We start from the raw sequence: 144,179 nt of genomic DNA on the forward strand, positions 1-144,179 counted from the left end.
AAACACGATAGACGCACTATAAAACAAATGAGAAGTGTGTAATTTGAGGTTTAAAGTGGTTTGTTATAGTTACATTTCCTTAGCAGTGCATAGTAATGTAATTATTGAATTACAAAATAATTCATGGATTAAGAAATATGCTAAATTACAGTATTTACAATTCTAATTATTTAGTTGAATTAATTATAACTATAGCATGAATATAAACTAAATTATATACCTGGCTGATTAATTACCTATTTAGTTAAAATGGGATAGTATTAATTGCATGGACGTAGCACAACATCAACTTGTTAATACCAACCTCACAAGTATAGGGTAGAGACCAAACATGAGGATATTAGTGATGCTACTACTAAGGTCTGAGTGCACCGACTTACTGTAGAACATGGTTCATGCATATAGTCACTAAATTAGATTTTTGAATTGTACATACAAATATGAACTTTGTTGACTAGGTGTTCAATTTGCTTAATAGTATACAGTGAACATGTTGGAAGTGTGAATATGTGAATTGTTTGGAAAGTCTCTAACCATTTCAGTTACCTGTTAGCAGGTCTATTAGTGGATTTTAAAGACTTCATTATCTCCCCAATATCAAACCACACTATGCACACTATGTTCTAACTTGTAACAGTAATGGTAAATTTCTCCAGTAATAATTTTAATCTTATTGAGACATATACATGGTACGTACACAAAATGTCCTGTACACAGTACATTTACTATTGACATTGTGAAATTGTAATAATCATGTTTTGTTTGACTTTTAGGATGGTGATACACCCTTACACAATGCGGCATCGAGTGGGTATCTTGCAGTTGTGAAATACATCACAGACCATGGAGCCAATATTCATGCAGTGAACAAAGTGAGTCATACATGTTAACCATACAATGAGAAATATTTATTGTAGTGTAACAATGTGAAGTATTCTTTATCACATTTTAGTGACACAAATCACTGGTATGGGTACATGTCATATTAGGGTAGGTAAAAACAGAGGACCCGAGGACCAGGGGACCCAACTTTTTGGAATTTTATACCCTTCACAATATTCTATACTTGTACTAGGTACCTTTGCAAGTAGTCTTGCATGACCAATCCACTTTTCCCCATCACAGTGTCTCACATGATGTTGAATTAGTAATTATAAGTGCCTCGGTAAAAAGGGAAATAGCAATTACTAGCTAAGCAAGTTTCAGTCCAGCAGCTCAGCATTCAACCAGACTTCATTAATCGTTGTGCATTTGTACAATGTTTCTAAATTTTAGTAGTGAGTTGACACAATAGCCTAGTATGCTCATTGACTAGTATACTCATTGACTAGTATAGTCATTGACTAGTATGCTCATTGACTAGTATGCTCATTGACTAGTATACTCATTGACTAGTATACTCATTGACTAGTATACTCATTGACTAGTATACTCATTGACTAGTATACTCATTGACTAGTATAGTCATTGACTAGTATACTCATTGACTAGTATACTCATTGACTAGTATACTCATTGACTAGTATGCTCATTGACTAGTATACTCATTGACTAGTATACTCATTGACTAGTATACTCATTGACTAGTATACTCATTGAGTAGTATGCTCATTGACTAGTATGCTCATTGACTAGTATCCTCATTGACTAGTATACTCATTGACTAGTATACTCATTGACTAGTATAGTCATTGACTAGTATACTCATTGACTAGTATACTCATTGACTAGTATACTCATTGACTAGTATTCTCATTGACTAGTATACTCATTGACTAGTATACTCATTGACTAGTATACTCATTGACTAGTATGCTCATTGACTAGTATTCTCATTGACTAGTATACTCATTGACTAGTATACTCATTGACTAGTATACTCATTGACTAGTATACTCATTGACTAGTATGCTCATTGACTAGTATACTCATTGACTAGTATACTCATTGACTAGTATAGTCATTGACTAGTATACTCATTGAGTAGTATGCTCATTGACTAGTATGCTCATTGACTAGTATCCTCATTGACTAGTATACTCATTGACTAGTATACTCATTGACTAGTATAGTCATTGACTAGTATACTCATTGACTAGTATACTCATTGACTAGTATACTCATTGACTAGTATACTCATTGACTAGTATACTCATTGACTAGTATTCTCATTGACTAGTATACTCATTGACTAGTATACTCATTGACTAGTATACTCATTGACTAGTATACTCATTGACTAGTATGCTCATTGTGCAGCAGGCTATAAATGCAGTCAGCTTCATGGCGCTTACAATTTCTAATTGGTTTAACATCGTGCGAAATCACCATGACGGGGAAAAGTGGATTGGCCATACAGGACGACTTGCAGAAGTTCCTAGTACAAGTATAGAATAGTGTGAAGTGTACAAATTCCAAGAAGAGTCAGTCCCCTTGTCCTTGGTCCTTGGGTCCACTGTTTTTACCTACCCGTCATAATATGTGTACACATGACACAATTTGATGAGTGTCATATGTGACTGACTAAATTTACAAGTATAGTCCCACCAAAATATTATCCACTATATGGTAGTGTAGTTTGACCTAACCAGTTGTATTAGGTAGTTGTTGATATTATGAGTTGTACTAATAGTGGATAACAATTGTGTATGATCTGTGTTATTGTGGTACGCATTTAAAGGTCCACATATTTGATGATGTACACATGGAACACACTACAGTGGAACCACAGTTATCTGAACCCCTTGGGACCAGAGGTGGTCCATAAGTCTGAAAAGTCTGTATCTCTGAAACTTGTGTATAAATAACATTAAAATAGCATAATCAAGAATTTTTTAAAATATCAGTTCTTCAACTACCCTAATAGAGCAGTCACTACTCTAATAGAGCAGTCATTCCATAATTCAGTTAACTGAGAATCTGGATAAGTAGTGTCCGGATAACTGAGGTTCCACTGTATTATATAGTTTACCATCACCTTCCTTAACAAACATCTTGTAACTGATAGTGGTCCAGTGTAGCTAAACAGTTCCTGTATACCTGTAGTAACATGGTCGAGTAGTGTTTATGGCTGTAGTGAAGTGTGCACACAAATAATAATAATTTCTCATGGTACTTATAACATTGTACCAAGAGTTCACATTTAACATTGTGATGGGGTATGATCCAACTTAATGGTGTCACAAGATACACTACATAAAGTGATGATGTAACTTCATATAATTGTACATGTGTAAATGTATTGTAGTTATGACAACAAGTGTTGTGTAGACTGGGTTCAGTTAAGTGACATCAGAGCATGTAACATTAACTAATGTACATGGTGAAAATCAACTTTTGTAACAGTACGACAAGTACTTTACACTGCTCATATCTCTACTGTATGAGCCTCATCAATCACTACACTACAGTTTGATAATCACCCACTATTGTACAGTCATAGCCGCAATGTGGACAAGATCATAACATTTTATTGATAATAGAACATCTCATCATTACCCCACACTGGCCACACATGATACACATGTGACATTAATGAGGTGTCATATTATAATATGTACCACTCGTATGGACAGTTCAAAGGTGCCACCAGTGCCATAATTTGTATATGGCACTGTTTCAGACTGCAGCGAGTGCATTATAACTGATAATGCACTGAACACAGTGCAATATACAAATATTACACTGGCTGCGGTTTTGTGCAGCATTGCACAAGTGCTAGACCACTATGACACCTCACCTAATAGGTGGAAAGACACCTCATAGATCACTTGAACTCTTTTATAGCCTGACATGTAAAAGTCAATTGTGGGCCATAACGTCACCAATATGTTTAACGTTTATCAAGCAGTCAATGGCAATCGAAACAGTGAACGCGGTGGCCACAACTCTAGTCTACATATATAAAAATGTACTTATACACCTTACTAGTCTGTTGCCATCTGAACCCAGATAAAACCATAGTCCACTCTGGCAATGACTCAATAAAACTGTTATATTCTAAATAATACTCACCATTATGTTCAATTGTAGCAACCAGTTTTTGTCATGCCACCAGATTTGAGTTTAGCCAGTATGGATAGTAAGAATTATACTAGTATTGTTTAGTAGTTAGGTTTTGTTTACTTAAACCGTCTGTTAGCTGCTTTTTTCGCTGGAGACAGTCACTATGGGCGATTGAGTGATCACGTATGCTGAGCACAACTTGATGAGAGTTGAACAGCAAATGTAGGTTAGTGATATGCCCATCGCGTACTAGCTTTCAACATCTCAGGTGGCTGTGGTACTGTAGAAGGAATGTCACCGCAATGTTCACTATTTCACCCACAATTCATGTTAGAAACCTGCGGGTCTTTATAAGAGTTTCAGCTGTCTAATGAGACTCTCCCCACCTATTAGGTGTGTGGTACATAACAGTTATACAATGTGCACTTGTGCTCTGCCTGTATAAACACACTTGCCGTTGGGCCTGACGGCTCGTGTGTTTATATCAGGCAAGGCACTTGTGTCCGCTGTATAACTATATAGTAACAAATTCAAGTTACACCTTGTATTTTGGCAGTCCACCAAGCCATACAAGTGCTAAAATCGAACAATTGTGACAGGCATTTGAGCTCTACATAATTGTTCAGTAATTTTCACTTTCATTCAGCCTGCTACAATGACTGGGAATCATTTTGTTGTGCCGCAAATGCCGCATCTTGAATAGTAGCTACATAAATATTGTTTTCAAGTCTCGAGTAGTGGTCAAGTTTGAATAGTTGCCACATGGATTTTTTGAAGTAAGCCAACAAATGCTGTGGTGATTAACAAAGTAAATACGGTAATCTCTGGTGTTTAGTCCCATTGACAACAAATATAAACTTTTTTACCTTTGACATTATCTATATAATAATTCTCTAACTCTTTTTCGGCACTGCCCCTTCGTTCCTAGTCGGATTCCAATCGGATCGGTACCATTCAAATCTAAAATTTGAGGCGAATCTTTTGATCCGGAATTGGTGGTGATTCGTTAAACTACAGGAAATATCCTTTAAGCCATCATAGCTACCGGAGGAAGGCACGAATGTGTCCAAAACTTTCTGGAGACCTTTATCGTGTTACCAGCCTTCCCCATCCCAGCTTACACCAGACGTTTCTCTCCCCCTGTGGACGACAGAACGAGAAACTGAAAATTGAGGCCATAAAATTTTTAAACAAAAACTCCTCCCTGGTTTTTCCCCTGATTAGCTTCAAACTCGCTAGACCAATTACCCGTCCAAATCATTGTGTCATAAGGTGGTTTTCGTGTCTGTCATTACGTGCTAACCTTGGTTGTGAGATACTTATCACTGTCAATGGCCATTATAAGTTTACGATACGCGTATACGGCATTCCGGTATACACGTGTTGTCAATAGAAATCAGATGACATCATATAGCATAGCTTACATTAAAATAGGATCAATCACTTTTTCATGATATAACCAATCACATCAGCAAATTTGATCATGTGATCTGGTGTGTACGCTATCATCTGGCAACTAAAAGAAAAATTTTTTTATCACACCCACCAGTATAAAAGGAGAGTTTTGTAGTGGGTGTGGCAAGTCTACAAGCGATGATCAGGCTACCTAACAGACTACACAAGGAAGATTTGCCATTATGAGAGAGGAAGAACGGAAGATTATGTTCAACTACTCTAATAGAACATACATCTACCTTACCAGGCTACGAATCGTGGACAATATTATCATGAAGTTGCTGTCGCAGTCTTCAATATTTAGGGAGACACAAGACCATTTCACTCCTTGGTAACTCCACAGGAACAGCTGAAACTTCTAGAAGCTCTATTACTTTTTCTCTGTTGAACTACCCTAATAGAACATACATCGCGATATTTACCCTAATAGAACACACACAACCTCTCTACCAACAATCAATTTTCAATCAGTCAATCTCTCTCTCAACCTCTCTAGAGTAACCACTCTTCATATGAAGGATTCATCTTGGTAATGCACCTTGATTCAGAAAGCAACAAAAGACAACTCTTCTCTATCCAAATCCACATGGTTGTGTTGATCTTGCTCAGTACAGCTGATAAACTCGAATACCCATACTCAATACTGTACTGCATACACACTTTGTCATGCAATAAGTACAATTACCATGACTAGGATTTAGAAATGGAACTACAATTCAGTTACTCAAATTGACTACATAAATATAAACCGAAATGTATGTGACAAAAGCAAGTTGAATTAGAGCATAGCTCATTGTGGTGATGCACCAACTATTAGTAAACTGATCCTCATACCACACTCAGACACTTTATGTTAGTTCATGCAACATCATCGTCAAAATGACGTTGAGTACATCCCTGCCACTCAAAACTAATCTTTTTCATGTATGTGCATGATGGTTATAATGGACACATCTTGATACGCCACCTTAATGAGAACTGTGTTCTGCATGAGTACTGCACAGATGTGCAGAAATTCCAGTGCACAAGGCCACACTAGGTGTTAGTGCCACACATCATTGAAGAAATTATGTGTGCACATCAGTAGCTATGCGTAATCATGTCTTTGTTGGTATGTAATGATGTGATTGCTTCTTGATCATTAGTAATGTTCAAATTTAAGTGTATTCACACAATAGGACATAACAATTGTCTTAGTATCACGTGCATTTTGTGCGGGTATAACCAGTGTAAACTAATGACATAAAGATAACAAATTGTGATCATAATAGGTAGACTTTGTAGCACTGAAGCATAACATGTTAAGTAAAAAAATAATGGAGAAATATTATTCACTCTTATTTAAATCAAAAGGGTAATAACCTAAAAATTGCCAAATACAATGTGCTGCATGATGTCGTTAAATTTCTACATGAATAATAATTTTCACAGACAATGATTTGCAGTTTGACATCATTATTCTACCCATTATGCGAGCATTGTAGTTGTAGGCACTTGTTATTGTGAGAATTATGCCAGTATATTTGGTAGGTGTCTAGATCAAGTGTTAGTGAACTATCAATTAGGTGCTGGCTTATTATATTGTATGGTCTTATTTGGCATGATTGTGGTTTGGTAAATTTCTTGATCTGTCAAACTATAATCCTCACCAAACAAATCACTGATAGACACATTATGTGATGTCCAGCTACATGTACAGTATTCACTTTGTTTACCATCTACAGAAAGGAGAAACACCACTGTTGAGGGCAGTCAATGGATGGGGGAGCAAAGCTAACAGGTGCAAGGTGGTGAAATATTTTGTTGAAAAGAAGAAGATGGGGATCACACAGTTTAGTCAGGTAATTCAGAGCTAATGTCTTTGGTTTGGCATGTACCTGTTTCTGTTTACTGTCTAACTCCTTGTTGACTATAACTTAAATATATCACTAGACATTACATTAGACACATTCACCCTCCCAGATTACAGTACTCCCATATTTTGTATTGTTATTATTTTACAGGAAGTACAACAAAAAATTCACAAGATGATCGCAGAAGCAGGAAGTGATGAGGAAGATGACACAGTAGAAGGTAGGATACTAATACTGTCATGGCAACACTGTGTGGGGAATGTATTATAATAACAGTACCTTCATATGATAAGACTCTTAATGATCAGTGTGCTGTACAATGTGTACAACTGTTGGAATATTAACTATGTGGGACAATCCCCTACTTTAGCATAACTGTAAACAAAACACTTTTAGTATCAAGATGAGATCATAGGAGGTATCCTTAGATGACATCATATGGCAAGATGACATCATATATGATTCATCCTATCTTGACAGGTTTAACCCTTAAACCCATACACACTGATAAATCAGCGTTGATGCATGGCTTTAAACAAAGTACTGTAACTAACAAATCGTTCTACCTATGGCTACGTAATCAACACCATTTTGTTGGCAATTAAACAAGGATTAAAATGCTACCTAGGGATTTACCCTAGCACAAAAGCATGCCAAAACTCGCCCTGAAACTATTGTAACACAAAATAAGCACACAAACCCCTTACATACCTTTAGAAATAGTTAATATCTCCTTCCTACTTCATCAGATTTGTGTGAAATAAATACGAGGCAAGTCCTCATTCAATGGCGAGTCACGTTATATATAGCTCACGTAATTTAATTTATTGTTAATATAGCTGGCGTCACGAGTGTTAAGAAATGATGGAGAATCAAGTCGCCATTTTCCATCATTCCATAACAAGTAAGCCTCTGTTGTTACGGTAGTTATTTAGACTTCCTCAAGTAGCCCAATGAATAAACTTTCTGTTGGTATATAGCTTTAGGCTAATAGAATTAAGCTAGTCTGGCTAGACAAGCCATTTTAAATGGTTTCGTGTAATCACATATTCCTTAAAATAATGTATGGGTTTAAGGGTTAAGATCATGAGATCATGTCATAACCAGCATTGTAAGTGAGCCGGGTCATCCGGATTATCCGGGTCATTTGGGTAACATTTTGTCCAGGTCAAGTGGGTCTTATCCACTTCACTAAATATCTGGGTCTGACCCGGATGAGATCACGTGTGACTATAAGTTAACAAGCTCAATTGTATTGGTGGAAATGCAGTTGTAAACACTCAACAAACTTACGTGGAGCCACACCCACTATTTAGGAATATGCTTTGCTGTCTGTGCGGGATATGTGGAGCCATGCCCACTTATAGGATTTGTATCGGGTTTCTCTGTGGGCATGCATGGTACCACCAGATCTGTGTTGCTACTTGAAGTGTAGGTAACTAACTTATGGAAATTCTTAATTGCTGTAGCTGCATGTAGACTGATGTGGAGCCACACCCACTTGATAATATGTATGTGGAGCCGCACCCATTTGATAATATGTACGTGGAGCCACACCCACTTGATAATATGTACATGGAACCACACCCACTTGATAATACGTAGCTACTCACTTCTTGCAGACAATCATTTCTATAGTGTAAAAAATTACAGGGCTAATTATATAATTGAACTTGGAACTTGTGGACTTTTAATCTAGCTCTTGAAGCACACCTCCATTTTAATTAAACCGGGTCACATGCGGGTCAGATCCAGGTCCCATCCAGATTACTATTTGGGTCTGTGGGTCAACTGGATCAACAGTACTGACCCACTTACAACGCTGGTCATAACACATGACATGTTCGCAAACAGAAAACTTTTTCCCTCCCTCTTACCCAAAACCATGCATTAAGTATGTGTGCCAGTACATCTATTGTTGTATGTGCTTTGTGTGTGCATGGTTGTCCACTTATAAAAATTGAACCTGTGGTTAGAATTAGGGCAAAGTAGGCAATAGAGCTAGGTTTGGTGGAAGAGTGGTATGTATAGCTAGGAAAGCACTATATAATCATGTGTATTTTGTATGCACACATGGTAAGTGGTGATTGCATTCTGGGGGTGTGCACTGCTCGAATATGCCAAGTGCACACTGCCCGGGGTATTGCCGTACCAATCAGCATGGTAACTATGTAACAGACCCTATTTCTTCATTATGTCACTGGTATTTAGAAATCACCCAAAAATCAGTGTCATTTTGTACGGTACCGCCCAAACACAATGTCGTGAGCACTAATTGCGTCAATGAAACTCGCTTGAAAAGGAGTGTGGCAGCCATTTCATTCTCAAGTCTTTATCTTTCCAGTCGAGGATGAAGACTGCAATGAAATGGCTACTATTTCCTTTTTTCGAGTAAGTTTTTTTAATCGTGTGCAATATCGCGACATTGCATTTGGGCGGTACCATACCTTTTAAATCATTTTATATGTTTTGGTAGTGTTCCACTAATAATCGGTATCGTATTGGAGCCGATATTGGGCTTTTGGTATCAATCGGTACCAGTTATTTGTGCACTCCGATACCGATTAATAGTCACTCGTACCAATTGTCATCATCATAACTATCATCATAAATGCTATGCTAGCAAAACATGAGATATAACAGGCTGGAAATAGTGTTGAACATTATTCTAGCACAAAAGGTGCAGGAATTGCTTCGTTAAACATTGAGCAACTGCTACTTACTATGTTTGCATGAAAAAGATCGAAATACTCTAATAGAACAGTCACTGTGCACAATAAAAATTCTAATAGAGCAGTCACACAAGCTAACTTGAGAGGTGTGTAAATTGTATGGCAATTATCGGTATCTGTATTGGTGAAAATATACTACTAAGTATCGAATCGGTAGGTATTTTTCTGTATCTTAATTTCTGGGAGTATGTACATTTCCATAGCAAAGTATGTATTGTTAATGTCCAAACCTTTTGTGATATGGAAATTGATGCAACTGGTAGAGTAAGCTAGAACATGCTACTACTGAGATTATATGTCTTAGACTAGCAGGCAGACAGTGATATAAAATTTTAGCAGCACAGTTCTTTATTGAGAATGTCTTTAGATTTCAGATCAAATCCACTACCACTGTTCCCTGGAGGTATCATGTATATAGTACATATCAAGGGCATGGGAATGATTTTCAGAGTGTGGGGGTCAAAGCCAACTAACCACAAACTGATCAACACACATGCAAACATCCATGCAGACATACAGGGTACCTCATGCATGCATTTATGTAAAGTGTTATGGAGTGTGCTATCACTAGCTAATAACACTACAGCTATACTGCATAGCTATATCTCTTCACTCCCTATCCTGCTAATGGCTGCCACGTATACTCCTCTATACCTATTGCACGTGCTTGATACTTATCATGTGAGAATTTTGGTCACTATTCTCTTTACATTTCACATTACCAAGATTACAAAAGTAACAGTTGGTTATCCGCAAAGTGAAACATCAGACCTTGAAGGAACTGGGATGTCTGCTATATACTATATAGTAGGCATTCCGAAGTGAATGTAGATCATGTGAACATCACATTGAGTTCTCAGAATCCTTGTGTGTCTAGTGTCTATTTTAGACTACTTTGACCAAAGTCTTCACTCTAAGGTTTAATTATCAGTAGCAACAGATCGTACTCATGCACTACAGTGAGACTGCCCTCTTGCCACCTTTGAAGTAAATCTTTGCCATCATATGTAATGCCATGCACGGATGTGGCACCCTTTCCACTGTTTAACCTTCTCATTATTGCACAGGCTACAGAAGAAATATTTAAACAATAGATATCACGTGCCATGACTAAACAAAATTACGGCTCTTTTGGGTTTAATACAGTGGATGGCTTGATAGTTTCTATGCAGTTGCAAGAGACTGGTGCTGCCACAAAAGACTGTACTGTTGCATGGTGGTTGTATATACCTTCTTGTATGGAAGTATGTATGTTTTTCTGTGCATGTATAGCTTTGGTACCATAACACACTTTTGAAAATAGTGTGGGGGTCATGGCCTCCCTGCCCTCCTGATTCCGACACCCTCGGTACGTACATAGCATGATGACTTTTAGCAAATAATGCTTGTGCTGTGATGAGAATGCTACTTTATATTGCAATTCCCAGTACACTGTGTACAACAGATACCATGTGTTTTCAATCTGTTGGCAGCCACAAATCATTGCACTTCTTCTGCCAGCTGTTTCCAGTCACATGACTGAGAGAAATGAAGGACTTATGAACAACGTGTTCATGAAGTAGAGAGGGCATCATTCACACCTCTCGTGTTTCTGCTTTAGGTGGAATTAGCAAACCAACAGAAATTACATACAAACAACTAGCCTCACTTCTTGCCACAAAGCAGTGCCAGAATTATGTTGTTATCTCTTTTATTCGCTGCAGATTGTCATTCTCCCTTTTGCGTTCAGCCGTTATGTATCTTTGTGGCAGTCGCTCTACCGTTGGTCGACCCCAGAGAGATCTGACAGACTTCTCTCTGGTGGTGTGTGAGGGAGAGCTATCTTTGTCTGATTAAATTGTGATACAAATTTATGTGTGTATTTTACAAATATATTATGTTATTGTTGTGTAAAAATAAATAAATAAATAAAATAATGTGTTATAACAGTAGCACAATCATTATTGGGATGCCTACTATTGAGACACAACCAAGACAATTGTTTTGGTAAAATTAATTTCAATAGAGAAATTTAGCATCACAATGATCAAGTTACTCTAATAAATTAATTGTGTACCTTAAATACCTTCTCTTTTTTCTGGCTACGCTCTTGCTCATTTAAATGCTGTTCCAATTATATACAATCACTAGGAAATTCTGCTGAGAATAGGCATTAGTTATACAAAATGATCTCTTCTGGTGGTCCTAGGATCAAGGGGGTCCCATACGGGGGTCAATTTATAGTGTCACTGTATGGGAGTGATAACTCAGCTCTTTTCCAAAATTCCAGTATAAGCATACACAGTGATCACATATTCATTATGCAATTCTTACATGGTAATTTTTGTAATACATCGTAAAACAGTAATGCTAACATTTGATTTGTGATAAACACAGACTAGAGTACAAGGTATCTAGGGGTTTTATCCCCAGATGCTATTTTCTCACTAGTTGCAAGTAATTTATACCATGGCGACAACGGATTGCCTGATATATTTAATAGTTATACCACAGCTGCGAGGGATTTGCTGATATATACACCCAAAGCCTGAGAATGCAGCCCAAGGACTACGGGTGATATATATCAGCAAATACCATGCAGCCATGGTATAAGTGATATATATATCACTTGGGGCGCACTCACCTAATAGGTGAAAGAGCTAACGAGAACTCATCCCATTTGTTTTATACAGTAACATCTGAAGATCAATCGTGGTTTTAACAGCATGGGCTAATAGCCATCAGAACGTTATCCATATGTTAAAATGTCATTAATACTTCGACACACAATGCTAGAAAACTTGCAATTGTGGGATAGAGTTTATATTGTTGTCATTTTGCATTTTTGTACTAAGTTAAGCCAACTAACTTTGTTATTGGGACAGTAAATAAGTTATTATATTAATTTAAGTACTTAGGACTGTAAGTTACTAACATTTCAACGCAGCAGTAGTAACTTTACTATTCCATGGCCTGTTCAAAGGCTGATACGCGGTAGATAAAAATACGTATCCACGATTGCCCAAACAATTATTTTTTGTGCCTTCATTATCCTTTAGTAACAACCAACTGCATGTGTGTTGTATTGTTTTTTGTATGCATATTATTTTTCTGTTATTATGTATGTTTGGATTGTACTGTGTGTATTTTGCTTGTTTGTATATGTTTATGTATGTGCTTGTATGTATGTCCCTCCAATGAGGAAGAGCAGCTGTGCCGATCATTGAGAGGTTAAACTTATCAATTAATCAATCAACTGGTCTATCTTAGCAAATATACTCAGCTTAGCAACCACTACAAAAATGAGTCCCACAATACAAAGTTCTATGTCACTCAATATAACAAGTGTGCAGGGGAAGCAGATGTTTCAGCATACCCATGGCTTGTTTATTTGTTTATATCCAATGAGGTAGTTTGCTTAATAGTGTTTGATGCTAGCAAGCTACTGGAAGATACCCTTGAGTGCCGCTACAAAGATGACGTCAGTCCAGCAAGATCAGGTTTACACACCATTACATCCTGGATGGATCTGATCAGTTGCTGTATCAGAAAGAGGAGCACTTCTGATGAAGACCTCTCGAAGTTCCTCCTGGTAGCACTCATATTGATTTGCTTAGCCCAGACATCCATAAAGCCAGAGAAATTGCATTCAGCAAATTCATGCCTTTGTTTGAAAAGGAATTCCTGCACAAGCCATTCTCCAAGTACATTGTAGGTTCCAAGAAGGGCAATCTATTTACAAAAGGATCTTCATCGGTTTTCTTCCTTAGTAATGAAGTTCGAGATGCAGAAGTAAATGCAGTACTTTAAAAGATAATCATGGAAGCATTTCCTAGGAAATTTCACCCCACTCGATATGTAAAAATGGATTCTCAGTTAAGAAAGTTTGCCCCACTTATCTGGATTCTTGGTTAACTGAACTATGGAAATGACTGCTCTGTTAGGCTAGTGACTGTTCTATTAGGGTAGTTGAATAATACTGAGAAATTTTTTTGTGCTTTTTAAAAAGTTATTTATACACAGTTTCAAAGATATGGACTTTTTTCAGATTTAAGGATCACCCTGTTCCCAAGATTTGGATAACTGAGGTTCCACCATAGATAATGAATGTCACATGGATTGGAAACACCTGTATTATTTACATAGTGATGTCATGCTTGTTTGACTGCACGTAAGCTTTATGGCTTTGACAGGTGGAAGATTTCGCTGTTCTCGTAACCAGCGAATTAGTGTTTGTTGTTTACAGCTGGGTTAGTTGCCATCCAGACTAATTGGAGGCTGGACACTGGAGAGTAGTAAACAACAGCGTAAGAAAATTCAAGTTCGAAGGTGACTGAATATGGTGTTTCAAAACGGTTGTGCAAATTTCCTGAAGATACAGAAAGTGTAGCATTGTTTCTTTGCTGCTGTTTACACCACTTGTAGCAGGTAGAGTGTAGTAGATATTCACTGCTTCGCTGTATATTTCCACTGCTTAGATAAAATGTCAGAAAACAGGCACTACTTTGTGCTATTGTTTAGCTCAAGCTGAGCAGTACTGTAGCATAAAATTTATTTGAATGTATCACACGTTTCTTTGGTTGTGTAAATGCGGTGACTAGAAGTTGGCTAATAGCACTGCTGCTGAATTATTAACTGGTGCTTACCTGCCATTGTCACCTGTTGCAAACAATATTTCTCCCACTGCCCACAGACATGCTGTGTTCTTGTTTAGTATGCAACGCAACACAATAAGCAATGTAAAAGGAATGTCCACGCCATAAAACTGGCCTTCAAACAAGCAAGAAAAAGCCAAACAGGCACTCAACAAATTTCCCAATGTATTGGTGCACTGTAACTAGGATAGGAAAATAATTTAACGGGCATTTCCAATCCATTAGGAACACATACATTATCTATGGTTCCACTGTAGCAATTATTTTGTTCAATGCAAAAGTAGGAATTTTCCCAATGAGTTATGCTTGTAATACCATCATTTTTCTCTTGTTTGTTTCTCTAATTTTTATCTCTTAATTAATAACTAAAATATATATTTTTATTATAGTATACAGCTATACACGTATAACTGTTCTACATACGTATGAGGGTGGCTGCTGTATTAGAGTATCTCAAGTCGGCCTTTCACCTATCAGGAGGGTGTCACTATTTCATTTTTCAGTGTCTCGGTGCTAGCATTATAAATACACCTAGACTAACAATAAGGGTTGTGGTCATAGTTATCGTGTAAATAGATTGTTCAGAGGAGCAGTCTTTGTGCTAGATCACTATTTATCTGTTAATGGTGTGACCTCAATCCAATTGTGAAAAAATACTTTGGATAACTTTGTGGCATCTAATAGGCTGTTTAAGGAAAGTGTTGATATGGTAAATTAACACCTTTGATATAGTTTGATTGTATAAAGAAGAGGATGAACAGCCTGATTGAAGATAAAAGGGAAAGACATGGCACATAGTGCACACATTCATCGAAACCCCAAAAGGCACATGACACTGGCAAGTTTGTTATTGTGGCGTAAAATGGTGGTCGTGTGTTGCCTCCAGCCTTGCAACTGGTCAGTAAAGTTGGCAGGCAGGCTGACAAAAAATTTAATTTTGGTTATTTAAAAAGATTATATCCAGCCGCTTGTGAGTGTTTTCTTGTAGTGCTGAGCAGTTAATGGTATTTTATTCAAACCACAGTAGTAACATTTAATACTGGCTGATTATCAGCATATCACAAAAACCACAGTATAATAGTTTTTTGAGGGGGTGGTGGCCTCAAACCTGGGATTAATTATGGGTGTCTTAAGCTCCAAGAGAGCAGGAAGGTGGTGTTTGCCTGCCTCCTCCGGGGGTGTGACTTGGTTGGCATCTGAGGGAGGCTTCATTGATTGTGACTCAGGGATGATGTCTAGATTGAGGTCCATCAGTAAATCATCCTCTAATGTAATGTTATTGATGTCGGAAAATAGCTGGCTCATCCTCGAAATGTGTTAGAGTTCTATGGTTTCCTGTTGTGGTTAGGTGTTTATATAGCTTCCTGTTGAGGCCACCACCCCCTCAAAAAGCAGTTGTGCTACTTCTAAAAACCAGGCGCCATGCAGCTAGCTAACTCATCTGGAATTAGCTATAGACAGTATATGCTACTATGAATTACCAACTATCTACTACTATTTTACAATAGGGTAGTTTTGGGTTGTACAATAATATTATTAGCTAACTCGTATTTTGTAATTCATGAAATTTTCGTAATTTGTTCAATTACTTTGCTATGCACTGCTAAGGAAGAGTTTGTTAAACAAACCGCTTTTACCAAAGTGCCACTCCACTGGTAGCGTACACATATGACACTGCCAGCTCAATTTATCACTCTCTCTCTCTCTCTACATACACACAAAGCACACACACACACACACACACACACACACACACACACACACACACACACACACACACACACACACACGTACATGCACACAGATGTTTCCATTCCCAAGCAGGATGAATAAGACAACCTTCCCAGATGACTTAGAGGATGATTTATTCCTGGATGATCCGTTTGTGGAGGACACTATCCACTCTCCAAATCTCATCCCCGAAACAGGAGATACCACCACCAACCGACCAAAACTGGAATTTGCGTCCCCTGGGGAGATGAGCAAAAGCTGTCTCAAGACACTTTTAAAGCTAAGGGTACCACAAATGCCCAGGTTAGAGGCTACCACCTCCTATCTTCAACCGGCTGATTATCAGCATATTGTAAAAACCACAATATAATAACTATGATAATAAATTACCTTATTACAAGAGTGAAAATTTATGATAGTTAAATGGTGTTGCCACGTGCTGAGGTGTCAGACAGTTTCACATCCAGAACCAAGGACAGAAGCAATGTTTCCAATAGCGAGAGTGATGTAGCAGACGATTGGGAAGCCATACAGCTTGCCACGAAGAAAAACACCACCTCAAAGGTTTGAAAGTATTTTGGTTTCATCCTAGACGAAGATGGCAACCCTACTGATAGTGATACTCCAATGTGTAGGTTGTGTTATAAAAGTGTTTCAGCTAAATGGACAAATACAAGTGATTTAGTAAACCATTTGAAGTTTAGTCATGCTAGTAAATACAGAGACCTGATTAAAGAGACTGGATCAACACCAATAAGAACAGTCAAAAATTCCCTTAATCAGTCAGCAAACTCTTTCAGAGTTTGTACAGAAAACCACAACATTTGGTGTAAATTTGAAAGAATATTGTAAATTTGAAAGAATATTGTAAATTTACATGTGCGGTTACTAATTTCATTGTCAAGGATGTACTCCCAGTGTGTACAGTGGACAAGGAAGGCTTCAGAGATATGGTCAAGGCCATCCAACCGTGATATCAACTTCCTTACAAGGACTTTTTCAGTTGAGTTGCAATTCCAGCTGTATGAGGAGACTAGGCAGAATGTGTTGTCAACTTTAAAGGATGAAGCCAATTACTTATATTCTGGAACTGCAGACCTATGGTCCTCGTGTACCTACCTGTGTTTCCTTAAAGTCCCTCTCTCTTTTCCAACTGCTTGAAAATGCTGCCACCACTTTTCAACATATTGACAGTACTCGTTCAGCCGTTCAATCCTACTATCAAACAATGTGTTCGCAAATCCCAACCTGTGTTGACATAATGGACCATAAATGACAGATACGGATCTGACAGAAATTCTTGCCACAGAAAAAGTTGAAAGGTGATGTATGTACTAGATGGGGCTCAAAAGTTGAAATCATTAAAAGAATAGTTGAACAGCAAATTACTGTCCGTGCAGTCCTGGGACAAGACAGAAGGGTGTCTCACTTAGTACCCACCTGGTAAGATCTTGATGTCTTGCAGCCAGTGTTGGAGGCTCTCAAGGGTTTTGATACAGTGACAGATTTATTGTCAGGGGGGAACAAGTAACCTGCTTTGCCATTAAGCCTCTTATCAAGTTGATTGGTGGTAAGGAAGAAAATCCATCCCTCTTGGAGGAAGACTGAGTGTGGCCCCGACTAGACATTGAGTGACCTGCAATTCGAATCCTGGGGTTGGAAGGATTCTTTCCTTACTTTGGCCCCTTTTCTGTTACATCTTATCAGCTATATAAGTCATTAAGTCTAAGTCCTTGAAATTAGGTTAAATAATCTCTTGACCCACAAGTTAAGGATAGATTTGATTCAGAACATATTGCTGTACATTTGCTGCTGGAAGAAGTAGAATCTTATGAAGTTGACATGATTCAAGAACTGCAGAGTCTGAGAGTGACCCTGAACCAGCAAGAAAAAAGGAAAGTTCAGTGAAGTTTTAGGAGCTAGCTCATCGAGTTCTACATCCACCACAACACTGAATGTATCTGAAAGACTAAAAATGTGAAGTGGATATGTACATGCAGTATGCTTGATTCATTACCTCTGGAATGGTGGAGGCTTAAGTGGAAGCAAATGCCACTCTTGGCTGCCATGGCACGAAAATATTTAGGGATATGTGCAACAAGTGTTCCTTCAGAAGTGAATATTCAGTATTGGTGGTCATTTAGTTAGTCAAAAATGAGAATCTTTAAAGCCTGATAAGTCAACAATATGATATTTTTGGCCACAAACTTAAATGGCTAGATATGTCATGATTGGTATTTGGTAATGTATACACAGTGTTGTTGTAACTTGTTTTAACTATATTCTTACCCACTTCAAGGTTTTAAGTTTATTTGGACATAAATTGTAATACATCATACATAAAAAAATTATTTCACTGTAAAAACACAATTTATACAAAACTGTTTTTACTTTCAGCTCCTGAGCACTGTCAACCTGCTAAACAAGATAGCATGTGGTTAAACAATAATTTAATCATACCACATTATTGAACTGCAATACCGTACCGTGATAGTAAAAGATGATACCGCTCAGCACTATTTTCTTGTTTTTAATGCTGTATTTGATGTGAGATGGACTAAACCATAAAGGTGATTTTTGTCGTATAAGATGTCTCTAGGATGATTTTTAAAAGCAGAATTTTAGGTGCTGCATGTCACTTATGGAGGGATACCTACTTCAACAGTACTACCATACTGTTAGACTAATAAGAGGGGTGGTCATTGTGTTCGAGTAAATAGATGTGAGATGTGGTCTCTGCATTCAGTCATTATTAATTAACTAAGATTGTGAATGGGTGTAGTCCTGGACCTATCATGAAGTTACAAGTGTCCAGTACCCTTTGTAGTAGCGTAAGATCTTTAAATGATTTTGTGGCATCTAAATCTGCTGTGCAAGGAAGTGTTGATATGGAAAATTGATGCCTCAATGGTTTCATTTCATGAAGATGACGACCAGCTTGATTGAAGATAAAAGGAAAGACAAGGGGCATAGGGCACACACTTGTTGGAACCCCAAAAGGTACATGCACAATATGCACTGGGAGAAATGGTAAACTAGTAGCAGAAATTGTGAAAAGTGAATATATCCACTGCCGTGATAAATGGTGGAATATTCCATAGAGGTGTGTGAGTAACTATGTGACAGACCATATTTTGTGGTTACCGCTTCGTAACTTGTGTCACTGGTGTTTAGAAATCATTCAAAAATCACTGCCATATTGTACCTTTTAAACCATTTTATGTACTTTTGGGAGTGTGTACATTTCCGTAGCAAAGTATGTATTGTTAAAGTCCAAAGCTTTTGTGATATGGAAATTGATGTAACTGGTAAAGTAAATGGAACATGCTACTACTACTGAGATTATAGGTCTTACTTAGACTAGCAGGCAGACATGGTGTAAAGTTTATCAAACGGTACGGTTGTACCGTTTAAGTAGGAGTCCATGTGAAATTTTTGCGTGCCGTCCAAAATCCCACCTTTAAAATCATCCTAGAGATATCTTACGAGATGAAAATCACCTTTACGGAATAGTACTAGTCCATATAATACATAAAACAGCATTAAATACAACAAAACGCTTACAGGTGGCTGGATACAGAATTTTAAAAATTGTCAAAACTTTGAATTTTAGACTGACTGCCTGACTGCCTGACTGACTGACTACAGTCGCAAGCCTAGAGGCCAAACGAAGCAGTGCACGGCCACCATTTTATGCAACAACAACAAACTCACCAGTGGGGTGTGCCTCTTGGGGTTCCGACAAGTGTGTGCCCTCTGTGCCTTTTCTTTTTTAACTTCAATCAGGCTGCTTGTCTTCTTCTTCAACCAACGGAACCATATCGAGGCATTAATTTTCTGTATCAATACTTTCTTTAAGCAGCATAATAGTTGCCACAAGATTATTAAAGGCGTTTAGACTACGCTACTGTACAGAGGAATAGATTATATTCTTTACTGATATAATCTATGACGGAGGGTACTGTACGGAGGTACTGTTACTCGATAGCTTCACGATAGGTCACAAGATCACGCCCATTCTTCATTCTACACATTATCGATCTATCGATTGAAACCACGATGACACACCCCTTTTGCACTAGCTGTATTTCGGTGACCACATACCTTCAATTTGGAAGGCTGACTTGACATACTCTATAATTGATTGAAACCACGCCAATTTTTGGGCAAACGCACATCTTGCAGGCTATACTCTAACACAGCAGTCACCCTAATAGAACAGTCACATATTTATAGCTAGCTGTATATATGCCTTAACAAAAAGACTAAACAAACTAGTATATTATAAATTAAAAATAAAGTAGGAATCCAAGTGATAAAAAGTAGTGAAACAAGAGAAGAACGATGGTAGCTATTACAGCATAGCTCGGTGGGAAATTCCTACTTTGGCATTGAGCACAAAATAATGGATATATCATGTCAAAGTAGGGAGAGCTATGCTGTAATAGCTACCATCGTTCTTCTCTTGTTTCACTACTTTTTATCACTTGGATTCCTACTTTATTTTTAAATTTATAATTTTTAATATATAATGTTTAAGTTGACTATACTTTGTCCTTAAATTAATGGTCAGTCAATGACAAAATCTGCACAAATGGCATGATTTCTAACCATAATAATTTTTGGGCAGACACAAGTGTTTGTTTGTAGTGCTAACAATAACTGTCACTTGGTTGCTAGGAGATACCACCCCAAAGATTTACCAAAGTCACCTCCCCTTTGTGTACCTGTATCACCAGCATCTGTAATGACCACAACCTGGTGATATATTGCAGCTATGTGGTTGTATTTGGGTAGGTAAAAGCAGTGGACCTGGGACAAGGGGACCCGGGTATCCAACTCTTCTCGGAATTTTATACGCTTCCCAATTTTCTATACATGCTGTTGCAAATGACCACCCTCTTAGATCTGTTGCCACCTTTGAATTAAATAGTTGCCATCATGGATAATGCAAAAAATGTGGCAATCTTTCTACTGTTTAAACTTTTCATTACTACATGGGCTCCAGAAAAATATTTGAACGGCAGATATCATGTTCCAGGACTAAACAGAAATATAATTACAGACACTTTTGCATTTAATACATTAGATGGCTTGATAATTGCTGTGCAGTCACCACAGACTGGTGCTGCCTCAAAAGACATTGCTGTTCTATGGTGGTTGCATGTCTTCCCTTAATGGATTTTCGTGAATGTATCAATGGTAACCTGAGCTACTTGGCCCTAAAAGTGTGGAAACCAAAATGTACTTTTGAAAAATAATGTGGGGGCCATGGCCCCCCTAACCCCCTGGTTCCAACGTTCATGGTACATATACATATCAACATGATGACTTTAACAACACTCGTGAGTGTAGTGATGAGAATGCTACTTTACATATAATGGAATTCGCTATTGTTCAGTAGGATCAAGGGAGTTCCATAACAAGATAGCAGCTACGATGAACTTGAGTGATCATGTTATACATGTGTTAGGTTAGCACGAACCGTGAATAGTTGAGTGGTCATGTTATACAGTACAGTACATGTGTTGGTTAGCACAAACCGTGAATAGTTGGTGTATTATTTACATGATGAATGTTGTGATTCTTCTTATAGTATACAGTCTAGGCTGAAATAATAAATGTATAACTAGTGACTGTTTAACTTGTGATTATATGGTTGTCAGTGTTCCATGTCTTGTGACAGGTAAATAGCTCAGTATTATACCCTTGTCCATAGCCAAGAGCAGTCATGTAAATACTCTACTAATGCAGTTAACTGTGTCTGCAACAAAGCTTACACTGAACTTGACAGCTAATGTAAAATTGCTCTATGTATCTACAACATTTATCATTATCAATAAAACAAATCCATTACTGGATTTAATAAAAAGTACACAAACTAGATGAATAAAGCTAAAAGTTTTAAAAGGGGAATAGGGATCATTGAAAAAAGCTACGAAACAAGATGGGATTGCTGGGGTGGTAATGAGTTTTAAGTCAGCTGGTAGTTTAGTAAATGAGATATTGGTACTATTCACAAGGCAATGAATAGTGCCATGGGTTAGTTATTTAAAGTTCTCAACAAGCTAATTTCAACAATTTTTAAATTATTCTCACACATCATGATCATGCATATAGACAGTTACAAATTCACCTGTAGAAATACTGTAAGTACATACGTAGCTACAATCTCATTATTTGAAAGCAATCTATGTATATTTATAGTTTATATTATACACGAAGCTCATGCGCATGTGTATCAACTAGTAAGATTATTAATTATCCGTGTGCTGTAAAATCTGTACAACTGTTGCGATGGAACATTAAATATGTGGTACAATCTCTACTTTGGTGTAACACTGTAAACAAAACACTTTTAGTATCAAGATGAGATCATAGGAGATAATATCAGCAATAGCCATTGGATTATGAACATAATAAATTAAGGTGGTGGTGTAGTTGAAGCCATTGAAATTCTAAAATTACGTATACTCTCCTAAATTTAGTTCTAGCACTACAGGTTACACACACAAGTCATGTTACAATTGAAGAAGCAATGTACCCTCTACTTCGGCTACAAGTGGGATCTTTACTTGCCAACTTGCACCATACGCCTTCGAAATATCCACTTAGTGTCAAATCCCAACGAAGGAAGCACCTACAGATCTGTAATCACAACACTGTACGCTTGTATAGGCTACTAGCTAGTGCCTAGTAACAGAGAAGACTAGGCAGCTTTCAGTGTACAATAGTTATTAACCACAAGTACACGAAGAAGTTGGAATTTTCAACTAGCTGTAGCCAATTTTCCGCTACGTTTGACTGAACGCATCAGGCAGGCAGGCAGGCAGGCAGTGAGGCAGTAGAAAATTCGCGAAAATAATTTTTTTTTAAATTTCGTAGCACCTAATCGAAAATGCTTCTGGTCGTTCTGAAGGCATGTTTGGACTTGGTTATACCTGACCAATACTGTCAAGTGGCCGTGAAGGGTTTGCAAAGATGATTTTGGCTTGATTTATCTTTGTAGACCACGACCACATCTTCGTCGTCCCTACCATACAGTACGATAATGATAGCTTTATTTGTTTCAGTGTATCTTCTCTTTAAAATATTTACTCTTGCTTACTGTTGAACTTCAGTCAACCTTCACCATTGTTCCAGGCATTTAAGGCCACTATTTTCTGTTGTTGCTATCCTTAGCTTGACTTGAATTGTTACTAGTGGCGAGAACGGTAGTGAACTATCATTAGTACTAGAATTATAACCAGTGGCTTCATTAACTACAGAGTGATTAAGTACATGAACAGCCGTTTATACAACTCAAAGATGAGTTATCGAAACATGAGACAACGTTTTCCTGAGAGAGGAAGACCGCATCTAACATCTAAAGAAACTTGGGTTGCATATACGGTAGTATGAAAAAGTTTCAGCTTTTTTAGAAATATATATTTTTATACAGGAACCGCAAGTTGTAGTTAGCAATATCGCACTCTGGAAAAGTGAAGGAAGTAATTAGTACTAATGACATATTTTGGTTAGTTTAACAAAAAGGCCTATTTGGCATCCAGTTTCTGTGTATATGTTTCATGTGAAACATGAGTTTGATGCTCAGACGATTGTTGGTAAGGATAATGAAATAGGTCTTCCCAAGAATGCATATATTTATGAGATGCTGTTACATCATGTGAATAGCTATGATAATTTATGCAAAATAAAATTGGAAAACATGCCAAAATAATAGATGTGTTTTAATACTAATAGAACATCCCATGTTTTATATGCACAAGTTTTCCATAAAACATTGTACATGTCATAAACCATAATTGTTTTAGTAATTATTTGTGGAAGTTCATAAAGTAGTAATGAAAATGAAATTAGTGTTTTCCTAATTTATTAGCAAATTAGCAATATGCCACAAAAATCTTTTACACTCACTGCATTCTTTACAGCAACTCTTCTCTATTAACAGGCTTGTCACACAGTGATATTAACAAGGCATACTTAGAGAGTACAATGTCATCGCTTGACACACGAGTAGCCATGATCGGTTCTGAAGGCTCGGGGAAGACTTGTCTCAGTGATACTCTCACAGGACAGGAGTTTCAGAATAGACCACCTACTGAGGGAGCAAATCAAATGGAGGTTGTGGTAAAGAGCACCATGGACTGGAAAGCACTCACGCAAGAAGAATTAATAGATGGTCTACAACAGCAATTGTTGCATGAAGCCCACCACTGTGCCACAAGCCAACCAAAATCTCCAAAAATGCCCAATACTGATTCTACAGCTACACCTACTCCTGATGCCTCAGCAGAGCCCCCTTTTTTATCCAAACCAGAAATGGATTTGCCAATGCTGAAACTTCCAAGTGGTGACACGATGTATTTTCTAACCATTGAGGAATTCAAGCAGCTGCCAGCAATGTTGAGCAAGTATGACCCCCTACAAAAGTATATTGGCATTTGGGATTACGCAGGGCAGCAGGTGTTCCAGCATACTCATGGTTTGTTTATATCCGATGAGGTAGTTTGCTTAATAGTGTTTGATGCTAGCAAGCTGCTGGAAGATACCCCTGAGCGCCGCTACGAAGATGACGACAGTCCAGCAAGATCAGGTTTACACACCATGACATACTGGATGGATCTGATCAGTTGCCGTGTCAGAAAGAGGAGCACTTCTGACAAAGACCTCTCGGAGTTCCTTCCTACCTTCATACTGGTAGGAACTCATATTGATTTGCTCAACCCAGACATCCATAAAGCCAGAGAAATTGCATTCGACAAATTCATTCCTTTGTTTGAAAAGGAATTCCTACACAAGCCATTCTCCAATCACATTGCAGGTTCCAAGAAGGGCAATCTATTTACAAAAGGATCTTCATCGGTTTTCTTTCTTAGTAATCGAATTCGAGATGCAGAGGTAAATGCAGCACTTCAAAAGATAATCATGGAAGCATCTCCTAAGAAAGTTCGCCCCACTCGATATGTGAAAATGGAAAGAAAGTTAATGCTGCTGGTGCATGAAGAAAGGTTGAGTGTTGCTAACTTTGCACAAATTCAAGAGGTAGCAAAGGACTGTGGTATTTCATCAAGCATTGAAGAAGTGTCAAAGGTTCTTCAGTATTTCCACCAAAAAGGCACAGTGCTATACTTCCATGAAGTATCTGCTTTGAAAGACATTGTCATCCTGTGTCCTCAATGGTTGGCTAAATTGTTGACGTACATCCTTACCAACCTGGTATGCCGACCTACAGGAGCAACCCTTGGAAGCTTTGCAAATGAAAGGAGTAAGGAAGGCCTTCTGAGACAAGAACTACTTGAGTGGTGTGTGGAACAATTTAAGAAGGCTGAAGTTAACAAAGGCTTCAAATCTCTGGACTTTACTTGGGCAGCTGTTGTTGAACTGCTACTGAAGTTCCGTTTAATGGTTGATATCACAGGTTCATCCGTAGCAGGAAAGAAGAAAATTACTGCTGGCAAGAAGCTGTATCTTGTGCCTCATCTTCTTCCTCAACTACCATTTATACCAACTGAAGATTCTTGCTACCAGGCACTGTATTATTTTCCTGGTGAGTTCATCCCAGACAGCGTAGTGGATCAATTGATTGTAAAATGTATTGATTGGAATGGAAAACAAAACTATGGTCATTTAAGGTAACCATTGATTGTGGTTTTATTAAAAATTAACATGTATGCTGATGGTATTTGTAGGTTATCCTACCGATGGGTGTGGCTAAAGTTGGGAAAGCTACTGACGTATAAAGTTAGAGTAATTGACAAAGACTACACCATTGAGCTTACCATGATCCCAAAACCACAGCTTTCACAAGCACAGATATCTGAAGCGCATGTTAACATCAAGATGCTTATTGAATTGCTCAATGATTTCATTGATGATCTGATGCAAGAACAAATGGCTGCAACATTTGAAGTTAATCCAGTGAAATGTTACTTCCCTTGTCCTCGATGCAGCAATCCTCAATGTATTGAGATGGAAGACGTTAAAGAAGAAGAGCAGGTATCCTGTGTTACTACTGGTAACTATGTTGACATGACCAAATATCATAGTCTTTTTTCACAAGGTAAGTGTGTAATAAAACTTGTAACTGATGCTGTATATCAGTACTGTCCACAAAAGTGATGGTTGTAACTTTCTAATTTGTTTTACTCATTTTTGTAGTTGACTCATCTGTTGCCACATCTGTTGCCACCTCAGCTGTACAGTTAACCACAAAGACAAAAAGTCAAGGTAAGACAATTTGTTAATAATAATAATAATAGTGTTATTAATATTATATAATGAATTATTGGATATTTCAACTTTTCAAGAGTGTACCATAAATGTTAAGCTACTGTTGCATGTGCACTATTTAAATGCAGCAACTACTTAAGATGTAGCAGAATATTTTAATAAATTATACAGTGCGAATTTTGTCAAATTGAGATCTAAAAATGACTCAAACATGACTCAAAAATCACTGGAAACACTTACATAATAAATCTCTTATTAGCTACATGTGTAGTGTTAACATTGTCGTTTTTGATGTAGCTATGAATAAAAGTGCAGCAAAGAATTATACAGACATCCTAAAAAAATTTACTGAACAACTGCTAGAAACTCTACCGATAGATGACGTGAAGTTTATGGCTGCACTAGGGGCTGCTGATCTGCTACCTGGTGATTTGAAGGCTGAAATAAAGGCAAAGTCTACACCAGCTCAGAAAGTAGATCATTTTTTGGACAAAGCAGTAAAAGATAATGAGTCACTTCATGAACTAATAAAAGTAATGCAAAAAAGTGAATACTCATCCATACTGGCTAAACTTGCTGGAGAAATGAAAAATCAGTTGAACCCAAAAACTTGACCGTTTTATGCTTACATTGCACTTACCTATTTTCTTAAACATGTAATATGTTGATTTTGATACTTTTGTTGTACATTGTTTTAGATTTATCATTATAATGTTATTTATTATTATTATTAATGTTTAATAGTACAAATAAAGGTACTGAGAGCCACTGGCAAGTGCTGTCAGGGACTCAAACTAAAGAAAAGGGGAAATACACTGTGTAATCAACGCTGTATCACAGTGGTAACAATGGAATGAACATTTGTGTCATAAAAACTGTTGTTCTATTGCAACATAAAGGGTGTGCTGGGACAAAGCTTTGAAACCAGTGTGTGATGTATGTCTGTAGTATGTTCACGTTGAGCTGAATCCTGAAAAACAACTAAAAATTAAAAGTGGATTCTTTCTCAACAGAGTTTACATTTCAGCCAACCAGATGATTATTGGTAACAGCAAAGGTGTCAGCAACAGACACGTATGTTTTTGGCTCCATTACAAGTTCAGGAAAGGGCTGTAATGGACACTGTACTTATATGACTTCCCCATAGGAAATGTATTGTTAAAATTTTGATTGGCCATAAATATTGTCAAACATTTGAACAACAAGGTTTTGAAATATTTTGTAACAGGTCAAGCAGTACTACAATTGAGCCAAATTTCAAGATTGTGTGTAATTGCATCATCCATGAGTTATTAAATGTTTTTGAAGATTCAGCTCAACGTCAACATACTATAAGCTGTCAAAAGCTGTTTGCTTCCTGGAAGCATGCAAATCAGTTATCCAATGAATTGCAACCTAAGCAGTTGTACTAGAGCCTGTACAACAGCTGCAACAAAGTGTTAGACCATATGGGTGTATACCCATCAATTATGATCATTAGTTAGTAATTACTAATGTGACATACTCATCAAAGCTTCAGTAGCTTTCTTGCAAGAAGCTTTGGTGGTTAAAATTTGACCTTCGTTCCTGCCCATAGTGTACTGCTATTGGCATACAATTTGTCACATACTAATCAGTCAGATAATTAGATTTTCTATTCAACCCCTAATATACTGACTGACTGCATAATCATTATTCCTATATGTGACTAAATTTTGGAAAATCACCCATTTGGGCACTTGTTGACACTTAAAACATTTAATGACCAAATAACAAGCTTTATAGTGCAAATCTACTTGTTGGTTGTTTTAAGCCATTCTCAATACCTTAAATTACTAGAAAATTCTAGAAATATTTTTATAACTCTCCTCTGCTCACAATAATAACCCACTAAACATGAAAATTCTAATTATTTCATGCACACCCATATGGGTGATTTTCCAAAATTCGGTCACATATTGCATATTGAGGTGCTTTTATACATAGAGTACTGTTGGAGCTTCACTGCTGACTTAAAACAATGAGACCATATTCATATTAAATCATCCAAAATGCCATTTAATTTAATACGCCTGGCTGGAGGAGTTATACAGAAAGCTGTTGTCACATATTAATGATTACATGTGCAGCCATTCACACATATTATAGCTAATAATTGGAACTGTATAATGTATAGATAGTCATTTGTTGTATATCTCAACCAAATGGGATGTATATGACTCCATTTAATTTCAGCATTTATTACAAAAATTTACACTTGCTAAAGAAGTTCTTTAAACTGATGCAGTTTCCCATACAAGATGTACAGCTGTTGTAGTACTGCAAATTCATTTCAGTCCTAGCACATATGATTTTAGTTAGTTTTATCCTGGTCACCTAAAAATGATATTTTAGTTCTAGTTCTAGCATCCTCTGGCCAGTCAACTGTAGTTTTTGTGTTAGATCAATGTGGTGCTGCAGTTTTAGTTAATTGTAGCAGGAGCTCATAAGCGCTGCAAGGAGTGTAACACTAGCCGCCTCAGCTGTGATATAACTTGAGTGAAATGCCTTTGCAGCCACATGTCCTTATAGAGGGAACGGTAATTGCCTGGACTGCACCTGCAGCTACAGGTGCTAACAGTTAATATGCAGTCATAAAGTGTTACTACTTTTTTATTTATTAATTTATTATCTAATTCATCCAAATAGGAAGGGGTGGCACCAAAAGGCTAGGCCTGCACGAGGGTACTGAATACTGGTAGAGTAGTTATCAATGATGATTACAACAAAGTTCTATTTCTTGTCCTCTAGTCTAGAGCACAGAGAGCTTACAAAATGGTGGAGTAGCATTGTCTTTTCACCTATTGGATGAACACACCCAAGATGTATACCATGATTACTCATGATTTGTTTGATATAATTATGCCCAAGCACTTGGGAAAATCCCTTGTAGCTGTGCTACAACTATTATTATTATAAGGATGACATGTGACTTCTTGCAATAGCAGTATTGTTTTTATATAGGACACAACCTTAATTAATTTCTCATCCACCAATACCCAAAAATAGCAGTGCAGGAGGGTAAATTATTTTTATTAGAAATAGCTCACATGATCTCAAAATCCCATACATTACTGTAGATCCACTAAAGTTGTTCCATAACTGCATTCAGCACCATGCAATGGTGATGCACAATACGATGATGTGGACACTGGGCAGGGTGAGAACTATAATACAGTTTATGTTTATTCAAACTACTTGTAAACAATTCACTCACTCCCCATCCTATATTAAGAGTTTGGGCTCTGAGAAGCTAGATGGGCGTAAACTTCCAAACAATTAAATCATTTCATATTTTTTGAGATCTACACCAGATATCTTAATTCTGTATTTTTTGCACATCATCATGCCCATGTATCTACTTAGTAGTACACAGGTTACCATAGCAATAACCACAATTATGCTGCGATTTGTATAATATAATATATAGTTTTTTCATATCTAGCTTCATATACTTAAGTTTGGCAATAATTTTGTAACATATACAAGTACTCATTACACCCAACATTTCATAGGACCAGATTTTAAAAAAAAATAGTAAGTTACGGCCATTTTGTTATTTCCATAGGGTCTCAAAAATGCATCTAGTTTCACATGCTTTATAATTTATACATTTACTCGTTATTCTCTGAAGAAGATAGACCTGCCTAAAATTGGTAGGAGAGGTTTGTGAGATTTTGGTTAGTGTTTGCTTTACAACATAGTGAACTTAGGTTATTTATTAATTTATAAAAGTGCTTTGAGACACTGCAAACATGTATAACCAGTAAATTTATGAAATACGTATGAGCAGAGCGCTGCATGAAAGCATAATGGACATTGTGGAATGTATTTAGTGGGATATAGAATAAATGTGTGGGTGAGTGAATAAAAAGTTTTGGAAGTTTATGCCTGGTTGCACAACCAAGTATATTTGCAAGCAAATTTATTTGCAGTATAGCTATACATGTTCAGAATTGGGCTTGCAAAACCAGTTTGTGAATTGAATGTTGCTCAACAAAGGACTATTTCACTTCAAGATCATTTTTTAGCAACTTTCTACTCAATATAATATTATACACAAACTTATAGACATGTGTAATAATGTGTGGTGTATATACATGCATAATGTAAATTTTGTATACTGACATGCAAACTGTCATCACCACTAAAATTAATAAATATCACAATTATAATTGGTGAATATATATCAAGCATAACTTTTATTACTTATCACACTCCTCTGAATACATTTTATTTATACACTCATCAAAATTCCTAACAAGAAGACACATGGTCAACATTTAGTTTTCTTTTAATTTGATTGGATCTCCATTAGCCACTGCTTGACTAGTTGAAGTCTTCTTAGATCTACCTGAGGGCAGGAGGTAGGTTTTTACAAAGAAGTGTGAGAACAGCATAAGGAGAGTACACTGGTATATGACATTAGCAAGGAGTAGTCCTTGTGGATAGCTGCAGTTGAGTTCATCAGCACGATAGTAAGCATAAAAAGATAGGGCAAATATAATGCCAAACTGCACCTGTAACAACACACATGTACATAATAACAAAACTATTGTTAGACTAGCATATAGTGATTTATTTTCAAAGCAGAAAATGTTGCAGAAGAGGCAAAAATCTGAATTTCAAAAATTTATAAATTTTGAGGAGTGTACATTTCAAAATCTGGGTGAATTCACAAATTACAAAAGATATGCATGCATGCTTGCTCTAACAACTATGCAGTAGCTAATGCCCATCCCTATGCACTGAGAGAGGACTAGGGAAGTCTTGAGTGGAGCAAATTCTAATCAACCAGTATCAATTATCATCTTAAACATGCATACCAAATTGTAGTAGATGATGTTGTCAATTCCCAAAAATGGCAGTTCTGCTTACTAGCTGTTATTGATGAAGCAATGGTACTATACCATTAAAATCACTAACAGTAACACTGAGACAAAGCACAAGCAACTACATGTTGACACTAAAATATTTGATCACGTGAATGCAAGTTACATTTTATTGTGGGAATTTATTTTTAAAGACAAGAGCCTCTTTGAAAAATCCAAAATATAAACTCTTTGAATATTACCCACTATACAGTACTATGCATGCAAACCATATGTATTAAATGCCACACCCTCAACAGTAGCCATATTTCACAATTGATTTTGAAATTAAATAGTTTTGAATCGAGTGGTGGTCAAGTTTGAATAGTCACCGCATCAATTTTGGAACTACAACAATAAATGCCATGGAATTTAAAATACGGTATCCATAAGTGCCTTTAAATATATGTGTTTAAATCTATCATTTCTTGATTTTCATCAGCATTTTTAATTTATCAAAGTTATGGGTTTGTTAACTTTTACTTTTGTCAAAATTTTCTGTGGTATGGTAGTTGCACAATGATAATTATTTTAGAGGTGCTAACCACATATGAAGGTGTTAGGGTAGAGCACTATCAAGTGATTTTGGGACAAAATGAAGCAAAATGAGTATACTTCTTGTGGCTTCAAGTTACTTCTTTAAGTACATAAACTTGGATTTTGGTTTCAACAATCCATCAGGTGATATCTAAGGCTTTTCTAATGGATCTCCCACCACTGTGACTGTAGAGGTGCTTCTTGTACTGTTCTTCTTTGTAATGGGTGGAACAACACTCACTTCACTTTTCAGTAAATAACAGTCGGGGCATATATTCAGACATGACATTAATTTTTATGTATATCTGGTGCCATTCTTTCCTTTGATGCAGTATGTGTGGTTTTATTATATTCCAAAAAATAAACAAATAGGTATAAGGAAAATTGGGAATTCTAAAATTTGAATGAAATAAGGGACAGTCAGTCATGGCTATAAATATATGACTGAGGTGTAAATGACATCTATTGTTTCATTACTTTTATTCCTACACTCAAATTCATAGACTTGTAGATCTAACACTTTTTAAGTCCCTTCTTGAAGTTCAAAAAATTAGTGGGCAAAGTCAAATACTGATTTGTCAAACACTCATAGCTATACTCGTATCAAGAGAGAAAGTCGCTCATGTTATTACGTACTTGCTAGTACGTATGTATATCTTACCAACTGTAATGTAGTGACATATTTCTTCCACCACAAATACTTCTGTATACTGGGGCCCAGTCCTGATAAGAAGTAGTAGCTATACATGATGACATGTACAAAGCAGTTGATGTGGCATAAAAACATGCTAAACAAAACATTTCTAAAAGTCCTTCATTTCTCTCAGTCACATGACTGAGAGAATTGAAGGACTTATGAACAATGTGTTCATGAAGTAGAGAGGGCATCATTCACACCTCTCATGTTTCTGCTTTAGGTGGAATGAGCAAACCAACAGAAATTACATACAAACGACTAGCCTCACTTCTTGCCACAAAGCAGCGCCAGAATTATGTTGTTATCTCTTTTATTCACTGCAGATTGTCATTCTCCCTCAGCCGTTATGTATCTTTGTGGCAGTCGCTCTACCGTTGGTCGACCCCAGAGAGATCTGACAGACTTCTCTCTGGTGGTGTGTGAGGGAAAGCTATCTTTGTCTGATTAAATTGTGATACAAATTTATGTGTGTATTTTACAAATATATTATGTTATTGTTGTGTAAAAATAAATAAATAAATAAATAAGATAATGTGTTATAACAGTAGCACAATCATTATTGGGATGCCTACTATTGAGACACAACCAAGGCAATTGTTTTGGTAAAATTAATTTCAATAGAGAAATTTAGCATCACAATGATCAAGTTACTCTAATAAATTAATTGTGTACCTTAAATACCTTCTCTTTTTTCTGGCTACGCTCTTGCTCATTTAAATGCTGTTCCAATTATATACAATCACTAGGAAATTCTGCTGAGAATAGGCATTAGTTATACAAAATGATCTCTTCTGGTGGTCCTAGGATCAAGGGGGTCGGTCAATTTATAGTGTCACTGTCAGACATGGAGCCAAGTACATTTAAAAGTACTTAAGTAAAGTACAAGTACTTTTGAATTTTCCAAGTACAAGTACAAGTACTCCAACAGCAATCCAGAGAGTACTTAAGTAAAGTACAGGTACATGCTGGAAGTACTTAATTATATAAGTAAAGTACAAGTACATTTTGCTGTAGTGAAACATATGCTGTATTCAGTGTGTTGTAGTATGTAAGTGTGCCTAGGGGGGTTGGTTTTTGTCAACCAATCTCTCTGTTAAACTCTTAAAATGCACTGACTTGAACAACAGCATTGTTTTTATTTGCCAGAATGCTATGACATCATTAATCGTGGCAACATGATACATAGTAAGGTTGGGGAAGGCAGTAGAAGAATTGCAGGAAGTTGTAAACTACACCTTCATAAAATTCTGTTATTCTCATTGTACACCCACTGTGTACAAACTACGTACAATGTTTGCAGTACTTACAAGTACTTTAAGTACTCAAGTACATACAAGTACTTAGCAAAGTACTTGAGTATAAGTACAAGTACATTGGGGGAATTAAGAAAGTATTTAAGTAAAGTACAAGTACTTTCAAATCTGTACTTAAGTATAAGTACTCATGTACTTGGCCCCATGTCTGGTCACTGTATGGGAGTGATAATTCAGCTCTTTTCCAAAATTCCAGTATAAGCATACACAGTGATCACATATTCGTTATGCAATTCTTACATGGTAATTTTTGTAATACATCGTAAAACAGTAATGCTAACATTTGATTTGTGATAAACACAGACTAGAGTACAAGGTATCTAGGGGTTTTATCCCCAGATGCTATTTTCTCACTAGTTGCAAGTAATTTATACCATGGCGACAACGGATTGCCTGATATATTTAATAGTTATACCACAGCTGCGAGGGATTTGCTGATATATACACCCAAAGCCTGAGAATGCAGCCCAAGGACTACGGGTGATATATATCAGCAAATACCATGCAGCCATGGTATAAGTGATATATATATCACTTGGGGCGCACTCACCTAATAGGTGAAAGAGCTAACGAGAACTCATCCCATTTGTTTTATACAGTAACATCTGAAGATCAATCGTGGTTTTAACAGCATGGGCTAATAGCCATCAGAACGTTATCCATATGTTAAAATGTCATTAATACATTACTATGCTTCAACACACAATGCTAGAAAACTTGCAACTGTGGGATGGAGTTTATATTGTTGTCATTTTGCATTTTTGTACTAAGTTAAGCCAACTAACTTTGTTATTGGGACAGTAAATAAGTTATTATATTAATTTAAGTACTTAGGACTGTAAGTTACTAACATTTCAACGCAGCAGTAGTAACTTTACTATTCCATGGCCTGTTCAAAGGCTGATACACGGTAGATAAAAATACGCATCCACGATTGCCCAACAATTATTTTTTGTGCCTTAATTATCCTTTAGTAACAACCAACTGCATGTGTGTTGTATTGTTTTTTTGTATGCATATTATTGTTCTGTTATTATGTATGTTTGGATTGTACTGTGTGTATTTTGCTTGTTTGTATATGTTTATGTATGTGCTTGTATGTATGTCCCTCCAATGAGGAAGAGCAGCTGTGCCGATCATTGAGAGGTTAAACTTATCAATTAATAAATCAACTGGTCTATCTTAGCAAATATACTCAGCTTAGCAACCACTACAAAAATGAGTCCCACAATACAAAGTTCTATGTCACTCAATATAACAAGTGTGCAGGGGAAGCAGATGTTTCAGCATACCCATGGCTTGTTTATTTGTTTATATCCAATGAGGTAGTTTGCTTAATAGTGTTTGATGCTAGCAAGCTACTGGAAGATACCCTTGAGTGCCACTACAAAGATGACGTCAGTCCAGCAAGATCAGGTTTACACACCATTACATACTGGATGGATCTGATCAGTTGCCGTATCAGAAAGAGGAGCACTTCTGATGAAGACCTCTCGGAGTTTCTCCTGGTAGCAACTCATATTGATTTGCTTAGCCCAGACATCCATAAAGCCAGAGAAATTGCATTCAACAAATTCATGCCTTTGTTTGAAAAGGAATTCCTGCACAAGCCATTCTCCAAGTACATTGTAGGTTCCAAGAAGGGCAATCTATTTACAAAAGGATCTTCATCGGTTTTCTTCCTTAGTAATCAAGTTCGAGATGCAGAAGTAAATGCAGTACTTTAAAAGATAATCATGGAAGCATTTCCTAGGAAAGTTCACCCCACTCGATATGTAAAAATGGATTCTCAGTTAAGAAAGTTTGCCCCACTTATCTGGATTCTTGGTTAACTGAACTATGGAAATGACTGCTCTGTTAGGCTAGTGACTGTTCTATTAGGGTAGTTGAATAATACTGAGAAAATTTTTTGTGCTTTTTAAAAAGTTATTTATACACAGTTTCAAAGATATGGACTTTTTTCAGATTTAAGGATCATCCTGTTCCCAAGATTTGGATAACTGAGGTTCCACCATAGATAATGTATGTCACATGAATTGGAAATGCCTGTATTATTTACATAGTGATGTCACGCTTGTTTCATTGCACGTAAGCTTTATGGCTTTGACAGGTGGAAGATTTCGCTGTTCTCGTAACCAGCGAATTAGTGTTTGTTGTTTACAGCTGGGTTAGTTGCCATCCACACTAATTGGAGGCTGGACACTGGAGAGTAGTAAACAACAGCGTAAGAAAATTCAAGTTCGAAGGTGACTGAATATGGTGTTTCAAAACGGTTGTGCAAATTTCCTGAAGAAACAGAAAGTGTAGCATTGTTTCTTTGCTGCTGTTTACACCACTTGTAGCAGGTAGAGTGTAGTGGGCTAGCTAGATATTCACTGCTTCGCTGTATATTTCCACTGCTTCGATAAAATGTCAGAAAACAGGCACTACTTTGTGCTATTGTTTAGCTCAAGCTGAGAAGTACTGTAGCATAAAATTTATTTCAATGTATCACACGTTTCTTTGGTTGTGTAAATGCGGTGACTAGAAGTTGGCTAATAGCACTGCTGCTGAATTATTAGCTGGTGCTTACCTGCCATTGTCACCTGTTGCAAACAATATTTCTCCCACTGCCCACAGACATGCTGTGTTCTTGTTTAGTATGCAACGCAACACAATAAGCAATGTAAAAGGAATGTCCACGCCATAAAACTGGCCTTCAAACAAGCGAGAAAAAGCCAAACAGTCACTCAACAAATTTCCCAATGTATTGGTGCACTGTAACTAGGATAGGAAAATAATTTAACGGGCATTTCCAATCCATTAGGAACACATACATTATCTATGGTTCCACTGTAGCAATTATTTTGTTCAATGCAAAAGTAGGAATTTTCCCAATGAGTTATGCTTGTAATACCATCATTTTTCTCTTGTTTGTTTCTCTAATTTTTATCTCTTAATTGATAACTAAAATATATATTTTTATTATAGTATACAGCTATACACGTATAACTGTTCTACATACGTATGAGGGTGGCTGCTGTATTAGAGTATCTCAAGTCAGCCTTTCACCTATCAGGAACGTATCACTATTTCATTTTTCACTGTCTCGGTGCTAGCATTATAAATACACCTAGAGTAACAATAAGGGTGTGTGGTCATAGTTATCATGTAAATAGATTGTTCAGAGGAGCAGTCTTTGTGCTAGACCACTATTTATCTGTTAATGGTGTGACCTCAATCCATTTGTGAAAAAATACTTTGGATAACTTTGTGGCATCTAATAGGCTGTTTAAGGAAAGTGTTGATATGGTAAATTAACACCTTTGATATAGTTTGATTGTATAAAGAAGAGGATGAACAGCCTGATTGAAGATAAAAGGGAAAGACATGGCACGTAGTGCACACACTCATCGAAACCCCAAAAGGCACATGCCACTGGCGAGTTTGTTATTGTGGCGTAAAATGGTGGTTGTGTGTTGCCTCCAGCCTTGCAACTGGTCAGTAAAGTTGGCAGGCAGGCTGACAAAAATTTTAATTTTGGTTATTTAAAAAAATTATATCCAGCTGCTTGTGAGTGTTTTCTTGTAGTGCTGAGCAGTTAACGGTATTTTGTTCAAACCACAGTAGTAACATTTAATACTGGCTGATTATCAGCATATCGCAAAAACCACAGTATAATAGTTTTTTGAGGGGGTGGTGGCCTCAAACCTCGGATTAATTATGAGTGTCTTAAGCTCCAAGAGAGCATGAAGGTGGCGTTTGCCTGCCTCCTCCGGGGGTGTGACTTGGTTGGCATCTGAAGGAGGCTTCATTGATTGTGACTCAGGGATGATGTCTAGATTGAGGTCCGTCAGTAAATCATCCTCTAATGTAATGTTATTGATGTCGGAAAATAGCTGGCTCATCCTCGAAATGTGTTAGAATTCTATGGTTTCCTGTTGCGGTTAGGTGTTTATATAGCTTCCTGTTGAGGCCACCACCCCCTCAAAAAGCAGTTGTGCTACTTCTAAAAACCAGGCGCCATGCAGCTAGCTAACTCATCTGGAATTAGCTATAGACAGTATATGCTACTATGAATTACCAACTATGTATTACTATTTTACAATAGGGTAGTTTTGGGTTGTACAATAATATTATTAGCTAACTCGTATTTTGTAATTCATGAAATTTTTGTAATTTGTTCAATTACTTTGCTATGCACTGCTAAGGAAGAGTTTGTTAAACAAACCGCTTTTACCAAAGTGCCACTCCACTGGTAGCGTACACATATGACACTGCCAGCTCAATTTATCACTCTCTCTCTCTCTACACACACACAAAGCACACACACACACACACACACACACACACACACACACACACACACACACACACGTACATGCACACAGATGTTTCCATTCCCAAGCAGGATGAATAAAACAACCTTCCCAGATGACTTAGAGGATGATTTATTCCTGGATGATCTGTTTGTGGAGGACACTATCCACTCTCCAAATCTCATCCCCGAAACAGGAGATACCACCACCAACCCACCAAAACTGGAATCTGCGTCCCCTGGGGAGACGAGCAAAAGCTGTCTCAAGGCACTTTTAAAGCTAAGGGTACCACAAATGCCCAGGTTAGAGGCTACCACCTCCTATCTTCAACCGGCTGATTATCAGCATATTGTAAAAACCACAATATAATAACTATGATAACTAAATTACCTTATTACAAGAGTGAAAATTTATGATAGTTAAATGGTGTTGCCACGTGCTGAGGTGTCAGACAGTTTCACATCCAGAACCAAGGACAGAAGCAATGTTTCCAATAGCGAGAGTGATGTGGCAGATGATTGGGAAGCCGTACAGCTTGTCACGAAGAAAAACACCACCTCAAAGGTTTGAAAGTATTTTGGTTTCATCCTAGACGAAGATGGCAACCCTACTGATAGTGATACTCCAATGTGTAGGTTGTGTTATAAAAGTGTTTCAGCTAAATGGACAAATACAAGTGATTTAGTAAACCATTTGAAGTTTAGTCATGCTAGTAAATACAGAGACCTGATTAAAGAGACCAGATCAACACCAATAAGAACAGTCAAAAATTCCCTAAATCAGTCAGCAAACTCTTTCAGAGTGTGTACAGAAAACCACAGTATTTGGTGTAAATTTGAAAGAATATTGTAAATTTACATGTGCGGTTACTAATTTCATTGTCAAGGATATACTCCCAGTGTGTACAGTGGACAAGGAAGGCTTCAGAGATATGGTCAAGACCATCCAACCGTGATATCAACTTCCTTGCAAGGACTTTTTCAGTTGAGTTGCAATCCCAGCTGTATGAGGAGACTAGGCAGAATGTGTTGTCAACTTTAAAGGATGAAGCCAATTACTATTCTGGAACTGCAGACCTATGGTCCTCGTGTACCTACCTGTGTTTCCTTCAAGTCCCTCTGTCTTTTCCAACTGCTTGAAAATGCTGCCACCACTTTTCAACATATTGACAATACTCGTTTATCCGTTCAATCCTACTATCATTCAGACCTTTGTATATGGCCAAATCCAAATTATGACCAAAATAACTTAATCTCTTCCACTTCAGTAGCTGACGTGCTAGTTTGATGTTGCTGGCACTGTCTGTAGTTATGGCGCAGTGAGTTTTCATTGCCCATTGCTCTAATGTTACACTTAAAGTGTCCCGTAGTTGTACACCAGTGTGATCTTCTGTGCTTGCAAACAATGTGTTTGCAAATCCCAACCTGTGTTGACATAATGGACCATAAATGACAGATACGGATCTGACAGAAATTCGTGCCACAGAAAAAGTTGAAAGGTGATGTATGTACTAGATGGGGCTCAAAAGTTGAAATCATTAAAAGAATAGTTGAACAGCAAATTACTGTCTGTGCAGTCCTGGGACAAGACAGAAGGGTGTCTCACTTAGTACCCACCTGGTAAGATCTTGATGTCTTGCAGCCAGTGTTGGAGGCTCAAAAGTTGAAATCATTAAAACAATAGTTGAACAGCAAATTACTGTCCGTGCAGTCCTGGGACAAGACAGAAGGGTGTCTCACTTAGTACCCACCTGGTAAGATCTTGATGTCTTGCAGCCAGTGTTGGAGGCTGCTTTGCCATTAAGCCTCTTATCAAGTTGATTGGTGGTAAGGAAGAAAATCCATCCCTCTTGGAGGAAGACTGAGTGTGGCCCCGACTAGATATTGAGTGACCTGCAATTTGAATCCTGGGGTTGGAAGGATTTTTTCCTTACTTTGGCCCCTTTTCTGTTACATCTTATCAGCTATATAAGTCATTAAGTCTAGAATTAGGTTAAGTAATCTCTTGACCCACAATTTAAGGATAGATTTGATTCAGAACATATTGCTGTACATTTGCTGCTGGAAGAAGTAGAATCTTATGAAGTTGACATGATTCAAGAACTGCAGAGTCTGAGAGTGACCCTGAACCAGCAAGAAAAAAGGAAAGTTCAGTGAAGTTTTAGGAGCTAGCTCATCGAGTTCCACATCCACGACAACACTGAATGTATCTGAAAGACTGAAAATGTGAAGTGGATATGTACATGCAGTATGCTTGATTCATTACCTCTGGAATGGTGGAGGCTTAAGTGGAAGCAAATGCCACTCTTGGCTGTCATGGCACGAAAATATTTAGGGATATGTGCAACAAGTGTTCCTTCAGAGTGAATATTCAGTATTGGTGGTCATTTAGTTAGTCAAAAATGAGAATCTTTAAAGCCTGATAAGTCAACAATATGATATTTTTGGCCACAAATTTAAATGGCTAGATATGTCATGATTGGTATTTGGTAATGTATACACAGTGTTGTTGTAACTTGTTTTAACTATATTCTTACCCACTTCAAGGTTTTAAGTTTATTTGGACATAAATTGTAATACATCATACATAAACTTATTTCACTGTAAAAACACAATTTATACAAAACTGTTTTTACTTTCAGCTCCTGAGCACTGTCAACCTGCTAAACAAGATAGCATGTGGTTAAACAATAATTTAATCATACCACATTATTGAACTGCAATACCGTACCGTGATAGTATAAGATGATACCGCTCAGCACTATTTTCTTGTTTTTAATGCTGTATTTGATGTGAGATGGACTAAACCATAAAAGTGATTTTTGTCGTATAAGATGTCTCTAGGATGATTTTTAAAAACAGAATTTTAGGTGCTACATGTCACTTATGGAGGGATACCTACTTCAACAGTACTACCATACTGCTAGACTAATAAGAGGGGTGGTCATTGTGTTCGAGTAAATAGATGTGAGATGTGGTCTCTGCATTCAGTCATTATTAATTAACTAAGATTGTGAATGGGTGTAGTCCTGGACCTATCGTGAAGTTACAAGTGTCCAGTACCCTTTGTAGTAGCGTAAGATCTTTAAATGATTTTGTGGCATCTAAATCTGCTGTGCAAGGAAGTGTTGATATGGAAAATTGATGCCTCAATGGTTTCATTTCATGAAGATGACGACCAGCATGATTGAAGATAAAAGGAAAGACAAGGGGCATAGGGCACACACTTGTTGGAACCCCAAAAGGTACATGCACAATATGCACTGGGAGAAATGGTAAACTAGTAGCAGAAATTGTGAAAAGTGAATATATCCACTGCCGTGATAAATGGTGGAATATTCCATAGAGGTGTGTGAGTAACTATGTGACAGACCATATTTTATGGTTACCGCTTTGTAACTTGTGTCACTGGTGTTTAGAAATCATTCAAAAATCACTGCCATATTGTACCTTTTAAACCATTTTATGTACTTTTGGGAGTGTGTACATTTCCGTAGCAAAGTATGTATAGTTAAAGTCCAAAGCTTTTGTGATATGGAAATTGATGTAACTGGTAAAGTAAATGGAACATGCTACTACTACTGAGATTATAGGTCTTACTTAGACTAGCAGGCAGACGTGGTGTAAAGTTTATCTAAGTAGGAGTCCATGTGAAATTTTTGCGTGCCGTCCAATATCCCACCTTTAAAAATCATCCTAGAGATATCTTACGAGACAAAAATCACCTTTACGGAATAGTACTAGTCCATATAATACTTAAAACAGCATTAAATGCAACAAAATGCTTACAGGTGGCTGGATACAGAATTTTAAAAATTGCCAAAACTTGAATTTTAGACTGACTGCTTGACTGCCTGACTGACTGACTACAGTCGCAAGCCTAGAGGCCAAACGAAGCAGTGCATGGCCACCATTTTTTGCAACAACAACAAACTCACCAGTGGGGTGTGCCTCTTGGGGTTCTGACAAGTGTGTGCCCTCTGCGCCTTTTCTTTTAACTTCAATCAGGCTGCTTGTCTTCTTCTTCATCCAACGAAACCATATCAAGGCGTTAAGTTTCCGTATCAATACTTTCTTTAAGCAGCATAATAGATGCCACAGGATTATTTAAGGCGTTTAGACTACGCTACTGTACAGAGGAATAGATTATATTCTTTACTGATATAATCTATGACGGAGGGTACTGTACGGAGGTACTGATACTCGATAGCTTCACGATAGGTCACAAGATCACGCCCATTCTTCATTCTACACATTATCGATCTATCGATTGAAACCACGATGACACACCCCTTTTGCACTAGCTGTATTTCAGTGACCACACACCTTCAATTTGGAAGGCTGACTTGACATACTCTATAATTGATTGAAACCACGCCATTTTTTGGGCAAACGCACATCTTGCAGGCTATACTCTAACACAGCAGTCACCCTAATAGAACTAGGGCTGAGCAATAGTATCGATAGTGCGATATATCGCGATAGTAAATCACTATCGTTATCGCGATAGTAGGGATATCACTATCGTGATAGTTATGATAAGCTCAGACCTGCATTAAAATGGTATTAACAACCCTTCAATACTGTTTTACAGTTGGTATTACCAGCTTTCTTACAAAGGAGTGGCCTGTAAAAGCTTTACCAAAAGTCCATATTCCATCGGCCGCCCACGCAGTTAATTAACAAATGTCCTGTGCATGCAAAATAACTTTCTATATGACTACAAATCATAGTTATACAACCGAGACTTTGTTAAGAGCAAAGTGTTTCATAAACTATCGGGATAGTACTCACTATCGCGATATTTAATGAGTAACTATCGTGATAGTAAAATTTTTACTATCGCTCAGCACTAAATAGAACAGTCACATATTTATATCTAGCTGTATGCCTTAACAAAAAAACTAAACAAACTAGTATATTATAAATTTAAAAATAAAGTAGGAATCCAAGTGATAAAAAGTAGTGAAACAAGAGAAGAACGATGGTAGCTATTACAGTATAGCTCAGTGGGAAATTCCTACTTTGGCATTGAGCACAAAATAATGGATATATCATGTCAAAGTAGGGAGAGCTATGCTGTAATAGCTACCATCGTTCTTCTCTTGTTTCACTACTTTTTATCACTTGGATTCCTACTTTATTTTTAAATTTATAATAATTAATATATAATGTTTAAGTTGACTATACTTTGTCCTTAAATTAATGGTCAGTCAATGACAAAATCTGCACAAATGGCATGATTTCTAACCATAATAATTATTGGGCAGACACAAGTGTTTGTTTGTAGTGCTAACAATAACTGTCACTTGGTTACTAGGAGATACCACCCCAAAGATTTACCAAAGTCACCTGCTCTTTGTGTACCTGTATCACCAGCATCTGTAATGACCACAACCTGGTGATATATTACAGCTATGTGGTTGTATTTGGGTAGGTAAAAGCAGTGGACCTGGGACAAGGGGACCCGGGTATCCAACTCTTCTCAGAATTTTATACGCTTCCCAATTTTTTATACATGCTGTTGCAAATGACCACCCTCTTAGATCTGTTGCCACCTTTGAATTAAATAGTTGCCATCATGGATAATGCAAAAAATGTGGCAATCTTTCTACTGTTTAAACTTTTCATTACTACATGGGCTCCAGAAAAATATTTGAACAGCAGATATCATGTTCCAGGACTAAACAGAAATATAATTACAGACACTTTTGCATTTAATACATTAGATGGCTTGATAATTGCTGTGCAGTCACCACAGACTGGTGCTGCCACAAAAGACATTGCTGTTCTATGGTGGTTGCATGTCTTCCCTTAATGGATTTTCGTGAATGTATCGATGGTAACCTGAGCTACTTGGCCCTAAAAGTGTGGAAACCAAAATGTACTTTCGAAAAATAATGTGGGGGCCATGGCCCCCCTAACCCCCCGGTTCCAATGTTCAAGGTACATATACATAATATCAACATGATGACTTTAACAACACTCGTGAGTGTAGTGATGAGAATGCTACTTTACATATAATGGAATTCGCTATTGTTCAGTAGGATCAAGGGAGTTCCATAACAAGATAGCAGCTACGATGAACTTGAGTGGTCATGTTATACATGTGTTAGGTTAGCACAAACTGTGAATAGTTGAGTGGTCATGTTATACAGTACAGTACATGTGTCGGTTAGCACAAACTGTGAATAGTTGGTGTATTATTTACATGATGAATGTTGTGATTCTTCTTATAGTATACAGTCTTGGCTGAAATAATAAATGTACAACTAGTGACTGTTTAACTTGTGATTATATGCTTGTCAGTGTTCCATGTCTTGTGACAGGTAAATAGCTCAGTATTATACCCTTGTCCATAGCCAAGAACAGTACATGTAAATACTCTACTAATGCGTCTGCAACAAAGCTTACACTGAACTTGACAGCTAATGTAAAATTGCTCTATGTATCTACAACATTTATCAAACAAATCCATTACTGGATTTAATAAAATGTACACAAACTAGATGAATAAAGCTAAAAGTTTTAAAAGGGGAATAGGGATCATTGAAAAAAGCTACGAAACAAGATGGGATTGGGGGTGGTAATGAGTTTTAAGTCAGCTGGTATAGTTTAGTAAATGAGATATTGGTACTATTCACAAGGCAATGGATAGTGCCATGGGTTAGTTATTTAAAGTTCTCAACAAGCCAATTTCAACAATTTTTAAATTATTCTCACACATGATCATGCATATAGACAGTTACAAATTCACCCATAGAAATACTGTAAGTACATACGTAGCTACAATCTCATTATTTGAAAGCAATCTATGCATATTTATAGTTTATATTATACACGAAGCTCATGCGCATGTGTATCACCTAGTAAGATTATTAATTATCCGTGTGCTGTAAAATCTGTACAACTGTTGCGATGGAATATTAAATATGTGGTACAATCTCTACTTTGGTGTAACACTGTAAACAAAACACTTTTAGTATCAAGATGAGATCATAGGAGATAATATCAGCAATAGCCATTGGATTATGAACATAATAAATTAAGGTGGCGGTGTAGTGGAAGCCATTGAAATTCTAAAATTATGTATACTCTCCTAAATTTAGTTCTAGCACTACAGGTTACACACACAAGTCATGTTACAATTGAAGAAGCAATGTACCCTCTACTTCGGCTACAAGTGGGTCTTTACTTGCCGACTTGCACCATACGCCTTCGAAATATCCACTTAGTGTCAAATCCCAACGAAGGAAGCACCTACAGATCTGTAATCACAACACTGTATGCTTGTATAGGCTACTAGCTAGTGCCTAGTAACAGAGAAGACTAGGCAGCTTTCAGTGTACAATAGTTATTAACCACAAGTACACGAAGAAGTTGGAATTTTCAACTAGAGTAGGGACCATAGCACATCGATAAAAAGTACTGAAATAAGCTGGAGTAGTACATGATATTAAATCATAGTAAAACAATAAGAAGTGTTGTATCCCTACTGTGTTTCAAGATACCATGCATAGTAGGGATATAACACTTACTGTTTTACTGTGATTGCTTTACTCCAGCTTGTTTCAGTACTTTTTATCGATGTGCTATGGTCCTTACTGTAGTTGAATATTCAAAATTTTTGTGTACTTGTTTTGTCAACTTTTTTTGTAAAATAAAATTATTATACCACGCATACCACATCAAAATAAAGAAATGGTGCTGCGTGTCCCAGCCATCAGTTATCATCTGAAAAAGTGAAGCATCCTTTATGCTTTGTTGTCAGCTATGTTCAATCTGTTACACAACATTACGAATCAAGAATTGTTCGAAAAGCACCTATGCAATCAAAAAAAACAACAAAAAACAGATGATTACAAAAAATACGGATGATTTCCATTATGAAGGGAAGCCATCACTTACTACCACCAAATTGAAACTTCACTGTCAGCAAAGATGAATGGGACACAAAGGAGGAGACTGGTAAATCCATGAAGAATGCGTTGTACATACTGTGGTATGAGGACTGTGTCACATACATGTACCCACAGGAGTACATGTATGTGACACAGTCCATACCACAGTATGTATGTGTAGGTGTACCGTAACAGCAGCAGTACACCTTGCACTGCTGCTGTTATGGTACACCTAACAGCAGCAGTGCAAGGTGTACCAGTTTTATGCTATTCCATTCTAAATCAGCAAAATCTTCTATTATGACTGTTACAACATAACTAAGGCTGAAACTGACTTTTATGTTTTAATTTGTGCATGTTTGAAAGATGGACATGTAAGACTTATCTACGTACTAGTGATGTGCGATATGTGATATATATCGATATATCGTGATAGATTAATTTATATCGTGATATGATATAGAATCTTTACATCGTGATATAAGCCTAGGTATAGATTTTAGCTATAAATAGAGAAAAATATACCCAAGATGTCATTGTACACTGTACTTTTTTTGACAAAAGAGCTTGCATTGTTGTATGCTAGTCATGTACTATGTTGTATTGTACTTCTTGTACATCAGTGCTACAAGTGTCATCAGTGTAAATACACTAGCTGAGTGATGAGTTTGTATATCGTAATATATATATCGTATTGTGATATATTGTGTGCAATAATCGTGATAGGAAAATATCCTATATCGCATACCACTACTATGTACTTTTGTAAACAGTATAACTTCTTGAACATTGAGTAACTAAGAAGGTAGTACTAAATAAAGTATGTTCTTTAGTTCAGTTTTATGTATGATACATCTAAATTCAAATGGAGAAAGTGTGCATGTAACTATACATGTGTGACAGTTCTATAAGAGTGACTGCTGTATTAGAGTATCTCAAGTCAGCCTCTCACTTACCAAAGAGCTTGTCACTATTTCATGGCTGTGCTAGGATTGCAAATACAGCTAGACCAATAAAGTAGTGTGGTCGTTGTGTTCAAGTAAATAGATTATCAAGAGCTGTGGTCTCCGCACTTGTTATTAATCAACCAAGTTTGTTAATGGGTGTGGTTTCATATTGTGATATTGCAGGAATCTACTGGGTGTCCTACAGTATCATTTCATGAAAATGATGATCAGCCTAATTGAAGATAATAGGAAAGACAAGGCACAGAGGGCACACACTTGTTGGAACCCCAAAAGGCACATGCACATTCAGAGAAATGATAAACTAGTGGCAGAAATTGTGAATGTATATCCACTGCCATGATAATATTCCATAGAGGTATGTGAGTAACTACATGATTTGTGGTTACCGCTTCATAACTTCATCTCTGATATTTAGAGATCATTTAAAAATCATTGTCATTTTTTTACCTTTTAAACCCTTATTTGGGAATGTGTATATTTCCATAGCAAAGTATGTATTGTTAATGTCCAAACGTTTTGTGATATGGAAAAATATATCACATGAGAAATCATGGTCAGGTGAAGGTCTCCTCTTTATGTTTCACACTATAAGGATTACAACATTTAACAGTAATTGTTGTTATCCACAAAGTGAAACGTAATGTACCTTGAAGGAACTAGCTGGGATGTCTGCTCTAGCAGATACAGTGGAACCTGTCTATAATGGTCACCTTGGGACCAGATATATCTGGCCTTTATATATAGGTGGCTGTTATAGAGAAAACCTGCATAAGGTGGTCAGCAGCATTTTAATGGCTATGACCATTATAAATGAGTGATTATTATTAAGAGGCTCACGCCAACCACTATGCAGTAATATTTTAGTACAGAAAGGGGCAAGGTGAGCTTGTTATGAATGTTGGTTATAGCTATTGAATATGTTCAAGCAATGAAGCCTGATAGATTATATAGCATTCGAAGTGTGATAATTGTGCATTAATTGAAACGGTGCCTGTGGTGCCAGGTAATTTGCTTAACAAGCCACCATAAAAGGTAGCGACCGCCATATGAAGGAGAAAGTTATGTATACAGTGATTCATAGGCGAATTCTTGGTTGGCTGTTATACGCATTAGACAGGTGACCGCTTAATGCAGACCACAATGCATACATTTGTATGGGAAAATATTTGGGACCTCGTGACCATGGCCGTTATGCAAAGGTGACCGCTTAATCCAGATGATCATAACACAGGTTCCACTGTATTCCAAAGTGAATGTAGATCACATAAATACCACATTATTGCATTCACAGTTGTCAACTTTCATTTCAGAATCCTTGTATGTCTAGTGTCTAACTTGACAAAAGTCTTTACCCTGTCTTTCAAGTCGGTTTGATACTTGTGCACTGCAGTGAGACTGCCCTATTAGATCTGTTGCCACCTTTGAGGTAAATCTTTGCCATCATGTATAGTGCCACATATGTGACACTCTTTCCACTGTTAACTTCTCACTACTGCACAGACTCCAGAATAATATTGAACAAAAGATATCACGTGTCAAGACTACAAATTACAGGCTCTTTAGATTTAACACAGTGGATGGCTTGATAGTTGCTGTGCAGTCACAAGAGACTGGTGTTGCCATAAATGTACTGTTGTGTGGTGGTTGTATATGCCTTCTTGTATGGAGATACACGTGTATTCTGTATATGTATAAGCTGATTTTTTCAACCTGAGCTACTTGGCCTTAAAAGTGTGGGGACCAAAACATACATACTTTTGAAAACAGTGTGGGGCCACTCCCCAGGTTCCGATGCCCTTAGTACATACTGTAGAGTTGGGTTGTTAAGCGCATGTATCTATTAAGCACATATTATTTATTAAATGCATTTCTTGTGATTAGTCATGGCTGATAAGTGCACGTGGCCTAATGCGAGGCTCAAAATGCAACAAAGCTACACACGGGGAGAAAAGCTGAAAGTACCAAGAAAATTAACTCCTCCTTGAACACTCACATCTCCCTTGAGGTCTCCCTTCGCTGTGTTTACAGCAAATCAGCTTTCTGTATTGTGCCACTGGAAAGATGCTACTACTCAAGATTGATCAATGATTGTGATGAATTCTAGCGGAAAGGGTGGAAGTATGTGATGAATGGCAATCAAACGGCCAGCATGAACACCCCTGTGTGAAAGATAAGAAGCCAGACTGCTTCTACCAATTCCGTGATTTTCTCTCATGCGATGGCTACTGATAATGATTAATTAATTGTAATTGTAAATTTTGATAGAGGCGTAGCCTGTACTGGACACAAAACATTGCCGTGGTTGAACATTTTCAGTGTTTCCAGCAAATTTAGCTTTGTTGTAGTGTAGTGCAGAGAGGTCTTACCTCTACTCAAAAAGTAAATCCATTCGTTGGTCGCCCACACATATACAGTAGACCCTCAGTTATTCGACCCTTGTTTATCTGTACCGTCATTTATCTAAGCTTAGAAATGATTGTTCTATTAGAGTATTTTGAGAACACAGGTGTATGATCTATTAGGGTATTTCAATAGAACTATGCGTATTAATTAGTGATGTGCGATACTTATCGATATATCGGAATATCGCGATACTCCAGCTGTATCGCGATACCGATACACCCGTGCACGTATCGATATTTTGATTGCGCAATCACGGAAATATGAAGGTCTGGCTTTCTTCAATTTAAAAGCGTAGCTGGGTTTTTACCTGTTTCCTAGACTCCTTAAGCTTGTTATATAATAGTGCAATGGTGTAATGGCTGGTACTAAACAATAAAAATTTATCAGCCACCCACGCACTTAATTAAACTTGGCTTCTTTGTACAAAGGATGCACTGTATCGCATATCGATATCATATCATGACTACACAGCTGTTAGATACAGACAGATACACCATTTCAGGCGTATCGCACATCACTAGTATTAATATATGGGCTTCAGTTATCCAAACAGTTCACTTATCTGAACACTTTTATCATTGCCTGAGACACATTGGGGTTTGGATAACCAAGGGTTCACTGTAATTTGTACTTTTTTACAGGTTTTTCAAGTTTGCAATTGAATTCGTCCTGTTTGCAATTGAGATCATCGCTTTTGCAATTGAATTAGTCCCATTTGCAATTGAATTCATCAGTTTGTCGCTTTTGCAGTTAAATTAGTCTGTAACAAGAATGACAGCTGGAGAAAACATGAAAACATGATGTAGCAGCTGCTACAAGAACTTGTTCAAGTACAACAGTAGTAAACAACTCTTTGTAAGGCAATAATTCTTCCTCTACAGCCTATCCAGCAACATTCCAAACTCTACTACGTCATTTGTGATGGGTGTGTTCACTTTCGAGCAAGCTAATTAACTTGTCAGACAGCTATCAGCTTCGCATACTACCAGCTCCAATTTCCTTCTAGTGTCTCAAGTGTAACTCTCCATGGTGTAAATAATTCATCTCTTAATGAATAGTTGGTTTCTTGGAGCCATTTTGTTTATGATGAATTGTAATGCAAATGCAATGAATTCTATTGCAAAACTGATGAATTCTATTGCAAAACTGATGAATTCAATTGCAAACGGGATGAATTCAATTGCAAAAACCTGTAATTAATGAGCAAAAGCCTCTCATATGTATCTATTGGTATTACATCTACACTGCTTGTAGATGTGTAGTACAGTTCAGCATAACATACATAGCAAATTTGAAGATATACATGATTGTATCCTTCTACAAGCCTATGCCGGTCTTATGGCTATGTTAATGGTTTACACCTTTCTAAGCCACACAAATGCTATTGTTTTTACCTTTGATACAGGCAAAAAGGAAGCTACAGGAATCTAAACTACTGCTTCGAAGATTGACCTAACTTTCTACTATACAGAGACCAAAGTATAAGATGTTACGTACCTTGTTTCATTCATGCGCTATAGTCCCTCAAAGTCAACCCATACATTTTTCTTATTCCGAGATACTGGCTGCTTGCACAGGCATCAAATTTGCTGTGAAGGTTCTTCAACAAACTTGTGGAAACTTAGCGCAAGGATTTATCTTTGCACTTCTTCTTTCTTGAGTTATAAAACAAAGAACGAGTGCCCGAAAGCGAACTTCAACTTCTGAGCCTCGTAACTTCGGGCTAGATCACAACAATTATAATTCCATGCGCTAAAAGTTTGCAAATTTAACACTGATGGTCCACCAAAAGTTTGGTAGCTTTCTTCGCACACTGCCAAACAATGTTCTCCAATTGATGAAACAAATTGAAACAAATAGGACGTGCGCCTGCGCGTGCAACAAATTGAAACAAATAGGACGTGCGCCTGCGCGTGCAACAAATTGAAACAAATAGGACGTGCGCCTGCGCGTGCAACAAATTGAAACAAATAGGACGTGCGCCTGCGCGTGCAACAACTTGAAACAAATAGAGCCATACGTCACAATTTTTTTTACGGTAGTCGATATCTAAACAACTGTTAATAGTTATTGCCATGTATCCACGAGGTACTTGTCATTCTGGGGCTAGCAGGAAGGCTAGTCACAAGGCCAAGTCGACCAGCGCGTGGAAGAAGCGTCTCCGTCTTTTTGCTGCCGGTGAGAAATTCAAAAGAGGAGAACAACCACCTAAAGGATCGCACTGGGAGTCAGTGATACGGATAATAATGGCTTGCCCTGCTCATGAAGGTGGGAACAGGACCTGTACCTGCCAGTACCACCCCTCTGTAAGTCGTTTTGCTGTAATGATTGCACTTTCGTATACTAGGCATGGTGAGATGTGTTATAAAATCATAGTGATTTGATGTATGTGCATTATATATGGTATATATGCACGTACAGAACCCATATGTGCAATCCCAGACTGTTGCTGCATCTACTGGTGATGCTAGTGGTTCTCAGAGACAGGTATTTGAAAATCTATACCAGTTTATTTTTTTGTTAACTTCCTTTGTGCATCAGGAATCGATTACTTCTTTTGCACAACCCCCAGCCACCATTGCCTCAGATACCTCAGATACAATTCCAATGGAACAGGTAATATTTGTATGCAAATTACTGATTACACACACGTGTTACTACAGAATGTGGAGGGTGCCCATACTTCCTCTTCAAGATCTCTTACTACCTCTTTAATTTGTACTACCCCTTCTGTATCGTCAATTACCCCATCCTTAAGACCTCTTACTCCATCGCCAATCCTTCTTACCCCTTCCTCGATATCTCTTACTCCTTCTTCAGTCCTTCTTATCCCATCGTCAATGTCCCTTCCCTCATCATTTACTTCTAAAACAACTACTAGTGTAACAATGGTAAGTATACATTTAAACTCTTGCCTATTTTATATGATTTCAATGTGTGCAGGCACCTACAAGCTACCAAAGAACTGAAAGGAGTACACACACATCCTTGGCACGGCCTGTAAGTTCATGTAAATATGGTGATGTAATTTTTATGTGTGGAGCACAGGTTAGTGTTCGTGTGTATAAGCCAAATGTAGTGGCCTGGCAGCAGGATCCTGCCACCAGTGTAATTGCATCCACCACGATATCCTCTGCACTCACTAGCGTATCAGTCTCCTCCTCACCAACAAGATCCAGTGTGAATGCCAGTCTCTCCATGCCATCTACCATCATTATGTCTCCCCCAACAGCCAGCATTGTAGCCAGGAGTCAGTATCTGGTATGAAAGATGAGTCTTGAAATTTATAGTGCTTTTATGTGTGTGTGTGTGTGTGTGTGTGTGTGTGTGTGTGTGTGTGTGTGTGTGTGTGTGTGTGTGTGTGTGTGTGTGTGTGTGTGTGTGTGTGCATGTGTGTGTAGGCCTCAGCGGTTGCTGGTGCCACACTGCAGTCAGCTGATGCTGCACATGTTAATGCCACACTTGTACCCACAACAGTGGAGGTAATTGTAGCAGCAAAGAATTGCAGTGAGATAATTTTATTACATAATTCAGAACGCTGTGTCATTGTTGCCATCCACTGCTGGTGATGATTATGTTGAAAAACATACCCTGACTTCAGTAAGTGGCTTATTTAATATTAACAGTATCTTTTCATATGTTTAAACAGAAGTTAAGCCGCCAACCTACTGACTATGCTCTCCGCTTGCCTGCTGCATGGAGGGACCACATGAATGTTGGTGACCAGCAATGGATTGGCAGAACTGTGTTCTCTGCGCAGAACACCATCAGTGACACAGTTGCTGCAAAGCTGTGGTGGTACCCCCCAATAGCAGATCTAAAGACAACTCAACCAAAGCCAGAGTCCTATGTTTTACGACGGATTTGTGTTTGGATGCCACGGAGAGCATGGTCCATTGATTTAAAGTGCCCCAATTGCCACTTGAGGTCACTGCAGTAAGTAAAGTAATTAAGTAAGGTGTGCAAAATTTGAATTGCGATTTTAATAGTTCAAAGGGTCTTTACAAGAAGACAATCAGAAGAGTAGTTGATCTGAGGGACTACTACTACCTTGTAACTGAAGAACTTGGCTGTGATCGGTGCAATAAAGCTTTTCTGAGCTGGGATTCTCGGTAAGGATTCAATGTAAGAACTGCTTATAAAGAATACCACTTTACTTCCCAGGCTATTGAATCAGCTGACTGAATCACAGCGTTCACTGTTTCCAGCCATCCTAACCCATCGGCTGGCTTGTGATAAGGCTGTGGTATCCCTGTTGCGAGGTAGAACCCTTGGCAATAGTCCCACTGCACTACGTAATGCTGTGTTTGAAGTACACAGCGAGGAGTGGACAAGAAAGCAGCTTAGATACCTTGATGACTGTCGAAAGTACAGGTGAGTTTAGTACTTTGAAATACTAATAATAATTTACTGGATGTGTTTGAATAGGCAAGGCAGGACAGGACTGCTATCAGAAGCTCCTCCTGTGTTTGCAGACCCAGTGCCATTTGAAGGGCTGCCAAGTGATCGGTCAGAACTCTTGCGTGTACATATGTGTACATGCTTGTATGCTATTTGGCATTTGTAGATGGTTTATGTCAGTGTACGCCAGGGACATTCTCAGCAGGCTCCCTCAACTTCTTTCCACTTGCACTGGAGTGTTTGGTTCAGTGTTAAAGATCGATTCAACAAAAAAAGTGTGTGGGAAGTTGCAGGGAATTGCAGCTGGGAGTGCCTCCTGGTGTACCAACGTTAGCAATGAGAGGGGAGAGGTCCTTATTTCAGTACTAACCGAGTCCGAGGGACTGGAAGGCCTTCGTCCTATGGCAGTGGGACTAATTAGAAGGTTTGTCTTTAAAACATATCTGGAATATTGCTTATTCTACTTTCACTATAGGTATGACAAGGCCAGGCAGGACCCTCCACAGCTGCTGTACACCGACAGAGATTGCTGCTCTGTCACAGGTACCTCCAAGTGCGCACAATTGTTTGCAGAGTGGGATCATCTGCAAGTAGGCAGAAACCATTGTTTTATTTCTATCCACCATTCAAATGAATAGGTACGTTTGGATATATGGCACTTCATGAGGAGATTTGCTCGTGGCTGCACAACTGAATCACACCCCCTCTATGGAGTGGTAATGGGTCGCCTTTCTCAAGCAATATTTGAATGGGACAGTAATGACTATAGGTAATGTTTACTTATTGCACCATCCATAGTCATTCACTACCACATCATAGTCGTCTCTGTGATGCCAAGAGAGGGTACCTTCAGCAACAGGGTGTGCTAAACCCCTCAGATAGTGCCATACGTAAGGCCATCAACAAGGAGGAGCTCTCCAGGCACTGCCGCAGAAGGACTAGGGGAGCTGATGACACATACAAGGCTATTGAGGACTTGCTGCTACAATTTACACCTGCTACCGATTCACTTGGTGTTCCTGTGTTCAGGTATACACTATGTAATGCTTCTACAAGTTTGCAATGTGTCCTTTTCATATACCTGATTTTAGTGGACAGATGGTCACCATCTGGAATGAAGAGAAAAAGCATATAAAATGCATTCAAGATCCTCCAGGGGTGGCCTTGTACACTGTCATAGGACACATTAAGAAGGGAGGTGTACAACTTCCGGTGTTCCGATGCTCAAGAGGGACTACTTCTCTGGAATCATTTCACCTCCACCTGGCCAGGTAAGCCTGTAAACTACCATGATGAGCAGTGATAAAATGTTTTGGTAGATTTATACCAGGATCCTCTGCGAGTGATGTGCACTTCCAGGCTTTTTTACTGGAAGGCTTGGCCAGGTGGAATCAAGCCCGAGCACTATCTGCCGCACAGCAGCAGCCTCATATGCGAGTGTTTGACTTGCAACTCGCCTACAATGTTAGCCCTGAGAGTTGCTGTACTGTAGTCTATTTACTGCAATACACTGTTTGCCAGGCCAACAAGCTGAGTGAATCCATCTTAGGTAACAAGCTGCTTCCACACCACCACGAACCTACTCAGTGTAATGATGAAGAGCTGTTTGGGGTCTCCTATCTGTACCGGCAAGCTGGCAGGGAGCTAGAATTTACGGAAGACAACATGGCTGCCCAAGAGAAAAGTGATGAAAGGGCTGTGGATGAGGGCTTCATTGATGACAATAGTGAGACTCCCCCCTTATCTGAAGAGATCGTAATGGATGGTGTGGAATCATCAGACTTAGTGGAGGAGGTGGGGGATGAGCTCGAGGAAGTGATGGAAGAAGTATGTGCATTAAATATCTAATATGCACATTGTACATTAATTACCAGGATGATACCAATGAAAGCACTACTAATAGTTTTGCCACTGCATCCACCATTACTGACACCGGCACTGTAGACTCCAGGGGAATAGCAGGATGGGACAAGGTTGCCCAGTTAGCTGAGGTGCTTGTTGAGCTGAAAGGGCTGTCAGTGTCTGAAGAGGAAGCACAAAGGATTAAGGCTTTGTGGGATTCCCTGGATGCATTTGATAAGAGAGCTACTAAAGTATTCCTCCGGTCTCCGCCAACAATGAGGGGTCACTTCTGTGGCCAAAAGCGAACTGGGCACACAACTAGAGAGCAGATGAGGAGGTAGACATTTTTTATGATTGTGTACATTTGCAAAATGTTGTACCACAGGTGTTTTCTCTCTGGAGTCTCAGTGCCATTATCACCACATGAGAGCCGCATTGTGGAGGCAATCTGCATATTGTTGTGCAATAGGCACATTAAGTCAGGGAGAACCTCTAGTGCTGGTATATATGGGTCTTGCATCTCACATTAATTGCTTTACTAATGTATCTACTGTATGTAGGTGGCCAGAGTAGAACCTACCTATCTAAGTGGGATAAGGTGCTGAAGGATTACACTGCTCTGCGCGCTCGTTTATATAACTCACTTGACCTGCTGGAGGGGACCAACCTTGCATTGTACACCATCAATAAAACCACTTTGGTTAGTTTTTTTTCTTTTTAATGTGGCTAAAGTCAATTGTTTGATAACCAGCAAAAGTGGCACAAGAGGGAGGAAAGAAGGAAAGAGATGTTGGCTCGAACACAAGGCTTGGAGTTATCAGCTCCACCACTGTGTGCTCAGGAAGAACTTACTCCAGCACAACGCCAGCCACTCTCTCCTCCCACTCCTCCAGCCCCATTTCACCAATTTCCACAGACGAAGGACACTAGTGGACAGGCAAGACGAAAGGCCACGGCAGGTGCTGCTACACTAATAGGTTCCCGAGTCACGTGTGCAGTATTACCGTCACATTTGTCAGCCTCACTACCACACTCACACAGTGAGCAGGTAATTGTTTATAATTATGTCATGAGGGTTGAATAATTTATATTTACAGGGATTACAACTGCAGGAGCAAGAAGTGGAGACAAGTATGCTTCCTGCATTACAATAATGTTATTGAGATTGTGTATATGGTGCTAATGCTCATAGGCAGCGTCTCTCGTACCACCTTATGGCGTCGTGAAAAAAAGAGGATAGCACAAGCTGCTGCTGCTGGTGTAGATCAACCCATGCCACAAAAGAAGCACAAGAAACATGAGTGTAGACAATGCCATCAGCCTTTAAGTGGTTAGTGAAAACTAGCTAGAGATCTGTTACTTTGTTAAGTATCTTTTGTATAGCGGAGACCAATCATGCTCAATACTATGGGAAGTGGTACTGCCCAAATATACCAGGGCAAGTGCCAGTTGAGCAGTGGAAGGCAGAACAGAAGGCATTACGAGTTGCTCAGAGGCAACAGCAGCAGCAGCAACAACAACAACAACAACAACAACAACAACAGAAACAGCAGCAACAACAACAGCAGCAACAATAACAAGCAGACCAACTATAATTATACAGTGCAGGTTTGTCTCTGATTGTGTGCATACTTAAAAGAGAAATTATTATTACGCTTGTCTTTAGCCATGTCCCATTCACTGATACTTACTTAATTTTATGCACAGATTATCTGCAATTTTTTTTAAAAATTGTTTGTAGGGGGTGGTTGGTTGGGTGCTTGGGAGTGCCACAGGGCTGGCTATGGTGGTAAATGTGTTAGGGTCATGATTGACATTTCCAGGTGGTATATCTCTATCTGGAGGTGTCCATCATGCTCCTGGTACACTTACCATCATAAGTGGGTGGTTGGGTATGTCCTGTGGCCGGCTATGATGGTCAATGTACTGGGGTCATAGTGAACATTCCTAGCACATCCAATGACAGTTGGCTATACTAGGCGTGCTCACCATGGTCTTAGTACATTGACCACCATTCTTAGGAGATAGGAAGTACCATTAGAGTCAGCAACGTGATAGTCTGTGCATAAGATAGTTCAGTGGACTGACTCTTTCAGCACAAGATCAGGCAAGTGCGTGCTCAGTGATCACTATACTGCAGGACAGGAGTAGCTGTCATGTGAATGTAAGCAAAATAATGATTTCTTGTAAGATAATTTTATGCATTCATTTTTGGTAATGCTGAATTTAGTCAGTCTGATTATTTTACTGAATTACAACTATCTCTGAATTGTGCTGTATTATTGTAGTGCTGGCTGCAGTAGTGGTACTGGAGTTTAAATGATTAAGTCTCACAATTTGGTTGTCTAATACTAACTCAATTGTGTTGTGTTATTGCAGTGGAACTGATTACAATGTGATGGTACCGGAGTTTAAATGCATTGTTTTCTTACAGTGGAATTGACTATGGTATGGTGGTACCAGAGTGTAAATGATTATTGCACTCTCAATTTAGAAGCCTCAACTCAATTGTGTGGTGTTATTACAGTGTTACCAGAGTTTCATACTCTCTCAATTTCTTACTAAGTCAGTAGTACTGTGTGCTTTTTCTATGCATGGAGCTGGTTACGATTTCATGTATGTTGAATGAAGTACATTTTGATGAAGTGACAATTGGTTGAGCACTAATTTTGGTCTGTAACTGTTGCAGCTCCAAGGTATGACTTTAGTATGATGATTTCTTTTATCATAATTTTTCCTGCTTGAAATAGCTGAATGTTTTTAACATCTTCTAATGGGACACATTGTAACCGGTGACAGTGACCATACCGGTAAGAATGTACTTTTCTATTGTCATTCTGTATGTACCTTTTAATAGAAGCAGTTATAATATATGCAGTAGTGTGATGGTAGCTACATAGCCATGTGTTAATTTCTACTAAGTATAGTAAAAGCTGAACGTCACACTGGTATGCAACTCCTTCTTTGTCATAATAAGCAATTTATTTACTTGTTCTTCCAGCCTGCATCAAGACATTGATGGGACTAAAGCTTATTTTGTATTATGATGGACAAGCTGTTATTTTTGTTTTAAAAATTAATTAAAGGACTATTGCTAATGCAATTGTGCAATAAAACGGTTTAGCTAGCTACATCATTGGTCATGTGACCACTGCTAATTATTTTTTCGATACCCTTATTGATTACTACATTGTGGTAGCGGGTATGAATTTTTTCCCCCTCTTCTTTTCCCCTTTTCCCCCTCTCTGGGCGAAAATCGTGCGGTAGCTTGCGGGCTGACTGTTGTGTGTTCCAGAATATCGCCTTTTACAATGCAGTGTACGTAGAACATGCGCATGCCAACCAGTTATTACAACAAATTCCAATAAACCACAAATGCCAACTTTATCAAATAACAAGTTATAAATGAAGTTCTGAACAAAAGAAAAGCTCTTGTTCCTGTTCTTTACACACTGGTACACCCTCCTGTTGCTTGTGAAGTCGCCAAGCCTTTTCTTCAATATTTAATGCCTCGTAACGCACAGCCAGTGTCTTGTTATGTGTGATAAATCCAGCTGGAACATTGTCACTACCTAAGAACAGGTGTACAATACAAATATAACTTACCAGCGTACACTATCACTCGAGAAAACGCAGGAAGAACGTGTGCTGGCTACAAATCAGCTTGTGTTCGCACGTATCTTCAAAACTAGAACTAACTTTCAGGCTAATTCACTCTATTGTCACTCTTGGACACCCAGACGATCATTTTCGTGATGGTTTTCAAACGAAACAGGCTGTTTCTTGGCCAATCCCTTTGGCACAAAACACGGCTGCCTAACACGGATACTTTGAGTATGCGTAATATTGCCAATTATGATGTAACAGCTGCATGTGGTTATGTAGGTTGTCCCTTGAATGGCTTCAAAAACCCGTTAGCACCCTTAACTTGCCACGTGTAGGCAAGTACATATGTGAGTTCCCAAGCACATCTTTTGACAGATTTGTTGATAGCTCATGTCTGTCATCTCGCTGTGTTTTGTGATGCACGTACATGTTCCAGTGTTGTAACTAGTACATTCACTGTTGCTAACTCATTGTAGGATTGGATACTAAAGGATAGGGATAGTGTTATTGGGCACTTTTAATACTAAAACATCATGCAGCTTTGATAAATATCATAAGTTAGGTAGCTTGATTATTCTTTATGGCTTATTGCATAATGATGTTGCATGTGTGGTATTTGCATGCGGTTGGAATGGCCTTATTCTTTGTCCACACAGAGGCATGCAGGAAAACCGCTATGCCCACAGAAATTATATGCCAAAGAGCAGAGCTTAAAGCGACTCTCACTTGATTCCAATCACATTTCTTCAGTGACCGAGTCCATATAGTTCTAGGAACTCTACACAAAATGTTAACTTCAAAATCCACTATCCGCACATTATGGTCACTAACACCAATTGCCTGAATTGACTAACTAATGTTTAATATGTCACTAACAATAACATGATCAATAAGGATAGCTGAGTTGTAATGTACACGAGTAGGCTGGTAAACATGTTAAATCAAACTGAAATCAGATAATAAATTTGTATAATCAGATTGAGTACTTGAAGGAGAAAGTAGATTGATGTTAAAATCATCTTCCAAAATGATAAAATAATAGTTTTTAAAAGTTCCAAGTCGCACCCAAATTAAAACCTGGATTAGGTTGCTAACGGAAGTTATGGCTGCAAATGTAAGCTTTTGTTGTTCTGTAGTTTGTTTTCAGCATAGTCGCTGTACAAATTGATTTCCTTGCTCTTCATACTGTCTATATAGCACTGTAATTCCACAAATTACTCACCACATTAAGCTGAAACTTTGGTGATCTATTTCTTGGACACTGTAGATAATGCTGAGAAAATAAGAGTTCCAAAGTTGTGTGTACTAGGTGGGTTTTTGCTGAGAAGGTCACATAGAAAATAAAGTGCATTAGATTGTTAATTTAAAATGATATAGGGAAGTTGTGAAACAAGAGACATGATTGTATAGCTACACACCATGGCATATGTAGTAGGGCTGAGCAATACTACCGTTTTAGTGATATATCGCAATATTTTGAAAGTATTGATATCGCGATATTTTGTTATTAACTATCGTGATACCATGCCTGTACATTATTGTCATTGAAAATCCATTTGTTATGCAGTACTAGGCTAAGAATCCTTGTAAATGATTAAGTCCACCCATCTGGTTTCCCCTGCAGAGAGGTGTGAACACCATAACAACCTCAAAGCATGTGTTACAATAACTGTTACTGTAAACAATGATGATAGTGGCTAGTTTGCTATCACCTATAAGGACTTCCTGCAGGAATACTGAGCAATATGCTATGTAGCACCAGCTATGATTGACTTATTTGTAAGTATCGTGAACTATTCAGTATCGTGAATAGTGGCTTTAGTATTGATCGTGATACTAAAATGGCAGTATTGCTCAGCCCTAATATGTAGCTGTATGTGGAAGAGTCTCTAGTTACTTTGGCATTGTTTATAACTAGCTACCAGCCAAAGAGGGCACATCTAAGTATAATATATATGTATCTTTTTACCAAATTTGAGATTGGCTTATCATACAGTATGGTAGTACTGTATATTAAGGATCACAGTGGTTTGGGTCTTTCTGGCCACCCAAAAACTAGCTTCACGATACCATCCCGGCACCGTGACAGTAGTATAACCAAGCCCAAAAGTGTCTTCAGTACAATCCTAAATGCTTTCAATAGGTTGTTACAAAAATTTTAAAAATGCGCAATGGGATTTTCTACTGTCCAACTACCTGCCTGTCTGTTGCCTTCAGACAAGCATAACTCAATTACAGCTAAGGCTATGGGCTTGATTTTTTCACTATTCGATGTCACTTCGTCCCAAGACGTGTCTTTTGGCATATTGTAGTACTTACAATGCACACATCATAAACTTACCTTTGTCCTCCTTTGTGTCCCATTTCTTTCTGTAGATACTTCCCAAGGTGTCAATTTGCAGTAGCACAACCCTGTTGGTAAACAGGAATCATCCATATTTTCTGTGGTGACTGGAGGTGTTTTTCATACTGTTCTTCATTTGTTGCACTGTGTAACGTACTGAACATAGCTGAAAGAGAACCTTATTGACCATTTCACTTTCAAGCCAGTAATTGTTAAGTGGGGCACATGTTTAAGTGAAAACATTAACCCTGCAGACAACATCTTTTTTCTTTGAGGTGGTATGCACTAGTGCTTGGCGGTATTAAAATTTGAATACATGGTATTAGTAACAGGAAAATATCATGGTATATCAATATATAGTTAGCTTTTTATTGTAACTATTGCATCATTTCTTGGGCCTAGTATGAAGCAGTATGCATCCCAAAAACCAAGAATATATATAGTTCAGTACAAGTAGGCATGTATTGTAATGTGAGAACCTCAGGTTTTTGTTTAGGGTGTGTCTGCTAAACCATCAACATATTGGGTAATTAAACACCAAAGGCTAGCTGGATTAAAATCAATTCTATACTGGTATTCATCGATATACCGTTTCGATATTACAGTTATCAAAGGATGTCATGGTATGACAATCAGTTATGATGATTTATCATGATAAATGGCATTACCAGTATATTGCAGAGCACTAGTATACAAAGGTTCACCAGTCATAATAATGTTACAAACAAGTAAACAAACAAGTTTAAGCCAATAACTGAATTAGGGATTAAATGTTCATTAGTATATTTACCTCCCTTGTTTCCCTATTTTTTTTAATATGATTTCTAATCAAACTTAAAATTCCTAATTTTTCCTTTTAAAATATACACCAGTTGTGGTGGAAGAGTGAGGGGTGAATTTTGACAATGAATGTTGCATAGTAGAGTTTGAAGCATACAATAGATGTGGATATCATTCTAGAGGGTCTAAGAACATTACCCCAGAAAAATTTTAATGCTATAATGGACTTCTGTTAATTAAAGGTAAATATTAAGATTCAATTAATGGTGACTGCTCTGTTAAAGTATCTCAGTCCTTAAGACAAACATTAACCAATAAAAGTGGCGATATGGCCCTCCTGCTCAGCTCATTTCCAGCATATGCTGTGCTCTAATTACATAGATTCATAATATCTGTAATGTTATATTACTATTAACATTATTGTACTTAAATGATTATACGTAGGTGCAGGAAAAAACCTAACACCTCTTGATGACAGAACCATCAAAGCCTATCAGGAAGCTCTGAAGAAAGGCAAAAGACCTGCAAATAAATTTAAACTGGTTTTCTTAGGTGCCGAAGGCGCTGGCAAAACCAGCACTGCAGGGTCACTTTTGAATAAAGATTTTCAACCACAACAACCATCCACAGTTGGTGCTCATCTACATTCTTGCACTGTAGATCGTATGTTCGTTTCAAAATGGAAACAGACAGATATCGCACATCACCTTGAGAGATTACCGAAACATTTCAGAAGTGAAATCAAGGCTTACATCAAGGCATTTACACCGAGTGTTAAGAAGCCCTCCTCCCCTGCAAAAGGACCCTTTCTACATCAAGAGGAATCTACAGATGATGGTGGCAAGGAACACTTTCAGCCACAGAAGATGGAAGAAAAAGATGCAGCAATAGTCAGAGAGGTAATCAACACCCAGGAGATCTACACTGAAGATGTCAACATAGTAATGCTGGATCTGGGAGGGCAAGAAATATACTATACCATACATTTTTTATTTCTTGCCCAGGAAGATGTGATTTTTATTGCTTTTAATGCCTCTCAAGATTTAAACAAACCAGTGGTCTGTCGACAACGACTAACAAGGTTCCAAGAGAAAGTGGCAGCCAGAGGCATGCAAACCAACTTGAAAGCCATCGAAACAGCAATGTTGTCTGTCTACAGTCATTGTGGGAAAGATGTTGGCCCTACATATATGTCCAATCGCATTCCTACCATTGTGATGGTGGCAACACATGCTAAAGGTCTCTCTGATGCACAGAGAGAAAAGATGAGACTTTTTCTGATAAAATCCTTTTCTGGAAAACCATTTATGGATCATTTGCCACAATCTTTAGCCATGGGGGAGGCTTTTTTTTTCATTGATAATAGTGAAAGAGATCCACAAATGTTTGATACTCTTAGAGGAATTACATTGAAGGCTGCAGCACCGACCATGGTTTTGGAATGTCCAATCTCATACTTGCAGTTTGAAGCTGATATCCTGAGAGAATCACAAAGCAAGAACATTATAAAGAAACAGGAGGCGGCAGATATTGCAGACAAGGCTGGTCTGAAAGAAAGCTTGGATGAGGTGTTGAATCATTTCACCATGAAAGGCACATTGCTGTATTACCCCGAGGAAGAGTCTTTGAGAGATCATATTTTTATTTCACCTCAAGAAGTATCAAACCTGGTGTCAACAGTGATCTCCACTGATAATTGCCAGCCATCTTCTGCTAAACTTCAACGAGTATGTGACCGTTATGACAACTATGGTTTGCTAGAGGAAGCACTTCTTGATGACATCTTAAAAAGTGCTAATCGTTCAAAAGATAAGAGCATTGTTCTTGGTTTTTTGGAGAAGTTTCATCTTGCAGTTAAAGTGTCTAGAGAAACAAAGTTTACAGATGAAGATGACTCTTACGCTACTCCAACGAAAGGTGCTGTGTACCTAGTACCCTCCATGCTTGTTTACAATGAAGCAAAATTTCACAAAAGAAAGCCAGAAGATGTTGTAATTTTTTACCATTTCCCTGACAAGTTTATCCCAGAAGATGCTTTCAGCCAAACCTTGGTGAAGATAGTTATTTGGTCCAATAAACATGGTCACCATATTCAGAGGTAGGTGTAGTGTTATTTGATTCATAAGAATCTTATTTTCTTTGTCCTTTCTAGCATACACCATGGGGTTGGCTCCTTCAGATTTAAAGGAAAGAAGCAGTGCTTCACCTTACAACAGTGTACACAAACCTCTTCTATCAAACTCTACATATCTGTTGATAAAAACAACCTTTCCAAAGATGAGCTCCAAGAAGTTGTATCTTCGTGCAAGCAGCTCTTTCATCACCTACAAAAATGCATCAAAGAAGTCCACCAATCACTTATTCGATGTGCTTTGGAACCAATAGGCTATTTGGAGTGTCCCATTGATCATGAAGGCAGCCAGTTTCCTCATCTTCGATTAAGTGAAATTAAGAATGACAAAGAATTGGTATGTCCAAGGAGTGGCAAGGTTGTCTCTCTAGAAAAGTATGACTTGTTGCTTGCATCACCAAATTACCGTAAGTTTTAATACATATTATACAAATGTGCTTTATAGTGAGATATTTTGGCTGTACAATTCTTTCCCATTCTCCTCATGTCAACAACTTTCCTTGGCCTTTCCCATGACTATATGATTTTAAATCTATCATCTGTTGTAGGCTTTGAAGCCAATAATGAATCATACTTATATAGAGCAATATATACACAAGTATGCTAAATTAATCCATAAAGATCTAGGTATAATATAGTAACATAATTGTTGCCTTAGTGGTATTATGTAGCAAAATTTAATATTGCTGTACGGTTTGTACTTAGAGTGACTGGTATGTATTAATTCCATCTAGGAGGTGCTCTAAAATAAGCTCCAAACAAAAGTAGGTGGTACACATTAACTTTTATGTTTTACATTAACAGACTTTCATTGTCTTACAGAACCAACCCTTCCCGATCTGTTCACATACTTGGATGATCTTGTCGACTGGTACAAGTTTGGAGCCTATCTACTGCCAACCGACAACCGTGCCAAACTTGAGATCATCAAAAAATCAAACAAGGGTGATGTCGATGATTGCAAGAGAGATTTGTACAACCTTTATTTTGAGATTGGTGACGTATCTTGGGATAAAGTAGTCGAAGCTCTGCAAAAAGCCAATTATCCAAACATTGTGAAAAAGATCAAAGAAGACTTTTATTAGTCTGAACTGCATATACATTAAATATTTTTAGTTTTTAGAATTCTAAATTGTTTTTACATATGCCCCCCCCCCCCAGCTGACTAACAATATTAAAACTGGAGTACTTATATTATGTATTATGTAAGGTTTGTCATTTTTCTTACAAATTTACATTAAAGTACTTTAAAATGTGAAGAATTTGTGAACACCAATTGATGTGCATCAATTGTATGGACACATGAACTAACACACCAGATCACATGTTGCATGTGTCGACACTATTATCAATTACTCACATTTAGAGCGTACATACATGCAAATAATTTTGTTTACCTTATAATACAATCACAGCTAGATTCACCTTAAGTATAGAACTTACATGGATCTTCAACACTGTTAATTACAATTGTCCCTAGCTAGAGTTTGAGTGTTTAGATATGTGCATGAATTTAGCCAATAATAATGATAAAGTTTTATGTTGCATAGCTTCGAATCTCTGTCTTTTGGCTGAGTCACCAACCATTCATGAAGGCTGACTTGTACATGTCCTTTAGACTATTAATTTTGGAAATTGCAAGAGATCAAAAGCTGACTAAGCTTAATTAAGGAAAATTTCTGACAGATTGTAATTATATCTGAATTGGACAGATTAGGAACTCCCTGTTACTAATACCATCAGAATAAGTATCCTTAGCCACTATTTACAATTCACTGTGTGAGGTAGGCATGAGGCTATTATGCTCCTAAAATTGAGCATTATGCTTTTGAGCAGTGCTCAAAAAATCACCTATTATGCTTTTGAGAATTGCCCATTATTCCCAAAATTGTGCCATCATAATTGGCTAATAATGCCAGTTTATTGCTGTATCACAACATTTTCATTGATGTTTAAGCTTCAAATAGTCTTCAATTCTTTAGCTGGTTGATGTATTAGAGTATTTCATTTCAATGTGACTGCTTTATTAGAGTAAAATAATGTTCAGTGACTGTTCTATTAGAGTTTCTGACTGCTCTATTAGAGTATCTCAATCTTTTAACGGAATTACGCAATCTGCAGATTTTCCTACTGTTAATGCTTTATAATCACCTCAAAATGCTAGCATAATTCCTGATTTCCACACATGCCTATTACGCCCGAAATTATGCCAGCATAATCGCCGCATCCCTAGTGTGAGGTTATATTCAACAGGCTACTGAAGCTGCTGGAATTGTTAAAAGAATACTTCTGGTGAGGAACTATGCTGAGTGGTTATGAACCTTTAATGTTACTTTCTTGTTGTTTGTTTTGTTGTTTTTTTAGTGTAATTTCTCTCCTTGCCATTCCCATGTGCACCTTATGATTTTCCATGTTGTGGTCACTTGTGTCCAAGGACACACCAGAATAATGATTTCTGTATGTCATACATTATATTCATCATCAATGGTGACTGGGCCTGCAAATATAGGGCATGTGGGCACATGAGTTTTGCCTACTTTTTCAGACTTCTATCACTCATAACTTTTTATACCATTATGCTATTGCAATGCACTTTTCAGCTCTTGGTTATGGGGTGCCGTTTGTATCAAAATTATAACAATATAATAAGTATAAAAAACTAGGTTATATATGCTTGCTGTACATGGTTTATACATATGTACGTTTAATTTTCATAAATAAATAATGACTCTTTTAATCAATAATTTACATTATTTAATATATAATGCTCAAATGACAAGACAATGACAAGTATCTTCTCTATTATGTGCCATTTGTTGTCCTGTTACACATTTTGGCACAAAACCTGAACTTTGAGATGCCATTTGTATCAAAATTTAGGTTTTTAATTACACTGCCAAAAATAGAAATGGAAATAATTTTCCTTGATATTGTTTACCCAAAAATGTGCAAGATTTCTATAGTACTTTTCATTATTTATTAAGTCATGAACATTAGTTGTTAAGCCATGAACATTATTTGTTAAACCATTAAATTCTTTACTTAATGTACCGTTAATCTTTACAAACCTTGCGATCAACACCTACAACAGGCTACACAAGATTACATGAGGCTACACAGAGTTACATAAGGCTACACTGGCTTACATTAAAGCTACAAAGAGTTACATGATGCTACACATGGTTACATGTGGCTACACTGGGTTACATGATACTGCACAAGGTTGCATGAGGCTACATTGGGATACATGAAGCTTTACAGGGTTACATGAGGATTACATGAGGCTACACAAGCTTACATGAAGCTACACAGAGTTACCTGAGGCTACACAAGGCTACATGAGGTTATACGCAGGGTTACACGAGGATAATTGGGTTACATGGAGCTACACAAATTTACATTGGGATAATTATATGAGGCTACACAGTTTTGCATGATGCTACACTGTATTATTATTTATATGAGGGTACACAGGGTTACATGAGGCTACACAAGGTTACATGAGGCTGTATATAGGGATACATGAGGATACATTGGGTTACATGGGGCTAAACAGAGTTACATGAGGCTACACAGCATTACACCGTATTGGGTTACATGAGGCTACACTGAGTTACATGATGCTACACTGATCATGAGTTACATGAGGCTACACTGAGTCACATGAGGCTACACTGGGTTACATGAACCTAACTGTGCTACATGAGGCTACACAAATTTACATAAGGATACATAGGATTACATGAGGTTACACAGAGGTTATACATAGGGTTACATGAAACTACACAGGCTCACACGATGTTACACAGGATTACATGAGGCTACAAAGGGTTACATGAGGCTACACACAGTTACACAAGGCTATACATTGGGTTACATGAGGTTACATGACACTACACAGAGTTACATGAGGCTGCACAAGGTTGCATATGAGACTGACAGAGTTACATGAGGTTACAAAGGGTTACATGAGGCTACACTAGGTTACATGAGGCTACACTAGGTTACATAAGGTTACACGAGGTTACACAGAGGCTACACAAGGTTGCATGAGACTGACATAGTTACATGAGGCTACAAAGGATTAAATGAGCTGCACAGAGTTACATGATGCTACATTGGGTTACATGAGGCTACACAGCCTCACGTAACCTTTTGTAAACCCAATGTAGCATCAGGTAACTCTGTGCAGCCTCTTGTAACTCTTTGTAGGCTCATGTAACTCAGTGCAGTCTCATTTAACCCTGTGTAGCCTCATGTAACCCTGTGTATTGCCTCATGTAACTCTGTGTACCCTAATGTAACCCAATGTCTCCTTATGTAACCATATCATGTCTAGCCTCATGTAACCCTTTGTAGCCTCATGTAGCCTCATGCAACCCAATGTAGCCTCATGTAAGTTACATGAGGCTACATTGGGCTACATGAGGCTGCACAGAGCTACATTGGGTTGCATGAGGCTACATGAGGCTACAAAGGGTTACATGAGGCTGCACAGAGTTACATGGGGCTACAAATAGTTACATGAGGCAATACACAGGGTTACATGAGACTACACAGAGTTACATGAGGAAATACAAAGGGTTACATGAGGTTACACTTGGTTACATGAGGCTACACAGGGCTACATGAAGTTACATCAGGGTACAAAGGGATAATTATACAGGTTACATGAGGCTTCACCACATTACATGAGGTTACATTAGGTTATATACAGCTTTACATGAGGATACATAGGGTTACATGAGGCTACACAGAGTTACATGAAAATACATTGCATTACATTTGGCTAGGAGGATACAAAAGATTGCAACACAGGTTACATTGAAGGCTAAACTGGGTTACATGTTGATACACACATTAGGCTACACAGGGTTACAACATGGTTACATGAAGCTACACAGCATTACACAGCGTTACATTAGGATACAAGGCTATTGTTATACACGGAGTTCCTGGTTATATGTGACCGGATTTGCGAAAAGGGGTATTCCACACACATCCAATTTACTAACTTTGACAATTAATAACTTATAAAATTGGAAAAAGATATTGACTTGAAATTTGGTCAGTAGTGAGTACCACCATAGCTCTCAAGTTCAGAGAATTGGATGTGTGTGGAAGACTCCTTTTCGCACATCCGGTCACATATGTGATCAGGTTTGCAAAAGAGGTATTCCACACACATCCAGTTTACCAACTTTGACAATTTATAACTTCAGCTGAGAAAAGGCTAGTTACTTGAATTTTGCTCAGTAGAGACCCAGCATGGGGTTGGCAAGAAGTTCAGGCTTATATGTGATCTTCACAGTTCATAGTATTGGATGTGTGTGGAAGATCCATTTTCAATCACACGTGAAGCTACACAAGGTTACATGATGATACAAAGGGTTAAATGGTTACATGAGGCTACACAGTGTTACATGAAACTACACAGTGTTACATGAAACTACACAGGGTTACATGAGGCTACACAGGGTTACATGAAACTACACTGGGTTACATGAAACTACACTGGGTTACATGAAGCTACACAGGGTTACATGAAACTACACAGTGTTACATGAAACTACACAGTGTTACATGAAACTACACAGTGTTACATGAAACTACACAGTGTTACATGAAGCTACACAGGGTTACATGAAACTACACAGGGTTACATGAAGCTACACAGGGTTACATGAAACTACACAGGGTTACATGAAACTACACAGGGTTACATGAAACTACACAGTGTTACATGAAACTACACAGTGTTACATGAAACTACACAGGGTTACATGAAACTACACAGGGTTACATGAAACTACACAGTGTTACATGAAACTACACAGGGTTACATGAAACTACACAGGGTTACATGAAACTACACAGTGTTACATGAAACTACACAGGGTTACATGAAGCTACACAGGGTTACATGAAACTACACAGGGTTACATGAAACTACACAGGGTTACATGAAACTACACAGTGTTACATGAAACTACACAGTGTTACATGAAACTACACAGGGTTACATGAAGCTACACAGGGTTACATGAAACTACACAGTGTTACATGAAACTACACAGGGTTACATGAAACTACACAGGGTTACATGAAACTACACAGGGTTACATGAAGCTACACAGGGTTACATGAAACTACACAGGGTTACATGAAGCTACACAGGGTTACATGAAACTACACAGTGTTACATGAAACTACACAGGGTTACATGAAACTACACAGGGTTACATGAGGCTACACAGGGTTACATGAGGCTACACAGGGTTACATGAAGCTACACAGGGTTACATTGGGATATATACACTCAGTTACATACATGAGGCTACACAGGGTTACACCTGGTTACAGATACTCAGGAGATTGTGTATATAGTGTATTAAACTGTGTTTCAGCTTTAAATATTTAAATGAGCTTTAGGGGTTCTTTAAAGTCTAAAAAAGTTGAGTCAATTTATCAAGGGTTGTGGTTATAAATTTAAAGTTACAAATACCTAATGGTTGATGTGATTCCACATACACTACATAAGCTTTCTTGTGTATTGTTGTGTACTGTAATTTGCCTTACTCATATTTGGGCTTAACATTTATGCACCTCCCAGATTTCTTGTGTTGATACATACAAAGATCTAGGAATTATGTTATCAAGCGACCTGTCATGGGATGCTCGCTATAACCACATTATCTCCAAATCCTATCAGGTACTTGGACTTCTAAGAAGATCTTTCTCCCTACAAAATTATGTCCAAGCCAAATCTCGACTATATACCTCTCTTGTTAGATCCCAGTTTTTCTACTGCTCGGTCATCTGGAAACCCCACCTAATTAAGCACATTCAGCAACTCGAACGTGTTCAGAGGCGTGCAACTAAATACATTCTAAATGATTACTCTACTGACTACAAGTCTCGTCTTATTAATCTCCATATGCTACCCCTGATGTACATTCTTGATGTAAATGATGTGATGTTCTTTCTTAAAAATCTCCACAACCCCCACAATGGATTTGACATCAATAATTTCATTAAATTTGCAACTGGTCACACACGTCTAGCTTCTGGAAACAAGCTACTCCAAACAAGATCACCTGACAATTCCACTAGTAACTTTTATTTTAACCGGCTTCCTCGCATCTGGAATGCCCTTCCCGTTATCAACTACCAGGACAACCCACTTAAGATAAAGACCAAACTTTTAGATTATCTGTGGAATCATTTCACTGCAAATTTCACCTCCAACAACACCTGCTCTTTTTCATTTCTATGTCCATGCTCAAAGTGTTCAAAGATCCCTCACCAACCTAACTTCAACTCCCTTTAACTGTTAATTTCCCCCCCTTTTAAGTAATCTTAGACTAGTAAGTAAACTTTGTAGCTAATCACTACTACAATTTAGCTTCCGGCCACTGACACAGGATGTCAGTGGACCATCAGTGTGCTGCCATATGTCCCAATTCTATCATACCAACATCTGCAACTTGTATGTATGTAGGTATATGTACACTGTAAAGTTTATTATTATTATTATTATTATTATTATTTATGATAAATTTTTCACCTTTTTACTAAACAATACTAAATATCTTATTGCTGCTTTTACATGACTATTATTTACATTGAAGTTTTGTGATAGATGCATGTTGAGGGGAATAACCAAATCAAAAATTAAGTGAAGAGTAGCTATAGAGTTGAGGTTGATCATGAATATACTGTGTAACTGGTCTATTAGAGTAACTAAACCTTTTCCACTAGTGTAGCAACTTTGTATCCCATTGTTCTCCACTACCACGTATTCATGGAACTTCACGTTAGCTATTGTGTGACTTTTCACAAACATTGTCCACAATGGTGTGTGGATTGCTTCTCATACTGTTCTTCATCTGAAAACAAAGTGCAATAACCACTTCTCTTTTCAATAATTGACAGGGGGTCAGAGGCTATTTGTTCATATAATTAATTTTATAATAAATCTGGTGCCTTTTTTGACTGCAGCATGCATAGTCAAAAATCATTTTTGTGTTTTATATAATGTTACACTTAAGTGAGGATAAAAATCCATGGTCATCTACGCCTGAAACTAAATTAGTGGACTTCTACTTCAGTCATGATAGAACATGGCTCATTTACTCCATTGATTTTCTTAGTTACATTAGGAATGGCAGATGAAACAACTGTGTTTTGTAAGTGCCTTGCCTCTCACAAGTGGGATACACATTATGCTGCCATAATGGGATGGGTAAGGTGCTGCATATCTTTTTCCTTTCTGCATGCTGCGGCTGCTGCCATTAGATGTCTCTGAGGATCTAGATCTTCTAGGGATTCTTTGGTCAATCTCCAACATCACTGCCAATTGACCTAATCCAAGCTGAAACCAGACTCGTTTCATTAATTTATTGATATTACATTAGTTTGTTTACTTTTTATAAATCCATGTATGGATAGCTAGCATGATAATAAGAGGTGCTGTGGTGCTTGATATTACACAGTACTAAACATGTATATCAAGTCAGTCATCATGTACAGTAGCTGTTAAGTAGTTATTATCAGAGTTAGCAAACACCAGTGTATTGTCGCCTTACTAGTGAATGTACTTTGTACTATACAGCTTTGACATATCCATGCTATGGTCAGCAATAGTATGGCTTCTGATTATTACACATACACACTTGTGCAGCTACCTGATCACAATAAGTCAAGTACACATAGTGGTACACAACAACATCTTTGCTCTGGTATGAACTTATATAATCTGGTTAAATATAGGTAATTAATGATACACATATATACACGTATATAGGGTTTCCAAATGAATACGTTAACATGATTGGATACTTATTTTGCTACAGAAAGTGTGTTATGATTGTAATATGCAGGTCATGGATGAGAAGAAAGACATATTATAGGAAGAAAAATGTAAAGTTATGGATCGAGTTTTTATCCCCAAAAGTACTCACATTTTGCTCTAGCCATATGATAAGATGAACAAGATGACATATTTCAGTTGTGAAAAAATGCTTTTATTGGTTCCTTTAGACTTCATATTTTCCAGTAGGCCTATACTTCTTCCAAATTAACTTCTATGGCTTCTTTCATGGTTGGGGAGCTTCCTAAGGTGGTGTTTAGGCATGTGTTCTATTAGGATTTTGGCATTAAGCATATAGGTGATCTCTATTAGCCACTACTGTGGTTCATGATAATATCCACAAAGTAATAGTTACACCATGGCCACAATGTGATATATTGCCCAGACTAGGGCATAATATCAGGTGACCATGAGTCCATGCATTGGTTAGGTAAAACTAAGCCCAAATAATTCTTTTGATCAACCCAAAATGCTTTCAACTATAGCTATAGTTGCTATGAAATTTTAAATATATTAAATGGAATTTCTAGTGGCTGACTGACTGACTAACAGACTGATGCCTTCAGACAAGTGTAACTCAATAACAGCTAAGGCTACAGGCTTGATTCTTTCACTGTTCAACGTTGCTTCAGCCGAATACCTGCCTTTTGGCATACCGCATGAAGTACATGCAATGCATTCTTCATGGACTTACCAGTGTCCTCCTACGTACGTGTCCCATTCATCTTTGCTGACAGCAAAACGTGTTGATTTGGCTTCTGTGATTGGCTTTTCAAATATATGGTTGTTGTCTTCTTTATGCAAAGAAAACATACCAGGGCATTAAATTGACCCTTATCTTAGAGGAGCATATTATTTTTGAAAGTATTCTAAGAGGGAGTAGACACCTATAAATTATAAACAATTGCATACTCTGACCCTTAATGTTCAGAGCATGCGGTGACCCACACCCCTTAATGATTCAGTGGCAGTTTTGCCATAGAAAACAAGGCATGGCAAACCACCCCCTTTTAGTATTATGGAGCTTGAGACAATCAGTGAGATCAATAAAAGCAGTCACACCCACACATGCATGCATAACATAGCTATGCTTTAATAAAACGTTGACAAACTAGTACAATAAAAATAAGTTTAAAAATGAAGTAGGGTTTCAGTGATATAAAGTAGTGAAACAATAATTATGTGGAAATCCTTACTTTGTCATTGAACAGATGTGGTAACAAGCCAATGTACCACATAGTTATGTTATTATAGCTATACCATTATTCATCTCTTTTGTTCAATTGCTGGAATTAGTTTATTATTGTACTATTTCTCTAATAGAACAGTCACTGAGAATTTCAAAATGTGTACCAACAATGTTGAAAAAGAACTTGTCCAGGGTTTACAGGGGCCTCCATACCAAACTCCCAAACCCTTCACTGCATCATTGTTGATCAGCTCGCTAAATTTCTGCCTTTTAAAAATTGTAGCTTAAATCTATATATATATATATATATATATATACTCTCAATAGCAAAAGTTGATAATTTAATTTTGTAGATCTACCAGTGGAGAATCTAGATTGTACTAAAGTTTGATGATTACGAACAATTGTATAGTATTGCAGACTTTAATTATTTATAGAGTGCACATTTTATTCGAGGATTTCTAATAGAATTGTATGAAATAGGCCTGTTTTACAACTTGGCTGTTTTTGCAAGGATATTTCTACCAACACAATACTTCTGCACGCTGGGGCCCAGTCCTGATAAGTAGTAGCTGTACATGATGACATGTACAAAGCACTTGATGGTGGTACATACAAGTACACAAAATGGTCATGTGGTTGTGTGAAATAGGTAACAGTGTAACTACCTTGTGATGGGCTATATATATATGTCAGTTATTTCCAGATGTTACTCCACCGTTACCCCTCTAGCATGGGGGAGACCACCTAAGGAGGATGTGATTCCAAAATGAATAGTGGGCTAGACAGTGATCAATGACAACCAAGCCATAATGACTCCTTCTCACAACCACGGCTTCTTCACTTTCCAATTACCTCAGATAGCCAAAGTGGTAGAGAATACCGTTAGCCACATGCCATCAGCTGATCTACTCTCTACATACTTTACCACACAACTCATCAGGCTATCGAGGTAATGTCCCACACTGGAGCACCTTCTCTGGTCACGGGAATTAACAACCTAAGCTGGACCAATAACCTACCATCCCCACATTGGAAAATGCCACTGAAAATCTAATAACAACTTTTAAACAAATTTCATACAAACACACTTCAAACACTGTACAATATTCACAACAACACAACTGGTTGCTTATGAATACACCTGAAGATCACTATGCATAAAAACAGTAATCAATGTTTTCAAATTATTAATTAACTTGATGGCTCCATCTGTATAGACCTATACACGACATCTATAGCCTCCTTCATGAACTGGTCAACACCAACTATGAAAAACTGATTTGCATATAAGCCCTGGATGTACATAAGACAATCAAAAACAATAAATTATTTTTATAGAAAGAATTATAGATATTCTTTTCACATCTTTGACTGAACTGTTACAACATATGGCACACAAATTCTCACCTAACCCACCAAGTGAGACCATACACCACCAGAGCACTCTGGGAAATGCCAGACACACTTGATGATTGTACCTTAAATGATATGGCACATCATGATAGTACAATACGCACTGCTGAAGAATCCACAGAAGGTGCAATGGGCTGCACCCAACTATCACAATTCTCCAATTTGTCTATCCAACAGTAATGACATCATCAACCCCACAAACAGTGGCCCTAGATGTAATAGAAAATCATTGAGAGATAGGAAGAAATCAAAACCACATGGCCTCACAAATGCACTATAACAGGTTGCCTTACTTGTACTGATGGCAACATCATCAATTTTTGAAATCTAGAATTGGATAATCACCAAAAACATCTTCTGTGTATGTGGACTGTCTTTCATTCCCTCGGTCAGACATAGCGAACTCAAAGAGTCGATGAAAGACCTACGAGAGTACATCAAAAATTTGAAAAATAACTATACAAAGATGTACAGATATGCCAATACTAACAGTAAACTTAAAACTAATTCAAAACTCAGGGATAAAATACTATCTACATCACGGAAAGCATGTGGCACCAAACAAGCAGAATCATCACCAGCCGTCCGACATATAGTGGAAGCAGAATAATACTATAAGGTTTTAAACAACCTGTGTGATATGAAATCAATGGTATGCTGTATGCCTACAAACTTGTCTCTGTAAATTTGTTTGAAGGACTGTCTATGACCACGTACTTAACCCAATACACAGTCCTACACACACTGAGAAGCTAACAATCTGCTTACTACAACTGGTGGAGATGTGGTTAAACAACTACAGCTGAATTTTAACACAAAGCCATAGATGCACTACTACAAATCAACATTTTGCTCTGGCAAGAAAAGAAATAAGATACAACTTAAAGGTAAGTCCATGGTGTGTGCATTATATGTACTGTGGTATGCCAAAATGTACCCATCGGGCTATATAAAATAACTTCTAACAGTGAAATAACATAATCTCATCTGTTATTGAGTTACAATGGCTACAGGCATTAATTGACTAAGTAAAAATTTCCACAAAATAAAAAAAAAAATGATTTAATAGCAACTGCAATTAGATTGCACTGAAGACACTTTTTAATTCTTCCTATAGAGTAACCAATACTGCCGAGGCACCACAATGGTATTGCAATACTGATTTTTGGTTAGTGCTTTCTTTTATCATGAAAAAATGCAAACCTTCATGATTCCACTATAGAGGATACCACACTGTACGATAAATTCCATGCACGTAAGTATTTTAATGAGCTGGTTCTGTTATGAGGGAAATTTTGTATACTACTGTACCATTGAAATGAGGTCTGACAAAGCAGACGTATACAGTTATGGTATACTATCCACAATAAAAGGAATAGACAAACTATCAACTAAAGATACTATAAATTTTCAACCTAACAATTCACTGACCCTGACGTTGTCACACAAGCAGCAGTGATCATCCCAACAGTAAAACTGTAGCAATAGGTAAAGAACTTCACACGATATTAGTAAGACCACAGCCTGTGTGTCTCAATGGAATAACAAAGGATGCTACTTGAGATTATCACCATATAGGATGGTTGTGGTCTAAATAAGTCAGACTTCAAAACACAGGGTTCTATGGAATTTAGAAACTCTCGGGCTCTGTAGTATTACATTCTCTTCATTTGGGTGCCACCCCACAACACAGGCATTTCAGGTTACAGTGAATTGTTTCTTATAATTATACAAACATAATCACAGTCTTAAAATGGATCTGAATGGGCTAATACCTGTTATGTAGCATAGATGGTATTATGTTACTTATTCTGCTAGCTTTACCAGTATATCAGCTATGTCTATAAACTACATGTATCCTCATGTCTAACAGTCAGGGAAACTGATAGTTGTGTGTGAATTAATTGTAGCTGCTAAAATTAGAATTTCAGAATACACAAAGCAACATGGTCAAGACAGTTTACTGTTAGTTTGAGTCAAGTCCATGTTCAAGTACACCTTACTGCTGACATCAAGAACTCTATACCATTGTACACATTAAGGTATTTTGTTGGTGCTTTGTGGAGACCACATGTGGTGACCACAATCCATACCTAAAAAGTTATAATGCTACCCTGTACGGGGAGTTTGTAAAAGACGGAATAAGGAATAGCGGAATAACCGGAATAACTCGCATCACAACGAATGGGCATTTATATGGCTTATGCAATATTAGGGTGATTGTACTGTTACAGCTGTGAACTACACTGCTTCGTCACTCATAGATGTCCTATCGAAATGATTACTATACGCTCTTACTACTACTGTATGTAGCTAAGCTAGAATATACAGTAGTTAGCTATTAGTTTCGTTTTCGAGTCTTCATCCTTCCAGTGGAGGGATGAAACGAAACAGTGTACTAACCCCTTTTGCTCGCGCTATTCCTTATTCCGCCTTTTACAAACTCCCGGTACCATACTTTACATACAGTAGTAGCTAGTAATGTAATTTTGCACTTCGTAAGCGGGTACTGTATGTTAAGTATGGTACCAACGAGCAAAGGGGGCGTGACAGTCGTTTCGTTTCATCCCTCCACTGGAAGAATGAAGACTCGAAAACGGAACTAATAGCTAACTACTGTATATTCTAGCTTAGCTACATACAGCAGTAGTAAGAACGTATAGTAATCATTTCGATAGGACATCTATGAGTGACGAAGCAGTGTAGTCAGGGGCGTAGCCAGCCAATATTTGATGGTTGGGCATAACATCAACTTAACTACACACACACACACACAAGAAACACGCTCACTTTCATGTGAGACATTATCAAAGAAAAATATAAAAAAGTGTATGCACACAAGGTCTACAGCTACCTATACTATAGTGTAAATAAATGTTGCTTGCATGCATGCATACATTTACTAGCTATATGCTATCTATTAAACTTGTAGGGCAGGCATCCACCGACGATCGCCGTAGCTGAGTATCACGTGACATCAAACTGCTGAACCTACAAGAACCAACAATGTAAACAGTTCATCACATGTTTACCACAATCACTGGTAGTATGGTTTACAGACCAACCACCACAGCGATATGAAATGCTTTTCAATTAAACACCACATGGTCCCAAATGAAGACCGGGGCGCTAATTTATGAACTATAACACAAATATCAGCATGCCAAGAAAGCTTCGTCCCAGACTTATAGCAGCCAATGTACATTTTGCATGTATCTGGTGTAAACCACAACTCGGTTAATCAGTACAAATTGTGCACGTGACGCTTTATAATGACTTGACCTTTTCTCCATTTCCAGCTCCATTTGCATATGCTATTATTGTTAGGCCACTCCAATTGGTAATTATGTTTCTGGTCCTTTGAAAATCAGTTTTAGGTGCGGGCGGGCGGAATTCAGCAACAAAGCAACAATGAAGTGACTGCTCAATTAGAGTATTTTTTTGTGATTTACTGAATGTTCTATTAGAGTAAATCGATCTGTACTATACACTCCGCCCATTTCTTGCAGGTTTTCACTGATAAAATACTTAGATGGTTAGATTTAGCATACTTGTTGCAGCCCAATATTTGTATCTGAAATCCAGGTTTTTCAAAAAGCTGATGCGGGCATTCTTCCCATGTATTTCTGAAATGTCACATTCTCCAAAAAAGGATGCGGGCGGTGGACCAGAAACATAATTACCAATTGGAGTGGCCTTATCTAGAAGAGTCACGTTTTCCTGTTTTCTTTCATCAGCAGTAAGGTAGGCTATACGGTACTTTCCTTATCAAAAAATACGCTTGACAAATCCACTGAAACGAAATCTTTTGCTGCCAGCACCATCCACACTGAATCCTACTGACGATTATCACTCACTGTGACTCAGAGATACAGTACCACGGCTGTAGTGTACCACACTTTGACTCCATTTTAAATTTCGAATTTAAACCGTGCCAAGGAGCGTGGCACGTGCGTCTTTTATAGGGACTTCCCAAGGGATTTTACGCGTAATGGATCACGTGATATACCATCTATCTCGATCCCTTCTGAAGTCATGGTTCAAGAAATGAGGTACATGTTTACGCTTTACAGTACCAAAGTAGGGTGGTTTTGTGTGCTGCTGTGAATCCTCGCGTGAATCTTAAGCTACTTGTGATGGTTGGGCAAAAGTTTGTGATGGTTGGGCAAGAAACTGTGATGGTTGGGCAAATGCCCGCCCATGCCCACCCTTGGCTACGCCACTGAGTGTAGTTCACAGCTGTAACAGTACACGCCATCACCCTACATTGTAAGGATATCTACGAGGGATGAGTTCACAGCTGTAACAGTACAATCACCCTAACATTGCATAAGCCATATAAATGTCCATTCGTTGTGATGCGAGTTATTCCATTATTCCGCTATTCCTTATTCCGTCTTTTACAAACTCCCCCCTGTACACTTGTATTGAAGAGTAAAATATCTGATGGTCATTAGCAATATGGAGGTCCTCACATTAGTTTATCTGTTTACTTGACCTTACAGGCATTACTCTTAGTGGATAATATTACACACAAGTAGAAGTTTTAAACTCTAAAATGAGAAGTCATACTTGGTACAACACTAAATTCTGGACTTTTTACATTACATACAAAACCCTTGGGGATGATATGGACTTCTGATTTATCTAATATGTACATGAAACTTGTTCTTAAAAAATTATAGACCATTTAAACACTTCAATTAATAGAGGATTCATTTGAAATTTGTCGACAGTTTAGATAACTAACTGGTCCAGGACCTATTTGTACACTAATATACTTACTTTTTGGAACATGTACATATATGGTCATATCTCAACATCGGTAGCTGAACATTTACTCATTGGTCACATTCTGCAGCCATATTCAAGTTGGTGTCGCCAACATGAAGTGTAGATGTGTAGAATTACATCATTAACCAGTTCTTCACTTGTTCATCTGGAGGAGAATAAACACAACCAATAGAATGACTACACAGAGAAACAGAACCACACACAGATAAAAACTACAGTAATAAACAAAGGTACACAACTCTTAAATGTACCTCCTGAAGCATAAAGCTTGTTAACTACATGTGTACTACTACATATTACAGTGCCAGAAATAACTGTTGGCCATTGGTCACTTCCAAGAAAAATTACGTTTTGACTGACTATTTGGAGGTTTGGTCAGTCAAATGTCCGACAAGCAGCAAGACAGTTGGTAGAAGGTCACAAATTAAAAATCAAGCAACTTATAACAGATGTCACATCAAGCTGATATCGTACCTCACAGCTGCTCAACGTCCCAGTGATGATGGAGTGCCCATAGGATGTTACCACGTGACCACAGATGACAGGAGACTTGTTGAGGTCTCAATATTTTAGTGCACACATTGTATTAGTAGATTTAAACTTCATTGTTTTGCGAAGACTTTGGAAGATTGGAAGCATTTAGACTATGTACATTTGAGGATATTCGAGTCTACTGAGTAAAGCGACTTGTGTCTAGTTTTTGGTGGGATCCAGTTGAGCCACATTGGCCAGGAGTGATGCCCCTTTCCACGTTACTGACATCAGGGATATACTGAGCAGAGAGCGATCAATCTTAAAGTACAACAATGGAAACCAGCAATATCAGATGATAAATCATATCATAATCTCATGGCCAAGGGCAAGCTGGCTCGACATGGATAACGTACAGGATGTTAACGGTTGTTGCTGTAGCCGAATCACTGTGGTGGTTACTACATTTACTGGAGCACGTTTCTTCTATAGATGAGGTGTGGTTACTACCAAAGCCGTGGTGTTTAACCTGATATATATTCGTAGCTCTCGTACTTTATCCTAGTCATCATGCTGTAAGGTAGCTAGTCATAGAATACATGCAAATTAGTTAATGCACACATTTTGATTAACAAATTTAATAAGAGCCCATATGAAAATGGGCTCCTAAAATGTACGTGGTGGAGTTAGAAACATGTTTCTAGGTGTTCCATATGCTGGTGATCTGTGAAGGATTGTTTGTGGTGTCCAATAGTATAATATCCTGTGATGCTGTCCTCAGAAGCACATCAGCTACATACCACTTGCTGTTCCCAGGAGACAAGATGGCCAATCAAATCTGGAAATGGCCTACCAAATATAATCTTGCTAGAACATTTGACCAGTCAATGATTAATTCTTATTTCTGGCACTGTATTAGCAGTGTTTTCTGAGAAGATGAGTTAAGCAAAACATGTAATAACATGAAAAAGTGGTGTATGGGTGGAAATGAACTACCAGTTCAATGAATACATGAAGGATTGACGTCGAGATTCTTGCTATCCAGTATTGAGAAAAATGAGAACACTCATCCTATTAGTTTAATATAACACTTCATTCACTTACTCTATGCAATACCATATATCGGGAAATGTTCGAAAAATTCGAAAATAACTATTTGTTTTCGAAAATATCATCTATGGTGTGGTGCAGTAAAGAGGCATTGTTTCGAAAACATTTTTTCAAATTTTCAATCAAGCACTCTTTTTTGAAAATTTAACCTTTCCAAAAATTTCCCCGCTATACGGTACACAATTACTATATGATAATAATGGTAGGGCCTGCAGTGAAGGTCCGTCACACTGTATAAAATGTCAGTTGTTACGTTATACACCAAACTGTTAGGCTTATACTCTACCAATCTGCTAGGGTACAAAGCATTGTTAGTGACCTACCACATCTCATATACACGTACATACACTACCGCACACTGCCACATATACACATTTCTAGCAACAGAAATCTTGACAAAACCAAACACATCTGATGTGTACAAATTATAAATAATACCACATAATACACAAGGTTTCACATACTGTATGGATGTACTGTGCAGTTTCTTTACTATACACAAAGGAGGACAAAAGTTAGTACACATTGTACATACTGTGATATGTTAAACTTCACCAGTCAAGCTGAAGTGATGTCTAACAGTAAACAAATCTAGTTCACGGCCTTAGCTGTTAGCAAGTTACATTTGTCTGAAGGCAATAGTAAGTTAGTCAATCAGCAGAAAATTCCTCTACATTAAAAATAATAAAACTTGGTAGCAACTTGTTGGGAGCATTTTGGGTCACACTGAAGACACTTTTGGGCTTGGTTATACAGTAACTCATCAATACTGCCAAGGCATGGTAAAGGTACTGTGAGAATGGTTTCTTTTATGTGAGAATATGTAAACCTCCATGATCCTTAATACACAGTACTACAGTACTGAATTATTCACCTGTACAATACTTCTGTGCAAGTTAGTCAGTTTGAAACAACTACAGTATAAATGGAAATTTTTGCTGGTAGAAATTTTGCTGCTTCATGATAACAGTTTAGATAACTAACTGGTCTCCAGTCCTATTCATACACTAATATATATACCTACCTCATAGAACATGTACATACCTGTATATGGTGGACATGTCAACATCGGTAGCCAAACATATGCTAGTTGGTCATATTTCTGCGGCCACAATCAAGATGGTGTCACCAACATGAAGTGTAGACGTGTAGGATTACATCATAAACCAGTTCTTCACTTGTTCATCTGGAGGAGAATAAACACAACCAATAGAATGACTACACAGATAAACAGGACCATACACAGATCAATATCTTCAGTAATAAACAAAAGGTACTCAACTCCTTAAATGTCACTGGGTGAATGCAGGTCTGACACTGGTGAAGCATAAACCTTGTTAACTACATGTGTACACTTAAACACTAACAATGGTAAGAAGATCTACAATTTGCACAATTCAACTCCATTAAAGATTGATAGAGCAGTCACACTATTACCATAGAGTCTGGTTGTTAGGTATATTCCCTTAATAAAACTTCCAAGAAAATTATAAATTATTAACATATACTTGTTAAGCACACACATTTAATAAAAAACTCTGTCAATTTACTCTCTTGGGGTGGTGTGATTTGTAGTCACCATGTGATGTGTACTAATATTTGGAATCCAATTTCCTTCACGTGGAGCACAAGTTCCATACTGCAGAAGACCATTTTGTTGATAAGCGCAGCGTTGCTATTGGTCATATATACCATGTGAAAATTAGAGTCTAGCACAGTTGACGAACTCTTCTCTTGTATAACTGCACCTCATGATAGAGCTTTATGTTTGTCTACATGTGTGATTAAGTACCAGAAACAATTATTTAATGATGAAATTAAGAATTTTAAGTTTGATTAGGGATCATAGAAAAAAATAGGGAAACAAGGGAGGTTGCCTACACCTGCAGATATACTAGGGGACATTTAATCCCTAATTGAGTCATGGTAGGTAGATAGAATTAGGGATTAACTGTCCACTAGTACACCTGCAGGTGTAGGTGACCTCCTTGCTTCCCTACTTTTTCTATAATCAAACTTGAATCCTTAATTTTTCCTTATACTTACTGTATTTTACCGGTTAATAGCCATGGATACTATAACTTTAAAATGATGCAGGTACTATGCAAAGGTGGCTACTATCTGAGGGCGGCTACTATGAGCTAGTGTGGCAGTAACCTGCAGTGTTTATACGGATTTTCAAACGGCTGACCTTGTATAATCATCCTTTAATACTGTTAATCCACTTGGCTCCTCTCAGAAATGCTATTTCCAGGCTTAAAATAACTTCTTCGCTTAGTTTCTCCTTCAAACGTGTGTCATCAGCACTTGAATCAGCATATTCAGATGCAAGCCGCAGCTCTTATCCGAGGGTGGCTCTTATGACAGTAATTCAAGCGGCTACTATCCGGGGGGCAACTATTATGTGAGCCGCGGCTATTAACCGGTCAAATACAGTATTTTGTAACATTATTATGACTGATGAACCCACGCATACTGCATCAAAAGAAAGGATGGCACCAGACTGACTTGAAAGTGATGTGGCTATTATGCTTTGTTTTCAGCTATGTTCAGCGCATTACACAGTGCTACAGACGAAGAACAGGTAGGAGAAGCACCTCTGCAATCAATCCAGTCACCATGACAATATGGATGATTCAAGTGCCCCAGCTATCAATTATTAACTCGAAAGTGACAGTGACCATTATGCTTTGCTTTGAGCTATGTTAAGTCCGTTTTACAATGCTAAAAGATATTTAAGAACAGTAGGAGAAATACCTCCGCAATCAATCCAGGCACCATGGAAAATATGACAATTCCCATATAGGGAAGCCATCGCGCTACCACGAATTGACACCTTTAGCTGTCAGCAAAAAGAAATGGGACACAAAGGAGGACAAAGGTGATGCCTTTGAATGCTTCATTGCACATACTGCGGTATGCTAAAAAGCACATCTCAGGACAAAGTGACATTGAACAGTGAAAAAATCCGGCCCGTAGCTTTAGCAGTTAATGAGTTATGCTTGTCTGAAGGCATCAGACCGTTAGTCAATTCCATTGAATTAAAAAAAAATTAAAATTTTGTAGCATGTAGCAATCTGTTGGAAGCATTTAGGGTCACACTGAACTAACTGAAGGCACTTTCAAAACACAGGGTTCTATGGAATTTAGAAACCCTCAGGCTCTGTAGTATTACATTCTCTTCATTTGGGTGCCACCCCACAACACAGGCATTTCAGGTTACAGTGAATTGTTTCTTATAATTATACAAACATAATCACAGTCTTAAAATGAATCTGAATGGGCTAATACCTGTTATGTAGCATAGATGGTATTATGTTACTTATGCTGCTAGCTTTACCAGTATATCAGCTATGTCATTACAAAAGTGCCTTCAGTTAGTTACAGCATTACAGCATTAAGGCCAATAAACTGCTTGTTCAGTATGGATATATATGACTCCTCCATTGGGATTAACATTTTCAAACAAATTGAGGACATTTATCAAAACCTAATACAAGTGGTTTTTAAAAACAGAACAATGAAAGTATCTCGAAGTGACAAACTGTGCAGCTGAAAACAAGCAGTTACTTAACTATACTTAACTATGATAGGAAATGCTATACTAGTGTCTATTACACATTACCTGATGAGGTTGGTTATGCCCCAGGCTAACCCCCTTGGGGTTCTCAGTAAACACTGTCACCTCTTTGCCATCCTTGAGGGTTAAATTAACATATGGTACCACAGGAAGTTGACCAAGTGATGTCAAAATAGCTCCATCATCTAGTTGTCCTGTTAACACCTCCTAGTAGATATATATGACTATATTAGGTAGTTACTATAAATAGCATTACCTCATCATGTACAAATATGGTAGTCCCTTGTAATTTGGACACATCACAGTTGCTAGGTGACAACTTCTCCAATACTGAACTGTATTCTACTGGACCATGTGCACCTGTGGGTGATCACATGATCACTCTGAATCACATGACCATTTAGTGGATCACAATGATCACTGTATTGTATCATAGATAATAGAGTACATAAAAAGGATAAGAAACGCAAGAAATTTCTGGTTTGATTTCTGTTAGTTATGCGTGACTTGGAAAGACAAAACAGTTTTGTGCTCAAGCAGTGTTCTAAGCAGCGTTAATAGTTACAGCAAGTATTTAGGCCTTTGTGAGAGATTTTGGCGAGAGAATTCAGACCGTAGATTTTGTAACAAAGCATATCGCATTAACTGTGATTGTTACACGCTGTCATACCTTCACTCATAGTACCTTCATGCCTCGTCCATACTGCTTCTTGTATAGCTGGTTCCACTTTCAAATCTTGTGGTAAGCTAGGCGTGTCACCAACACAGTTTTTTACCGTTGCGTTGTACTGCTAAGTGGTTTAACTTTTGGTAAAAATGGAAGAGACTTAGTCATTTCTTTGAGCAACAGTTCCTGTTTTGTTCTGATATTCCCTCTGGTTCTCTCTGTTAAATGGTAAGAAATAGGTTTATCACAGTTAAAAGGATAGAATATATTTACAAGAAAGTTATGGAGTTTAAAGTAATTCTGGGCCATTATTTTTTTTTCACTTTCAATCTCCTTTAATTTTACGTATAACTTCCTTGAAGGTTGGTACCATCCTAGTTCCCTCGATTACTTACTTGAGTTCACTGTAGCAAAGTTTCAGTTGTTAGTTACAAATTCTGTCATTACAACAATTTGTTTCTCTTTGATACAAGCGCAGCAAGTGTAACGAGTATGTCTGTGATGCAATGCACGGAATTCCAATAGAAATGTACGTATTTTGTGACATCACATTATGTCTCCTATCCCTTTCATGTCCTCTATTATCTATGATTGTATACACTATGGTATGAAGGTACAATAGTTCTTGCAAGACAACAATATAGAAATGATGTGCATGTAATTTCTACACTTAACTGTGAAGTTAACAAACAACCAATATGATTGGTCGAATGTCTTAACTATTTCTACAGTGTTCCCTTGATTATCCAACCCCCATGGTACCAAAACATACTCAAAGTTCGGATAATCCTTACATACAGAGCTCTGTTAAAATACTCTAATAAAACATTCATCGTAGACAAAATACTCTAATAGAGCAGTCATCATTTCTACTGTTTGGATAACCAAGTACTTGGTTCAGATAAATGGGGAGCACTGTATATGGAGAAAACCTTACAGTACACACAACCATACATGGTCTAGCCGTTATATTTAATACACATTAGACATTGATGTGTGTAACTTACTGTCTTTGGTTAGTTGATATAGCGAGATCTTCTTGCCATGACAGTTGAACAACACCCCAGCCTGTAAGACAAGTCAGTGTGAGTAATAGTAATGTATCACATGGTAGTGTGGTATGTTGACATTTTCTAGTTCAATAGGTATGTGATCCTAGTTTGGTGATCCTAGTTGGGTGGGTAGACTGGAGCAATGTCAGTACAAGGAAACAATAATAGCAACTGGGAATCAAACCTGAACCTCAGGCCAGTGCTCTAGCCACTTGGCCTCACTGCCTCATACACACACAATACACAACTATAGTCCATACCTCCAGTAGTAACCTCTCATAGCTCAACACATTTTCTCCCACAGGGTTCTCCAGTAACAATGTTCCGGTAGTACCACCACATCATATACTGGACCCCGGCAACACTGACATGTTGACATAGCGACATCGAGGGGGACCACTACTTGTAGCAGTAGTATGGTATTGTCTCTTTGACACCAACCATAACTTGAGACTGGCTCCCTCCAAACCTTTGATCTGTGGGGGCAAGAGAAATGAATACAGTAGATCTTCTAAACTAAAATGGTTTCAGGAAATGATAAGAAGTGTTCAGGAAATGATATGAAGTGTTCAGATAAGTGAAACATACAGATAGGTTTATATTGTACACAGAGTGTTCAACTGTTCTAACAGAATACACACACAAATACTCTAATAGAACAGTCGTTTTAATTTGGGTGGGTGTTTACTGTAATATTTTAGTGGATAGATTTCAGGACCAAGACTGTTGGTTGCTACACAGCGATATGTACATAACATCTGGCAAACTTTATACAAGACACTAGTAGAAACCCGACGTGGCATGTGATGCACAATAAACCTGCACTGTATCATGTATAGGTGGAGAATATGCAAATCTAAGGAAGGGCCAAGGAAAGATGTACCTTGCCACCCAGGACAATATTGACAACAAAAACAGTCTGGGAATTATTCACACTGTATTGCAAGTACAGATGTTAATGGGTTAAAATATGGTAAACACTTTCCTAGGGTTAACAATGAAACTGTTAACACAAGGAGGGTAAACACTTTCCTAAGGGAGGTATGGCTACTAACAAGGTTTCACGTTAACATATTATGTGTTGGTACTTTGTTGTCAACTGGTGACATTTAATTACCTTTTGTTCATCTTCTGCTATGACATCAGCACCAGGGGCATCACCTGGTGAAATATCACCCTTTGTTGCTGTGGTGATGTAGTCCTTATAGTCACTGATGACATTAGACAGTTCAACAGCTTTCTTCAGGTTTCCCACATATGAGTACACTATACTGGCTTCATCACTAGCCTTCAACCCTGCCTGTGTGGTAGAGAGTGTTGTTATTAAGTGTGCATGTAGTTTGTGTGTAGTGTTGTGTGTGTGAACAAATCCTTTCTCATCAAAGCGAGTATTCAAAGTAGTACAGTGTATATTTGGCCAAGAATACCTAAGGACAAACTATCATTGAATGATGATGATGGCGTTAACAAGTATGAGAGTGTGCGTGCACATGTGATGTTATATGATACATGGCAACCATTACATGGTAATGCTTACCTTCTTCCTCAGTTTCTGTATCTTGTTCACTACCTCCCTAGCAATTCCTTCTTGTTTCATCTCATCACTTGGAGTACAATTGAGTAACACTAACATCTGTACGTGGAATAGGCTATTATAATACTAGCAGTATCATTATCAAGTGACTGTAACTAGTTGTGTAAACTAGAGCATTAACCTGACACGGTGTCATAGTCATAATGAACACTTTGGGACTAAAATTACAAGTACCTTTTCTATTGTGTTCTTACTTCTTACTTTGGAGAGTTCCACACTGGTCTAACACACACACACACACACACACACACACACACACACACACACACACACACACACACACACACACACACACACACACACATCGCACAGACATACAGACATGCACTGCACCACACACACACACACACACACACACACACACTACACACACAGACACTACACACAGACACACTACACACACAGACAGACACTATACACAGACAGACACACACACAGACACTAAACACAGACAGACACACCTTCCCATCAGAGTGTGCTTCATAGTTAGAGGACTGAGAAGTATCAACAGTGTAGAGTAGTTTAATGTCTTCTGTTGTTAGGGTGTGGCCAGCAACTACCATTTCCCCTGATGACTGTAACTCCTTGATGTCATCTTCAGTGAAAGCTGTAACAATGTGAAGTGACAAGCCACAATGGTAAACATACTACAGTAAGTAGTCCAACTATGTACACGTGGGTGCTATGAGATAAGAAGCTTCATTGCTATATGAAGTTAACCTACCTAATATAGTCACTATCCAGAGTGACTCATTTGTTACAGTACGTAATTACGTACAACACACTGTGAATTTCAGTAGAAACATCCCAAAGTTGAAACAGAGCTGATGTATGCATATATAACACGCTCAAAGCCTGCAAGTTGTGACCTTTGCTAACCACACACTACTTTAGCTGACGCATAGTGCACCAGCCATTTACTCAAAGGTAATGTAAGTAGTTTAACATAAAGTGTTTTTTTCACTTGGGACTTGTGAGAAGGCTGATGAGTCAAAATCTTGTCACCAAAGGGGCTGGTTTCTAAATAACTGCAAACTATCTGTGATTATAACTAAGGTCTTGATGGGAGCGTGTAAGAAACATAACTCGCTGGTGTTGCAACAACTCTGCTTCAAGAGTTGAGACTTTTCCAGTTTTTTCAGTATCTGAGGCAGGAGAATTTGTAACAAACACCACAGGCAAGCACTGGCAAAGCTCACCACAAAGAAGCCAACATGTGTACCACACTTTGTCTTGTGTCACTAAACTGCAATGGGCCATGTTGTAACAAAGACATACCTTTGCTGCCAGGTTCCTTGCCAAGGTTCATTAAACTTCATGTAATATGGAGAAATACAGTCCTGTAGTGGACTGATATCTACTGCTACAGGCCAGAGTGGCTAGTTGCAGACTACTGCAGATGCTCTGAACAACACAGGCAGTTTGCGGTTATATGGAAACCATCCTTAAAACTTGAATGCAAGCAGTCTAGGCATGTTCTGTGCGTTGAAAGGTCTCTTTGATGCAGTTTGGCCCTACAATTGAACTATTTTGATTGATTAACAGTTACATCACCTAACATGTTAATAGTGCTTTCCTACGGATCCTCACCATTAATGGCTGCTGACACTTTTTTCAACTCTCTCTTAAGTCTCTTGCCAAGTCGTTCACTGTTCGGTTGTGCCTTCAACTGTACATTGTATGGCTTCTCGTCGGTCTCAACAACTAGTTCTTTGACAGTCAACTCCTGCATAGCAACAGTGTGTAACCAAGTGTGTAACCAAGTGTGTAACCAAGTGTGTAACCAAGTGTGTAACCAAGTGTGTAACCAAGTGTGTACAGTATGTGTGACTGACCTCTAATATATAACTCTTTAGTGAGCTCACATGATCTCGGACAGACTGGTCTCTGTGGATCACCACAACTTCTGGAAGAGGATACTACATGAAGTGACAAGAGGAAATAATACAAACCAGTAAAGTGTGATAGACCATCACTTGTGATATAGCTACAGTAGCTGTAGTGTATAAACTCTTATGTGCATATAGTAGATGATTACAATATCATAAAAATATGAAGGTCTGGTCATATGCAATTAAACTACACATGTAGCTGGGATGACCAGTTTCTTGTGTTCAAGCTTGTAGTGTAGTGGAGTAATAGCTAGTACTGAACAATGATATTGTTTTATTGGCCACAACTAAATAAGGATATGCCTTTAATCAAGACTCACAGTAGTGAGGCACGCCGCCAGTAGAGCAGAATAAGCATTTACATATACCATGCTGACCAGGGCATTGCAAGGTCAGCACTTAATGGCTCCTGGCCAACACACACTATCAGTAATTACTGTAGCTGTTCACTGTTTACTCAGACAGTTTACACTATGTCCATATCACACGACCACCATGTGTCAACAATGAGTCATATGTTACTCCACATAATATGGTCATGTACTTTGTGGTGAAAGTTAATTGCATTACACATATACCATGCTATACCACAATCATGTAAACAAACACACACTCCTGTACACACAGCATACATGCATGCACACTCCTGCACACACAACATACACGCATGCACACTCCTGTACCACAGCATACACGCATGCACACTCCCGCACACACAGCATACATGCATGCACACTCCTGTACACACAGCATACACGCATGCACACTCCCGCACACGCACACCCATACCCATACCCACACCCATACCCACACAATGCTATGAGGGGTGTACACATAAAACACAACTATCCTTACCTTAACAGGTAACACCTTCCTATCCCTGATCACCCTTCCTAGTTCAATCACAACCTGCATACTGGCCATTGATTGTTCTATCTCTAAATCAACCACTGCCATACTGTAAGAGTACAAGTCACCTAGCAACAACCATAGAGATCATGTGATCACTCACTTAGCCCGAGGCATCATCAGATAATGGATACTGGCATTACCACTATTCTGACTGGCTACCAACAATTGTCTCAGATTCTGATACATCAGCTCCGTGAGGAATGGAGTGAACGGTGCCTGTAGTAGTGACAATATATTACAAGAGGTAAGTGTAGTCATATTCTGTCATTGTATCTCTTTGTTATGGACAGTTTGGGATCTAAAACTTTCAAAGAAACTGTAATCAGTTTAACCTACTGGGACCAACATCATCATTCCTAATATGGCCTACTGTATCATTTTAAGAGAGGTATTGTAGGTATAATCAGTTACTACACATTGTGGTCCCATTGAGTTGTATGCTTTTAGTAGAGTATTAAACTGAGCTGTTGTATACAGTATTCGATCAAGTTGTCCTTCCCAGGACACTTTTGTACCAGTGTTTGCTTTTTAATTGCATAAACACACACACCCAACATTAGTTCAGATAACCAAACCTCTGTTGTTGGTTCCACACACACACGCACGCGCACACACAGACTTACCATCATTCTACACATGGTGTAGAGCACATCATACAGTGTATGTAGTGACTGTAGACACTCCTCCTGGCCTGTCTCTCCCTACCGGGGAGGGGATGAAGAGAACACACTTAGTGACACACTAGTTAATGGACTCAGTAACACACCTTGATCCTTCGCCTGTTAAACCTGACATACCAGTTTGTCAACTGGTCAATGAAACGAACTAAACGTGGCACAACAGTGTACAGTCTGTAACCTAGAGGAGAGTGACATGGATATCACCAGTATACACATGTAACTCAAGAGCTACACACTATAAACAATTAGATTTTTATTGCCAAATTGTATCTCAAGAGATGAGGTCTTGATACACTTGATATCTTGTGCAGTATCTTACCTCAGAAATTATTTTACTCAACACTTGGACATGATGACTGAAGAATCATACTTGGAGACAAAGGCAAGGCATCTATATACCCAAGACAATCTTGTACAGTGAGGTCAGTGGTCCAAGATTATTAAACAACGTCCATGTGCAACATCTCATAATTATACTACCCTCAAAACCAAATCCATCTCACCACCAATTCTAAATTGATTATCTCCTTTGTAGCTGAGCCTGAAGCCTCAAATAATGCCATTGGTAATCTAATCAACCTCTTCACCAACATCTACAGCAAAACTTGTTGCAGGATGCAGTTAGCTGGTTAACAAGTTGATCTAAAATTGATGAGTATGCAACCTTGTGGGCCAGGTGACTGGGACAGCAGCCACTTCACTACAAAACATAGTAAAACTGACTATTGTAATAGGTACATGATGACAAGTTTCACTACAGTAAATAAGCTGTTAAAGGTACAGCAGTCAATGAAAAAGACATCCTCCTCCAGTGTCTTCTGAGTCCGGTAGGGGGGAGGGGAAGGGGTATGGTCAGTGAGTCAGAAACAACATTTTATAGGCATGGGTAAACTTTTTATGACTATCATCACCACTATTGCAGTTGCTGGGTCAAATATGCTATGATTCTTTCCTGGGGCCATCTTGTACTTGTACTGACTGGAACTAGTAACTTCTATGCTGACAAACCCACTGACAACAACAGTGAATACAGACATCTTGCTTGCAAATCCCAATAAGTTTATGGAAATACAGCTCAATGATCCACAAGTTGCTACTCTTAAGAGGTACTTTGGTTCTACCCAAAGTACTAGCTCCCAGATAGTCACAATGCTGAACATAGCAGCAGTATTGGAAACCGTTACAGAATAATGTGGCATGTGTCATAACAGATAATACTACAAGTATTGCCTGGAATGTTATAGCAAGATGGTCACTTACTTCCACTTCATGGGCTAATGATACTAGAGGTAAAGCACTAAGCCCCCCTGGTTTACTATCCCATAGCCTTTATCAAGAAGCTGCAAACCTCAGCACTTACATATGATTGAAGGAGTGTAAAGAGCCATCCATCTATGTGACCATCAAAGACAGGGTGTATACAGCCTTTCTGTCGGGTCACTAGTCAAGCTTCTGTAGAGAATACGCGACTCTTTCTGCTTATCTTTGTTTCAGAAGACTACAGAACAGAGTTTCATAGAAATGTAAAATTAATTTGATAACATGTTCTAAGCGTAACACAGAAACTAGTGACAAGAAAGCTGCTGGCTCAGGCACTGGCCCACTACACAAGAAAAGATGAGTGATCTTAGGGCCAATGTATGATAACAGATACAAGTATGTGGTACATCTACTACTGCTGTCTGCAGAGGTGTTGCCATGGAGCTGTCCAGTGAGATAGTTGCCATTTTGATAAGGTAACAACCACTTGGCATTGTTTTCCCTGACTACAACTAGTTTGGGACTGCTGTCACTGGACACATGTCTGTATGTACCAGATTTTCCAAAGTACTTATACGTATACACTACTGTTCTAAAAGGGTCAGTCTTTAAATTGAAACCCTCGTCATTGGGAGACAAACAGTGAATGGTTAAATCTCATAGAACTACACAATTGTGGGCACAACTGCAATTGCCAATGATTATCATTGTACAGTCATGTGATCATGTGATCATGTGATTAATGTATTACACAACCACATCCACAGGAATGGAGGACTCAATTACTAACACAATGAAATACTTACAATATGTGTGTATTCCAAGAAAATAGTTATTTGGATGTTATGCTAGGAACAGAGTTATCTCCATATAGTGCATGAGGTGTATATACGTGTGTTGGGGTTTGTCTCCTAAGAGTAGTAGGGTGGTTAGAAATAGTGGCAGAAAGAGTATGTATGTGTGCTGCAATAGTAAAGCCATTCTTTGAGCCACTATTGGGGCTCCTTTCAAAAGCCTTATTTCCTCACTATTCACTATGTCATATGACAAGGACAGAGACACTAGACAATGCTGACAGTCTGTCAAACTTACACAGCAAGACGAACTGCCAAGATGCTATGGACTAAACTCCAAACATCCTAAATTGTCCAGATACACTTGTACATTATCATACACTTTATATATAACTTGTACCATAGATACTATACTAATAACACGGGATCGGAAGCTCTGTTTTGCACGCCGGCACTCCTCGTTGTACCGGAAGTAATTAATTTGATGGTTGCGTCATGTCATTAGTTATGTTGCTATCTTGGTTGCTATGCTCTATTATCACAGGATGGGATTTGAGTCTTGTTCCACGAGCTTAAACTGGTCCGTACAAAACAAAGAACTGTAATTGGTTACACGAATCATTTAGCTTCGCCATAATTTTAGCAATTGTCTGGAGGACGCTTAGAAATACCCGAAACAGGTACACAAAGTATGTCACTTGTCATTTGATTAACACTAAAAATCTTCTGGAAAAAGTGTTGAATTGTACCAATGTGCGGCACAAGCCATTTGCACTTTAATACAATTCCATTAGTTTTCACTGTATGTCTTCAAAGTCTTGGCAAGAGTACAGAATACGGTTTCATAGTGTTCCCCAATTTACGTTGTGCTACAAGACAATTTGAGCTTAATTGCACAGAAATACTAGCTCATATATCACCCTATACTTGTTCTTCATTACCCTTAGCTAAGTTAGTATCAATATAACCAGATTTTTGTGGCCTTCACCAACTGAAAGGCAAGTCCGCGAAACTATGAGGAGTGCTTATTTGGAATGTACAAGCTATATTGAGCCCGCAAACGGAGCTTCCAATCCCGTGTTATTAGTATAGTATCCATGCTTGTACACACTTACGGTCCATTTCTTCATGAACAAAAGACAACAAGCTCTGAGTGAAGGACACTATCCACTTGTCCATCAGATTAGTACTAGTATAGGTCAGTGTATCATCATGTTTAAATGATATTCCTTCCTCCTGGTAATTAGAAAACAATGATAGGTACATGTGTAATGCAGCACAGGAAACATCTACGTACATCTGCATTGTTGGATTTAAATAAATAATGGATGCAACCTACGTATAAATAACTCCAAGACAATGGTGACCACTTTTGGGATAATGGCATTCCACTTTTATTACGATAATACACAGCAACGCTTTGCCATGGATATGACTTAAATTACAGGCAACAAAATCTTCGCCTTTTCATACAGATCAAAGTTTTGACATGTTGAGGTCATGATCATTAGGAGAGATTTCAATAGATTACACCGTATATAGGATGACACCAACATGATCCAGACAATATTTAGTTAAGGTCCCAATATCCCTTAGTAGGACACCTTGATAATCAGGTCACTTGGTCCCAAGGAGGTGGAGGGTGAAGTATCCAGGTCCCACCAACACAAGACCACACCCACTACTCACAGTTTCTAATCTCTGCACATTCTGCACAAGGAAGCGATAAGCATTGTACCATGGGAGGAACACATCCTTCACTACGTCACGAACACCATCCTCCTTGAATTTGAGCACCTCTGCCCTGACCACCGGCGAGTTGATCAAATATAACCTGTATGACCAGCATAATAGGATTAACGTGTATAGCGTAACAGTATGACATCACCAACAGTGTTAAGCTCACTGTTAGCCCCTACCGACCTTAGAGCATCAGCTCCATACTTGTTCACCACCTCCACAGGATCAGGATAATTCTTCAACCTTTTGCTCATCTTCTGACCATCTCTATGATGATGTCACATGATGTAATGACATTACATGATGACATCACTACACCTACTCACTTAGCTAGTACTAATCCATTCACAATCAGGTTTTTATAGGGAGGCTTGTTGAATAGTGCTGTGGAGATCACCAGAAGTGTGTAGAACCTACAATATTAACAATAGGATAGACAGACATACAAATTGCACCAAATTGTCAATGTTGAACCTCATTGTACGTCATATGCTGCTATAACAGATAATGTAAAGAACAAATACCCACAGTTTTGTTGTGGAAAAAAATTTCGCAGCCACAGACACAACATAACAACATAATACTGTAAAATAGATTTACTTAATACAAAGTAGGGAATGTATTCAAGAGCATATAATCTTTGTACACCAGTTACACACTTACCATCCTCTTGTTTGGTCAATCCCTTCAGCAATGAAGTCAGCCGGGAAGGTAGCCTCAAATTGTTTTTTGTTCTCAAATGGATAGTGGCTCTGAGCATACGGCATGCTGTGAAACCATACAAGTGATCACATGATAATAACACAGGGGAAATCACCTTCCACTCTCAAACCAACAATCAAACACTTCACTGATCCGATGTAGGGTAGTTCCCGGTCTAGTCTTGGAGGGAATTGTTATGGGGTCCACACTGTGTAGCGTGTGGTGTACAGGACTGACACACAGAGACGGACTGGCTCACTTCTCACGATGCAGGTCGGTCACTTTGACTCCTGATAATTCTTCTAACTCAGCAATTGATCCCACACACACCACCTAACAACAGGGATATATTACGTAATGGTTATGCACTAAACAGGAATGCTTTAGAAAGAGAGTAAATGGAAACTAGTAAATTAGTTGAAAGACAAGCTTGCAGTATTACATATATCGGATTGAAAAATATCATTCGATATCGGTTATCAGCAAAATCTCATATGGATGCATATCTACAGTATACAGCTCTGTATTGTTGTAAAAGACCTGTGCTGGAAAATTTCTCTCAGTTTAACCAGTTGTGATTGACCAAATTTATCTACACATCTTTCTTTCCAAGCTATAATACTCAAATATTTAAAACTGGGCATTTCTCAATACTAAATATGTGGCAAGACCAGTTTTTCTACAAACAGTCACAATTATCTGAACCTTAATAGTTGCAGTGTCATACCTCCTGGAGATCATCTGATACCCACAATGGGATGGGAGTTCCCCAGTATCGGTTACGAGAGATGGCCCAATCACAAGCATCCTTCAGCCAGTTATGAAACCTCTTGTCCTTAACAAACTCTGGTACCCTGAGGGGTAGAATAACAATTATTATTATTATGTATGTATACATGTTACTACAACATAAACATGTTTACCAATAACATTTCTGATTATTCTTCAACAGTTTATCAACGATACTCTCAACTCTCACAAACCAGCTGGGGACAGCTTTGTAGATGAGGGGGGTTTCCGACCTGTAAGGAACTGTTCCTATTGGTATCAACCACACCCTCTACTTACCTCCAGCAGAATGGGTAGCTGTGCTTCATTGTGCTTTGGTGAACAAGACGGCCATTTTGTTTGAGTACCTTCATGATCCCTTTATCTGCTGACTAGTGTACAATAAGATTATGAAATACTACAAATACAGTATGTTTTCAGGAAAATACACCTAGCATACCTTGACATATTGTCCCTTAAAGTCAGTCACTTGACTAGTGAAGCAGCCAGTCTCATCTACAGGACACACTACCTGCTCATCTTTCCTGATCACCCCATAATGTGTACATACCCTGAAGTCATCCTATAGCATGTGTGATGTCATGTGACCTCATTGGTGAGATCATCTTACCTCACCAAACCCAGGTGCTTGATGGACCACACCAGTACCACTATCAGATGTGACATAAGTATCACAAAGGATACGGAATGCTCCCTGATCACCACCTGACTGCTTCATCTGTAAGGGAGAATAAGGATTTGGTATAACAGCTTTCGCATCCTCTATAGCTCACATGGGCAAAATAAGAGAACAATGGTTGATACTTCTTGTTCAGTAGGGAAATCCCTTTGAACCTGTGAAGAGATCATATCATCACTACAACTAATCCAGCTTATCAAACCTTTCCAATATAGCATACTCCTCAGGATTCTTGAACAATGCCTCCAACCGGTCCTCCAACATGATGTAAATACTGTTGTTTGATTGGTCTAAAAAAGCCTTAATTCACACACATGACCAATAGTATGTACATGTATACGTATACAAGATTTAAATGTTCAACTAAACCAAGACTTTGTTCTGGACACTAACCTAACCTTTAAACCTGTTTAATTAACAAGGATTAAAATAATACTTAGAACGCTACATAAATGATAAGGTCAAAACTAGCCGTGTAAATAAAATTTTCGGTAAGGAAACACAAATTCTGTGCACACATACTTTTATAAAATGGCCCATAAGTCAATGGTGGTTTGCTCCTATCACTTCTGTTTGAGTCGCTGTTAAAGTTTCTATCAAGCCATATATGTCACGTGAGTAAACCCACAATTGAAATTAAATACGTCGCAAGAGCTTTGAAACACGGAGACATGATTCACTGTTATTCATCACTTCATAACAAGTAAGCCACTGTAGTTACAGTGTTCATTTAACCTTCTCCAAGTAGCCCAGTGAACAGACTTTTGATCAATGTGTAGTTGTAGGTTATAAAAATTAAGTTACCCCACCTAGTGTCACCACGCATGCTTATACCGTGTAAACATGCATTCCCAAAAAGATCTCTGCGGGTTTACGGGTTAAAGCAGTCTTTATTAGTGAGGGGTCTAAATAGGACCATGAACAAGTGTCCTGATTATCAAGGTGTTCACACTTTAGGGTGTTCTTTTTGATGTAGTTCCATTGTAAGCAATAACAATGATACAATTCCCAACCATTTAGACCCAAATAGTACTCAAATTTAAGTCTCACCTTTAACCTTAACATAGGTGAAGTCAGGGTGCACGCAGAGAGCTAGATTGCTAGGTAACGTCCAAGGAGTAGTGGTCCATGCTATCACACTAACATTAGGATCATCATCAAGTGGAAAATTGACTATCACTGGAAAAATAAGCACCACTAAAATAAATTATTGCACATGAAACATTGCTAACCAATACAAAAAAAACACTTACTATACAAGCACCTCCTTATATATACATAAGCACCTACCAGCAGGATCCACAGCATCCTTATAATTCTGACCAGACTCAAAGTTGGATAATGGTGTGTTACATCCGGTAGAGTAGGGCATCACCTGATCCAACAACTACTTCATCACTGATATATTAAAATATGCCCCTCACCTTGTAACCACGGTAAACCAGTCCTTTGTCATAAAGCTGCTTGAACACCCACCTGTATTATCACCATGGTAACCAATGTTAATAATTCAACCACATACCATATAGACTCCATAAACCATGGATACAACGTCTTGTAATCATTATCAAAGTCTATCCAGCGTCCCAACCTTGTAACTATCTCCTGTAACCAGAATATAAGAGCACCCTTAAACATAAGCACCCAACCCTCTCAGTGCTAGAAATACCTACATAGGTCAGCCATTATTAAGATATTGCTCATATGACGCTAATCATAGTAAATTTCCCAACTACAATGGGTTTTGGTCACACACAATGGTTAACAGAGGTTGATTTTGTTAATCCTAGCACTGAGCTGGTTGCCCTCTTATCACAAACCTTCCATTCAGTAGAATATCTCATTACAATCTTCCTACATTCTTTGTTATACTCTCCTATACCCATCGCCTTCACATCTTCTGGGCCCTGTAACATAACAATGTATGGTAATGATATGTAGTGTACTAACATACTGTCACATCATACATGGAGGTGGTCCCTTGTCAAAGATAACCCAGCAAGATCAACTACCAATATAATAATAAGTACTATTATTATAAGCTGAAGGTTACTGGAGTTGGTAAACCTTGCTGTTATTGGCTCCCCTTTACTTTTCAGAGCATCTATACAAGTAGTCAACTGCCAAGTTGGTCAAATTAATGATGGCACAGTAATTTACCCAAAGGAACAGATGAAGTGGTCTGGGATGACTGATTATAGCAATATAGTCCACATAACAGGCTCTAGCTAGTGTGATACAGACATCATGATCAACCAATAGTAGTTCAGGTCAGTATATATCTTAACTAAGTGTCTGGATTATGTAGGTGTCCTCATTAACAGGTTTATATACCATGCTACTCACCTTTATACCAAGGGTCTTATCAATCTCATATTCCACTGGTAGCCCATGACAATCCCACCCAAACCTTCTCTCAACATGATGTCCTGTCTGGTGGGCATACCGTGTCACTGTGTCCTACACACGTGGGGTAGGGATAACACACAACAGATATGTCTTACACTATTAGGATTACACACACCTTAATAGTTCCTGCTAGTATGTGACCATAGTGAGGTAAACCTGTTGCAAATGGCGGTCCGTCGTAGAAGGTGTACCTACACAAGGGGTTCGCGGTGTATTCTAATACATTCGTGCACGATCACAATTGTCATAAGATTTTTTACAGACTAAATCAGACAGCTACACTAACATACAACTCTTATATTACCTAGGACGGTCTTTGGACTGCTTTAAGCTGGTCTGGAATGCGTCCAATTCTTTCCAGAGTTTCAACGTCTTTTCTTCTTCTTTAGGAAAGTTTATCTGGTCGGGCACATATGAAGACATTTTTCGCTTGACTAGTTGACCGAAACAGACACGCCAGTAAAGTAGTACGATGAATCTACGCATGCGTACAACTGCATGTGGGGGGACGGGGACTTGCACGACGCTGACGTCAGCATCTACCTGGTCAGCGCCTTCTAGTGAACAAGACAGGAGGCATCAGTGAGTTGTTGCTAATTGTTTGGTTAGGGGGTGTTTAAGGGTATATTGTGACTTTTCGGATTCCTTGTTTCGATCTTCTGCCCACCAGCGCGTATGGCATGTATGGTCCCCCGTATATCCAAACCACTTTTTTGTATGGGGACGGGAAAAGAGATAGTCACTTCCATACTACCAGTTGATAACAAGTCCTTAAAAACTGGTGTATTTCCTAGTGATTGGAAACGTTGTAATGTAAGCCCATTTCAGTGGTTAGTCCGATTAATTGTTGCCGAGCTCGATTGTTGCAAAGTTGTTGGAGAAAGTTTTAGCTCTACAGTACACAGAGCATTATACAGATAATTCCCTAACCACGGGTAATATCGGATATGTATACCCAAAAATTCGTTTGATCTGCCCACACCGCAGTGTTACATAGCTATTTGTATAATCTGTAAAACTAGATATCCGTTATTCCAGATTCCACATTTCCAAAGTGTAATGATCCATTCAAATTCTCCGTAAAACTCAAAATTTAGCTCCTTTATCAAGATAGTAAATAGTGTTCCATTATGAATATTCTGTTTTGACTGCTCTATTAGAGTATATCGATTTTTTATATAGGATTTATCAATGCATACCCTTTAAGGTTGTACCGATATGCATATTACCAATACCGACTGAATGCTCATTACTGTAGCCGATGTGCCGATATAACCAATAGTGATTATATATTGTTATTCTTCAATTCTTCATAAAGGGATGAGAAGTAGAAAATCACATAAAGTTTGTGTACATCGCATTTGTAATGATAATGTAGATAATTGCATGGGTGGACCAATCTACAAGGTCTGTTACAGCTTTACCACTGACCCCTTTCATGGACTTGGAAGCCAAATTGTTATGAGGCAGCTCCTCAAACAGTGATTTTAGTGGGATTCCAGACTCTGCAAAGAGCAGTTAACTAATTGCATGGACAGCCCATAAATTTAGCCTGCTATAACCTTGCAATCATACTTTTCATAGACATACAAGCCAAAGCAGTTGAAACAAATAATTTTTTTACTGCATTCAGCACTTTCATGTATAATTATTACTGTCTCTATTGATTGATTGTGGGCTTCAGTTAATCGGCTAATTATTTCCGCTTCGTTACCGATACTGATATTCACAAATTAGCTAATATTGGCTGTTACCAATTATTCAACTTATTATTAGGGCTGTGAGATTATAGCAATTCTGGAATTAATTGTGATTGTTTCTGAGCATCATGATGTTGATGTGTATCATACAGTACGATAGAACTGTATAGGAGGGACCACAAAGGAGTAGGCATGGCCCATGAAGAAACATCACCCAAAAGCCAGCCTCTCTTTTCCCTGACAACGATGAAGCAGTATTGGTTAGGTAAAACTAAGCCCAAAAAAGTCTTCAGATTGGCCCGAAACACTTTCAACAAGTTGCTACAGAATTTTTTTTAATTATTAAACAGAATTTTCTACTGACTGACTGACTGACTGATGCCTTCAGGCAAGTGTAACTTGATAACGGCTAAGGCTATGGGTTTGAGATTTTCACTGTTCAACATCGCTTTGACCCAACAGGTGCCTTTTGGCATACTGCATTACGTACAATGCATTCTTCATGGACTTACCAGTGTCCTCCTTTGAGTCCCATTCATCTTTGCTGACAGCAAAAAGTGTCAATTTGGCAGTAGCAAATGATGGCTTTCCTTTGCAACAGAAGTTATTCGTACTTTTCATATAGGTTACTTTGATTGCAGAGGTGCTTTTCGAACAGTTCTTGATTTGTAATGCTGTGTAACGGGTCTAACATAGCTCACAATGAAGCGTAATGGATGCTAGAGAGTTCAGCTACATCATGGCCTGAATCCCCCTCCCCCCTTAACGTCATTATGACGTTAAGCGTACCAAAATCAGTTTGGAGATGCCCCCTAAGTTCATGAAGAATGCATTGTATTTGTACGTACTGCATGCGGTATGCCAAAAGGCACCTGTCGGGCCGAAGCGACGTCGAACAGTAAAAAAAATCAAGCCCATAGCCTTAGCCATTATCGAGTCTGAAGGCATCAGTCAGTCACAGTCAGTCAGTTACTCAGTCAGTAGAAACATACAGTAACTGACTTCATTACTTGGGTAACGACATTTGCAAGTAAGGTAACTTGAGTTATATTACCTGTTTTTACAGCATATTTCGTTATATTACACAAAAGTAATGCACTTGTCAATTTCATGCCCCACCCCCCCACACCCGGGCGTCCCCACACCCCAGGTGGGAATTTGACATTGCTTCTTGTCCCCACCCCTGGGGCAATTGACAGCTGTCCAATGATTCACTAACTGATTTTCGGTAATTGCATTTCTAAACAATAAAATCGCACTTGCTATAATTTTACTAGCTACAGGGCAGGTTTATTACTATAGTCGCATGCATGAAATATGCGCTTAGTCATCCTTGAGGTGTTGTCAAATCCCCTACTAGGGGGTGGGGGATTTGACAGCCGATTTTTCCCCAGTAGTGGGGAATTTGACACCACGATTTGTCAAATCCCCTGTATCCCCCCCCCCCCGGGGGTGAGGCATGAAATTGACAAGCGCATAATAATTATTATGTAACGCGTATTATGTAACGCGTTACCCCCAACACTGTTCACCTTCTACTTACCTCAGATAGCCAACATGGTAGAGAACACTGTTAACCATATGCCATCATCTGATCTGCTCTCCACATACTTTACCACACAACACATCAGGTGAGCAAGGCTATGGAGGGTACATCCCACACTAGAGCACCTTCTTTTGTCACAACCATAGCTGGACCGATAACTTACCACCCCCCACATTTGTGAATGCCATTGAACTCTTATAACAATTTTCATACAAACACACTTCAAACACTAAAACATTCACATTGCAACTGGTGCTTATTAATGTGACACCTGAAGATCACTACACAAAAAAATCTAGCTATGTCTATTAATCAACTTGATGGCTCCATTTGCATAGACCTATACACGACATCTATAGCCTCCTTCATAAACTGGTCAACACCAACTACAAAAAGAAAATTGAGAACTACATTAAACTGTTTTGCATATATGCCCTGGATGTACATAAAATAATAAAATTATTCTATAGAAACATTTATATATATAATTATATTCTTTTCATATCTTTGACTGAGCTATATGACACACAAATTCTCACCTAACCCACTAAGTGAGACCACAAACCTCCGGAGCACTCTGGGAAATGCCAGAAACACTTGACGATTGCACCCTAAATGATGCAGTATGGCACATCATGATAACACAATACACACCGCTGAAGAGTCCACACGAGGCTAATGGGCTACACCCAACTATCACAGTTCTCCAATTTGTCTGTCCACCAGTCCAGAAGTAACGACATCACCACACAGTGGCCCTAGATGCATTAGAAAACCATTGAAAGATAGGAAGAAATATAAACCACATGATCCTCACAAATGCACTATAACAGATTGCCTCACCTGTAGTGATGACAACATCAATTTCTGAAATCAAGAATTAGATTATTACCAAAAGTTCCTTCTGGCATGTGGACTCTCTTTCATTCCCATGGTCAGACATAGTGAACAGATGATGTAAGAACTATGAGAGTACATTAAAATATGTGAAAAATAACTATACAAATATGCACAGATATGCCAATTTGAACAGTAAACTATCAACTAAAGATACTAAATTTTCAACCTAGTAAGACCACAGCATGTGGGGTATCAATGAAATAACAAAGGCTGCTACTTGAGATTTATCACCATATATGTAGGATGGTTGTGGTCTAAATAAGTCAGACTTCAAAACACAGGGTTCTATGGAACTTAGAAACCCTCAGGCTCTGTAGTATTACATTCTCTTCATTTGGGTGCCACCCCCAACACAGGAATTTCAGGTTACAGTCTTATAATTATACAAACATCATAGTAATCGCAGTCTTTAATGGATTTTAATGGGCTACTACCTGTAATGTAGCATAGATGGTATTATGTTACTTATGCTGCTAGCTTTACCAGTATATTAGCTATGCCTATAAACTACATGTATCCTCATGTCTAACAGTCAGGGCAACTGATAGTTGTGTGTGAATTAATTGTAGCTGCTAAAATTAGAATTTCAGAGCATAATTAGCAGCATGGTCAAGACAGTTGACTGTAGTGAGATCTTGTGCTATATAGTTTTATTCCCTCTGCATATCTCTATCTCAGTGGAGGGGGAAGTGCCAAAACACTGGTACGTATATAATGTTAAGTAGTTTTGTATGGATGATGTGGACTTTACTAACATATGCAATGTTTCACAGACTCACATTAACGGTAGGCTGTCATACTTCATTTAGCCAAAACTCTGTACTGAATGTGCGTCTACTTGCCTACGACTCTTCCATGGGTATTATTCAAATTATGTGAACATGTAACCATAGATAATGTATGTCTGCAAAGTAGTGGACAAAATGGAACGCATACATTATCTATGATGCAACCATGGTATCAGACCAGAAGAGTTTCCTTCAGAGGATGCATGGGTAATGCTTTTAGCTACCACAAATGTGGCAACCTTTCTACTGCACAGGCTCCAGAAAAAATATTTGAACAGCAAAATATCACGTGCCAGAACTAAACAGAAATAAAATTACAGGCACTTTTGGGTTTAATACAGTAGATAGCTTGATAGTTGCTGTGCAGTCACAACAGACTGGTGCTGCCACAAAAGACTGTGCTGTTCTATGGTGGTTGCATGTCTTCTTGTATGAAGGTATGTATTTCTTCTGTGAATGTATAACTTTGGCAGATTTTTTTCAACCTGAGCTACTTGGCCCCAAAAGTGTGGAGACCAAAACATACTTTTGAAAAATAGTGTGGAGGCCATGGCCCCCTGACCCCCCAGTTATGGTGGTACATGTACGTATCAGCATGAGGAATACTTGTGTTGTGATGAAAATACTACTGTGTATTGGAGTTCACTATTGTTCAGATGTAACACTATATACAACAGGTACCATATGTGTTATAACAGTAGCACAATCATTAGTGGCATACTATTGAGACACAACCAAGACAACTGTTTTGGTAAAATTAATTTTTAATAGAGTAATTTGGCATCACAAAATCAAATTGCTCGAATAAATTATTTGTGTGTGCCTTAATTGCCTCCGGATGTGTCCTTGCTCATTTAAATGCTATTCCAATACTCACAGGGAAACTCTACTGAGTATAGACATTAGATATACAAATATAAGGTGTATGGGGTCCTAGAATCAAGGGAGTACATACAGGGGTCAATTCATAGTATCACTGTACGGTAGTGCTAAACTTGTTTTAAAATTCCAGTGTATGTATAGCTGCATCACATATTTGTTGTGCAATTCTTACTGTGGTAGTTTTTGATATATATGCTCAAGCTTGAGGGCACATGTTAGAAGGATTTATAGTTGAATTGTGGTACTAAGTTTAATTGTATGTGATGAACAATTATTCATGTAAATATAGGTAGTAATGTGCAAGATGGACAAGAATCAGTTGATGTATCTGTAATCAGATGCTACCAAGAAGCTCTAAAGAGAGGTTCTAGATCTTGCAGCCAATTCAAGCTTGTCACCTTGGAGCTGAAGAAGCAGGCAAGACAATGACAATTAACACTCTTTTAAACAAGCCCTTCCAACCTACCCAGACATCTACAGTGGTAGTGTCCATCAACTCTTGCAGTGTTGATCGTCAGCTGGCTTCTACTAAGTGGCATACAATCACTGCTACTTTTCGAATATCTGAGATACCTAAGCAGCACCGAAGTGAAGTCAAATCCACCATATCTCTGATATCAATAGAACACACCTCACCAGTAACACCTACAGAGCCAATTCCCCTAGAAGTCATTGATGCAGCCAAAGCCACAGCAGCTAGTGAAGCAATCTCCTAAGATGGCATGATCAGAATTATTGTCTTTGATATTGGTGGACAGGAAGTATATTTTATAATACACTTCCTGTGCTTGGCCATTGAAGATACAGCTTTGTTGGTGTTTGATGCTTCAAAACAGCTACACGATCCAGTGATCAGTCGACAGCGTTTTGGTAGGTTTGGGAAAAAAGATCAAAACCAGGGGAATGCAAATCAATATTGAGACCATTGAGCTTCTACTTCACTCTGTGTACAGCAGGCACCAAAAGGAGCAACTTCTGCTCGTGTTCCTACAGTTTTGATGGTTGGAGCACATGCTAGAAGAGCAAGAGTCTATTGCCAAGATGATTTATCAGCTGTTTGATGGTAAGCCTTTCTTGGAGCATTTGTCAGAATCCGCAAAAAGAAGCCTTCCATTTTATTGGTAACAGCAATCCTGATCCAGAGGTTGTTGATCATTTAAGGATTACCATTTTGGAAGCTGCTGAGTGGGTGATCAATGCTACATGTGCACCCAATTGTCTACCTCAACTTTGAAGGAAAGATACTGGAAAAAGTACAGACTGCAGTTAGGCTTACACTGGAAAAAGCTACTGATTTAGCTAGTATGGCTGGTATTGAAGGAGAGAAAAGAGGTTGATGCACTACTTCAGTATTTCACCAAAAGGGAATTCTGCTTTACTATCTAGAAATGCCTTCTTTGAGAACTGAAATGTTCATATCTCCTCAGGAAGTATCTGATCTTGTCTGCACAGTTGTCTCAAATAGCAATTACACTCCCAACACTGCAGTGCTTCAACAGTCTTATGAGCGTACAACAAGTATGCTCTTCTTGGTGAGCCACTGCTTGATTACATGCTAAAACAATCCAGCCGGTCTAATGATAAGAATATTTTGTTGGGCTTATTAGGTAGGTTTGACCTAGCTGCTGAGCTACCTTCAAACACAAAGTTTCCTCGTGAGTTGAATGTGTCAAAGAAAGGGAGGGTGTTCATGGTCCCTTCTCTTCTTGTGTATGATGAGAAAGTTACATACTGCCCTATAAGCAAGGAGATATTTGTACTCTCTACTACTTTGCAAACAGATTCGTACCAGAGAGTATATTCAACAAGTTAGTAATGAAAACCATCCAATGGCGCTGCCAGAAAGGGCATCTCATAAATCGGTTTACAAAATGTCACTACAGTGTATGCATATGTACACATGAATGTATGTATATGTATGTATGTGTTCATATAATGCAATGTAATGTGTGCATGTATTCAACAAGTACTGCTAAGGTTCATGTTAAAAACTTTTATCATATAGCATCTACAGAGGAGCAGCATACTTCTGTTTTGAAATAGGAGAATGGCAACAATTTCAGCTGCAGTTGTCTCAGCCTTAAATTGAATACTTTATCACAATTCAAGATGAGCAGTGAACTGGTGATAAGTTACCCCTACTTCTTCATCAATACAGGGAATTGTTAATCTGTGTGGAGTCCTTCATCTCAGAGATCAGCAAAGTATGCATGCCATCAGCAACACCTCCAGTGACTTGTTTACAGTGTCCACTAAACAATGATGAAAAATCTCCACCCTATGTCATCCTCGATATTCATCAAAAGAACACATTGGTGTATTATGAAAGATCTAAGGTTACTAAAATTCCTACAAAGCACTACCGTTTTCTGTTTGTGCCAACATTGAAGGTAGCTAAATGCATTAAAATACTCTAGTAGTGTAGCTAATTGGTTCAGGGATATTTTTTGTACAACAACCTAAACTTTAAGGAACATATTACTAAGCATTTATTATAAGAATCATTGTGCATGTTGTTTACAAGGATAAGCTTGTGAATAAAGAGTCCTATGTGAAATGTTTTTACTTGCTAAAATTGTTCATTTTCAGGCTATTCAGCATTAGAAACTGTTCCTGCTCTCCACGATAAAGGTATAGTTAACTATACTTTAGTAATGCATTTGTATCTTCAGAAGTTTAGCTGTCATATCTAGATGCTTTGAAACTATATAATATTGTATAGGCATTTTGAACTGTATTTTTGTATAGAGTTGATTATCAGTCAATGAAGGTCTCCACACATTGTAATGCTTTTCCGTCCTTCTGGGCTTTGTTTTGGTGTGTGTATTATTATTTTTTTGTTGTTACCAACTATATACATAGCACAGATGAACTAAGAACACCACTGTCTATCCAAATAATTATACTATATGTGGCACATATTTTCATGCAGTAATCAGTTTTGAATGTGTTTCTTTATATAGTGCCTAAAATGTCTCAGTTGATCAAAGTGGTAGTTCCAAGGGTCACCACTGTTGGAAAAAGGTTGCCTACTGTTTGGAGGTTGAATCAAACACTTACAAAGAAGCAGCATCCCGATGAGCCAGAGGATTCACGCATAGAAGTATTTGATCACTGGCTATCTTCAAATGATGGTATACAACCCAAAACTTGGAGTGTACCGCTTAAGACCATCAAAGAACATACACAGCTTACAGCATCAAGTGAGGAAATTGAAAAAGAATTGGAAAAATTGTAAGTCATATTCAATTATATTGCAATACAGGTGTCTATTTTACAGGTCTTTGCAAGCAGAACATTAGTTCGTTATATACTGAATAATACGCACAAAAACACACATGTACTATGTATCCATACACAATTCTCATTAATTATCTATAATGTGACAATCTCAATAAAGATGTCAATACATACCATCCATATCACTTACATTGCTGTTTTGTGACAGCTTTCCTGATAAATATTTGTCAGGTATATACATTCATTTTATTCTACATGTTGTATGGCAAGTAGTAGCGTTTAGTAGTAGTGGGAAGACTTGCTTGCTGCAGGGCTTCAAAGTAAAACAATAAACAATCAATAATGAGAATAATGCATTTACATACACAATATCACACACGTATGCATAATACACAAAACAGTTAATAGTTGTCATTATCACAATGCAAGTGTGCAGCCATTATGCTCCATGCAAATTGGACATTTCTCTCTGTGACAATGCCTTGTATAAGATTAGTAGTGTCATGATCCAATCATTTCCATCCAACTTGAAGTCTTGTCATTATCTTTATGAATTCTACTGTCATCCATATCAATTCTGCCAAACTAAATACTGCAAAATGGCATCAAGAAATTAAGACAGGAAAACTCGATGATTGATCTTATTTGTACTGCCTCACTTTACAGCAAACATTGATGCATCATGCATGACATCATTTTAATAACAAATGACACAAAAAAAGTAACAGCTGTCCAATTGCCTCTCCATAATTTCTAAGATGACAGTTTACAGCTTCAGTAAATGCAATGACTGTGGCAGAGGAAGTAGTTGATGTAAGGGGGCTGACCAGAATATGGAATCTCTGGTAGCGGGGCCTCCCAGATGCTGTAGCCATTTTAGCTTTCACAAACAGTCTCAAAGTTCACCAAAATTAACTTATAGGTACAATTTGAAGTATTTTAACTAAAACATCAGATTATAATTATTTGTAGTTATAAAAACCTATTTTGGCAATGCATTAATGAACATAATAAATTATCCTTCTTGGAGTGGGGCTGAAAACTGTGATATAGATCTTTATACTGTGATAGAATGCTCACCCTAATAGAGCATTCAAGCAAAAACCTGTAATAAAAAACTGAACATATATATTTTCCTACAGCTACTGACCTCTTACTTTAAGAGTTGGTGTCTTACCACTGTACCAAGTGTTTCCAGGTGGCTATAGGCTGTTTTGTACTGCTTCAGTATAAATGCTCAGTGAGATATCATTCTGAGAGGGGCTTAAGCCCTCCTCAGCAGACTAGCCCCCCCCACCTATGTGCATGCAATTATATATTGAACCACTGTTTTGCTCTTGCCACTTTGATTGACTCAGCACCATCAGTAAACACTTTCAATGCATGGCAGACTTTCAGATCACAATGGTTTGTCTTGTCATTGTAATCAATACAGTTGGTCATTATACAGTGACAAACACCACTTGTGGTGTTATAAATACTACTGTAGGAATTTTGAATACTATCTGCTGATTCTATGCACGCAGCAATAAAGGTATTGTAAAATTCTCCACTTCTTTGCTTTCCACCAGTTGCAATGTTTAAGGTAAAGGAAAAATCTGTGACATAACCAATTGTTCACCTAATATCATCAGTTACTGTTTTCCTTATGGTCTTAATTGTTCAAGGTTAGTTTATTTTATTGATTCAAAATTAATGTCACAGTGCATAATATATTATCCTATAAAATAATTTGAGCTACACATGATACGATATAATTATTATCAAGAGTTTATAGAAACACATTATTGTGCAACTTTAATCAAAAGATTCACTTCTACAGTCAAACAATGACACACCTGAGCAGCTGCAGGTGTATAGGTGACTTCCTTTGTTGTGTGCATTAAGTTTTGATCTACAAGTACAAGGAAATAATAATAACAATAATAATTGAATTTGATTAGGGATCATATCTAGAATACGTAGCAAGTAGGGAAGTTGCCCATGCCTTCTTTTTGCCGTTCAATATAGACATGAATCTTGAATCTTCCTTTGTTTTCCTTTGAATTCCATTGTTCTCTACTACTACATATTCATGGTATAGGGCAGTTATAGCTTCATGCTATATAACCATCATGTGACTTTTGTCACTTTTCTGTATAGGCCTGAGTCTATGTTCAAAATTTTGCCCAAAATGCTTTTGGAAATATCCAAATAATATCACCTATATTATGCTCTTTAGGTGTTTCCATTATAGTTGTGTTATGCTCCTAGATTTGCAACATTATCTTGGAACACTTATTACTCAGTGAACACTCTATTAAAGTGTTTCACTACAGAGTGACTATTCTATGAGTATCAATCTAGTTTCCACTAACTGTTCTATTAGGGAGCATCAATCTATTTTCATAGAATTAAGTTCCATAGTTTGAAATATCCATCTAATATTTTAACATGATGCTGGTAAAGCACTCCAGCTTATTATGCATTTTATTATGCCGGCATATTTGATGCAGACCTACAAAAATTGTCCACAGTAAGAGGTGTGTGGAATGGATTGCTTCTCATACTGTGAAAGCAAACACATACAGATATCCAAAGATACTTGACTGCTACATTTAACCACAGTGCATACCTCACCCTTCCATTTTATAAAACCCACAAGACCATAATAATAATAATTATTGTATAAAATTCTAGTAAGCTGACAGAAATGATGAAAACATGTCAAAATACAAGGGACCACTGTGCAAGCCCTAGAGACACATATAACAGGCTGAAGTAAAGACACAAACACTAAAATGTGGTGGACACTGTTGACCAATATGAGCAGAACCTTGAATATACACACACAAACAAATGAAATTTTTGTAGTTGATAGTTGTAGGAGGCAGGAGGCTGTTTTAGGTGGCAAGATGAACATAAGCAAAGATAATGTAATGTACAGGGATTAGTGTCATAAATTAATATTGTGATAATTACACATTCTTGAGGATGAAAATTAATTTGGCAGACAGCCATGGCTACCAAAAAAATCCAAATTGTGAAAATTCACATCCCTTGAAAATCTCAATACATACAGTAGCACTCTACACATACACTGACCAGTGAGGAGCAGTTAATGAACTTCTGTAACGTAATCACTTCAGGTATAAGTGCTTGTGTTGTCAGTAACTAACTGAAGATGTGGACTGTGCTGTACTACTACTACTGGTAGTACTGGTATAGGGGTAGTTGGGTAGGAGATAGGGAATTGGCCTCTTGAACATGTCTCATGGCTCTCAAAACATGTATGGAACCAAAAAATTAAATAAGTTGTCCTTTGTTAAACTTATAGTGACCGCGGTCACTATAACATGGTAGTCTTGGTAATGAGAGGTCACTTTAGTAATACTTGGTTGAAATAAGTACAGCTTGTATATACACGACTTGGCTGCAATAACAAGGTGGTCTTACTAAAGAGGTGAAGCTTAGGGTAAAGTCCATACAAGTCAAAGGAATTATGCTCACTCATTCTTCTACAGAGGTTAGCCCTTCAGAACTGATTTGTCATAAAAGGTTGAAAATGTGACAGTCCACTTTTTATTGCCATAAATAACTGAGAAGTCATATTTCAATCTTGGCCAAACAATTTTTCAAGGGAAAACTCAAAACTTGAGAACAACTTCTTGATTAGCCCAATCATTGCTTGCTTTTCTAGCTACCACAACTTGATGTACAGCAGAAAATAGTAGTCAAATTGATCTCAAAATTCATTCAGGGGCATAGCTAGAAATTTTAAATAGGTGAGGCAGACCTTGCAATGCTTATGAATGATGCATGCATTCTAGTGTGTAAGTTCAATCAGGCATACATAGCATGTTCCAGCTAGGGGTCTGGGGGAATGCCACCAGGAATTTTTGAAAGTTAAGAGTAATAAGATTGAATATATGGAGGTAATTTTAGTCCTACCATTATGGTATTTCAAAGAATGTACATTATGGTATTTTATACATGTTGCTCAGACCTTGACTTGAGTAGTGTTAGTATATAGCTAAGCACTTGTAACATGTCAATCCAGGGGGTCTGGATTATGCTCCCCTGGGAAAGTTAGACCATCTGAGAAAGTTAGACCATCTGAGATTGATTGTGAGAGCAATTTAAGTAGTTTAATTTTATCAAAACTATAAAAATTTGCTTAAATGTTGTATTAGGATGATTGCTCTATTAGGGTGACTGCTCTATTAGAGTACATCGATCTTGCTTGACTAGTTTTTGAAAACTTCAGTAGCTAACCGCCTAGAGCTAACCCTGGATGGACTCTTACTATGTACAATAAGTTGAAATAAATAGCATATAAACTATTAATGTAAGCTTTCAGTGCATCTAAAAGGTCTAATGAGCTCTCAGTTCAGTGACTTCAGTCAGCAATATTTGGTGAGGCAACTACCTCAATTGTCTACATTGTAGCTACTCCTCTGTCATTGGACATTGTTTTTAATTTTTGTTGTTTTTCCAAGTAACAGTTTGCACAAGAAGCAATGTGTGACTATAATATTATACTATTACAACCTAATGATATCAGCTCTGTAAATGCTGTACTATATGGTCTCTGCAGTTATATTATATTGCAATAGCAATATTGACAGCCCTTCCAGCTTCTCTTATGACTTATATGTATAAATGCAAATGCTAACAGCTAGCTGAGCTGCCTTCCCAGTATCAAATCTAAATCTTACCTGATTGTTTTGTAGTGTTGGTATTGTACGTGTTTTTCCACACAGCACATGTCAATCACATGACAGACATTCTCATGTATTAATTGCTCTTAAGTGTTTATCTTAACAACTTAGCTTACTTTAATGGGGTTACAGGTTATAATAAAATAGCTAGAAATGATACCATGCACTAAAGCAAATTAAACCCACAATCACTTTTAAAACAGCATTACGTACAGGCTGTATGGTGCATGAATAAAGTTGTGTGAGTACCAAAGTCCACTCTATAACCCACAATCGATGTTCAGATGCCTTTGTATAAAACTAATGGGGTGAATGGAGGTTTGTCTTTTCACCTATTAAGTGTAAGCATGCTTGGATAGGACATAATATTATAATGGATTATGGTCACTTGGATTTGCCTGATATTATGTCCAAGTCTGGTAGTTATATATATATATATGGAAAATCCCTTGTGGCCATGCATAGTGTAATTATTACAGTACTTAGCTTTGGGAAAGATTTTGTGAATAATAATTTGTGACCCAATTTTGGAAAGCCATCCTTTTGGGCACATGCTATTTTTGCAGGAAAACTCAATTGAAAATTCAGCAATTTTTTTAAATTAATTTTTTTACACATTTATTAAGGTGAAATTTCACACCCAAAGCTTCTTTCTGCTAGGAGATATGGATGATTTTATCAGACCATGTAGTGATTTCACCATGCGTGGGACACCAATTAACTTACAAATGAGGTGATTTGTTCAGGTGCTAGAATGTTAAAACTAAGTCTTAGACAATGATACATGGCATTTAATTAAAGAAAAGGACCAGGAACACTTGATTTAACTATCAAAAGTCTCTTTATAATATTTTTATACAGAATTAATTGTAAACGAAATGATTTGTCACAATTTGTCATGCTTAATCACACACAGAATTCAATGTATTAATATGAAGTTATGTACTTTGTAATGTATTAGACAGTAAAATTGACCATATCTCTGGAACCTTACAAGATAACAAGCTGAAATTTTGACACAAAGGCCAACACCCAGTGCCTCATTTTAGATACAAAAGAGAAAATTGACCAATGTGGCAAAAAGGATGGTTTTCCAAAATTGAGTCACATTTGTGACCTGATCTTGTAAGCCTATCTTTTTGGCACATTGGTCAATTTTCTGTTTTATGGCTTAAATCAGGTACTGGGTGTTTTTTTGGTTTTTTTATCATTAAGCACTCCTGAGATATGGCCAATTTACTGTACTGTACATTAAAACTAACTTTTATCATACAGTACTGTATAGTAGGGACCATAAAGGTTTGGGCATAGCCCGTGAAAAAACATCAAGCCTTACTTTTCCCTGAAGCAGTATTGGTTAGGTGAAATTAAGCCCAAACAAGCCTTCAGATTCATTTTCAACTAGTTGCTATGAATTTTTTAACTAAAATTATTCAACGGAATTTTCTAGTGTGACTGACTGACTTAGTAACAGACTGATGCCTTCAGACAAGCGTAACTTGATAGCAGCTAAGGCTATGGGCTTGATTTTTTCACTGTTCAAAATCGCTTCAGCCAGACACGTGCCTTTCGGCATACTGCAGTACGTACAATGCATTCTTCATGGATTTACCAGTGTCCTCCTTTGTGTCCCATTCATCTTTGCTGACAATGAAAGGTGTTGATTTGGCTTCTGTGCTTTGCCTTTCAATTACATGGTAATTGTCTCTTTGTCATGCAAAGAAAACATACCAAGGCATTAAATTGACCCTTACCAGAGAGGAGCGTAATTAGATGCCACAAAACTATTTGAAGTGTATTATTGTAAGAGGGAGTAGATACCTACTTATAAACAATTGCATAGTCTGACCCTTAATGATCAGAGCATTCAGTGACCCACATTCCTTAACGATTCAGCTGCAGTTTTGCTGTAGTGGCAAACCACGTCTCTTAAATATTACGGAGCTTGAGACAATCAACGAGATTGATATACTTTAATAAAGCTGTCACAACAACACTTGTATAACATAGCTATGCTATAAAAAAGTTAACAAAATATGTACAATAATATAATTATTATAATTTGTTTAAAAATGAAGTACAGATTCAATGATATAAAGTAGTGAATCTACCAGTGGAAAATCTAGATTGCACTAAAGTTCTATTAGAAATTCTTGAATAAAACGTGCACTCTATTACAGTATTACAAAAATAATTAAAGTCTATAGTACATGACTGGATTTGACAAAACCAGTTTTCCACACACATCCTATCCTTTCACTTTAACCGCTTGTAACTTGACCACTCGGTATGCTATTGACCTACAATTTTCACAATACGTTTTCATTGCATTAATGCAATAACAGGTGAAAATTTGAAAGTGATAGCTATAGTTTCCTTCTACATCGAGCTATGGTCCTTCAAAGTCACAAATTTGGATGTGTGCATGTGGAAGCCTGGTTTTGTCAAATCAGGCACATATTATTACAATACTATACTATTGTTCATAATCATCATGGTATGAAATTGGGTAATAAACAAGTCCCAGTGTCAGTTTATGACTGCTATAATTTTGACCTAGGCCTGATTTTGCATGGATATTTCTTCCAACACAATACTTCTGCACATTGTGGCTCAGTTCTGATAAGAAGCAGCCGTACATGATGACATGTACAAAGTATTTGATGGTGGCACACACAAGCTGAACAAAGTATAATACAAAATGGTAATGTGGTTGTATGAATTAGGTAACAGTATTGAAACTACCTGCAATAAAGTGATGGCAAAGGTTAGCGGAATCTCAGCCAATTATTTCCAAATGTTACTCCACCATTACCTCCCTAACATGGAGGAGACCACCTGATCAGGATGTGATTCCAAAATGCGTAGTGGGCAAGATGGTGATCATTGACAACCAAGCCACAATGACTCCTTCTCACAACCATGACATCTTCACCTTCCACTTACCTCAGATAGCCAACGTGGTAGAGAACACTGTTAACCACATGCCATCAGCTGATCTGCTCTCCACATACTTTACCACACAACACATCAGGTGAGCAAGGCTATTGAGGGTACGTCCCACACTGGAGCACCTTTTCTTTTCATGACCAAAGCTGGACCAATAACCTACCACCCCCCGCATTTGTGAATGCCACTGAAAATCTTATAACAATTTTCATACAAACACACTTCAAACACTAAAACATTCACAACATTACAACTGGTGCTTATTAATACACCAGAAGATCACTACACAAAAAAAAAAATCAATGTCTACAAATTATTAATCAACTTGATGGCTCCATTTGCATAGACCTATAGTGAGAATTTGTGTGTCATATAGCTCGGTCAAAGATGCGAAAAATATCTATAATTCTTTCTATAGAATAATTTATTATTTTATGTACATCCAGGGCATATATGCAAATCAGTTTAATGTATATAAATCTCAATTTTCTTTTCATAGTTGGTGTTTACCAGTTCATGAAGGGGGCTATAGATGTCGTGTATACCTAACCCACCAAGTGAGACCACACACCTCCAGAGCACTCTGGGAATGCCAGAAACACTTGACGATTGCACCCTAAATGATATGGCACATCATGATAGTACAATACACACCACTGAAGAATCCATATGAGGCCACTGGGCTACACCTAACTACGTATCACAATTCTCCAATTTGTCTGTCCACCAGTCCAGAAGTAACGACATCACCAAACAGTGGCCCTAGATGTAATAGAAAACCATTAAAAGATAGGAAGAAATGTAAGCCACATGACCCTCACAAGTGCACTATAACAGATAGCCTCACCTGTAGTGATGACAACATCAATTTCTGAAATCTAGAATCGGATGACCAAAAGCTCCTTCTGGCATGTGGACTCTCTTTCATTCCTATGGTCAGACATAGTGAACAGATGATGAAAGAACTATGAGAGTACATTAAAATATGTGAAAAATAACTACAAATATGCACAGATATGCCAATTTGAACAGTTAACTATCAACTAAAGATACTAAATTTTCAACCTAGTAAGACCACAGCAAGTGGGGTATCAATGGAATAACAAAAGCTGCTACTTGAGATTTATCACCATATATGTAGGATGGTTGTGGTCTAAATAAGTTAGACTTCAAAACACAGGGTTCTATGGAATTTAGAAACCCTCAGGCTCTGTAGTATCACATTCTCTTCATTTGGGTGCCACAACACAACACAGGCAATTCAGGTTACAGTGAATTGTTTCTTATGATTACAAGCATAATCACAGTCTTAAAATGGATCTAACACCTGTTATGTAGCATAGATGGTATTATGTTACTTATTCTGCTAGCTTTACCAGTATATCAGCTATGTCTATAAACTACATGTATCCTCATGTCTAACAGTCAGGGCAACTGATAGTTGTGTGTGAATTAATTGTAGCTGCTAAAATTAGAATTTTAGAATACACACAGCAACATGGTCAAGACAGTTTACTGTTAGTTTGAGTCAAGTCCATGTCCAAGTACACCTTACTGCTGACATCAAGAACTCTATGCCATTGTACACATTAAGGTATTTTGTTGGTGCTTTGTGGAGACCACATATGGTGACCACAATCCATACCTAAACAGATACAATGCTACCCTGTACACTTGTATTGAAGAGTAAAATATCTGATGGTCATTAGCAATACAGATGTCCTCACATTAGTTTATCTGTATACTTGACCTTACAAGCATTACTCTTAGTGGATAATACTATACACAAGTAGAATTTTTAAAACTCCAAAATAAAAAGTCATAATTGGTACGATACTAAATTCTGGACTTTACATTACATACAAAACCCTTGGGGATGATATGGACTTCAGATGTATCTGGAATGTACACAAAACTTGTTCTTCAAAAATTATAGACTATTTGAACACTTCAATTAATAAAGCATTCATTTGAAATTTAGTCAACAGTTTAGATAACTAACTGGTCCAGGTTCTATTTGTACACTAATATACCTACCTCTTGATATGTCAACATCGGTAGCTGAATATTTACTAGTTGGTCATATTTCTGCAGCCATATTCAAGTTGGTTTCCCCAACATGAAGTGTAGACGTGTAGGATTACATCATAAATCAGTTCTTCGCTTGTTCATCTGGAGGAGAATAAACACAACCAATAGAATGACTACACAGAGAAACAGAACCACACACAGATCAAAAACTACAGTAATAAACAAAGGTACACAACTCTTAAATGCACCTCCTGAAGCATAAAGCTTGTTAACTACATGTGTACTGCTACATGTTAGCAGTGTTTTCTGAGAAGATGAGTTAAACAAAACATGAAAAAGTGGTATATGGGCAGAAATGAACTATATACCAGTTCAATGTATGCATGAAGGGCTGACATTAAGGTGGTGATAAAGCAATAACGCGCACAAAGAAGCCATATCAAATACTTTACGTCACATGCGGCCATTATGTAACGGGATAAAGCAAAGTAGGCACGTAGCTAATTAGGGCGCAAGACCATGCATAGTAACCAAGAACTACTGGTACATGGGCAAGCAATGCAGCACAAGCGTAAACAACAAGCAGCTGCTGCCATACAAGCCAGGTGGAGCAAAACAAATGGTAAATTAAGACATAATTGTACAGCTTTATTATTGTTATAATTACAACTAGACCATGAAACTAACAATACAGTGAATACACAAGTCAAGACAACAGGTAAACAACTATACACTATTACTAATAAAAAAGTTATTACAGCATCTTCTCATTCTTCTGTGCAGCTAACTCATCACCACCCAACTGTTTATTAGCAGGCAACAGAGTAATTTCTCTAGTGCTGCAGGGCAAATTTATTGAAACCATCACCCAACATTCAGCCTTGCGTTCTTCTTCCTTGGGTACAAGCCGTCATTATGGGCTAGCATCGATAATGGTATGCCAGTGCTTGAAGTGTTCCTCGTTGTTTCGGTTTACCACCTCTGAAATTACTACCATCAATGGCACTAATCACTATGATGTGAACATCGGTGCTGCTTTAGGGCAGATAGCTACTGGAGGTGGTGCTGAATACATGAAGGAACAATTGGCCTGTTTCCAAGTCCCTTCTCTGAGTACCCCATCCTTCATTGACCTGGAATGTGACATGGGAACAATATTTAAAGAAACAGTAACTGAACAAATACTTATTGCTGGTCAGAAAGAGGAGGAATTGGCCATCCAACGAGGCAGCTACCACAACACAGTGCCAGCGATAACTGTGGTAGTTGATGGTGGCTGGAGTAAGAGGAGCCATGGACATTCCTATATTGACAATTCTGGTGTTGGTGTTATATTTGGGACAGCAACCAAAGGACTTCTGTTCATTGGAGTCAGGAACAAGCACTGTTCAATATGTGCCATCAACGCAAGGAGAGAACTTCATGTCCACAAAGGGGTTCAGATAACCGGGAGTCCACTGTACTTACTCTTATACAATACACAATTCTGTACTGTACTGTATGATAATAATGGTAGGCCCTTCAAGTAAAGGTCTGTTAAAATGCATAAAATGTCGGTTGTCATAAATATACACCAGATGTTAGGCTGATAATCTACCAATACAAAGTATTGCTTGTGACCTACCATATCTCATAATTATACACATATATTTATACGTACATACACTACATATAATACACCCACACACCACCACATACACACCTCTCAGTTAATTGTACAGAGACACAACCAAACACATCTGATGTACATACATTATACCACATAATACACAAGGTTTCTATATGCCTTCAGACAATTGTAACTTGATAATGGCTAAGCTTGATTATTTTACTATTAGACATCACTTCAGTTTGACTAGTGAATTTCGGCATAACCCAGTTTGTACAATGTATGCATCATGGGCTCACTTTTGTCCTTCATTGTGTATAGTTATGTACTGTGCAGTTTCTTCACTATACACAATGAAGGACAAAAGTGAGCCCATGATGCATACATTGTACAAACTGGGTTATGCCGAAATTCACTAGTCAAACTGAAGTGATGTCTAATAGTAAAATAATCAAGCTTAGCCATTATCAAGTTACAATTGTCTGAAGGCATATAGTATACACAGTTAGTAGAAAATTCCACTATATGTATATGTTAAAGCATAGCCGCGAGTGCTATATGAAAAATAAAGTACGAGGCGCGGCCGAGTACTTTATTTTTCATATAGCATGAGCAAGGCTATGCTTTAAATGATTTATGGAACTTTCTAGTCGTGTAGCTTCACCATACACTAGGACTCGTAATTAACAAGCGTTGCACGAACTATTAGCAGCCTGAACGCACACAAACTAGTTTAACAAAGTAACTCACGCGTATTTCACCATAGTTTGGCATAGTAGACGTTCATCGCGTCTTTTGGCAGGTTTTGCTCGCAACCCACAATCGATTCTATTGCGAGTCACATGGTGAAGTATTTCCGTGATATCTCCAGGACTTGTCCGTTTACATTAACAAACGTAACAGCAACGTTATCTTCTCCCACCCATCATCGAAGCATTTAGGTATGTCTATAAAAGCAATCCAGTGGTGGAACTCGTATTGGCTGGGGTGATTGATCACTCAGCGCGGCGAGGCTATCAGCCTTCACCGGCTTGGGTGATTAGTCATACTGGCGCGAGCCCCGTAGGCTATTAGCCTACACTAAGGCACGTGGGCAACTGTGCTTTATTGCCCACAAAGAGTGCTTTATTGCACCGCAAAGAGTGCTTTATTGAACGAATAAAGCACTCTTTGCGGTGCAATAAAGCACTCTTTGTGGTCGATGAAGCAGTTGGCCGGCTGAGAGTGTACTTTATGAAATTTAAAGTACACCTTTTCCTTTGATCTCGCCCACGCAAAGTTCTATAATAAAATATAAAAATTTCCAACTTGTCAGAAGCATTTTGAAGACACTTTTGTACTTAGCTATATAATATTGTCAAGGCACAGTGAAGGTACTGTGAGAATAGTTTTTGGTCATTATTTTATGTGAGAATATGTAAACCTTCATGACCCTTAATACACAGTACTACTGCACCCATACAATACTTAGTAAGTTTGAAGCAACTACAGTAGAGATGGAAATTTTTGCAGATAGAAATTTTGCTGCTTCATAGTTTAGTTTACCAGAAATGTATACCCTCATAATTATTTTGATGAAACTTTATATTGTGTATTAGTCCGGTAGATATAACTGCAAAAAGGGGTGAACCTGGAAAAAATTCAAAGAAAGCTGAATTTGGTATCATTAGAAAGCGAATTTTTCATAGAATAACATATTCAAAATCCCATAAAATCCACCTCAGGGAAAATTTTTTATGGCCGATTTAGCATTTAGCATATATGACTAGATTCAGGAAAGTGGATCTTCCACGCATATCCAATTTACCAACTTTGACAACTCGTAACTTCAGATCGGAAAATGGTATTGACTTGCAATTTGATCAGTAGTGAGCACCAGCATCACTTATTAGGTGGAGAAAATTTCAGATTGATATTCAACTTGAACACTAAGTTGTGGTTTCTCAATCGGATGTATTTGCAGACCCATTTTTGCAAATCTGGTCATTTGTGACCAACAAAAATGTGCTATCCTTAAATTATTTTTTCACAAGAAATAGTTTCCTTAGCACTTCAGCAACTCTCTCCTCCACATTTTGCAACACATTAATAATCCATGTTTGCAACAAGAGCATAATATTACTACCACATGGATTTACAGTGGAAAGCTGGAATATATATTGTACAAACTTAATTATATGATCTATGGGACTGGTCCCATGTCTATCATCATCGGTTGCAGCCTTAATCCTTCTAGTTTCCAGCCCCATATTAAGTTCCCTCCAATGAATAACTTCTTGCATCAGCTAAAACCATTGATCCTGAAAGCTCCATCCAACTGCAAGGGTTAGCACACTTTCACAGCTTGCATGTGTAATAACTTTCTGATGCCATTTCCATGTACTTTGTTTTGTATACCTGAGACTAAATCAGACTGATTCCCATCAAACTCCAACTTTTTCAACATGTGCAATTGTTGCATTATATAATCTATCATTAACTTTTCAATTGTTTGCACATCATTTGATTGCTGATTAGGCCAACTTTACCTCTTCAAATGTTGCGGACATTGTATCACAGCCACACGGGAATGTGAAAAGAGGACCTACATATGTGCTCAATAACGTCATCATTTTTCCAGATCTTCAAATGTTTTACAACCTCTGAATGAAAAGAGATATGTACTTGTCATGTTCTGCTTCCAGCGTGCACCAGTAACACAAGAACTTCATTGTTGTCATCAGCTACAACATTCAATCTACTTCCTTCAATTGCAAAATTGAAATGCGCATTGGACTATCAGTATGTCAGAATCTCCATGTGTGCAATCAGTGTGTAGGGCTGGCAGCATCCCCAGGTATGTTATGGTACGTATGTGCAGGTGCAGATATTCAGTCAAGTGAATCTATGGAAGCATACAAAAACCAGGAAGTTTGAGCAAACATCAATTGATTGTCCAATATCTGAGAGATGATGGCCAGGTTGTGCATCAGAGTAATTTGGATACTGACACACTGATTGTTCAATGTGCACTTCAATTTGCAATTGAAGGAAATAAAGTGTGTTGTTGACACTGATGTTCTTGTCCTCCTGCACAGTGCACCAGAGCATAGCAAGTATATATTTTCTTTCAAAGGTTGGGAAACATTTGAACATTGGAAAATTGATGACATTATTGGGCACATGGGTCTTATTGTAATGTCATAATTACATCTTCTCTTTTCACATGCCTGCATGGAGTTGCTGTGATACAACATCTGCAACATTTGAACGGGATAAAGTTGGCCTAATCAAGAAGAAAATGATGTGCAAATGATTGCAAGAACAACACACTTTCACAACTTGTATGTGCATCTACAAGTTATTCATTAGAAGGAACTTAATGGCTAACTTGATCCATTACCATAATGGAGCTGGAAACTAGAAGGATCGAGATTATATGCAACTGATGATAACAGACATGGGACTAGTACCAGAAGTCTTAACTTAAATTTGTACAATCTAAATGCAAGCTTTCTACTGCAAATCCATGTGGTAGCAATATTATGCTCTCGGTGTAATCATGGATTAAGCAGCATGTGGCAGTTGCAGGGGAGAGAGTTGCAGAAGTGCTGAAGAAACTGTTTACAATAATCGTGACAAATATATTTGTTCAGAACTTACATGATAGGCACCTTTTATTTCTATAACTAGTCTTATCCTTATTTCATACAGCTAATATTGATTGCAATGAATTTCTTATGAGAAAATATTTTAAGAATAATATGCATTTTTGTTATTAGCCACAAATGACCAAATTTGCAAAAATAGGTCTATACTAAATGCATTTAATAAAGAAACCACACCTTAGTGTACAAGGTGAATATCAACCTGAAATTTTCTGCAACTAATAAGTGATGCTGGTGCTCACTACTGATCAAAGTTCAAGTCAATACCATTTTCCAATCTGAAGTTATGAGTTGTCAAAGTTGGTAAATTGGATATGTGTGGAAGATCCACTTTCCTGAATCCAGTCACATATGCCTCAATACTAAATTGGCCATAAACATTTTTCCCCAAGATGGATTTTAGAGGATTTTGGATATGTTATTCTATGAAAAATTTGCTTACTAATGATACCAAAATCAGCTTTCTTCGAATTTTTTCCGGGTCCAACCTTAAATCTACCGGACTATATTCTTACATGCTATTCACAGTTATTGTCCATATTTTCTGTAGTGATTGTTGAGACACTTCTCATACTGTTTTTCATTTGAAATGTTTCAAACTTCTCAGTAGTAGATGTATGGAGCATGTGTTTAAAAATTTTATGGCATGCCTAGCAGTATGTGTGCAGTTCACCATAACTAGTCATAATATATTTATGGTAACAAACAAGTACTAGTTCAATTAGGGATCATATGTAATGAAACAAGTAGGATACACCTACACCTATACTAGTGAACATTTAATCCACAAGTGTAAACGACCTTGATCACTTTCTGTGATCCCTATTAAATCACATTTGTACTTGCTCAAATAGAAGCCACATCATTTTAGTGGTGGGATGATTGTATGTCACCACTAACAAGGATGGGTGGTATTAATGGTGTGGAGGTTAACTAAGTAACTGTTATGGTAGATAGTTCATTACCTGAACCAGTCCTGGAGGGTATAGCACAAGTACCACTAAATAATGTGTCCTCAACAATTACATACGACAGCAGCAGCAATCCCAGGACCTCAGACACATCATGGAGTAGTCCTCCAGTAACACTGTGTGTAGTTACTCTAATAAAATGTACGCATGCGCAGACACTCAATGACTGGTTAACAGATTATCAAATGTGTATGTAGCCATAATACATATCCCATCTCAACCACCTGTACAAATTGTGACTATATGTTTAGTGAAGTGTAATACATATTATGATATTTCAATTGTACAGTAACATGATACAGTAATGTTGGTATATTAATAGTCCAGCTGTGAGTGTGGTCCTACAAATGACATGGCTTAAGGTAACGTCAATATTAATGGCGGTGACAATGAAATGACTGCAATGATATTAATGTCGTTATAACACATCATTATTAACAGCAATTCTTCGGTCATCACTTTGATGTTACACATTTCTAACAGTAGTCACTTTAAAGTCACACTCCTATCCACACCAGGGTTGTTATGGTCTACACACACATTACTCTACAAGAGTATTGTGTAAACAAATAGTGTTGTACATTCAGGTTGACATGTGAATACTGAAACAAGTTGAACTCCACTTGTACCGCAATACAAGTTAACACTCAGTTATCCAAACCCCAATTGTCTCAAACAATACTAAAGGTGCTCACAGAAGTGAATAGTTGAAGCTCATTTGTTTATATGCAAAGCTCCATTCAAATACTCTAATAGAACATACACTCACATTTGAAACACTCTAAATAAACAGTCATTTCAAATTCCAATAAACAAGGGTACAGACAAATCATGGTTGGATAAGCAAGGGTCTACTGTACTTGTGTATGTTCTATTAGAGTGTTTTAACAGGTTGAAGTCTGCTACATGTGAATATTCTGAAAATGTGAACACAATCAAGCACCGAATAACTGATTATTTATGGAACCACTTTTCTAACAATTTCAACTCCGCAAGAACCTGCACATTTTACATTCTATGCCCATGCTATTGATGTTCCAAAGAACCCATTCCTACAACTAAATGACTATTTAATCTTCTTATATTTTCACTCACTGATGTTAGAACTAGTTGCTGGCATGCCTTCAGCATGCACACCAATAATTTTAATTGTAATTTTGTACATGAATGCTGTAAAGCTATAAAAATTAATAAATAAAAATTCTCACCACACAAGGTGTTACCAATTATATGGTTTACATGATCACAAGTACACCACTTTTCATCAGGTCACTCATAAGCCAATACACTTTTACAGTTTAGTAGTTGACTAGTCCACTTCACACACACATACAGTGAAACTCATTAATAGCACTACCTGTGGGACCAAACAATGTGGCCTCAATAATGAGGTGGTCTTACTGATGAAATCATGAAGTACACCTTAGTTATGTATATTGGGACCTATCAGAGGTGGCCATGACATGTAACAGTGTTCCTTATATAAAAAACTGGACCGTAAATCACAAAACACACACACACACAAAGCATACAGCAGCTGTCTGAAACAAAGGTATTGCAGCCCGCACTCGGATTCCTGTGTACCACTCAGGCGCTTGAGTCTTGTGCAGGAAAATCCTCATGGGGCAGGGCTAGTAACCTGCAGGAGGACTGTCCAAGTCTCACAGAGTGAGGTTGCAAAACCCAAAGTTCCCAACACTGCTAAATGAGACAAGGACAGTTGGGCATTTACTTTTCCAGTACACACCAGGTACCCATTGATATTACAGCTGGGTGGGCTGTAATACACTACACACAAACGCACACACACACAAACACACACACACACATCAACATAAACTTATATAAGTTTCTCTACACTCTCAATGAGTAAGGTACAAGGAGATTACCAGAAGATGTGCTTGATCCATCTTGATGTTGTTAATCACCATCTGTTCCATTAGGATGACTGTCCATAACTGTTTCCCTCATTGTTCTGTACCTCTAGCACCTTTAAGGTGAACACAGTGTTGGACATGCCCTGAGGACAACAGGTAGTAATTAGTTATAACACAGAACAACTAACAGAACACAATGCTGACACTACACAAACACAACTACAGTGTCACTTGTTGAAAGAATTGTCATACAATAGTGACTGGTACAGACAGGTATTCCTGTCTAGTGACACTACCTCATTTACAAATGGGACCAAAAAGAGCCTGTGTAATGATGTCATCTGATCAGTGAGGTCATGAGGTACAAATAGTGGTTTACATTCAAGTTGAAATATGATCACTGAAACAGCTCAACCACCAACATTAAAAGAGGCCACAATAATTGTGTACGTTCTATTAGAGTGTTTTGTGAACAATTGTGTATGACCACAAAATCAAATCGCAGTATTGCCAATTAAATGCATTTTGGCCGTACGACATGAGTAAATACTGAGACGAAAGTCACAAAACGAAAGTTGCGCAAGTTCTTTTTGTGTCAGGGTGAATAAACCCAGGGACGATTTTCCATTTACCATTTGTGTGTAATAGACGCCTTAGTAGAAATATCATCTCCACAGCCTAAACATCAACTGCCCATAGAAATTAACTGATTGAAACCCTTAAAACATCACTGTGTGATTGAATTCTTCGCTGTTCGATATGTTTGCTAACGCAAGCTGCAGTGTAATTACGCATTCCTAAACACAAGTCCTGAATGCTAGACAGACCAGACCCCATTTTCGGGACGCTTGTATAAGCACCTAAATAGGGTCGGTGGTGCCAGACTAGTCACTAATTGTGTAATCAGTCACTATTGATTATTTGATTACCATGAGGTGACTATTAATAATGATATAATGATAGCTCATTTCATCACTTCAAGGATGATGGGAGGACCATACCAGTAGTCAGTGCTATTGTATTGGGTGTGCATAAACCGAGGGGTAGGTAACAAGCCAAAATTGTCTACAAAGTTTCAAAGATGACTGCCCATATTGCATCTTTCAGAAATATGACTGCCCAAATTTCATCTTTCAAGAGAAATTTCAGTTAAAATTTCCTTAAAATTCATTAATTTCAAAATTAGTAAATCTATAATTTTAGACTCTCAAATCTCATATTTCAAACTGTATAAAATTCAGGCAATATTTCATCTTTCAGAAATAATTTCAGAGATGATCTATGAAATTTCAGGTCGTTATCTACCCCTCAGTATAAACAGTGGAATAGAACGGTGGGATGAATTTGTTTGAAGTCTTGATGTCATTCTTACACCCAAAAATAGACATACAATTTCCCAGGTCACCTTTTACATTTTGGTACCTCAACAAAACTGAACTTGTTTACAAACTTAACAAAGTCAATTATACACACAATTGTAGTTTGATATAATGTTGGGAATCCCAAGAAAACCTTCTGCTGTATATAACACATGACAAAGTGGAAAATTATCAATTATAAAAGTTAGTTAGCTGATTACATGTATTGTAATCAGTATACTTAGACTACAACAAGTTTGATACTGAAATTTGATTGGCTGAAAACGTGGTCTCTAAATCTCGTAGAGCCACGGTCATGTCCAATAGAGACCACGCTCTGAGGCGATACGAAACACGATAATTACGCGCCTGTAACATTGACAACGCATGGGCATTTAAATGGCTAGTAACAGCCGTACTGAATTAGAGGGAGGTGTAATGGGCTTGTTTGTACTAATCAACACTACATTACTGGCTTACAAGCAGCTGTCGAGGCACAACAACAGCAACAATGAGTTGTAGTCCACTCGCTGAGTCCAGTACTTCGACACATAGCACGCGCCTGTAGCATTGGCAACGCATGGGCGTTTAAACGGGTAGCAACAGCCACGCTGAGGTCCCGCCATGTCGGGAGGTGTAGAGGGCTTGTTTCTAGTAATTAGCCATACATTTCCTATTTACAAGCAGCTGTCAACTCAAGGTACAATAACGAGTTGTAGTCTAAATAAGTTAGACGTCAAGAACCACTGGGTTCTACGCGAGGTTCTACGGAACCCTGGTTCTTGACGTCTAACTATTATTTAGAGAGACATATCTATGTAATAGTTAGAGACCTACAAAGTAGCCTAAAATCTGACCTCAGATCTTCTAAATTTTCTGGAGGCATGTCTTCAGAGGCACTATATAAATTTTCAAAAACCTCCTTTAAATATCCTAGATCCGCCACTGATTCCCCTTGTTGAATGATACTGATGAAACCCAGTACAAACAGAAATGAAGTCAATAAGTTGAGGAAACTTTAACCATGTAATACAAAATTATTGCATTCCGTAATATGGTCACATTTTTGTAAGTGATAGATTAAAAAGTGAACAGTCTAATTTCATACCCACTGAATACAAGTTACATGGACTGAAGGAAGGAGGGAATCCACACCAGCAAAATATAGTTCAGATAAGATATTCATTAGAAGCTTGATGATTCCATAGGTAGTTCCTTCTTGTTGCAATTCACAACGTGAATGTACTATGATATCTGGTTTCTGTACAACCATCTACACATTCAGAGCCTCCACAAGAGTTAGGAGAGCAGACACTCTGACTCAGGCAACAACGTAGACGATTTGCAGTTATACGGAAGCCAGCCTTTACATGGATCACAACTTGGTCAACACCACTTTAGCTGACCATCAAACACTCTTTGTTTGATGTGATATTTTAAAATAAAAAATACAAAACAGTATATAATAAATGGACTTTAAAAAAGAGCCTCTATGACCTGCACAGCAATGGACAAATTCATAATAATGAAAAAATCAACCGTTGCTCCTAGCAACCTAAATTTTACATTATTTGTAGGTGTCAATGTCTTAAGTCACCTCTCCAAGTTTTATAAAGATAGCATATATAAGTCATGAGATATGACATTTTTGAAGTTACAATTTTCCCATACATTGTCAATGAGAGGGGCAACAGTTGCCCCTTCTCGGTAATCACACAAATCATGGGATTCAAAGAATGTCATATCTTATGACCTATATACACTATCCATTTATAACTTGGAGAGATTATTGTTGACATTCCACCTACAAATTATGAGATATATGTACTTGTGAATTTTTGGTTTGAAATACCTCATTTTTGTAACTGCCCAGAAGGGGCAACTGTAACCCTCTCACATAGATATGTATGGAAAAACTGCAATTTTCAAAAATGTCATATCTTATGACATATATATGCTATCCTTTCAAAATTTGGAGACGTTACTTTAGATGTTATCACCTAAAAATAATGGGAAATTCAGGTTGCTAGTAACAACGGTTATTTCTATATGCTATAAAGCCTTATTATGGAATTTGTCTATTGGCACCTCAAGAGGTGCCTCAGCAACTGGACAATACAAACTGGACTGGGCACCACAAATACATGTATCTATAGATCTGTTAAATGAGAAAAGTTTAATTTACATCTCAACCATCCCATATTTTTTCCCAGGCTAGATAATCACTACTCCATAAGAAAGACTATGCTTAACACACAAGATTCTCTTATGGCAGCATCACCCAAAGGGCTGTACAATGAACGGCACACAACGCAGAACTTATTTCTGGTGTCATGAGCATATTGGAACAATACATCATCAATCACAGAAGGAAGCGTATTCTTATAAATTACAAACAGTAAAAGCCAATAAGGCATTGCTTTGAATACACCCCTCTCTCATTAAACTCCATGATGAAAACTGTCAGTGTCATCCTCTATATACACTGAGGAGCTAGGCGATGGACTATACTTCTATATTAAAACATACTTTACCTCGCATACTGAGAAATATAGTCCTGGAGGAGGAGAAATCGGTGGCAACTTTATCATTCGCAGACCCAGCTGCCCCTGCAGCAGTCCTGCAGATGAGCTGTAGACGTCGCCATAGATACATGAATATGTTATTGTGGGTTGGAGTTGTGACTCAAGATTGTTCGATCGTGACGAGGATCGTGACGAACTGGCGAAGCGATATATGCCTCCAACTGGCTACATTTCGTTGAAGTATTAAGAGGTATGGTATACATTACCTATGATTAGCACATTATATGGTATCATCATGAGTACAGTTCTGCGAGCTAGCTTCAACCCGAAGTTAGGGCTGGACGAGGTGCTGCACACTCTGAGACCACGGCGTCCAGGTTCCAACATGCATTTTCACGTTTGACTGAAGTAAGTATGACTATTCATTCTCCTTGTGAAGAGTGAGTCACATTTAAGATTGCAAGGGGATGACACTTGTTCTTTGATCTCCGTACTCAGCCATAAAGTGAAAGTCAAAAGGTGGAAATTTGCATGCAGCTGGTTAAAGAACAACACAGTTTGTAAAGTGTATACCAGGCATGATTGATACTTTTAGGCAACAGCTTAGATGTAATTTTACTAGAATTTAGTCAAGAGTTAATGCGTTTTCAGTAAAAGTCAAGGGTCAAAGCGAGTTTGGCGAAGGACACAGATCAGAATACCCCCTTGAATTTGCCATCATGCCATGTTCCAAAACTACCAGTACTACAGTGCAAGCTTTCTGCTCTTCACTGAACAAAAACTTGTTCAGTCTTCCACACTTATTTTAACATTGTGTGACAATTTCAAAATGGCTAATCCCACAATGACTCCACTTACAGTATATGTTTATACAGTAACAACCCACTAGAGATCACACCCTCAGATCTTCATGTTGTAAAAGCCTTGCCTTCACAAAATCCATGAAGATCCTCCTGTACATGTAGCAATGTTAACAGCTAATAGTTGTTACTGGCTACATGGTCATGATGAGTGTTCTGTTCACTGATGTCTGACACAATAAGAACAGGCTGGGATAGTGTGTTGTATGGGTGCACAAAAGTGTTATAGACAAGTGTGTATATACAAGAACAAGAGAACATGTGATCAAAACACTCTAATAAAACAGTTACTCATACAGAATAATACACACCAGTACTCCATGCTATTATGTATATAATTATGTTGTTTCTTGCAGTGACTGAAAGTATGCTGTGCACAGTTGAAACTAACCATGATCAATAGCACGATGATGGTGATAGTAGAACTTGAGGTTCGTACATCATATAGCACTCTATATTAATGCTTAATTTATATGAAACTACTTAAGAAATTCTATGATGTGTATATACTTAACTATACAACACGTAAAATTTTTGTTTTGTATAAATGACTGATGATGATGCACTTGTATCTATATAATTATCACACTTAGGATACTACACTTGGCTGATATCAGTGTAAGAGTAGAGAAAAGATTTCTCCTGGGAAAAATTGCCATCCTAAGAAAAGCAAAAGCTGGAGCTGTGGAATGTTGAAAGAAGGAGCAATGTTATTCCACGATAGAACTGTAGAAGATCTCCGTGAGCAGGAAGAGTTAAAATATGAACAATCAGATTATGCATACAGCAGTAGTGATAGCAAGACTGACAATTAAATTATATTTTCGTTGAATCAAATCATTATAGAAGTATTAAATGAATATTGTATTTTGTCAACTGATCAACTTAAAAACATACATACATGTTTTATGCCTCTTTAGTGTTGGTATTTTACAATATTTACAAATGTTACAGTTACTGGCTTTACATCCCTCACACAGACCACAACGACATCTTCTCTTTTTACCTGAATGATGATTGGATGATACATACAAGTGGTACACAATTATGACATACTTCGATCTTGTGACATTATCCAGCCTCTTGTAGTGCTCACAACATTGACAGTCACTGAGTAAAATTAACAAAAAAAATTATGTACCATTGAAATGATTAGCCAACAGAACTAGCCTTAACAGAAATAATCTGCAATACTGCTGCATAATTATCTATCCATGTTGGCTATTGTGATTCTACTTACTTGACAACTAGCTATAGAGTTTAGAGTTTTACTACAGGAATAGCACCCTTTACCATAGCAACGAGGTGGTTGCTAAGGGTTGCTATGTAAAATAGCAACAAGGTGGATGCTAGGAGACCATTGCTGATAGTGTTATAGCAGGATGTACATTTTGCACGTTCACACATGTACATTGTACACGAGCACAATATACACACAGTAAACTAACTATGCAGTAGGGATGCCACGACATAGAAATGTTTATGTCATATGTCATAGAGGTTTATGTCACGACATGTCATATGTCACGACATAATTAACGTTTCACAACTGAAACTGTTACTTATGAAACTGTATAGCTATTTTGATTTAAACATGCAAAAATATCAACTTAAACATCATTAATATTAATTATGACATCGACAACCAACATTGCCCATACTTATTTGTCAATTTTTCTCATATTTATTGTATCAAATTTGATCAAAATGAATGGAAAAGTGTGCATTATTAGGAGATATTTATGTCACGACATAAAGAAGCCTATGTCATATCATATCATGAAGCTTTATGTCACGACATGTCGTATGTCACGACTATCGTGGCATCCCTACTATGCAGTTGTGTGATTAGAACTGCTAACTTTTTATTGCTTTTTTTTCCCTGGCAAGGAAGGCAGTGGTAAGATGATATATAAATTATATGTCATTAACCTGTTGAGTATCTGCTGCTTAGTAGCATTATATAGGTGCTTGAGCTGTAATTTAAAATCTACCTTGTACCTTATATGCGAATGGATTTTGGAAAAATGATCCAAATCGCACATTAGAAGTTTTGAGATAAACGGTTATAAGAATTCAAGTCAGCATAATTCGCCAAGGATAGCAAGCACGCGTATGAAATTTACACAGAAAACACATCAATCTATTTCATACCTTTCAGACCACTTCCAGTACTTGTAGCTGCTTGTAGTTTCTTGCCAAATAATATAGAAAATCTGAGGAGTTGGATGAGCAAAGTAGTATCACGAGTGCTCAAAAGGGGTGGGGGATGGTGGGGGCACGAAATAGACTTCAAAATGGAGGCAGACCATGATTGGAGTCCAGTCATGAGATTACAGGGCTGTGCTGGCTCCTTAGTGAATGATATGTAGCAAAATCAACAGAAAAAATGTCTGGCCAACATTATCACCAGTAAACCAATGATTTTTGCCAAGCCAGGTCCAGAAACTGCCATTCGAGCTCTCCACACCACCCAGAAAAGACATCTGTTAAAACCAGACCCAAGCAGTTTGAGTAGTACTGAGTGTCAAAGCTAATAATACGATAATGGAGCTATCCACTTGTGGCGTTAATTTGATTTTACCTGATGTGCGATTTGGATCGGTTTTGTAAAATGTGGTCACATATGCTTTCCTGTTTACAGTGTTTGTACCTTTAAAGTTGTATACTACCTTTTAAATATGAAAACACTTACCACTAGTTCAAAGCCAGCCATTCTTAGTGTCTTTGTAAATACTTACCGTTCACTGGAGGCAGTCCATCACCAGATACCACAAAATATTGAAACAATTATGTAGCGTCTTTACTAGCATAAATACTTACCATTCCTTGGAGGGATTACATCACCAGACACTACATAATATTGAAGTAAATATGTAGTGTCGTTATTAGCATAAATACTTACGGTTGTTGAGAAGTAGACGGTCCATTGCCAGCCACTATATAAGAAGAATGGAAAATACAAATATGCAGTGCCACAGTGTACATACAAATATACATATCACATCTTACTATTTTTCATCATAAGAACATGCCCACAACATCTGAATGATCATTAAAGAAATTATTCCCTGTCCCAGGTGTCCCAAATGTTGTCACATTGTCCCGCTTGCGATTGTGATTGTACGCCAGTATTGCTATGTCATATTGACCATTGTACAGCTGAAGAGCCTACGTGTATATTGGAAATCATGCACATAAGTTATTGACCTTACAAATACTGCTCCTCATATTGAGGACAATAAAATGCTCCTTACATAAATGTTTTACAACACATCACATTCACAGGAAACATGAAATGATGCACATACATGTGTATGATCGTATTTGATGACACATATGTATGTATGAATGATCACACAATGTTTATTATAGCCACAGTAGATTAGAAATCTTAAACTTAAGAGGTACAGTGCACAGTTGCTTTATTGCTTAAAACCACACTTCTTCTGATAGCAGCCATTATAGTAATATGTTATTGTAACTTCCTTTTACATACATTTGTAGCTGTTGGTCTCATGCCAAAATCATACAAAAATGTGGTAGCTATACGTAACCACACCTACATCAATGCTAGTCACATATACAATGGTTATGTACACATGTAATTTATTGGTCACCATTATCAAATACGTATAAAAGACTCTGTCTTACACACAATTACACACAATGCACATGGAAATAATCCTAGTAAATGTGTCATGAAACAACAATTTTAATGTCAGAGCTTGCTTAACAGTCCCAACACCTTTAAGGAGCCAATTTTGACATGACAGACAGATATGTAATAAGAACTAATGTAGAAATTGGAAACACTTGCAAACCTTCAACATTAGTCCTTTCCATATTGGACCCATGTGCTTCCGTTGTAGCATAGATAATAGAGTAAAGGGATAGGAACGCATGCGATTTCCGGTTTGATTTCCGTTACGCGTGACTTGAAAGGACAAGACAGTTTTGTGAGAATTAGTGTTCTAAGCAGCGTAAATAGTAATCCAACAGACTACAGTAAGTATTTAGGCCTATGTGAGAGATTTTGGCGAGAGAATTCAGACCGTAGATTTTGTAACAAAGCGTATCGCATTAACCGTGATTGTTACATGCTGTCACACTTTCGCTCATCGTACCTTCATGCCTCGTCCATACCGCTTCTTTTATAGCCGGTTCCACTTTCGAATCTTGTGGTAAACTAGGCATGTCACCAACACAGTCTTTTACCGTTGCGTTGTACTGCAAGGTGGTTTAAACTTTTGGTTAAAAATGGAAGATACTTAGTCGTTTCTTCAAGCAACAGTTCCTGTTTTGCTCCGATATTTCCTCTGGTTCCCTCTGTTAAATGGTAAGGAATAGGTTTATCACAGTTAAAAGGATAGAATATATTTACGAAGAAAGTAAAGTGGTTTAAAGTAATTTTTGGGCCATTTTTTTTCACTTTCAATCTCCTTTAATTTTGCGTATAACTTCCTTGAGGGTTGGTACCATCCTATTTCCCTCGATTACTTACTTGAGTTCACTGTAGCAAAGTTTCACAGTCATTGGTTACAAAATTCTGTCGTTACAACAATTTGTTTCTCTTTGATACAAGCGCAGCAAGCGTAACGAGTATGTTCATGACGTACTACACGGAATTCCAATAGAAATGTACATATTTTGTGACGTCACGTTATTGCGTTTCCTATCCCTTTACTCTATTATCTATGGTTGTAGTTTTGATGGTGACACGGGTTGCTTCTTTTTTGAAATAAACTTCGTTTTACATTTACTACACTTGCCATGGCTGATGTGGTATTTCTGCCCACATGACGTACATGTTTTTTGCATTCCCCTTCCTAATATTGCACACATATGATTATTTGTATACAAATACTGTATACACATATGTACATCTACACAATTTTATTGCTTGTGACTACATTTGAAGTAATCCTCCTCCACTGTCAAGGTTTTACTAACTGGCCATGGGTTGCTCTAATAGACTACCTGGGACAGCTTTCCTTACCCTACTGTAAATGTTAACCATGTGACATGTATGTTACCAGGAACCTACTGTAAGGTATGTACATGCTATTATGTTCTACCCAATACACAGTCCTAAACATGAAGAAGTTAACAATCTGCTTACTTCAACTGGTGGAGATGTGGTTAAAAAACTACAGTTTAATTTAACACAAAGCCATAGATACACTACTACAAGTCAACATTTTGCTCTGGCAAGAAAAGAAATAAGATACAACTTAAAGGTAAGTCCATGGTGTGTGCATTATATGTACTGTGGTATGCCAAAATGTACCCATCGGGCTATATAAAATAACTTTTTAACAGTGAAATAACATAATAATCTCATCTGTTATTGAGTTACAATGCCTAAAGGCATTACTTAATTGAGTAGAAATTTCCACAAAATAAAAAAATACAATTCAATAGCAACTGCAATTTGAAGATACTTTTTAATTCTACCTATAGAGTAACTAATACTGCTAAGGTACCACAATGGTATTGCAATACTGATTTTTGGTTGTATGATTCAACTATAGTGGATACCATACTGCACGATAAATTCCATACAGTTATGGTATACTATCCACAATAAAAGGAATAGACAAACTATCAACTAAAGATACTAAATTTTCAACCTAACAATTCACTGACCCTGACGTTGTCACACAAGCAGCAGTGATCATCCCAACAGTAAAACTATAGCAATAGGTAAAGAACTTCACATGACATTTGTGAGACCACAGCCTATGGGTCTCAATGGAATAACAAAGAATGCTACTTGAGATTATCACCATATAGGATGGTTGTGGTCTAAATAAGTCATACTTCAAAACACAGGGTTCTATGGAACTTAGAAACCCTCAGGCTCTGTAGTATCACACTCTCTTCATTTGGGTGCCACCCCACAACACAGGCATTTCAGGTTACAGTGAATTGTTTCTTATAATTATACAAACATAATCACAGTCTTAAAATGAATCTCAATGGGCTAATACCTGTTATGTAGCATAGATGGCAGGGGCGTACCTACCATGTAGGCAGGTGAGGCAGCTGCCTCACCAAATATTAGTAATTGAAGTGAGAAGCTAGTAGTGGACTTTTTGATACTTGAAACTTAATGTTACAACAATTTATACGTTTAGTCCAACTTACCATGAAAATTAGTACAAATCCATCCATAGCAGATTACCCTCGGTACTGCTTCATTACAAACAACAGTTGGCACTTATTAGAATTTTTTTGAATGGTTAGGCGATTCTTTTTTTTGTTACTAAAAATGGATGATCAGATTGTGGACCACATTGAGTCACAACCATAGACGTAGCAACGCGGGGGGCAAGCGGAGCTGGAGCCCCCTTGTGATTTTATAGTTGTAAATTCAAAATAGATTGAGATAGCTACTCTAATAGAGCAGTCACTTACTCTAATAAAGCAGTCGCAGTATTCAGAGAAGCAGTGTGGCAAACTATGAAGTTGTGAATAAAGATTTTATGTACTTTATCAGTGATACAAATTATTATTTAGTAGAGGGTAGCCATTCTTATTAGGTTTTGACTTTTTTTGCTCTTCAACACTAAACTAGAGCCAGCTTCCTATCTAAAAATATACGCCTATGGTCACAACAACCAAAAAAGAATCACCAAAAGACCATTCTACATTTATGGGTTGAGTTTAGTTAATTCTAGGTATTAATTTTATTATAATCAACTCCAAAGTATTCTATTATAACCACACCAATGCTAGTTTGCATATAATAGGCTAGTAATAACTAACTAATCTAGAGAATAGCTTTGCCTTATAGATTGTACACATTAAGGTATTTTGTTGGTGCTTTGTGGAGACCACATGTGGTGACCACAATCCATATCTAAAAAGTTATAATGCTACCCTGTACACTTGTATTGAAGAGTAAAATATCTGATGGTCATTAGCAATATGGAGGTCCTCACATTAGTTTATCTGTTTACTTGACCTTACAAGCATTACTCTTAGTGGATAATATTACACACAAGTAGAAGTTTTAAACTCTAAAATGAGAAGTCATACTTGGTACAACACTAAATTCTGGACTTTTTACATTACATACAAAACCCTTGGGGATGATATGGACTTCTGATTTATCTAATATGTACATGAAACTTGTTCTTAAAAAATTATAGAACATTTAAACACTTCAATTAATAGAGGATTCATTTGAAATTTGAAATTAGTCGACAGTTTAGATAACTAACTGGTCCTGGACCTATTTGTACACTAATATACTTACCTTTTGGAACATGTACATATATGGTAATATCTCAACATCGGTAGCTGAACATTTACTCATTGGTCACATTTCTGCAGCCATATTCAAGTTGATGTCGCCAACATGAAGTGTAGATGTGTAGAATTACATCATTAACCAGTTCTTCACTTGTTCATCTGGAGGAGAATAAACACAACCAATAGAATGACTACACAGAGAAACAGAACCACACACAGATAAAAACTACAGTAATAAACAAAGGTACACAACTCTTAAATGTACCTCCTGAAGCATAAAGCTTGTTAACTACATGTGTACTACTTGTGTACTACTATATATTACAGTGCCAGAAATAACTGTTGGCCATTGGTCACTTCCAAGAAAAATTACGTTTTGACTGACTATTTGGAGGTTTGGTCAGTCAAATGTCCGACAAGCAGCAAGACAGTTGGTAGAAGCTCACAAATTAAAAATCAAGCAACTTATAACAGATGTCACATCAAGCTGATATCGTACCTCACAGCTGCTCAACGTCCCAGTGATGATGGAGTGCCCATCTGATGTTACCACGTGACCACAGATGACAGGAGACTTGTTGAGGTCTCAATATTTTGGTGCACACATTGTATTAGTAGATTTAAACTTCATTGTTTTGCGAAGACTTTGGAAGATTGGAAGCATTTAGACTATGTACATTTGAGGATATTCGAGTCTACTGAGTAAAGCGACTTGTGTCTAGTTTTTGGTGGGATCCAGTTGAGCCACATTGGCCAGGAGTGATGCCCCTTTCCACGTTACTGACATCAGGGATATACTGAGCAGAGAGCGATCAATCTTAAAGTAAAACAATGGAAACCAGCAATATCAGATGATAAATCATATCATAATCTCATGGCCAAGGGCAAGCTGGCTCGACATGGATAACGTAAAGGATGGTAACGGTTGTTGCTGTAGCCGAATCACTGTGGTGGTTACTACATTTACTGGAGCACGTTTCTTCTATAGATGAGGTGTGGTTACTACCAAAGCCGTGGTGTTTAACCTGATATATATTCGTAGCTCTCGTACTTTATCTTAGTCATCATGCTGTAAGGTAGCTAGTCATAGAATACATGCAAATTAGTTAATGCACACATTTTGATTAACAAATTTAATAAGAGCCCATATGAAAATGGGCTCCTAAAATGTACGTGGTGGAGTTAGAAGTGTTTCTAGGTGTTCCATATGCTGGTGATCTGTGAAGGATTGCTTGTGGTGTCCAATAGTATAATATCCTGTGATGCTGTCCTCAGAAGCACATCAGCTACATACCACTTGCTGTTCCCAGGAGACAAGATGGCCAATCAAATCTGGAAATGGCCTACCAAATATAATCTTGCTAGAACATTTGACCAGTCAATGATTAATTCTTATTTCTGGCACTGTATTAGCAGTGTTTTCTGAGAAGATGAGTTAAGCAAAACATGTAATAACATGAAAAAGTGGTGTATGGGTGGAAATGAACTACCAGTTCAATGAATACATGAAGGATTGACGTCGAGATTCTTGCTATCCAGTATTGAGAAAAATGAGAACACTCATCCTATTAGTTTAATATAACACTTCATTCACTTACTCTATGCAATACCATATATCGGGAAATGTTCGAAAAATTCGAAAATAACTATTTGTTTTCGAAAATATCATCTATGGTGTGGTGCAGTAAAGAGGCATTGTTTCGAAAACATTTTTTCAAATTTTCAATCAAGCACTCTTTTTTGAAAATTTAACCTTTCCAAAAATTTCCCCGCTATACGGTACACAATTACTATATGATAATAATGGTAGGGCCTGCAGTGAAGGTCCGTCACACTGTATAAAATGTCAGTTGTTACGTTATACACCAAACTGTTAGGCTTATACTCTACCAATCTGCTAGGGTACAAAGCATTGTTAGTGACCTACCACATCTCATATACACGTACATACACTACCGCACACTGCCACATATACACATTTCTAGCAACAGAAATCTTGACAAAACCAAACACATCTGATGTGTACAAATTATAAATAATACCACATAATACACAAGGTTTCACATACTGTATGGATGTACTGTGCAGTTTCTTTACTATACACAAAGGAGGACAAAAGTTAGTACACATTGTACATACTGTGATATGTTAAACTTCACCAGTCAAGCTGAAGTGATGTCTAACAGTAAACAAATCTAGTTCACGGCCTTAGCTGTTAGCAAGTTACATTTGTCTGAAGGCAATAGTAAGTTAGTCAATCAGCAGAAAATTCCTCTACATTAAAAATAATAAAACTTTGTAGCAACTTGTTGGGAGCATTTTGGGTCACACTGAAGACACTTTTGGGCTTGGTTATACAGTAACTCATCAATACTGCCAAGGCATGGTAAAGGTACTGTGAGAATGGTTTCTTTTATGTGAGAATATGTAAACCTCCATGATCCTTAATACACAGTACTACAGTACTGAATTATTCACCTGTACAATACTTCTGTGCAAGTTAGTCAGTTTGAAACAACTACAGTATAAATGGAAATTTTTGCTGGTAGAAATTTTGCTGCTTCATGATAACAGTTTAGATAACTAAGTGGTCTCCAGTCCTATTCATACACTAATATATATACCTGACTCATAGAACATGTACATACCTGTATATGGTGGACATGTCAACATCGGTAGCCAAACATATGCTAGTTGGTCATATTTCTGCGGCCACAATCAAGATGGTGTCACCAACATGAAGTGTAGACGTGTAGGATTACATCATAAACCAGTTCTTCACTTGTTCATCTGGAGGAGAATAAACACAACCAATAGAATGACTACACAGATAAACAGGACCATACACAGATCAATATCTTCAGTAATAAACAAAAGGTACTCAACTCCTTAAATGTCACTGGGTGAATGCAGGTCTGACACTGGTGAAGCATAAACCTTGTTAACTACATGTGTACACTTAAACACTAACAATGGTAAGAAGATCTACACTTTGCACAATTCAACTCCATTAAAGATTGATAGAGCAGTCACACTATTACCATAGAGTCTGGTTGTTAGGTATATTCCCTTAATAAAACTTCCAAGAAAATTATAAATTATTAACATATACTTGTTAAGCACACACATTTAATAAAAAACTCTGTCAATTTACTCTCTTGGGGTGGTGTGATTTGTAGTCACCATGTGATGTGTACTAATATTTGGAATCCAATTTCCTTCATGTGGAGCACAAGTTCCATACTGCAGAAGACCATTTTGTTGATAAGCGCAGCGTTGCTATTGGTCATATATACCATGCGAAAATTAGAGTCTAGCACAGTTGACGAACTCTTCTCTTGTATAACTGCACCTCATGATAGAGCTTTATGTTTGTCTACATGTGTGATTAAGTACCAGAAACAATTATTTAATGATGAAAATTAAGAATTTTAAGTTTGATTAGGGATCATAGAAAAAAATAGGGAAACAAGGGAGGTTGCCTACACCTGCAGATATACTAGGGGACATTTAATCCCTAATTGAGTCATGGTAGGTAGATAGAATTAGGGATTAACTCCTGCAGGTGTAGGTGATCTCCTTGCTTCCCTACTTTTTCTATAATCAAACTTGAATCCTTAATTTTTCCTTATATTTACTGTATTTTACCGGTTAATAGCCACGGATACTATAACTTTAAAATGTTGCAGGTACTATGCAAAGGTGGCTACTATCTGAGGGCGGCTACTATGAGCTTGTGTGGCAGTAACCTGCAGTGTTTATACAGATTTTCAAACGGCTGACCTTGTATAATCATCCTTTAATACTGTTAATCCACTTGGCTCCTCTCAGAAATGCTATTTCCAGGCTTAAAATAACTTCTTTGCTTAGTTTCTCCTTCAAACGTGTGTCATCAGCACTTGAACCAGCATATTCAGATGCAAGCCGCAGCTCTTATCCGAGGGTGGCTCTTATGACAGTAATTCAAGCGGCTACTATCCGG

General features: G+C 37.8%; 5 protein-coding genes and 6 long non-coding RNA genes across 25 annotated transcripts in view; 5 read left to right on the top strand and 6 right to left on the bottom strand.

Annotated features, from left to right (window-relative positions):
* The window catches only part of LOC136253936 (death-associated protein kinase 1-like), a 58,898-nt gene extending 31,535 nt beyond the window's left edge, over nucleotides 1–27,363 (top strand). The window contains exons 8-14 of the mRNA XM_066046594.1: nucleotides 774–872; nucleotides 7,185–7,301; nucleotides 7,464–7,533; nucleotides 24,362–26,045; nucleotides 26,103–26,473; nucleotides 26,572–26,640; nucleotides 26,941–27,363. Of these exons, the coding sequence (XP_065902666.1) occupies nucleotides 774–872; nucleotides 7,185–7,301; nucleotides 7,464–7,533; nucleotides 24,362–26,045; nucleotides 26,103–26,473; nucleotides 26,572–26,640; nucleotides 26,941–27,257 (2,727 nt within the window). The 3' untranslated portion in view covers nucleotides 27,258–27,363. The remainder of the gene's footprint in view (nucleotides 1–773; nucleotides 873–7,184; nucleotides 7,302–7,463; nucleotides 7,534–24,361; nucleotides 26,046–26,102; nucleotides 26,474–26,571; nucleotides 26,641–26,940) is intronic.
* A 24,329-nt stretch (nucleotides 27,364–51,692) lies between these two features.
* On the top strand, nucleotides 51,693–58,994 carry LOC136252563 (uncharacterized). 4 transcript variants are annotated; one of them, XM_066045040.1, is made up of 32 exons: nucleotides 51,693–51,954; nucleotides 52,070–52,135; nucleotides 52,190–52,264; nucleotides 52,312–52,539; nucleotides 52,592–52,648; nucleotides 52,697–52,909; nucleotides 53,050–53,130; nucleotides 53,183–53,248; nucleotides 53,298–53,584; nucleotides 53,638–53,760; nucleotides 53,813–54,022; nucleotides 54,077–54,157; nucleotides 54,216–54,473; nucleotides 54,525–54,639; nucleotides 54,688–54,818; nucleotides 54,869–55,078; nucleotides 55,141–55,320; nucleotides 55,369–55,513; nucleotides 55,571–55,876; nucleotides 55,924–56,228; nucleotides 56,277–56,392; nucleotides 56,452–56,591; nucleotides 56,643–56,939; nucleotides 56,989–57,022; nucleotides 57,084–57,221; nucleotides 57,275–57,499; nucleotides 57,558–58,055; nucleotides 58,180–58,339; nucleotides 58,386–58,587; nucleotides 58,642–58,701; nucleotides 58,749–58,839; nucleotides 58,893–58,994. In XM_066045040.1, exons 1-26 carry the CDS (start codon nucleotides 51,724–51,726, stop codon nucleotides 57,466–57,468), a joined length of 4,287 nt encoding a protein of 1,428 aa, XP_065901112.1. In that variant the 5' UTR covers nucleotides 51,693–51,723; the 3' UTR covers nucleotides 57,469–57,499; nucleotides 57,558–58,055; nucleotides 58,180–58,339; nucleotides 58,386–58,587; nucleotides 58,642–58,701; nucleotides 58,749–58,839; nucleotides 58,893–58,994. The 4 variants fall into 4 exon arrangements, with proteins under 4 accessions (XP_065901112.1, XP_065901114.1, XP_065901113.1 ...); XM_066045042.1 differs by having other exon boundaries at nucleotides 58,752–58,839; XM_066045041.1 differs by having other exon boundaries at nucleotides 58,271–58,339.
* A 5,036-nt stretch (nucleotides 58,995–64,030) lies between these two features.
* On the top strand, nucleotides 64,031–65,907 carry LOC136252568 (uncharacterized). 2 transcript variants are annotated; one of them, XM_066045058.1, is made up of 4 exons: nucleotides 64,031–64,719; nucleotides 64,774–65,159; nucleotides 65,487–65,516; nucleotides 65,575–65,907. In XM_066045058.1, exons 1-3 carry the CDS (start codon nucleotides 64,052–64,054, stop codon nucleotides 65,501–65,503), a joined length of 1,071 nt encoding a protein of 356 aa, XP_065901130.1. In that variant the 5' UTR covers nucleotides 64,031–64,051; the 3' UTR covers nucleotides 65,504–65,516; nucleotides 65,575–65,907. The 2 variants fall into 2 exon arrangements, with proteins under 2 accessions (XP_065901130.1, XP_065901128.1); XM_066045056.1 differs by lacking the exon at nucleotides 65,487–65,516.
* Nucleotides 65,908–75,860: 9,953 nt separating this feature from the next.
* LOC136252590 (uncharacterized) lies at nucleotides 75,861–78,790 on the bottom strand. The gene is made up of 3 exons (XR_010699720.1): nucleotides 77,661–78,790; nucleotides 76,523–76,653; nucleotides 75,861–76,438 (listed from the first exon to the last, which is right to left on the bottom strand). It is a non-coding gene; the product is annotated as an uncharacterized lncRNA (long non-coding RNA).
* Nucleotides 78,791–78,941: 151 nt separating this feature from the next.
* LOC136252582 (uncharacterized) lies at nucleotides 78,942–83,789 on the bottom strand. The gene is made up of 4 exons (XR_010699704.1): nucleotides 83,649–83,789; nucleotides 83,479–83,600; nucleotides 81,015–81,168; nucleotides 78,942–79,220 (listed from the first exon to the last, which is right to left on the bottom strand). It is a non-coding gene; the product is annotated as an uncharacterized lncRNA (long non-coding RNA).
* Nucleotides 83,790–87,855: 4,066 nt separating this feature from the next.
* Nucleotides 87,856–101,853, bottom strand: LOC136252564 (isoleucine--tRNA ligase, cytoplasmic-like). Its single transcript, XM_066045044.1, has 33 exons — nucleotides 101,659–101,853; nucleotides 101,470–101,545; nucleotides 101,292–101,405; nucleotides 100,766–100,852; nucleotides 100,468–100,550; nucleotides 100,370–100,421; nucleotides 100,236–100,320; nucleotides 99,996–100,124; nucleotides 99,148–99,235; nucleotides 99,040–99,100; nucleotides 98,877–98,984; nucleotides 98,706–98,828; nucleotides 98,546–98,637; nucleotides 98,401–98,499; nucleotides 98,205–98,331; nucleotides 97,737–97,810; nucleotides 97,593–97,685; nucleotides 97,439–97,543; nucleotides 97,102–97,188; nucleotides 96,959–97,042; nucleotides 96,725–96,869; nucleotides 96,151–96,271; nucleotides 93,068–93,159; nucleotides 92,925–93,002; nucleotides 92,402–92,517; nucleotides 92,245–92,347; nucleotides 91,333–91,416; nucleotides 91,088–91,223; nucleotides 89,959–90,104; nucleotides 89,441–89,536; nucleotides 89,021–89,203; nucleotides 88,164–88,379; nucleotides 87,856–87,919 (listed from the first exon to the last, which is right to left on the bottom strand). Exons 1-32 carry the CDS (start codon nucleotides 101,838–101,840, stop codon nucleotides 88,245–88,247), a joined length of 3,384 nt encoding a protein of 1,127 aa, XP_065901116.1. The 5' UTR covers nucleotides 101,841–101,853; the 3' UTR covers nucleotides 87,856–87,919; nucleotides 88,164–88,244.
* Nucleotides 101,833–110,635, top strand: LOC136252572 (uncharacterized). Of its 10 annotated transcripts, none has more exons than XR_010699659.1 (6): nucleotides 101,833–101,936; nucleotides 107,460–109,054; nucleotides 109,176–109,560; nucleotides 109,760–109,801; nucleotides 110,134–110,404; nucleotides 110,451–110,635. XR_010699659.1 is itself a non-coding variant. In XM_066045062.1 (4 exons), the coding sequence occupies exons 1-4, from the start codon at nucleotides 106,860–106,862 to the stop codon at nucleotides 110,489–110,491; spliced, it is 444 nt and encodes a 147-aa protein (XP_065901134.1). In that variant the 5' UTR covers nucleotides 105,170–106,859; the 3' UTR covers nucleotides 110,492–110,635. The 10 variants fall into 10 exon arrangements, 2 of the variants coding, with proteins under 2 accessions (XP_065901134.1, XP_065901135.1); XR_010699666.1 differs by having other exon boundaries at nucleotides 110,465–110,635; XR_010699665.1 differs by having other exon boundaries at nucleotides 109,176–109,506.
* Nucleotides 104,789–110,640, bottom strand: LOC136252594 (uncharacterized). Its single transcript, XR_010699725.1, has 5 exons — nucleotides 110,601–110,640; nucleotides 105,444–105,564; nucleotides 105,255–105,358; nucleotides 105,140–105,211; nucleotides 104,789–104,986 (listed from the first exon to the last, which is right to left on the bottom strand). It is a non-coding gene; the product is annotated as an uncharacterized lncRNA (long non-coding RNA).
* A 6,506-nt stretch (nucleotides 110,641–117,146) lies between these two features.
* Nucleotides 117,147–118,958, bottom strand: LOC136252592 (uncharacterized). 2 transcript variants are annotated; one of them, XR_010699723.1, is made up of 3 exons: nucleotides 118,907–118,958; nucleotides 117,856–118,821; nucleotides 117,147–117,729 (listed from the first exon to the last, which is right to left on the bottom strand). It is a non-coding gene; the product is annotated as an uncharacterized lncRNA (long non-coding RNA). The 2 variants fall into 2 exon arrangements; XR_010699722.1 differs by having other exon boundaries at nucleotides 117,147–117,790.
* A 1,759-nt stretch (nucleotides 118,959–120,717) lies between these two features.
* On the bottom strand, nucleotides 120,718–130,275 carry LOC136252589 (uncharacterized). The gene is made up of 4 exons (XR_010699719.1): nucleotides 130,033–130,275; nucleotides 128,207–128,337; nucleotides 126,312–126,448; nucleotides 120,718–121,223 (listed from the first exon to the last, which is right to left on the bottom strand). It is a non-coding gene; the product is annotated as an uncharacterized lncRNA (long non-coding RNA).
* A 1,941-nt stretch (nucleotides 130,276–132,216) lies between these two features.
* On the top strand, nucleotides 132,217–133,813 carry LOC136252586 (uncharacterized). Its single transcript, XR_010699715.1, has 4 exons — nucleotides 132,217–132,327; nucleotides 132,383–132,485; nucleotides 133,294–133,368; nucleotides 133,531–133,813. It is a non-coding gene; the product is annotated as an uncharacterized lncRNA (long non-coding RNA).
* Nucleotides 133,814–144,179: the final 10,366 nt, after the last annotated feature.

Source organism: Dysidea avara, chromosome 4 (genome assembly GCF_963678975.1).
Source record: "Dysidea avara chromosome 4, odDysAvar1.4, whole genome shotgun sequence".
NCBI classification, from domain to species: domain Eukaryota; kingdom Metazoa; phylum Porifera; class Demospongiae; order Dictyoceratida; family Dysideidae; genus Dysidea; species Dysidea avara.

What these genes read in the sequence shown, in the direction of transcription:
- LOC136252563 (XM_066045040.1), top strand. Translation starts at nt 51,724, where the DNA reads ATGTATCCACGAGGTACTTGTCATTCTGGGGCTAGCAGGAAGGCTAGT. An exon ending in ACTAGAGAGCAGATGAGGAG is followed by an intron (nt 56,229 to 56,276) that starts GTAGACATTTTT and finishes GTTGTACCACAG; the next exon opens with GTGTTTTCTCTCTGGAGTCT. An exon ending in AGGGAGAACCTCTAGTGCTG is followed by an intron (nt 56,393 to 56,451) that starts GTATATATGGGT and finishes TACTGTATGTAG; the next exon opens with GTGGCCAGAGTAGAACCTAC.
- LOC136252568 (XM_066045056.1), top strand. Translation starts at nt 64,052, where the DNA reads ATGGTTTTGGAATGTCCAATCTCATACTTGCAGTTTGAAGCTGATATC. An exon ending in CATGGTCACCATATTCAGAG is followed by an intron (nt 64,720 to 64,773) that starts GTAGGTGTAGTG and finishes TGTCCTTTCTAG; the next exon opens with CATACACCATGGGGTTGGCT. An exon ending in GCTTGCATCACCAAATTACC is followed by an intron (nt 65,160 to 65,574) that starts GTAAGTTTTAAT and finishes ATTGTCTTACAG; the next exon opens with AACCAACCCTTCCCGATCTG.
- LOC136252564 (XM_066045044.1), bottom strand. Translation starts at nt 101,840, where the DNA reads ATGCGTAGATTCATCGTACTACTTTACTGGCGTGTCTGTTTCGGTCAA. An exon ending in GAGTATGCTATATTGGAAAG is followed by an intron (nt 99,101 to 99,147) that starts GTTTGATAAGCT and finishes ATCTCTTCACAG; the next exon opens with GTTCAAAGGGATTTCCCTAC. An exon ending in TACAGAAACTGAGGAAGAAG is followed by an intron (nt 89,204 to 89,440) that starts GTAAGCATTACC and finishes TCTACCACACAG; the next exon opens with GCAGGGTTGAAGGCTAGTGA.
- LOC136252572 (XM_066045062.1), top strand. Translation starts at nt 106,860, where the DNA reads ATGGTGGTACATGTACGTATCAGCATGAGGAATACTTGTGTTGTGATG. An exon ending in TCCTGCTCTCCACGATAAAG is followed by an intron (nt 109,802 to 110,133) that starts GTATAGTTAACT and finishes TTCTTTATATAG; the next exon opens with TGCCTAAAATGTCTCAGTTG. An exon ending in TACACAGCTTACAGCATCAA is followed by an intron (nt 110,374 to 110,435) that starts GTGAGGAAATTG and finishes ATTGCAATACAG; the next exon opens with GTGTCTATTTTACAGGTCTT.